Source organism: Pristiophorus japonicus, unplaced genomic scaffold, assembly GCF_044704955.1.
Source record: "Pristiophorus japonicus isolate sPriJap1 unplaced genomic scaffold, sPriJap1.hap1 HAP1_SCAFFOLD_336, whole genome shotgun sequence".
NCBI classification, from domain to species: Eukaryota; Metazoa; Chordata; class Chondrichthyes; family Pristiophoridae; genus Pristiophorus; species Pristiophorus japonicus.
In genome coordinates this window covers 312138-456316 of record NW_027253172.1, presented here as the reverse complement: position 1 = coordinate 456316, position 144179 = coordinate 312138, and the positions used below count along the sequence as shown (strand labels likewise).

General features: G+C 42.8%; 18 non-coding genes across 18 annotated transcripts; 1 reads left to right on the top strand and 17 right to left on the bottom strand.

The window, feature by feature from the left end:
* Positions 1-30623: 30623 nt before the first annotated feature.
* Positions 30624-30711, bottom strand: trnal-uag (transfer RNA leucine (anticodon UAG)). Its single transcript is given in 2 exon segments — positions 30624-30659; positions 30676-30711. It is a non-coding gene; the product is annotated as a tRNA-Leu (tRNA).
* A 3042-nt stretch (positions 30712-33753) lies between these two features.
* Positions 33754-33841, bottom strand: trnap-ugg (transfer RNA proline (anticodon UGG)). The gene is given in 2 exon segments: positions 33754-33789; positions 33806-33841. It is a non-coding gene; the product is annotated as a tRNA-Pro (tRNA).
* A 3040-nt stretch (positions 33842-36881) lies between these two features.
* trnap-ugg (transfer RNA proline (anticodon UGG)) lies at positions 36882-36969 on the bottom strand. Its single transcript is given in 2 exon segments — positions 36882-36917; positions 36934-36969. It is a non-coding gene; the product is annotated as a tRNA-Pro (tRNA).
* A 25538-nt stretch (positions 36970-62507) lies between these two features.
* On the bottom strand, positions 62508-62595 carry trnap-ugg (transfer RNA proline (anticodon UGG)). Its single transcript is given in 2 exon segments — positions 62508-62543; positions 62560-62595. It is a non-coding gene; the product is annotated as a tRNA-Pro (tRNA).
* Positions 62596-65637: 3042 nt separating this feature from the next.
* trnap-ugg (transfer RNA proline (anticodon UGG)) lies at positions 65638-65725 on the bottom strand. The gene is given in 2 exon segments: positions 65638-65673; positions 65690-65725. It is a non-coding gene; the product is annotated as a tRNA-Pro (tRNA).
* A 3040-nt stretch (positions 65726-68765) lies between these two features.
* On the bottom strand, positions 68766-68853 carry trnap-ugg (transfer RNA proline (anticodon UGG)). The gene is given in 2 exon segments: positions 68766-68801; positions 68818-68853. It is a non-coding gene; the product is annotated as a tRNA-Pro (tRNA).
* Positions 68854-71895: 3042 nt separating this feature from the next.
* trnap-ugg (transfer RNA proline (anticodon UGG)) lies at positions 71896-71983 on the bottom strand. Its single transcript is given in 2 exon segments — positions 71896-71931; positions 71948-71983. It is a non-coding gene; the product is annotated as a tRNA-Pro (tRNA).
* A 5844-nt stretch (positions 71984-77827) lies between these two features.
* Positions 77828-77910, top strand: trnas-uga (transfer RNA serine (anticodon UGA)). The gene has a single exon. It is a non-coding gene; the product is annotated as a tRNA-Ser (tRNA).
* A 17981-nt stretch (positions 77911-95891) lies between these two features.
* On the bottom strand, positions 95892-95979 carry trnap-ugg (transfer RNA proline (anticodon UGG)). The gene is given in 2 exon segments: positions 95892-95927; positions 95944-95979. It is a non-coding gene; the product is annotated as a tRNA-Pro (tRNA).
* Positions 95980-99021: 3042 nt separating this feature from the next.
* Positions 99022-99109, bottom strand: trnap-ugg (transfer RNA proline (anticodon UGG)). The gene is given in 2 exon segments: positions 99022-99057; positions 99074-99109. It is a non-coding gene; the product is annotated as a tRNA-Pro (tRNA).
* A 3043-nt stretch (positions 99110-102152) lies between these two features.
* On the bottom strand, positions 102153-102240 carry trnap-ugg (transfer RNA proline (anticodon UGG)). The gene is given in 2 exon segments: positions 102153-102188; positions 102205-102240. It is a non-coding gene; the product is annotated as a tRNA-Pro (tRNA).
* A 3042-nt stretch (positions 102241-105282) lies between these two features.
* On the bottom strand, positions 105283-105370 carry trnap-ugg (transfer RNA proline (anticodon UGG)). The gene is given in 2 exon segments: positions 105283-105318; positions 105335-105370. It is a non-coding gene; the product is annotated as a tRNA-Pro (tRNA).
* Positions 105371-108413: 3043 nt separating this feature from the next.
* Positions 108414-108501, bottom strand: trnap-ugg (transfer RNA proline (anticodon UGG)). Its single transcript is given in 2 exon segments — positions 108414-108449; positions 108466-108501. It is a non-coding gene; the product is annotated as a tRNA-Pro (tRNA).
* A 6172-nt stretch (positions 108502-114673) lies between these two features.
* On the bottom strand, positions 114674-114761 carry trnap-ugg (transfer RNA proline (anticodon UGG)). Its single transcript is given in 2 exon segments — positions 114674-114709; positions 114726-114761. It is a non-coding gene; the product is annotated as a tRNA-Pro (tRNA).
* Positions 114762-117798: 3037 nt separating this feature from the next.
* Positions 117799-117886, bottom strand: trnap-ugg (transfer RNA proline (anticodon UGG)). The gene is given in 2 exon segments: positions 117799-117834; positions 117851-117886. It is a non-coding gene; the product is annotated as a tRNA-Pro (tRNA).
* Positions 117887-120926: 3040 nt separating this feature from the next.
* On the bottom strand, positions 120927-121014 carry trnap-ugg (transfer RNA proline (anticodon UGG)). The gene is given in 2 exon segments: positions 120927-120962; positions 120979-121014. It is a non-coding gene; the product is annotated as a tRNA-Pro (tRNA).
* Positions 121015-127173: 6159 nt separating this feature from the next.
* trnap-ugg (transfer RNA proline (anticodon UGG)) lies at positions 127174-127261 on the bottom strand. The gene is given in 2 exon segments: positions 127174-127209; positions 127226-127261. It is a non-coding gene; the product is annotated as a tRNA-Pro (tRNA).
* Positions 127262-133433: 6172 nt separating this feature from the next.
* On the bottom strand, positions 133434-133521 carry trnap-ugg (transfer RNA proline (anticodon UGG)). Its single transcript is given in 2 exon segments — positions 133434-133469; positions 133486-133521. It is a non-coding gene; the product is annotated as a tRNA-Pro (tRNA).
* Between the last annotated feature and the right edge of the window lie 10658 nt (positions 133522-144179).

Here is a 144179-nt window from a genome sequence, read left to right as displayed (position 1 = left end):
GAGGGAAGGAATGGTGTGCCCCGTTCCTACGCAAAAGGATCGGGAGATTGATTAGCCTCCTCCTGTTCCTGTATAACAGGTTCGTGAGTCGCAAATGCCTCATCCTCAGCCTTTCGAATGGCTAACTGGACTTCTACTCTTCTTATAGATAAGTCTCAAGGACCTGAATGGCTTCCGCCAGTCCTCTGCCTCAGGCCCGAGGGGTTAATGGCCTTCCCCTATCCTTGTGCAACAGACTGGAGAGGCTCAATGGCATCCTACTATTTCTGCTCAACAGCTTCGTTGGTTTGGCATTGCCTTCTGGTCAACTATGCAAAAGGTTCGAGCGACCGAATGGAGTTCGACATTTCTTGTAAAACAGGCGCACACAGCTGAATGGCTTCCTCCTGCCCTTTGCAATTGGTTTGAGCGGTTAAGTGACTCATTTGCCTCCACCTGTCCCTGAGTAACAGGCGCGATTGCTTGCATCTGTTACTGTGCAAAATATTCAGATGATACTTGGGAAGGACTGGAGCCACTTGTGTAACAGAAAGTGCAGGGACCACAGTTAGCCTTCTCTGAAGTATTGCTTTGATGCAAAGTTCACTATACGGCCCAGGCTCAAATCTTGACTCTGGTGGGAGTCGAGCACAAAAACTTTGAATGTTTAATATGCAAAGAATTAAAAATCTAATGTGCTATCCATTGCGCCACAGAGTCGCCAAATTGTGCATCAATACAAAAGTAAAATAGTGTTGTTGCGTAATCTGAGCTAAAAAAATCTGGAAACACGCAGCAGATGAGGCAGAATCTGCGGAGAGAAAAACAGAGTGAACGTTTCAGGTCGATGAACTTTCATCGCCATTGGATCAACCTCCGCCATCTAAAACGGATGCCCTGTCAGACCCGAATCATTATGTTTGAAAGGGATGTTTTGTCATGGACTCGGAGAACCTTTCAGCACGGAAGGAGGCTACTTCGGCCCAGCGTGTCCGCACCGTCCGAAAATTGCTATCCCACCTAATCCCACTTTCCAACTCTTCTTTTAACCATGTAACAGTCTATGTTTTTATTTTGTTCATTCAAGCATGTTGACATCGCTAGCAAGCGGTTAATTGCCTTCTCCTGTTCTTGTGTAACAGACTGGAGAGGCTCAATTGCCTCCTACTATTTCTGAGCAACAGGTTCGTTGGTTTGGCATTGCCTTCTCCTCATCTATGCAACAGATTTGCGGGACCAAATTTGTTGCAGTCATCCTCAGTATTGAATATCCAACTAATTTGGCATCCTCCGCAAATTGAGAAATTGTGTTTTTGATTCCCAGGTAGAAGTCATTAATACAAATTGTAAACAACAGTGGTCCCAGCACTGATTCTTGTGGAACAGCACTACCCACCTTCTTCCACTCTAAAAAGCTAACTTTTACCCCTACTCTCTGCTTTCTGCCTTTAAGCCAGCTAGCTATGCATTTATCTAGTTGTCTCCAGACTCCATATTCTCTGACCTCTCTTGCAGTTCTTCTTTTTCCTGTGTAACAATCTAGAGATCCTATTGTTTATTTTATTCATTCTAGCATGTGGACAATGCAAGCAAGGGCAGCCTTTGTTGTACTTCCCTAATTGCCCTTGTGAAGGTGATGGTTTGCCAACTTATGCAAATTAGTTTCTCGCTAGGCCTTTTCAGAGGGCCGTAAAGAGCCAACCACGTTGCTCTGGATCTAGAGCCACATTTGGGCCCAGACCAGTAAGGACGGCAAATTTCCTTCACTAAAGGAGACTATTGAACGAGATGGGTGTGTTGCATCAATGGTCAAATTATTAATACTTTTAAAATTCTAGATGTATTTAATTGAATTTAAATTGTCCTACTCCCTTGGTGGACTGTGACTTTCTCTCACTGGATTACGAGTCCAGTGCCACAGGCCTCCTGCTGTGTAATGTGCTAGAGGGGCTGAATGACTCAGGCTGTTCCTGTGCAATAGTTTGAGGGATGGATTGTCATCCACCGCGTCCTATGTAACAGGTTCTCGGGGATGATTAGCCTCCACCTGTTCCTATATAACTGGTCGGTTGGTCTGAAATGCCTCGTCCTAATCCTATGCAACATGTTCTATTAAGGGGAGAGCTGAGTGGGGTTCGGGATGTGGGGCCGGGGGGGTGGGGGGTGGGGGGGCGTGGTGCAGATAAATCTAGAATGCTAAAGAGAAATGAAAATGTAGCAATGCCGGAAAGTGATTGTTGTAATGTAACCACATTATGTCAAGAAGGGACAGAGTATACAAACAAAAGAGTGCACTAAAAAATAGGATCCTGATAAGAAATAAAGCGATAAGATAAATCGGGCTATAGTGCAAAAAAATGTTATGATCTCTAATATTGTTAAAAAGACAAATCCAAAAGCATTGTATCTGAATGGACGAAGCTTCTGTAATAAAGATAGAAGATTAAAGCGCAAACAGATGTAAACAGATACAATATCGTTGCAATTACAGATATATGGTTGCACGGTGACCAGGGTTGGGAACTGAATATCAAATGATATTCGGTAGTTAGAAAGGACAGGCAAAAAGGAAGAGCGGGTTGTGTTGCGTTGTTGGTAAAGGATGATATCAGTGCAATAATGAGAAAGGTATTCGGCTCAGAAAGACAAGATGTACATTCAGTTGGATGGCGCTAAGGAGAATGAAGGACCAGAAAAGATTGGTGTGAGTTGAGTATTGGCCTCCAAACAGTTGTGGTAGTGTAGAGGATAACATTAACAGGAAATTAGAGCTGCATGTAACAAGGGTACTGCCATCATCGAAGGTGACTTTAAACTACTTATAAATTAAAGTGATAATAATGTGGCCGATGAATTCCTGGCGTTTGTACCAGTTGTTTTTTTAGCCCAGTATTTTGCGGAGTGTAATAGGGAACAGAATATCCTAGATTGGGTCTTGTTTAATGAGAAGGGGTTAATTAAAAGTCAAGTTGTCTGGGGTCCTTTAGCGAAGAGTGGCAATAACTCGATTAAACTCGTTATTAAGATGGAAAGTGAAGTAGCCAAATCCGAATCTATGGTCCTAAATCTAAGCAAAGGAAACTACGAATGCATGGGGAATGATTTGCATGGGGTATGATAGATTGGGAAGAGTCGATAAACGTCATGTTGGTGGATGGGCAAGGATTAACATTTCAGGAACGAATGTATCAATTGCGGCAGTTGTACTTTCCTTTCTGGTGTAAAAATAAAAGGATGCTGGCCCAACCATGGTTAACAAAATAAATTAAGGATAGTATTTGATTCAAAAAAGAGTTATACAAAGTTGCCAGAAAAAGTACAAGCCTGAGGATGGGGAACAATTTAGAATTCAGCAAAAATGTGCCATGAGATTGATTGTGAGGCGAGAAATAGAGTATAAGAGTGAACTTGCAACGAACATAAAAACCGCTGCCGTAGATTCTCCAAGTTCGTAAAAAGGAAAAGATTAGTGAAGACAAATGTAGGCCCTTTACAGACAGAAACGGGGGAATTTATAACCTGGAACAAGGAAATGGCAGGACAATTAAATAAATACTTTGGTTCTGTCTTCACGGAGGACATAAATAACATCCCAAAAATGCTTGTGAACCAAAGGTCTAGTGAGCAAGAGGAATTAACGGACATGATTATTTGTAAGAAAATAGTGCTGAGGAAACTAATGGGAATGAAGGCCGATAAATCCCCAGGGCCTGATGATCTGCATCCCAGAGTACTAAAATAGGTTGCAATGGAAATAGTGCATGCATTGGTTGACAACTTCCAAACATCTATAGATTATGGAACAGTTCCTGCAGTTTGCACGGTGGCAAATGTAACCCCACTGTTTAAAAATGAGGGAGAGAGAAAACGAGGAACTACAGACCGGTTAGCCGAACACCAGTTGTAGGGAAAATGCGAGAATCTATAGTAAAGGATATTATAAAGGAACACTTAGATAATACCAAAGGGAATAGACAAAGTCAACATGAATTCATGAAAAGAAAATCATGCAGGACAAACCTACTCGAGTTTTTGAGGATGTAACTGATAGAAATGTTAAGGGAGAACCAGTGGATATAGTGTATTTGGATTTTCAGGTGGCCTCTGATAAAGTCCCATGTAAGATGTAGTGTGCAAAATTAAAGCATATATGATTGGGGGTAATATACTAGCATGGATTGAAATTTGGTTAATGGACAGGAAACAGGATCGATGGGCAGAGGGACCTGGTGTCCTTGTAAAATAGTATATTGAAAGCATACATGCAGGTGCAGCAAGCAGTTAGGAAGGCAGATGGTATGTTGGCCTTCATTCCAAGAGGATGTGAGCAAATGAGTAAAGATGTGTTACTGCAGGTCTACACGGCCTTGGTGAGACCGCACCTGGAGTATTGTGTGCAGTGTTGCTTTCGTTACACAAGAAAGGATATACTTGCCATAGAGGGAGTGCAGCGAAGGTTCACCAGATGGATTATTGACATGGCAGAACTGTCGTATGAGCAGAGATTGGGTCGACTCGGCCTGTATTCTGTCGAGTTTAGAAGAATGAGAGAGGATCTCATTGAAATGTATACCATTCTGAAAGGGTTGAATAGACTGGATGCGGGGAAGATGATTCACCTGATTGGGAAGGTTATAACAAGGGGTCACAGTCTCCGGATACGGGGTAGGAAATTTAGGAAGGAGAAGAGGAGGTTTTTTCTTTCAGAGAGCAGTGCAGCTGTGGAATTCCCTTCCACAGAAGGCTGTGAATGCCGAGTCACTGAATATATTTAAGAGGGAGATAGATTTCTAGACACAAAAGACATCAAGTGATATGGGGGAAAAGCGTGAATATGGTGTTGAGATAGAGGATTAGGAATGATCATATTAAATGGCGGTGCAGACTCTAAGGGCCGAATGGACTAATACTGCTCCCGTTTTCTATGTTTCTATATTCTAGGATCTAAATGGACTTATACTCTTCTTGTAGAGCAAGCTCAAGGAACTGATCGGCTTCTGCCTCTCCGAAGGCTCAGATTTGAGGCGTTAATGGCTTCCTCCTTTCCCTGTGCAACAGTGCGGTGCGGCTGAATGGCCTCCAGCTAATTCTGTGTAACAGGAAAGTGTGCCTCCTCGTCATCTATGCAGCAGGTACGAGCGGCCGAAGGCGTTCTACTATTCTTGTATAAAAAGCCCAAGTATCTGAATTACTTCCTCTTGTCCTTTGCAACTGGCTCGAGGGTCTAATGGAATTCTGCTGTCCTTCTGTAACAGGTTCAATGGCTTGCTCTTGTTCCTGTTTAATAGACTCAGGTTCTAAGAGTACTCAATGGAAAAGTGGGTAGGATTGGAGCCACTTGTGTAGCAGGAATTGCAGGGAACGCAGTTTCCGTTCTCTGAAGTATTGATTTGCGGCAAAATGCACTGAGCTGCCGAAGAAACACCAGATCATGACCTAAATTCCGACAAAAATCCGACCTATCCAGACTAATGCCACTTTCCAGCTCTTGGTCCATAGCCGTTTAGGTTACTGGAATTGAAGTGCACATTCAAGGACTTTTAAAAGTGGTGAGGAATTCTGTCTCTAAATCACTTTCAGGAGTGAGTTCCAGACTCTCACCACCCCTGGGTGAAAACAGTGTACCTCAAATTCCGGAAAACTTCCTACCAATTACTTTAAATCTATGACGCCTGGTTGTTGACCACTCTGCGAAGGGAAATAGATCCTTTCTATGCACTCGATCTAGGCCACTCATAATTTTATTCACATCAATACGGACCCTCTTAGCTTCCTCTGTTCCAAAGAAAACAAACCCAGCCGATGCAATATTAACTCAGAGCTAAATTCACCATCCGCCTAAATCTAACCTGTATGCTCACGAGTGCTGCCTGATCATTCCTGTAATAAGGTGACCAGAGAAGCATGCAATAATCTAGGGGTGACCCAACTAGAGTTTTACAAATTTGAAGCATAACTATCCCGATCTTATATTCTATGGCTCATCTAATGAAGGCAAGTATTCCGTGTTGCTCCTCAACATAGAAACATCGAAAATAGATTCAGCAGTGCTCCATTCGACACTTCGAGCCTGCACCACCACTCAATAAGATCATGGCTGATTATTCCCTCAGTACCGCTTTCATGTTTCCTCCCTACTCTTGATCCTTTTAGCCATAAGGGCCACAATAACTCCCTGTTGAATATATCCAATGAACTGGCATCAACAACTCTTTGCTGCAAGGAATTGCACAGGTTAACAACTCTCTGAGTGAAGAAGTTTCTCCTCATCTATCTTCTAAATGGCCAACCCCTTATCCTAAGACTGTGTCCCCTGGTTCTGGACTTTCCCAACATTTTGAACATTCTTCCCACATCTAACCTGTCCAGTCCCATCGGAAACTTATATGTTTCTACGAGATCCCCTCTCATCCTTCTAAACTCCAGTGTATAAAGGCCCAGTTGTTGCAGTCTCTTTTCATATGTCAGTCTAGCCATCCCTGGAATCAGTCTGGTGAAACTTCGCTGCACTCCCTCAATAGCAAGCACTTCCTTTCTCAGATTAGGAGACCAAAACTGAACACAATATTCCAGGTGAGGTCTCACCAATGCCCTTTACAATTGCAGTAAGACGGCCCTGCTCCTATACTCAAATCCCCGAGCTATGAAGGCCAACATACCATTTGTCTGCTTCACAGCCTGCTTTACCTGCATGCCAACTTTCAATGACTGATGAACCATGACACACAGGTCTCGTTACACATCACCTTTTCCTAATCTGCCGCCATGCGGATAATATTCTGCCTTCGTTGTTTTGCCATAAAAGTGGATAACTGCACATTTATCAACGTTATACTGCATCTGCCATGTATTTTCCCACTCGCCAAACCTGCCAAGTCAACCTGCAGCCTCTTAGCGTCCTCCTCGCGGCTCACACCGCCAGCTAATTTAGTTTCATCTGCAAACCTGGAGATATTGCACTCAATTCTTTCATCTGAATCATTAATGTATTCTGTGAAGAGCTGGGGTCCAAGCACTGAGCCCTGAGGCTCTCCACTAGTCATTGCCGGCCATTCTGAAAAGGACCCGTTTATCCGAACTCTCTGCTTCCTGTTTGCCAACCAGTTTTCGAGACTTCGGTTCTGTCTTCACAAAGGAAGATACAGATCACCTTCCGAATGTACTAGGGGACAGTGGGTCTAGTGAGAATGAGGAACTGAAAGTTATCCTTATTAGGTGGGAAATTGTGTTAGGGAAGTTGATGGGATTAAAGGCCGATAAATCCCCGAGTCCTGATAGTCTGCATGTCAGAGTACTTAAAGAAGTGGCCCGATAAATAGTGGATGCAATGGTGATCATTTTCCAACAATCTATCGATCTGGATCAGTTCCTATGGACTGGAGGGTAGCTAATGTAACGCCACTTTTTAAAAATGGAGGGAGAGAGAAAGCCGATAATTATAAACTGGTTCGCCTGACATCCGTAATGGGGAAAATGTTGGAATCAATCATGAAGGAGCCCATTTAAAAAGCAGTGACAGGATCGGATCGAGTCAGCATAGATTTGTGAAAGGGAAATCATGCTTGACGAAATTTCTGGAATTTTTTGAGGATGTAACTAGTAGTGTGCACAAGGAGAACCAATGGATGTAGTGTATTTGGACTTTAAAAAAGCTTTTGACGAGGTCCCGCACAAGAGATTGGTGTACAAAATCAAAGCACATGGTATTGGTGGTAATGTACTGACGTGGATAGAGATCTGTTTGGCAGACAGGAAGCAGAGCGTCGGGATAAACGGGTCCTTTCCAGAATGGCAGGCAGTGACTAGTGGGGTGCCGCAGGGCTCAGTGCTGGGACCCCAGCTCTTTACAAAATACATTAACGATTCGGATAAAGGGATAGAATTTGTGGATAACGATAAACTAGGTGGCGGTGTGAGCTGTAAGGAGGACGCTAAGAGGCTGCAGGGAAGAATGTTCTCTATAATTGGGAAGTCCAGAACCAGGGGAGACAGTCTTAGGATAAGGGACAGGCCATTTACGACTGAGATGAGGAGAAACTTCTTCACTCAGAGAGTTGTTGACCTGTGGAATTCCCTGCCGCAGAGAGTTGTTGATGCCAGTTTATTGGATATATTCAAGAGGGAGTTAAATATGGCCCTTACGGTTAAGGGGATCAAGGGGTATGGAAAGACAGCAGGACAGCGGTACTGAAGGAATGGTCAGCCATGATCTGATTGAATGCCGGTGCAGGCTCGAATGGCCGAATGGCCTACTCCTGCACCTATTTTCTTTGTTTCTCTGTTTCTATCCACGTAAGTACATCACCCCCAATATCATGTGCTTTGATTTTGCACACAAATCTCTTGTGTGGGACCTTATCTAAAGCCTTTTGAAAGTCCAAATACACCACATCCATTGGTTCTCCCTTGTCCACTCTGCAAGTTACATATTCAGAAAATTCTGGTTGATTCGTCAAGCTTGATTTTCCCTTCATAAATCCATGCTGACTTGGACCGACCCTGTCACTGCTTTCCAAATGCGCTGCGATTTCATATTTAATAATTGATTCCAACATTTTCCACACGACTGATGTCAGGCTAACCGATCTATAATTACCCCTTTTCTCTCTCCCTCCTTTTTAAAAAAGTGGTGTTACATTACCTACCCTCCAGTCCATGGGAACTGATCCAGAGTCGATAGACTGTTGGAAAATGATCACCAATGCATCCACCATTTCTCGGGACACTTCCTTAAGTACTCTGGGATGCAGACTATCAGGCCCCGCGGATTTATCGGCCTTCAATCCCATCAATTTCCGCAACACAATTTCCCATCTAATCAGCATATCCTTCAGTTCCTCCTTCGCACTAGACCCTCGGTCCCCTAGTACATCCAAAAGGTTATTTGTGTCTTCCTCGTGAAGACAGGACCAAAGTATTTGTTCAATTAGTCTGCCTTTTCTTTGTTCCCCATTATAAATTCACCTGAATCCGACTGCAAGGGACCTACCTTTGCCTTCACTAATCTTTTCCTCTTCACATATGTATAGAAGCTTTGGCAGTAATTTTTTACGCTTCTGGCACGCTTCGTCTCGTACTCTTTTTTCCCCCTCTTAACAAAACCCTTAGTCCCCCTTGGCTGAATTCTAAATTTCTCGCAGTCCTCAGGTTTCCTGATTTTTCTGGCCAATTTATATAACTCTTCCTTGGATTTAACACTATCCTTAATTTACCTTGTTAGCCACGGTTGCGCCATCTTCCCCGTTGTATTTTTACTCCAGACAGGGATGTACAATTGTTGAAGTTCATCCATGTGGTCTTTAAATGTTTGCCATTGCCTATCCACCGTCAACCCTTTAAGTATCATTTGCCAGTCTATTCTAGCTAATTCACGCCTCATACCATCGAAATTACCTTTCCTAAAGTTCAGGTCCCTAGTTTCTGAATTAACTGTGTCACTCTCCATCTTATAAAGAATTCTACCATGTTATGGTCACTCTTCCCCAAGGGGCCTCGCACAACAAGATTGCCAATTAGTCCCTTCTCATTGCACATCACCTAGTCCACGATGGCCAGCTCTCGCGGTGGTTCCTCGACATATTGGTCTGGAAAACCATCCATAATATACTCCAGGAAATCGCCCTCCACCGCATTGCTACCAGTTTGGTCAGCCCAATCAATATATAGATTACAGTCGCCCATGGTAACTGCTGTACCTTTATTGCACACATCCCTTATTTCTTGTTTGATGCTGTCCCCAACCTCACTACTACTGTTTGGAGGCCTGTACACAATTCCCAGTAGCGTTTTCTGCCATTTTGTATTCTGCAGCTCCCCCCATACCACTTCCAAATCATCCAAGCTAATGTCCCTCCTTATCATTTCATTAATTTCCTCTTTAACCAGCAACGCCACCCTGCCTCCTTTTCCTTTCTGTCTATCCTTCACAAGCATCTTATCTACCTGCCCTGCTACCGTCAAGGATTCTGTGGACATGCACTCCAAGGTCAATTGCACCTCTACACTCATCAGTCGCCTCACATTTAATGTTTATTCGCTTTCCCTATAAGCACTCCCCAAATGCATTATCTAACACTTCTCCGGGTTGAATTCCATTAAACCCCTGACCAGTTCTTTGATATCTACCTGCAAAGTACAGCTTTCTTCCTCATTATCAAGCATACCTGGTTGACCAATCTTTTAGTCACCTGCGCTATTTTTTATTTAGTAGCTCGGTGTCAAATTTGTATCGCATAATACACTTGTGAAGCGCCTTGGACGTTTCGCTAATTTCAAGGTGCTAATTATATATAAGTTGTTGTTGTTTAAAATGTGTGTTACATAACGTTATATAGAGATTGCATCACAGAAAGAGACAATTGTACCTAACTGGTGTTGCTCGAGTTAATGCTGCACACTACCCTACTTCACTTGATCCTATCAGCATATTGTTCTATTGCTTTCTCAGTCATGTGCTTTGGTAATTTCCCTTTAAAATGAATCGGTGCTATTCGCCTCAACTGCTGCTTATGTAGCATCTTCCACATTCTAACCACTCTATGGTAAATAAGTTGCTCTTGAATTGTCCACTGAATTTACCGTTGATCTCCCGTTCTGAACTCCTGCACAATAGCAAACATTTTCTCCACATCAACTCGATCAAATACCTTCATAATCTTAAAAATATATCTCACTTGTTTTTCGAGAAAGAAGCTCCCCAGACTGTTCAGTTTTTCCCGAAATGTAAATTCTTTCAGTTCTAACCGAAATTTTTCCTTCTTTGCTGCGAGATTCTGCGATTCGATGATTTCATTTTCACATCGTCTGGTTGATCCAATTGGGCAAGCATGCAGGCGGTCTCTCTGATAAATTGCACCGACGATTCGACTTTTAAAGCAGCTCTAGTGTGTAGCTGCTATGGCCGAGTGGTTAAGGCGTTGGAGTTGAAATCCAGTGGGGATTTCCCTGCCCAGGTTCGAACACTGCCCGCAGCAATTCTACAAGTGCTCTTTTTTATCGACACACGGGGATCTCATTGGAATCTGATTACAATTCCCTCCACTGCCCTTTGTTACACTGATTGACGCGAAGCTGTTGTTCGAACTGGAAACATTAATAGTTTATCGGTATTAATTGTTGGTTTGTTGGACACTATCTGCAAAAATCAGTGAGCAATATAGACAGTATAAAAAAATGCCTTTTAATAAAGTCAAGTGCATTGTTTGGGAGGAACTCACATTTAGTTAATGAGTGCGAACGAGGTTTGGTTTTCTAAAGATGAACAAGTTTTGCCAAAATGACCAAGGCAGCGTTTGACGTTGCAATTTTCTGATAACATCAGTGTTTGCATCAACGTAGATGGCTTATCCATTAAACGACGTGGCCCCTGTAGTTTGCAGCAGAATAATGTACAGCAAAATTCTAATGGGTCAAAGTGTAATAGAAAGGCAAGCATGAAATCTCGGTGCCGCAATGCAAGGAGTATTCGGAACCCAGGACAGGGCTCTGAGCTAGTTAGAGTGGTTGACAGCTCAGATCACAGGACCCCAAAAATGCAAAAGGCAGGAGGCAACAGAGCAGAGTAGCACTGGGGAAAGTGTAAACGACAAGGTGATAGGAAGAGTAAATATGTATGAATATAAAGAGGCTGCAGGAGGGGTCAAAACTAAAAATCCTGGTTTAAAAACTAGTACTAAAACACTCTACCTAACCGCACGCAGCTTTTGAAATAAAGTAAATGATTTGACGGCACAACTCATCATAAATGGGTATGATTTGTTGGCCATTACAGAAACATTGCAGGTTGGCCAGAACAGGGAATTAAACATACAGCGGTATCTGACAATTCGGAAGGATAGACAAGAAGGGAAAGGAGGTGGGGTAGCTCTGTTAATAAAGGATGTTATCAGGGCAGGTGTGAGAGACGATATTGGCTCTAATTAACAAAATATTGAATCATTGTGGGTAGATATTAGAGATAGTAAGGGGAAAAAGGCACTGGTGGGCGTAGTTTATAGGCCCCCAAATAATACCTTCACGATGGGGCGGGCAATAACCAAGGGAATAATGGAGGCATGTGAAAAAGGAACGGCAGTAATCATGGGGGATTTTAACCTACATTTCGATTGGTCAAATCAAATCGCACTGCGTAGCCTTGAGGAGGAATTCATAGAATGCATACGGGATTGTTTCTTCGAACATTATGTTACAGAACGTAAAGCGAAGCAAGCTATCTTAGATCTGGTCCTGTGTAATGAGGCAGGAATAATAAACGATCTCCCAGTACAAGATCCTCTCGGAATGAGTGATCACAGTATGGTTGAATTTGTAATACAGTTTGAGGGTGAGGAAGTAGTGTCTCAAACGAGCGTACTATGCTTAACCAAAAGTAACTACAGTGGGATGAGGGCAGAGTTGGCTGAAGTAGACTGGAACACAGACTAAACGGTGGCACAATTGAGGAACAGTGGAGGAATTTTATGGAGCTCTTTCATAGTGCTCAACAAAAATATATTCCAGTGAAAAAGAAGGGCGGTAAGAGAAGGGATAACCAGCCGTGGATAACCAAGGATATAAAGGAGAGTGTCAAAATAAAAACCAATGCGTAAAAGGTGGCTAAGGTCAGATGGAAATTAGCAGGTTGGGAAAATTTTAAACGACAGCAAAGAATGACGAAGAAAGCAATAAAGAAAGGAAAGCTAGATTACGAAGGTAAACTTGCACAAAACATAAAAATAGTTAGTAAAAGCTTTTACCGATATATAAAACGGATACGAGTGACTATAGTAAATGCTGGTGCCTGAGAAGGTGCGAAGGGGGATTTAATAATGGGAAATGTGGAAATGTCTGAGACCTCAAACAATTATTTTGCTTCGGTCTTCACAGTGGAACACACAAAAACCATGCCAAAAATTGCTGGTCACGGGAATGTGGGAAGGAAGGACCTTGAGATAATCACTATCACTAGGGGGCTAGTGCTGGACAGGTTAATAGGACTCAAGGTAGACAAGTCCCCTGATTCTGATGAAATTCAACCCAGGGTATTAAAAGAGATGGCGGACGTTCTAGCAGATGCATTCGTTATAATCTACCAAAATTCTCTGGACTCTAGGGAGGTACCAGTGAATTAAAAAGCAGCAAATGTAACGCCTCTGTTTAAAAAAGGGGGCTGACAAAAGGCAGGTAACAATAGGCCGGTTAGTTTACATCTGTAGTGGGGAAAATGCTTGAAGCTATCATGAAGGAAGAAATAGCGGGAACCGAGATAGGAACAGTGCAATCAAGCAGACGCAACATGGATTCAGGAAGGCAAAAGCATGTTTAAATAATTTACTGGAATTCTTTGAGGATATAACGGGCATGGTGGATAGAGGTGTACCGACGGATGTGGTGTATTTAGATTACCAAAAGGCTTTCGATAAGGTGCCACACAAAAGGTTACTGCAGAAGATAAAGATACCTGGAGTCATAGGAAATCTATTAGCATGGATAGAGAATTGGCTAACGAACAGAAAGCAGAAAGTCTGGATAAATGGGTCCTTTTCGGGTTGGAAATCGGTGGTTAGTGGTGTGCCACAAGGATCGGAGCTGGGACCACAACTGTTTACAATATACATAGATGACCTGGAAGAGGGGACAGAGTGTCGTGCAACAAAATTTGCAGATGACACAAAGATTACTGGGAAAGAGGATTGTGTAGAGGACACAGAGAGGCTGCAAAGAGATTTAGATCGGTTAAGCGAATGGGCTAAGTTTTGGCAGATGGAATACAATGTCAGAAAATGTGAGGTCATCCACCTTGGGGAAAAACAACAGTTAAAAGGAATATTATTTGAATGGGGAGAAATTACAACATGCTGAGGTGCAGAGGGACCTGGGGGTCCTTGTGCATGAATCCCAAAATGTTAGTTTGCAGGTGCAGCAATAATCAGGAAGGCGAATGGAATGTTGGCCTTCATTGTGAGAGGGATGGAATAGAAAAGCAGGGAGGTCCTGCTGTAACTGTATAGGGCAATGTTGAGGACGCACCTGGAGTACTCCGTGCAATTTTGATCACCTTTCCTTAGGAAGGATATACTTGCTTTGAAGGGTGTACAGAGACGATTTAATAGGCTGATTCCGGAGATGAGGGGGTTACCTTATTAAGATAGATTGCGTCGACTGGGTCTTTACTCGTTGGAGTTCAGAAGGATGAGGGGTGATCTGAAAGAAACATTTAAACGAATGAAAGGGAGAGACAAGATAGAGGCAGAAAGGTTGTTTCCACTGGTCGGGGAGACTAGAACTAGGGGCACAGCCTCAAAATAAGGGGGAGCCAATTTAAAACCGAGTTGAGAAGGAATTTCTTCTCCCAGAGGGTTGTGAATCTGTGCACTTCTCTGCCCAAGGAAGCAGTTGAGGTTAGCTAATTGAATGTATTCAAATCACAGATAGATACATTTTTAACGAATAAGGGAATTAGCGGTTACGGGGAGCGGGCGAGTCCGTGGAGCTGAGTCCTCGGCCAGATCAGCCATGATCTTGTTGAATGGTGGATCAGGCTCAAGGGGCTAGATGGCCTACTCCTGTTCCTAATTCTTATGTTCTTATAATGAGGGATTATGCAGTAGAATTGTATTTAGATCAGTTCCATACTTTGCACTACAAACCAATCAGCGGCAGTGAGCCTTTCACTGATTGAAATACGAGAAGTCACAAATCCCCGGAGGATATGGAATTATTCATTTAATGCTGGAAACACTCCTCAGGGCCACCAGCTCTCGGCAGAACTAATGTTTTGCAGCATTGCTTCAATGTATTACAGGTTTGGTGTGAGTTTCGTCCCTGAATGTTTAAGCTGCTCTAAAATACTTGCAGGCCAACCGCACCACCAAAAATAAAATAAATGGCCCGCAATGGGTTCGAACTCGCCAATTTGGCGTTAGTAAGACCAAGCGCTAACCAAGTGAGGCAATCGGCCTTAATGCCATGTACTTTCTTATGGCACTTTTACATTAAAATGATAGCATTCCGATAGCGACTTTTACCTCAGCACTTCACAAAGCAGTTCAGATCAAATTAATTACTTTTAAGATGTGATCACTTTGTAGTGTAGGAAATGCAAAAATGTACAGCATGGAAGGAGGCCATTTCAGCCAATAGTGCCCGAGGAGGCCGATCAAGAGCTTTCCAGCCTAATTCCCACCTCCCAGCTCTAAGTCCGTCCTACGGGTTACAGCAATTTAAGTGGAATTCAAGTATTTTTAAAATGTGTGAGGGTTTCTGCCGCATTGAGACATTGAGTTTCCGACTACCATGACGCCTTGGGTAAAGACATTTATCCTCACAGCTCGTCTAACCCTCCCCCTAATTCATCATCATAGACAGTCCCTCGGAATCGAGGAAGACTTGCTTCCACTCTTAGCATGTGTTCTTAGATGGCTGTACAGTTCAATACGGGAACCACACTCTCTGACACAGGTCAGACAGACCGTCGTTGAGGCAAAGGATGGGCAGGGAGCCTGGTTTGCCGCAGCTCCTTCCGCTGCCTGCACCTGATTTCTCCATGCTCTCGGCGACGATACTCGATGAGTTCAGCACGCACCCCCATGCACTTCCTCCACTTAGGGCGATCTATGGCCAAGGACTCCCAGGTCACAGTGGGGATGTCACACTTTATCAGGGAGGCTTTAAGGGTGTCTTTTTAACGTTTCCTCTGTCTGCCTTTGGCTCATTTGCCGTGGACGAGTTCCAAGAAGAGCGCTTGCTCTGGCAGTCTCGTGTGTGGCATATGGCCTGCCCAGCGGAGCTGATCAAGTGTGGTAAGTGGTGCAATGCTGGGGATGATGTCTTGGACGAGGACGCGAATGTTTGCGCGTCTGTCCTGCCAGGGGATTTGCAGGATCTTGAGGAGACATCGCTGGTGGCATTTTTCCAGCGACTTGAGGTGTTTACTGTACATAGTCCATGTCCCTGAGCCACACAGGAGGGCGGGTATTACTACAGCCTTGGAGACCATGAGCTTGGTGACAGTTTTGAGGGAATCATCTTCAAACACTCTTTTCCTCAGGCGGCCGAAGGCTGCACTGGCACACTGCAGGCGGTGTTGGATCTCGTCATCAATGCCTGCTCTTGTTGATAGCAGGCGCCCGAGATAGGGAAATTGGTCCATCCCGAAATTAGTTTAAATCTATTCCCCCTGGTTGTTGACCACTCTGCAAACGGAAACAGGACCTTCCTTCCAACTCTATCTAGGGCCGTCATAAAGTTATGCACCTCAATATAGTCTCCCCTCAGCCTCCTCTGGTCCAAAGAAAACAGACTCAGCATTTCCAATCTTTCCTCGTCACCAAAATTCTCCATTCCAGGCAACTTTTTTTGTAAATCTCCTCAGTACCCTTTCCAGCGTAATCACATCTTTTTTTTGAAATGTGGTGACCAGAACTGCACACAGTACTCCAGCAGCGGCCTAACCAATGTTTTATACAGTCAAGTGCAATGTCTTTGCTGTAACTAGCAGAGTTACGGACCGAGAGCTGGTAAGTGGGATTAGGCTGGATTACCTTTTGTTGGCTGGCGCAGATACGATGGTAAGTACTGCAGGGATTCCAATACGGCCAAGTTGATCTCGTGGACTAATTTGATCGCGTCGATGGAGAGGAATTTTAACAGATTTTTTTCCCATAATTAGCCTGGGGGATTTTTTTGCTTTTTTGCTTCTCCCATGCGTTCGCATGGCTCGGGTTGGGGTGGTGTGTATAATTTTTCGGTGCAAGGGTTGTAGAAGTTGTGTGGGGCGGACTTATTGGGCTGGGCGTTCTTTATCTTTCCGCCATTGTCATACTTCACAGGTTCATATATAGCCTTCAGGGTTGTTGATCAAAGGGCCCTGTGGCTTTTTGTCGGCTGGCATGTATACTATGGGCCGAATTGGCCTCCTTCAGCGCTGTGGATTTCTAGATTTCTATGTACTTTCACAGCCCCAGACTATTCCTTCACAGAGCCAGACAGCTGCAACACATATTCAGACGGCTCTTTCACAGTCCCAGACTCGACCTTCACAGATTCACAATCTTCCGACACAGTACCACAATCTACCTTCACAGATCCAAACTTTTCCTGCACCGACCCAGACAGCGGCTAAACAGACCCAGGCAGCTCCCGTACAGAGGGGTAGTGATCCTACACTGAGTCAGACATTACGGCACAGATCCATACACACTTGTGCAGATTGGCAAAGCGCATACACAGCATCAAAATGCTTGTGTACAGACTGAGACAGTTCTTTTCAGAGACCCAGCATCACCTACACAGGAGCAAACATGTCCTCATCAGCTGCAGACTATACCAACACATTTCCAGAGAGCTTCGACAGAGACACTGACATTTCCTTCGTGAAAGTAGGCAGCTCCTGTACAGAACCAGGCAGGTGCTACACTGAAGCAGGGATTAACAGCACAGGGATAAACCTTCCTACACAAACCCATACAGCTCCGTTCAAAGACATTTGGACCTCCGAGACAGATTAAATCCCTCCTACATAGACATAGACAGCTCTACCCTGGCCAAGGCATCACCAACACAGATCCAAGAACTCCTAAAGGAGGGAGAGAGAAAACAGGGAATTATAGACCGGTCAGCCTGACATCGGTAGTGGGTAAAATGATGGAATCAATTATTAAGGATGTCATAGCAGTGCATTTGGAAAGAGGTGACATGATAGGTCCAAGTCAGCATGGATTTGTGAAAGGGAAATCATGCTTGACAAATCTTCTGGAATTTTTTGAGGATGTTTCCAGTAGAGTGGATAAGGGAGAACCAGTTGATGTGGTATATTTGGACTTTCAGAAGGCGTTCGACAAGGTCCCACACAAGAGATTGATGTGCAAAGTTAGAGCACATGGGATTGGGGGTAGTGTACTGACATGGATTGAGAACTGGTTGTCAGACAGGAAGCAAAGAGTAGGAGTAAATGGGTACTTTTCAGAATGGCAGGCAGTGACTAGTGGGGTACCGCAGGGTTCTGTGCTGGGGCCCCAGCTGTTTACACTGTACATTAATGATTTAGATGAGGGGATTGAGTGTAGTATCTCCAAGTTTGCGGATGACACTAAGTTGGGTGGCAGTGTGAGCTGCGAGGAGGATGCTGTGAGGCTGCAGAGCGACTTGGATAGGTTAGGTGAGTGGGCAAATGCATGGCAGATGAAGTATAATGTGGATAAATGTGAGGTTATCCACTTTGGTGGTAAAAACAGAGAGACAGACTATTATCTGAATGGTGACAGATTAGGAAAAGGGGAGGTGCAAAGAGACCTGGGTGTCATGGTACATCAGTCATTGAAGGTTGGCATGCAGGTGCAGCAGGCGGTTAAGAAAGCAAATGGCATGTTGGCCTTCATAGCAAGGGGATTTGAGTACAGGGGCAGGGAGGTGTTGCTACAGTTGTACAGGGCATTGGTGAGGCCACACCTGGAGTATTGTGTACAGTTTTGGTCTCCTAACCTGAGGAAGGACATTCTTGCTATTGAGGGAGTGCAGCGAAGGTTCACCAGACTGATTCCCGGGATGGCGGGACTGACCTATCAAGAAAGACTGGATCAACTGGGCTTGTATTCACTGGAGTTCAGAAGAATGAGAGGGGACCTCATAGAAACATATAAAATTCTGACGGGGTTAGACAGGTTAGATGCAGGAAGAATGTTCCCAATGTTGGGGAAGTCCAGAACCAGGGGTCACAGTCTAAGGATAAGGGGTAAGCCATTTAGGACCGAGATGCGGAGGAACTTCTTCACCCAGAGAGTGGTGAACCTGTGGAATTCTCTACCACAGAAAGTTGTTGAGGCCAATTCACTAAATATATTCAAAAAGGAGTTAGATGAGGTCCTTACTGCTAGGGGGATCAAGGGGTATGGCGAGAAAGCAGGAATGGGGTACTGAAGTTGAATGTTCAGCCATGAACTCATTGAATGGCGGTGCAGGCTAGAAGGGCCGAATGGCCTACTCCTGCACCTATTTTCTATGTTTCTATGTTTCTATATAAGCAGTTCTTGCACGGGCGCAGACTGTTCCAACAAAGGACCAGACTGCTCGTTCACCGAGCCAGACACCTCGCTTCGGAGATGCAGACATTTCATTTAAAGATAAAGACAGCACCGGTACTGAATCAAAAAGCTCAATGCAGAACCACACTGACCCAGGGAGATCAACCAGAGTCAGACACACTCCATAACAGATGCAGACTCTCCGGCACAAAAAGAGACAACTCTTGCAGAGACCCAGTCAGCTCCAAACCTGACACATGGAGCTGCAACACAAAGCCCAACGCTCCTACACAAACCCGGACAACACTTAAACAGACACAGTCAGCTCAAATTCTGACACAGGCAGCTGCAACACAGACCCAGACAGCACCTAAAGAGACCCAGAAACTATTACACAGAAACAGAAGGCTCTGACAGTGACACAGACAGTCCTACCTATACTCAGAGAGCTTGTCATTGAATCCAATGCATAATGCTGCAGATAACTGAATTAAATAGGCTTACAAAGGACAGCATAGCGTATACAGCCTTTCTCGAATATTCTGGAGTCTTTCTTGATTTAAATCTATCAGCATAGCCATCTATTCCTTTCTACTTCATATGCTTGTATAGCTTCTCCGTAAATGTATCTATAGTATTCGCTTGAACCACTCCTACGCTTTTGAGTTCCACATTCTCATCACTCTTTCCAGAAAGAAGTTGCTTCTGAATTCTCGATTTGATTTCTGGATTTCTTGATGACTATCTTATATTGGTGGCCTCCAGTTATGCTCTTCCCCACATGTGAAAACATTCTCTCTGTAAACACTCTATCAAAAACTTTCATAATTTTAAATAAATCTATTAGGTCACCCCTACAGATCAATCTTCCAGAGAAAAGAGACCCAGCTTGTTCAGTATTTCCACTTATGAATAACCTCCCATTTCTGGTAGCATCCGTGTAAATCTTCTCTGCACCCTCCCAAATGCCTCTATATCATCTTTATCATAGGATGACCAGAACTGCATGCAGAACTCTAAGTGTGGTCTAACCGAGGTTCAATACAGGTTTAGCATAACCTTCCTATTTTGCAATTTTATACCACTAGAAATAACCTCCACTGCTTAGTTACCTTTATTTTGTCTTGCTAAACTCTGTGACAATTTTTGTGATTTGTGTAGTTGTACTCAGATATCCTATTGTTCCTCTAACCCACCGAGAGTCGTTTGTGCCAAGTAATTAGTGACCTCCATATTCTTCCTACCAGAATGTAATACCTCACATGTGTGTGTGTGGAACTTAATTGAAAATTATATGCCCATTCTGCGTGTTATTAATGTTGTCCTTAATTTGTTGCAGCCCTCCTCAGTATAAATTTCCTCAAATTTGGTATCATTGGAAAATTTGGAAATTCTGTTTTTAGTTCCAAATTCTAAATCGTTAATATAAATTGTGAACAATAGTGGTTCCAGCATTGATCCTTTTGGAACACCACTACCCATCTTCTGCCAATGTGAATATCTGCCTTTTACCTCCAATCTCTGATTTCAGTCTTGAAGCTAGCTCGCTATGCATTCTGCTGCTTATACCCTGACGTTGCTCAGCAGGTTATTATTGGGTATTATAGCGAGGGTCTTTTGAAAATCTAGATACCTTATACTTATTGCATGATCAATGTCTACACTCTCTATAACCTCTTCAAACATTATGAGTTTGGTCCAGCAGTACTTTCCGTATTGAAATCCATGCTGATTATTCATTTTTATACTTTTGGTTTCTAGATGTTCTTCTATTTTCTCCATTAGTAAGGGTTCCATTATTTTCCTATATAAGTGACAATCATACCCCTTGACCAACGAGCTGATTAGCTGAGACAAGCAGGGAGTACAGCATTTAATTCCCGCCGAAAGCAATTCAGCCATTCCCGCTTTCTATTGTGTAATACAGCGACATCAAGTTGTTGTACTGTCAGTCTCGGATCAGTCTTCATCTGTTTAAAAGGCTTGCGATCTCAGTGCTGCTTCATTCAGTGTGTGTTTAAAAAAATGCGACGTGCTAGCTGCCGTGGCTGGGTGGTTAAATTGTTGGATTAGGAATGTAATCGAATTGCTTCTGAATAAGTTCGAGCCCTGTTCACAATGAATCAGTAGCTGTAGGCATTCGCACGTAATCCGCTCTGTTTGGAGGTCGTTTGAGGTGTAATTATTTTGCAGCAACTTTTCGGCCACCTGTTCCGTCACGCTCACCCAATCATCCACTCGCGCGAGTCCAGAGGATTGGGACATTTCTATAATCCAGCAAAGAACGACTAACAATTTGGTTAAAAGAGGGTAGATTATGAATGTTAACTTGAACGAAATATAAAAACAGATAGTAAGAGTTTCTATCGGTATGTAAAAAGGAAAAGAGTGGGTAAAGTAAATGTTAGTCTCGTGGAGGATGAGACTGGGGCATTAATAATCGAGAACAGGGAAATGGCAGAGACTTTGAACAAATATTTTGTTTCAGTTCTCACGGTAGAAGTCAGTAAAAACATTCAAATAGTGGATAATCCAAGGGCTATATGGAGGGAGGAACTTAATACTATCATTATCACTAATGAAGCAGTATGAGGTAAAATAATGGGACTAAAGGCGGACAAGTCCCTGGACCTGATGGCTTATATACTATGGATGCATTGGTTGTATCCACAGGATATAAGCCATCAGGTCCAGGGGTCCTATGGAGGAGTTGCTTCCACTCCCAAAGTGAATTCTTTGATGGCTGAGCAGTCCGATACGAGAGCCACAGACCCTTTCACAGGTGGGACAAACATTCGTCAGGGGAGGGGGTCGGTAGGGCTGGTTTGCCGCACGCTCCTTCTGCTGCGTGCGCCTGGGCTCTTCATGCTCCTTGCATCGAGCCTCAAAGAGCTCAACGCCCTCCCGGATGGATTTTCTCCACCTCGGGCTATCTGCGGCCGGGGTCTCACAGGTGTCAGTGGTGATGTCGCACTTTCCCAGCGAGGCTTTCAGGGTGTCCTTATAACGTTTACGCTGTCCTCCTTTGGCTCGTTTACCATGAAGGAGTTCCGCATAAAGCATTGCTTATGGAGTCTCACATCTGGCATGCGTGCTATGTTGCCTGCCCAGCGAAGCTGATCGAGTGTGGTTAGTGCTTCAGTACTGGGGATGTTACCCTGGTCGAGGACACTGATGTTGATGCGTCTGTCCTGCCAGGAGATTTGCAGGATCTTGCGGAGACATCGTTGGTGATATATCTCCAGCGACCTGAGGTGCCTTCTGCACATCGTCCATGCCTCAGACCCATACAGGAGGGCGGGTACTATTACAGCCCTGTAGACCATGAGTTAGGTGGTAGATTTCAGGGCCTGGTCTTCAAACAGTCTTTTCCGCAGGCGGCCGAAGGCTGCACTGGAGCACTGGAGGAGATGCTGAATCTCCACATCAATGTCTGCCTTTGTTGATAAGAGGCACCCCCTCATTTCCAATGAAATTCTTCCAGTCACACAGCCTTCGTTCAATCAAAAAATATCTAGATTATGAATCAATTATTTATTTATTTAAAACAAATCAAATTCATTTTTTTTTAAATAAAAATTAAATGTATTTATTTTCTTAAGTTGTTTAATATATATATATATTTGTAAATTGGCTTTCAGTGGGCTGGTTTTACGTACCTCCCTCTTTCCTGCCTGTCTATCACCTGTGGCTCCAATATCCGTCTCTGCCCCGCGTGGTCCTGAGCCCCACTGCACAATTGCCTTCAGTGATGATAGAAATCTCACTTTATTCATTTAAAAGGGAACTGCGGTCAGTCAAGGGTGATTCTGCATCTGGGTAAAAGGGATGTTATTGCAGTCCCCGATCATTCTGTATCTCTTTAAAAGGGCTGGTTGTCAGTTCCGGTTCATAATCTTTCCCTTTAAAACGGATTGTCTCATAAACCCGGGTCATCCTGTATAGTTTGAGAAGGAGTATGATTTCAGCTGCAATGACCGAATTGTTAAACTGTTGTGTTCCAATTTACATTGGGGTTTCCTCTGCCGGGTGCGCACCCAGATCGCAGTGCATCTGTTCATTTACTCGAAATATGCTCATCTTTTCCTCAATCCACTCCTTGATTTTGCTCGCAATATACACAACAACACATTGGGTGATGGGGGCAGCGGCCGTGTGGTCTAATGGATACAGCGTCTGACTTCGATTATAACCGCGAACTTATCAAAACATTGCAGAGTCGTATCTTGCCGCGGTCAATTAACCCGCTGCCTGAAATTTTATATTCGTTGTTGTGATTCTGCCGAGAAACCAACCATCACTTCCAGTCACTCAGCTGAAGTAAAGGAAGGCTGTTTGCTTTTGGAATCGAATAGCACGTTTTCATCATTGTCGATCTGCATGCACGGGCGCAGCAAGCTGTGAAGTGGACTTTCTTGCACATTATTTCTGTTGGGTTACAAAAAGCAGGAGATTGAAAGGCTGACGCTTGGCTGAATAAAAGGCGAGGTGGCCGAGAAGTTAAGGCGATGAACTACTAATCAATTTTGTTCTGCACGCATGGGTTCGAATCCCATCCTCGTCGTATTTGTGTTCAGCTTTGACTCCCCTGGTCACTTTGTCAATCACATTAACCTCATCGCCGAGTTTCCCTTTCACTGACAAGGATGCTGCACTTTGCTCATGTTATGTCTCAAATTAATAATATATTCGTCAAAAGGATAACAGTTGCAGGACTGCGGAGAGGGGGACCAATTAGATAGCTCTCTGAGGGACAGCACAAGCACGATGGGCCTAATATCTTTTCTCACTACCGTCAGAATCTGAGAGCTGCGCTTTTCACTGTCGGCGGCTCTTGTTCTCGGGTTATGAATCTCGCTTAGGAATGATCACATTTGAAATGAGTGAGGTCTCGGGCCAAATCCTGAACGAGCCCCGTCATTTTTTATTCAAAGTTCCGCTTCTCACAGCCGCTTGACATGTGAGAAAACAGACATATTTCACATTAAAACGTGTAATTTTGCGCCGATTGTTCCCACAGCGTCCAAATCCCAGAGCAAAGTGAAACTCACACAACTGAGTAAGGTTAAAGTATCTCAGAGGTACTCGGCTCTGTGATTCGTTGGATAACCTAAACCCGTGTTTAGTTCCGGCCAATAATTGATCAGTATATCCTCCTGTCTGTCCGCATCAGCTCTGCTCAGTGGGGATACGCATACATTCAGCGTCAATCTCCACCTCTGCCCTGAATATGAAGGCGTCTTGTTTCTCTAGATGTGAGAAGCTAGCTTTTGAATTAGCCTCTTGGTTGACGGATTCAGAGCGGACAGGAAATCAATCCGGGGTGGCCAAGCTACCTGGTCTGATGAAAAGGCGTTGACACCTAATATTGCAGGCATGTTATAGTCTTCTGGCCTCAACATTAGGTTCAACGTATCGGGTGATAAGCACCGCTCCCATTGTCTAGTAATGGTTCTGCTATTCCCACGAACACCTCCTTTGGACCATCCTTTGTAACCTTATTACCCGATTACCACCCACTTTGCCTTCTCCATTGTGCCATTTATTATTAATCACTCCTGCGTTCCACTGTATCACAGACATTCCCATTTGACCTTTCTCGCTGCGTATTATTTCCAGGCGCTATTTTTGTTGAACAAAATCTGTAATCTTGAAATGTTTCCTAAAATATCGGAATGATTATCCGACAGAACGTGAAACCGGGTTCTTCATCCACAGAATCTGCACGACCTGCTGAGTTTTACATATTTATCTGTTTTTATTCATTCTATTTCCGTGTCCCTTTTAAGGGGATGTGCTGTCTGTCCGAGATAATTCTCTATCTGTTTAAAATGGTGTGCTATCAGACCCGCATCATTCTGTGTCTGTGTAAAAGCGATGTGCTGTCTGTCCCGGAGTTCACATTTCAAATTTCAAAAACTGCCTTAGAGGGTGCAGGAATTTAGTTTGTTTGTGTGTTTGTGTAAGCCAGTGTGTGTGCAAACGTGCTGTGCGATCTTACTATCATGTGAGAAAAATGCATTACATGCAGCTTGAAACCGTACTGATTTGATTGAACACTCCTTCGTGGACTCTCTGACGGTAGAAGATTCTGCTGTGGGATTTTGCTATTCCACATCTAAAAGAAGGGAAAATACACAAGTTAGAAATATAGCGATTTTATCGAGGGCTTGCGTGTGGGCTGTGTGACATGATGACATCCTCCACCCTTATTTTCAAATTCAAATCAAATCAAATAAATTCAAGAAAAGACGAGACAAGACAAGCCAAGACATGACTGACTGAGTGACTTTGTATATTTAAATATATGTATATTTATATCCAATCCCAACTTTTTAACTTCCAAAATAAATGTACTTTTTCTGTTCTGCCTGCACGGGGCTCGATTACATTTGACCTCTTTCACAGCACAAGCAGCTGCTGTCAGATCCAGCAGAAAGACACACGCGACACATACTGGATCAGTATTACGAGCAATTGCAGTGGCTAAATTTTACTCATATTTAGCACAGTGGTACTGAGGACAACTATAACCCGTGAATTGCTGCCTTGGCTGAGATCAACTAACAGCCCAGATCAAGGACCGAACTTGGCACCTTCCCAGTCAGTATTGCCGAGTATTCTAAAATTTGGGAGCTGAGGGAGGGTTAGAAAGAATATTTTGAAACTAATTTTACTCTACCTTTAAACAAAACCTTTGTCAAACTGAACAATTCTGAAATTTTGACAAATAAGACAAGCAAGTCAAATGGATTATAAAAACAATGTGACATTTTAGAAAGGCTCAAGTCACTGAAATAGACAGCTTTACAATCACAGCACATTACAGAAGGGAGCGAATGGTAATGGTATCTCGGTTCGTGAAGTCCGCCAACACTCTGAGATGAACTGGACTGTTCCTTTAAGTTTAAATAGGCAGAGAAAAGAGAGTCCCTGTCCGTTTAAATAGCTACCCGATTCCCCCGGGCAGTGGGAGGAGCAACTGCGCGCTATCTCTTGAGATACTGAAACAGCAAACACCGCCTGATGGCTTCCCGCGGTTCCTAAACTCCGAAGAAATAAAATTGCATCAGGTTAAGTCGAACAACTGAAAAGAATGCACACAGAGTCATTGCTGTGTGTGTGTGTAAATAAAACACATCATTCTTAATGTTTGATAGAGATAAGCTATTATCTGCACCAGTTATTTTCCAGCATTTTATTTCCTATTATTTACAATGTAATTGAAGAGTGTTTAATTCATTTACCATTTATTGATGACGCATTGTCTTGTGTGCTATTGGATAGAAAGTGATGTCACAATGACCATTCCGTTACCAAGGTGACCGTCTGACCAGAGTATTCAGTGGGAAAGGGGATTAACTATCACCGAGGGTAATGAGCAGCCATCCATCAGTCTCTGCACTTTATTGTCCAGTGATCACCTCACCATCACACAGAAGATCCTTGATTTACCTCCAGTTTAGATGACTTGTGTAAGTGATGTTGAAAATGAAACTGTAGGGATGAAAGAGGAGTTGGAGGAGGTGGGTTTGGAGAGTAGGGTGAAAGAGGAGTTGGGGTGAAGGTTTGAAAGAAATGGGGTGATAGAGGAGTTGGGGTGAGGGGTTTGGTAAGTAGGGGTGAAAGAATAGTTGGCGAGGGGGAGTTGGAGAGTAGGGGTGAAGGAGGTGTATGAATCAGTGGGATTTACTGCCCATTAATTGCATTTGTTGAACTATGATGGGTTTATTTTTCTTTTAAAATGTTTTGCACTGTGTTCCACTGAAGCGAAATGCGGGGCAGCAGTTCCTTGCAGGCACTGGACTGTTACTGGTGAATTACTATGGGTTAGTGTTAATTGGGAATAGATTTTAATGATATTTTTCTGTGCTGAATGCGCTTCTGGGCTGCAGGTTTGTCATCAGTCCCAATGACGAGGTGCTGTTGACAACAAATCCAAGATTCCCTTACATTGTGACACCAAATCCAGGGACCACAGGAAATGAGGCATCAAATCCAGGGACCCCTTACACTGAGGCACCAAATCCAGGGAGCCCTTACACTGAGGGATCAAATCCAGGGACCCCTTACACTGAGGCACCAAATCCAGGGACCGCTTACACTGAGACACCAAATCCAGGGACCCCTTACACTGAGGCATCAAATCCAGGGAACCTTGACACTGAGGCACCAAATCCAGGGACCCCTTACGCTGAGGCATCAAATCCAAGGAACCTTTACACTGAGGCATCAAATCCAGGGATCCCTTACACTGAGAGACCAAATCCAGGGTACCCTTAATCTGAGGCACCAAATCCAGGGAACTTTTACACTGAGGCACCAAATCCAGGGACCCCTTACAATGAGACACCAAATCCAGGGACCGCTTGCTCTGAGGCACCAAATCCATGAACCCCTTACACTGATGCACCAAATATAGGGACCCCTTACACTGAGGCATCAAATCCAGGGACCCCTTACACTGAGGCACCAATACAGGAAACCCTTACACTGAGGCACCAAATCCAGGGACCCCTTACACTGAGGCATCAAATCCAGGGAGCCCTCACAATGAGACATCAAATCCACGGACCCTTTACACTGAGACATCAAATCCAGGGACCCCTTACAATGAGACATCAAATCCAGGGACACCTTACACAGAGACATCAAATCCAGGGACCCCTTACACTGAGACATCAAATCCAGGGACCCCTTACACAGAGACATCAAATCCAGGGACCACTTACACTGAGACATCAAATCCAGGGACCCCTTACACTGAGACATCAAATCCAGGGACCCCTTACACTGAGGCACCAAATACAGGAAACCCTTACACTGAGGCACCAAATCCAAACACTGAGGCATCAAATCCAGGGACCCCTTACACTGAGGCACCAAATACAGGAAGCACTTACACTGAGGCACCAAATCCAGGGACCACTTACACTGCGGCATCAAATCCAGGGACCCCTTACACTGAGGCATCAAATCGAGGGATCCCTTACACTGAGACACCAAATCCATGAACCCCTTACACTGAGACACCAAATCCAGGGACCCTTTTCACTGAGGCACCAAATCCAGGGACCCCTTACACTGAGGCATCAAATCCAGGGACCCCTTACACTGAGGCATCAAATCCAGGGACCCCTTACACTGAGGCACCAAATACAGGAAACCCTTACACTGAGGCACCAAATCCAAACACTGAGGCATCAAATCCAGGGACCCCTTACACTGAGGCACCAAATACAGGAAACACTTACACTGAGGCACCAAATCCAGGGACCCCTTCCACTGAGGCATCAAATCCAGGGAGCCCTTACACTGAGACATCAAAAACATCGGAAAACATGAGCATATTTTGAGTAATGAACAGATGCGCTGCGATATGGATGTACACGGACACAGGCAAAGTAAATGTAGCTTGAAACACAACAGTTTAATAATTCGGTTATCACAGCTGATAATCACACTCCTTTTTAAATGTACAGGATGATCCGGATAATGAGAAAAAATACGTTTTAAAGGGGCAATTGATGAACCGGAACTGACAACCATCCCGTTGAAACAGACACCGAATGATCCTGGACAGGAAGCACATCTCTCTTACACAGCTGTAGAATGGCCCTTCACGGACAGCAGTTCCCTTTCAGAAGAATAAAGTGGGATTTCTATCATTCCTGAATGCAATTGTGTTGTGCGTGAATGAGCGCGGTTCTCATGAGCACGCGGGACTGCGACGGTTGTTGAAGCCACAGGTGATAGACAAGCAGGAAAGAGGGAGGGAAATAAAACCAACCCAGACAAAAAGACAATTTAAAACATATATATATTTATCCTAATAAGAAAATAAATAAATTTACAATTTTATTGCAAAAAATTGAATTTGATTTGATTGAAATAAATAAATAATTGTTTCTTAATCTATATATTTTTGATTGAACGAAGTCTGTGCGACTGCATGAAATGCAGTGGAAATCAGGGTGTGCAGTCAGTAAATTCCCAAACACAGTAAGCCCATGGTGTAAGACAAGCCACGAGGGAAGATGTGGGCAACAAAGGCCATCTTTTAAAGTCGCGAGTGCTTTTCTGCAGGATCAGACAGAAGCTGCGTGTGCTGTGAAAGAGGTCAAATGTAATAGAGCCAATGCAGGCAGAACAGAAAAGCACATTTATTGTGAAAGTTAAAAAGTAGTGAATGTATGTAAATATATGCATATATAAATATTGATACAGAAATTTACATAAACAAAGTCAGTCAGTCAGTCATGTCTTGTCTTGTCTTGATTTGATTTGTATTTGAAAATAAGGGGGAAGGAGCTCATCATGTCACACAGCCCATCCGCAAGCTCTCGCTAAAATCGCTATGTTTCTAACTTATATAATTTGCCTTCTTTCACATGTGGAATAGCAAAATCCCACAGCAGATTCTTGTCCTGTCAGTCAGTCCCTGAATGCGTGTTGAATCAAATCAGTGTGGCTTCAAGTTGCATGTAATGCATTTTTCCTCACATGACATGAAATGCACAGTAAGATCGCGCAGAACGTTTCCACGCACTCTCTCACTTACACAAACACACCAACAAACTAACAATTCTGCACTCTCCAAAGGCAGTTTTTGAAATTTGAAATTTGAAATCCGGGACAGACAGCACATTCCTTTTAAACAGATAGATAATGATCCGATACTGATAGCACACCATTTTGGAGAGACAGAGAATGACCCCGGGCAGACCAGCACATCACCTTAAAAGGGATACAGAAACACAATGAACAAAAACAAAGCATTCTGTAAAACTCAGCAGGCCGTGAACATTCTGTGGATGAATTTCCCGGGCTCACGTTCAGTCAGATGATCATTCCGATATGTTAAGAAAAATGTAAAGTTTACAGATTTTTCCTGGAAAATAGCGCCTGGAAAAATAGGCAGCGAGGAAGGACAAAAGGGAATGCCTGTGATACAGTGGAGCGTAGGAGTGATTGAATAATAAATGGCACAATGCAAAAAGGCAAAGTGAGTGGTAAGCGGGCAATAAAGTAACAAAGGATGGACCAGAGGAGGTGTTAGTGTGAACAGCAGAACCATTAGCAGACAATGGGACCGGTGCTTATGATCCGATACGTTGAACCGAAAGTTGAGGCCAGAACACTATAACCTGCCTGGAATGTAGGGTTTGAACGCCTTTTAATTAGACCAGGCAGCTTGGCCACCCCGAATTGATTTCCTGCACGGTTTAAATTCGGCAGCCAAGGGACTAAATCCAAAGCCAGCTTCTCACATCTTTTCAGCGCGAGAGAAACAGGACGCACTCATATTCAGGGCAGAGTCTGTTTCACGTTGAATTTGAGATTGACGTTGAATGTATGCTTATCCCTATGGAGGTGAGCTCATGCGTGCAGAAAGGAAGATACACTGATCAAGTATTTGCCGGAATCAAAACGGGGTTTATGTTGTCCAATGAAACGCAGAGCCGAGCACATCTGAGATACATGAACTTTACTCAGTTCGGTGAGTTTCACTTTGCTCCTGGGAATCTCCAGGATTTTTGTACGCTGTGTGAACAACGGAGTGCAATCACACGTTTTAATTTGAAACATGTCAGTTTTCTCACATGTCGACCGACTGAGAAGTCGTTTTTTGACAAAAGGTTAGCAGGGCTCGTCCGGGATTTGAACCCGGGACCTCTCGCATTTCAATTATTATAATCCTAAAGCGAGAATCATACCCCTAGACCAACGAGCCGCCGACAGTGAGGAGCGTAGCTCTCAGTTTCTGACGTTAGTTTGCTATTCGGCCCATCGTGCCTGTGCTGACTCTCAGAGACCGATTTCATTAGTCCCCCTCTCCATCGTTCTGCTAATGTTTTCCCTTTGATGAAGTGATTATTTTTTGTGACATTACTTCATCAACGAGCTGCATCCTTTTCAGTAAAAGGTGAATTTGGCAATGAGGATAAATGTGATTGAATAAAAAAACTAGGGGAAAATGTTTAACACAATAACGACGAAGCTGGGGGCATACTGGATCAGCAGTCCATTGCTTCAACCTGTCAGTCACCTTGTCTCCTATTGACTGCAAAGTCAGACATCCATCCCCTACTTTTTGCATTCAAACAGAAATAATATGCACGAAAATCTACTTCACGACTTGTTTTGCCCGTGCAACCAGATCGACAGTGATGAAAATGTGCCATTAGCTTCTTAAAGCACACAGCCTTCCTTTACTTCAGGTGAGTGACTGTCCGAGATGGTTGGTTTTGAGGCAGAATCAAAACAAAGAATATAAAATTTCGCAAAGCGCGAAAGCTGACCACTGCCGGACTCGAACCTGCAATCATCTGATAAGATCACAGTTACAATCGAAATCAGACACCTTATCCTTTAGGCCACGCGGTCGCTACCGTCGGTGCATAATTTGTTGTTTTTTATATTGAGAGCAAATTTGGGACAAGGGTTACATCAAGGAGTGGCTATCGGAAAACATGAGCATATTTTGAGTAATGAACAGATGCGCTGCGATATGGATGTACACGGACACAGGCAAAGTCAATGTATCTTGAAACACAACAGTTTAACAATTCGGTTATCACAGCTGATAATCACACTCCTTTTTAAATGTACAGGATGATCCGGATAATGAGAAAATACGTTTTAAAGGGGCAATTGATGAACCGGAACTGACAACCATCCCGTTGAAACAGACACCGAATGATCCTGGACAGGAAGCACATCCCTCTTACACAGCTGTAGAATTGCCCTTCACGGACAGCAGTTCCCTTTCAGAAGAATAAATTGGAATTTCTATCATTCCTGAATGCAATTGTGTTGTGCGTGAATGAGCGCGGTTCTCATGAGCACGCGGGACTGGGACGGTTGTTGAAGCCACATTTAATAGACAAGCAGGAAAGAGGGAGGGAAATAAAACCAACCCAGACAAAAAGACAATTTAAAACATATATATATTTATTATAATAAGAAAATAAATAAATTTACAATTTTATTGCAAAAAATTGAATTTGATTTGATTGAAATAAATAAATAATTGTTTCTTAATCTATATATTTTTGATTGAACGAAGTCTGTGCGACTGCATGAAATGCAGTGGAAATCAGGGTGTGCAGTCAGTAAATACCCAAACACAGTAAGCCCATGGTGTAAGACAAGCCACGAGGGAAGATGTGGGCAACAAAGGCCATCTTTTAAAGTCGCGAGTGCTTTTCTGCAGGATCAGACAGAAGCTGCGTGTGCTGTGAAAGAGGTCAAATGTAATAGAGCCAATGCAGGCAGAACAGAAAAGCACATTTATTGTGAAAGTTAAAAAGTAGTGAATGTATGTAAATATATGCATATATAAATATTGATACAGAAATTTACATAAACAAAGTCAGTCAGTCAGTCATGTCTTGTCTTGTCTTGATTTGATTTGTATTTGAAAATAAGGGGGAAGGAGCTCATCATGTCACACAGCCCATCCGCAAGCTCTCGCTAAAATCGCTATGTTTCTAACTTATATAATTTGCCTTCTTTCACATGTGGAATAGCAAAATCCCACAGCAGATTCTTGTCCTGTCAGTCAGTCCCTGAATGCGTGTTGAATCAAATCAGTGTGGCTTCAAGTTGCATGTAATGCATTTTTCCTCACATGACATGAAATGCACAGTAAGATCGCGCAGAACGTTTCCACGCACTGTCTCACTTACACAAACACACCAACAAACTAACAATTCTGCACTCTCCAAAGGCAGTTTTTGAAATTTGAAATTTGAAATCCGGGACAGACAGCACATTCCTTTTAAACAGATAGATAATGATCCGATACTGATAGCACACCATTTTGGAGAGACAGAGAATGACCCCGGGCAGACCAGCACATCACCTTAAAAGGGATACAGAAACACAATGAACAAAAACAAAGCATTCTGTAAAACTCAGCAGGCCGTGAACATTCTGTGGATGAATTTCCCGGGCTCACGTTCAGTCAGATGATCATTCCGATATGTTAAGAAAAATGTAAAGTTTACAGATTTTTCCTGGAAAATAGCGCCTGGAAAAATAGGCAGCGAGGAAGGACAAAAGGGAATGCCTGTGATACAGTGGAGCGTAGGAGTGATTGAATAATAAATGGCACAATGCAAAAAGGCAAAGTGAGTGGTAAGCGGGCAATAAAGTAACAAAGGATGGACCAGAGGAGGTGTTAGTGTGAACAGCAGAACCATTAGCAGACAATGGGACCGGTGCTTATGATCCGATACGTTGAACCGAAAGTTGAGGCCAGAACACTATAACCTGCCTGGAATGTAGGGTTTGAACGCCTTTTAATTAGACCAGGCAGCTTGGCCACCCCGAATTGATTTCCTGCACGGTTTAAATTCGGCAGCCAAGGGACTAAATCCAAAGCCAGCTTCTCACATCTTTTCAGCGCGAGAGAAACAGGACGCACTCATATTCAGGGCAGAGTCTGTTTCACGTTGAATTTGAGATTGACGTTGAATGTATGCTTATCCCTATGGAGGTGAGCTCATGCGTGCAGAAAGGAAGATACACTGATCAAGTATTTGCCGGAATCAAAACGGGGTTTATGTTGTCCAATGAAACGCAGAGCCGAGCACATCTGAGATACATGAACTTTACTCAGTTCGGTGAGTTTCACTTTGCTCCTGGGAATCTCCAGGATTTTTGTACGCTGTGTGAACAACGGAGTGCAATCACACGTTTTAATTTGAAACATGTCAGTTTTCTCACATGTCGACCGGCTGAGAAGTCGTTTTTTGACGAAAGGTTAGCAGGGCTCGTCCGGGATTTGAACCCGGGACCTCTCGCATTTCAATTATTATAATCCCAAAGCGAGAATCATACCCCTAGACCAACGAGCCGCCGACAGTGAGGAGCGTAGCTCTCAGTTTCTGACGTTAGTTTGCTATTCGGCCCATCGTGCCTGTGCTGACTCTCAGAGACCGATTTCATGAGTCCCCCTCTCCATCGTTCTGCTAATGTTTTCCCTTTGATGAAGTGATTATTTTTTGTGACATTACTTCATCAACGAGCTGCATCCTTTTCAGTAAAAGGTGAATTTGGCAATGAGGATAAATGTGATTGAATAAAAAAACTAGGGGAAAATGTTTAACACAATAACGACGAAGCTGGGGGCATACTGGATCAGCAGTCCATTGCTTCAACCTGTCAGTCACCTTGTCTCCTATTGACTGCAAAGTCAGACATCCATCCCCTACTTTTTGCATTCAAACAGAAATAATATGCACGAAAATCTACTTCACGACTTGTTTTGCCCGTGCAACCAGATCGACAGTGATGAAAATGTGCCATTAGCTTCTTAAAGCACACAGCCTTCCTTTACTTCAGGTGAGTGACTGTCCGAGATGGTTGGTTTTGAGGCAGAATCAAAACAAAGAATATAAAATTTCGCAAAGCGCGAAAGCTGACCACTGCCGGACTCGAACCTGCAATCATCTGATAAGATCACAGTTACAATCGAAATCAGACACCTTATCCTTTAGGCCACGCGGTCGCTACCGTCGGTGCATAATTTGTTGTTTTTTATATTGAGAGCAAATTTGGGACAAGGGTTACATCAAGGAGTGGCTATCGGAAAACATGAGCATATTTTGAGTAATGAACAGATGCGCTGCGATATGGATGTACACGGACACAGGCAAAGTCAATGTATCTTGAAACACAACAGTTTAACAATTCGGTTATCACAGCTGATAATCACACTCCTTTTTAAATGTACAGGATGATCCGGATAATGAGAAAATACGTTTTAAAGGGGCAATTGATGAACCGGAACTGACAACCATCCCGTTGAAACAGACACCGAATGATCCTGGACAGGAAGCACATCCCTCTTACACAGCTGTAGAATTGCCCTTCACGGACAGCAGTTCCCTTTCAGAAGAATAAATTGGAATTTCTATCATTCCTGAATGCAATTGTGTTGTGCGTGAATGAGCGCGGTTCTCATGAGCACGCGGGACTGGGACGGTTGTTGAAGCCACATTTAATAGACAAGCAGGAAAGAGGGAGGGAAATAAAACCAACCCAGACAAAAAGACAATTTAAAACATATATATATTTATTATAATAAGAAAATAAATAAATTTACAATTTTATTGCAAAAAATTGAATTTGATTTGATTGAAATAAATAAATAATTGTTTCTTAATCTATATATTTTTGATTGAACGAAGTCTGTGCGACTGCATGAAATGCACTGGAAATCAGGGTGTGCAGTCAGTAAATTCCAAAACACAGTAAGCCCATGGTGTAAGACAAGCCACGAGGGAAGATGTGGGCAACAAAGGCCATCTTTTAAAGTCGCGAGTGCTTTTCTGCAGGATCAGACAGAAGCTGCGTGTGCTGTGAAAGAGGTCAAATGTAATAGAGTCAATGCAGGCAGAACAGAAAAGCACATTTATTGTGAAAGGTAAAAAGTAGGGAATGTATGTAAATATATGCATATATAAATATTGATAAAGAAATTTATATAAACAAAGTCAGTCAGTCAGTCATGTCTTGTCTTGTCTTGATTTGATTTGTATTTGAAAATAAGGGGGAAGGAGCTCATCATGTCACACAGCCCATCCGCAAGCTCTCGCTAAAATCGCTATGTTTCTAACTTATATAATTTGCCTTCTTTCACATGTGGAATAGCAAAATCCCACAGCAGACTCTTCTCCTGTCAGTCAGTCCCTGAATGCGTGTTGAATCAAATCAGTGTGGCTTCAAGTTGCATGTAATGCATTTTTCCTCACATGACATGAAATGCACAGTAAGATCGCGCAGAACGTTTCCACGCACTCTCTCACTTACACAAACACACCAACATACTAAAATTCTGCACTCTCCAAAGGCAGTTTTGAAATTTGAAATTTGAAATCCGGGACAGACAGCACATTCCTTTTAAACAGATAGATAATGATCCGATACTGATAGCACACCATTTTGGAGAGACAGAGAATGACCCCGGGCAGACCAGCACATCACCTTAAAAGGGATACAGAAACACAATGAACAAAAACAAAGCATTCTGTAAAACTCAGCAGGCCGTGAACATTCTGTGGATGAATTTCCCGGGCTCACGTTCAGTCAGATGATCATTCCGATATTTTAAGAAAAATGTAAAGTTTACAGATTTTTCCTGGAAAATAGCGCCTGGAAAAATAGGCAGCGAGGAAGGACAAAAGGGAATGCCTGTGATACAGTGGAGCGTAGGAGTGATTGAATAATAAATGGCACAATGCAAAAAGGCAAAGTGAGTGGTAAGCGGGCAATAAAGTAACAAAGGATGGACCAGAGGAGGTGTTCGTGTGAACAGCAGAACCATTAGCAGACAATGGGAGCGGTGCTTATGATCCGATACGTTGAACCGAATGTTGAGGCCAGAACACTATAACCTGCCTGGAATCTAGGGTTTGAACGCCTTTTAATTAGACCAGGCAGCTTGGCCACCCCGGATCGATTTCCTGCACGGTTTAAATTCGGCAGCCAAGGGACTAAATCCAAAGCCAGCTTCTCACATCTTTTCAGCGCGAGAGAAACAGGACGCACTCATATTCAGGGCAGAGTCTGTTTCACGTTGAATTTGAGATTGACGTTGAATGTATGCTTATCCCTATGGAGGTGAGCTCATGCGTGCAGAAAGTAAGATACACTGATCAAGTATTTGCCGGAATCAAAACAGGGTTTATGTTGTCCAATGAGACGCAGAGCCGAGCACATCTGAGAAACATGAACTTTACTCAGTTCGGTGAGTTTCACTTTGCTCCTGGGAATCTCCAGGATTTTTGGACGCTGTGTGAACAACGGAGTGCAATCACACGTTTTAATTGGAAACATGTCAGTTTTCTCACATGTCGACCGGCTGAGAAGTCGTTTTTTGACAAAAGGTTGGCAGGGCTCGTCCGGGATTTGAACCCGGGACCTCTCGCATTTCAATTATTATAATCCCAAAGCGAGAATCATACCCCTAGACCAACGAGCCGCCGACAGTGAGGAGCGTAGCTCTCAGTTTCTGACGTTAGTTTGCTATTCGGCCCATCGTGCCTGTGCTGACTCTCAGAGACCGATTTCATGAGTCCCCCTCTCCATCGTTCTGCTGATGTTTTCCCTTTGATGAAGTGATTATTTTTTGTGACATTACTTCATCAACGAGCTGCATCCTTTTCAGTAAAAGGTGAATTTGGCAATGAGGATAAATGTGATTGAATAAAAGAACTAGGGGAAAATGTTTAACACAATAACGACGAAGCTGGGGGCATACTGGATCAGCAGTCCATTGCTTCAACCTGTCAGTCACCTTGTCTCCTATTGACTGCAAAGTCAGACATCCATCCCCTACTTTTTGCATTCAAACAGAAATAATATGCACGAAAATCTACTTCACCACTTGTTTTGCCCGTGCAACCAGATCGACAGTGATGAAAATGTGCCATTAGCTTCTTAAAGCACACAGCCTTCCTTTACTTCAGGTGAGTGACTGTCCGAGATGGTTGGTTTTGAGGCAGAATCAAAACAAAGAATATAAAATTTCACAAAGCGCGATAGCTGACCACTGCCGGACTCGAACCTGCAATCATCTGATAAGATCACAGTTACAATCGAAATCAGACACCTTATCCTTTAGGCCACGCGGCCGCTACCGTCGGTGCATAATTTGTTGTTTTTTATATTGAGAGCAAATTTGGGACAAGGGTTACATCAAGGAGTGGATATCGGAAAACATGAGCATATTTTGAGTAATGAACAGATGCGCTGCGATATGGATGTACACGGACACAGGCAAAGTCAATGTATCTTGAAACACAACAGTTTAACAATTCGGTTATCACAGCTGATAATCACACTCCTTTTTAAATGTACAGGATGATCCGGATAATGAGAAAATACGTTTTAAAGGGGCAATTGATGAACCTGAACTGACAACCATCCCGTTGAAACAGACACCGAATGATCCTGGACAGGAAGCACATCCCTCTTACACAGCTGTAGAATTGCCCTTCACGGACAGCAGTTCCCTTTCAGAAGAATAAATTGGAATTTCTATCATTCCTGAATGCAATTGTGTTGTGCGTGAATGAGCGCGGTTCTCATGAGCACGCGGGACTGGGACGGTTGTTGAAGCCACAGGTGATGGACAAGCAGGAAAGAGGGAGGGAAATAAAACCAACCCAGACAAAAAGACAATTTAAAACATATATATATTTATCATAATAAGAAAATAAATAAATTTACAATTTTATTGCAAAAAATTGAATTTGATTTGATTGAAATAAATAAATAATTGTTTCTTAATCTATATATTTTTGATTGAACGAAGTCTGTGCGACTGCATGAAATACACTGGAAATCAGCGTGTGCAGTCAGTAAATTCCCAAACACAGTAAGCCCATGGTGTAAGACAAGCCACGAAGGAAGATGTGGGAAACAAAGGCCATCTTTTAAAGTCGCGAGTGCTTTTCTGCAGGATCAGACAGAAGCTGCATGTGCTGTGAAAGAGGTCAAATGTAATAGAGCCAATGCAGGCAGAACAGAAAAGCACATTTATTGTGAAAGTTAAAAAGTAGGGAATGTATGTAAATATATGCATATATAAATATTGATACAGAAATTTATATAAACAAAGTCAGTCAGTCAGTCATGTCTTGTCTTGTCTTGATTTGATTTGTATTTGAAAATAAGGGGGAAGGAGCCCATCATGTCACACAGCCCAACCGCAAGCTCTCGCTAAAATCGCTATGTTTCTAACTTATATAATTTGCCTTCTTTCACATGTGGAATAGCAAAATCCCACAGCAGACTCTTCTCCTGTCAGTCAGTCCCTGAATGCGTGTTGAATCAAATCAGTGTGGCTTCAAGTTGCATGTAATGCATTTTTCCTCACATGACATGAAATGCACAGTAAGATCGCGCAGAACGTTTCCACGCACTCTCTCACTTACACAAACACACCAACAAACTAAAAATTCTGCACTCTCCAAAGGCAGTTTTTGAAATTTGAAATTTGAAATCCGGGACAGACAGCACATTCCTTTTAAACAGATAGATAATGATCCGATACTGATAGCACACCATTTTGGAGAGACAGAGAATGACCCCGGGCAGACCAGCACATCACCTTCAAAGGGATACAGAAACACAATGAACAAAAACAAAGCATTCTGTAAAACTCAGCAGGCCGTGAACATTCTGTGGATGAATTTCCCGGGCTCACGTTCAGTCAGATGATCATTCCGATATTTTAAGAAAAATGTAAAGTTTACAGATTTTTCCTGGAAAATAGCGCCAGGAAAAATAGGCAGCGAGGAAGGACAAAAGGGAATGCCTGTGATACAGTGGAGCGTAGGAGTGATTGAATAATAAATGGCACAATGCAAAAAGGCAAAGTGAGTGGTAAGCGGGCAATAAAGTAACAAAGGATGGACCAGAGGAGGTGTTCGTGTGAACAGCAGAACCATTAGCAGACAATGGGAGCGGTGCTTATGATCCGATATGTTGAACCGAATGTTGAGGCCAGAACACTATAACCTGCCTGGAATGTAGAGTTTGAACGCCTTTTAATTAGACCAGGCAGCTTGGCCACCCCGGATCGATTTCCTGCACGGTTTAAATTCGGCAGCCAAGGGACGAAATCCAAAGCCAGCTTCTCACATCTTTTCAGAATAAATGTTGTGTTCAGTTTTGGTCTCCTAATCTGAGAAAGGAAGTGCTTGCTATTGAGGGAGTGCAGCGAAGTTTCACCAGACTGATTCCAGGGATGGCTGGGCTGTCATATGAGGAGAGACTGAATCAACTAGGCCTTTATTCACTGGAGTTTAGAAGGATCAGAGGGGATCTCATAGAAACATATAAGATTCTGACGGGACTGGACAGTTTCGATACGGGAAGAATGTTCTCTATAATTGGGAAGTCCAGAACCAGGGGAGACAGTCTTCGGATAAGGGACAGGCCATTTACGACTGAGATGAGGAGAAACTTCTTCACTCAGAGAGTTGTTGACCTGTGGAATTCCCTGCCGCAGAGAGTTGTTGATGCCACTTCATTGGATATATTCAAGAGGGAGTTAAATATGGCCCTTACGGTTAAGGTGATCAAGGGGTATGGAAGGACAGCAGGACAGCGGTACTGAAGGAATGGTCAGCCATGATCTGATTGAATGCCGGTGCAGGCTCGAATGGCCGAATGGCCTACTCCTGCACCTATTTTCTTTGTTTCTCTGTTTCTATCCACGTAAGTACATCACCCCCAATATCATGTGCTTTGATTTTGCACACAAATCTCTTGTGTGGGACCTTATCTAAAGCCTTTTGAAAGTCCAAATACACCACATCCATTGGTTCTCCCTTGTCCACTCTGCAAGTTACATATTCAGAAAATTCTGGTTGATTCGTCAAGCTTGATTTTCCCTTCATAAATCCATGCTGACTTGGACCGACCCTGTCACTGCTTTCCAAATGCGCTGCGATTTCATATTTAATAATTGATTCCAACATTTTCCACACGACTGATGTCAGGCTAACCGATCTATAATTACACCTTTTCTCTCTCCCTCCTTTTTAAAAAAGTGGTGTTACATTACCTACCCTCCAGTCCATGGGAACTGACCCAGAGTCGATAGACTGTTGGAAAATGATCACGAATGCATCCACCATTTCTCGGGACACTTCCTTAAGTACTCTGGGATGCAGACTATCAGGCCCCGCGGATTTATCGGCCTTCAATCCCATCAATTTCCGCAACACAATTTCCCATCTAATCAGCATATCCTTCAGTTCCTCCTTCGCACTAGACCCTCGGTCCCCTAGTACATCCAAAAGGTTATTTGTGTCTTCCTCGTGAAGACAGGACCAAAGTATTTGTTCAATTAGTCTGCCTTTTCTTTGTTCCCCATTATAAATTCACCTGAATCCGACTGCAAGGGACCTACCTTTGCCTTCACTAATCTTTTCCTCTTCACATATGTATAGAAGCTTTGGCAGTAATTTTTTACGCTTCTGGCACGCTTCGTCTCGTACTCTTTTTTCCCCCTCTTAACAAAACCCTTAGTCCCCCTTGGCTGAATTCTAAATTTCTCGCAGTCCTCAGGTTTCCTGATTTTTCTGGCCAATTTATATAACTCTTCCTTGGATTTAACACTATCCTTAATTTACCTTGTTAGCCACGGTTGCGCCATCTTCCCCGTTGTATTTTTACTCCAGACAGGGATGTACAATTGTTGAAGTTCATCCATGTGGTCTTTAAATGTTTGCCATTGCCTATCCACCGTCAACCCTTTAAGTATCATTTGCCAGTCTATTCTAGCTAATTCACGCCTCATACCATCGAAATTACCTTTCCTAAAGTTCAGGTCCCTAGTTTCTGAATTAACTGTGTCACTCTCCATCTTATAAAGAATTCTACCATGTTATGGTCACTCTTCCCCAAGGGGCCTCGCACAACAAGATTGCCAATTAGTCCCTTCTCATTGCACATCACCTAGTCCACGATGGCCAGCTCTCGCGGTGGTTCCTCGACATATTGGTCTGGAAAACCATCCATAATATACTCCAGGAAATCGCCCTCCACCGCATTGCTACCAGTTTGGTCAGCCCAATCAATATATAGATTACAGTCGCCCATGGTAACTGCTGTACCTTTATTGCACACATCCCTTATTTCTTGTTTGATGCTGTCCCCAACCTCACTACTACTGTTTGGAGGCCTGTACACAATTCCCAGTAGCGTTTTCTGCCATTTTGTATTCTGCAGCTCCCCCCATACCACTTCCAAATCATCCAAGCTAATGTCCCTCCTTATCATTTCATTAATTTCCTCTTTAACCAGCAACGCCACCCTGCCTCCTTTTCCTTTCTGTCTATCCTTCACAAGCATCTTATCTACCTGCCCTGCTACCGTCAAGGATTCTGTGGACATGCACTCCAAGGTCAATTGCACCTCTACACTCATCAGTCGCCTCACATTTAATGTTTATTCGCTTTCCCTATAAGCACTCCCCAAATGCATTATCTAACACTTCTCCGGGTTGAATTCCATTAAACCCCTGACCAGTTCTTTGATATCTACCTGCAAAGTACAGCTTTCTTCCTCATTATCAAGCATACCTGGTTGACCAATCTTTTAGTCACCTGCGCTATTTTTTATTTAGTAGCTCGGTGTCAAATTTGTATCGCATAATACACTTGTGAAGCGCCTTGGACGTTTCGCTAATTTCAAGGTGCTAATTATATATAAGTTGTTGTTGTTTAAAATGTGTGTTACATAACGTTATATAGAGATTGCATCACAGAAAGAGACAATTGTACCTAACTGGTGTTGCTCGAGTTAATGCTGCACACTACCCTACTTCACTTGATCCTATCAGCATATTGTTCTATTGCTTTCTCAGTCATGTGCTTTGGTAATTTCCCTTTAAAATGAATCGGTGCTATTCGCCTCAACTGCTGCTTATGTAGCATCTTCCACATTCTAACCACTCTATGGTAAATAAGTTGCTCTTGAATTGTCCACTGAATTTACCGTTGATCTCCCGTTCTGAACTCCTGCACAATAGCAAACATTTTCTCCACATCAACTCGATCAAATACCTTCATAATCTTAAAAATATATCTCACTTGTTTTTCGAGAAAGAAGCTCCCCAGACTGTTCAGTTTTTCCCGAAATGTAAATTCTTTCAGTTCTAACCGAAATTTTTCCTTCTTTGCTGCGAGATTCTGCGATTCGATGATTTCATTTTCACATCGTCTGGTTGATCCAATTGGGCAAGCATGCAGGCGGTCTCTCTGATAAATTGCACCGACGATTCGACTTTTAAAGCAGCTCTAGTGTGTAGCTGCTATGGCCGAGTGGTTAAGGCGTTGGAGTTGAAATCCAGTGGGGATTTCCCTGCCCAGGTTCGAACACTGCCCGCAGCAATTCTGCAAGTGCTCTTTTTTATCGACACACGGGGATCTCATTGGAATCTGATTACAATTCCCTCCACTGCCCTTTGTTACACTGATTGACGCGAAGCTGTTGTTCGAACTGGAAACATTAATAGTTTATCGGTATTAATTGTTGGTTTGTTGGACACTATCTGCAAAAATCAGTGAGCAATATAGACAGTATAAAAAAATGCCTTTTAATAAAGTCAAGTGCATTGTTTGGGAGGAACTCACATTTAGTTAATGAGTGCGAACGAGGTTTGGTTTTCTAAAGATGAACAAGTTTTGCCAAAATGACCAAGGCAGCGTTTGACGTTGCAATTTTCTGATAACATCAGTGTTTGCATCAACGTAGATGGCTTATCCATTAAACGACGTGGCCCCTGTAGTTTGCAGCAGAATAATGTACAGCAAAATTCTAATGGGTCAAAGTGTAATAGAAAGGCAAGCATGAAATCTCGGTGCCGCAATGCAAGGAGTATTCGGAACCCAGGACAGGGCTCTGAGCTAGTTAGAGTGGTTGACAGCTCAGATCACAGGACCCCAAAAATGCAAAAGGCAGGAGGCAACAGAGCAGAGTAGCACTGGGGAAAGTGTAAACGACAAGGTGATAGGAAGAGTAAATATGTATGAATATAAAGAGGCTGCAGGAGGGGTCAAAACTAAAAATCCTGGTTTAAAAACTAGTACTAAAACACTCTACCTAACCGCACGCAGCTTTTGAAATAAAGTAAATGATTTGACGGCACAACTCATCATAAATGGGTATGATTTGTTGGCCATTACAGAAACATTGCAGGTTGGCCAGAACAGGGAATTAAACATACAGCGGTATCTGACAATTCGGAAGGATAGACAAGAAGGGAAAGGAGGTGGGGTAGCTCTGTTAATAAAGGATGTTATCAGGGCAGGTGTGAGAGACGATATTGGCTCTAATTAACAAAATATTGAATCATTGTGGGTAGATATTAGAGATAGTAAGGGGAAAAAGGCACTGGTGGGCGTAGTTTATAGGCCCCCAAATAATACCTTCACGATGGGGCGGGCAATAACCAAGGGAATAATGGAGGCATGTGAAAAAGGAACGGCAGTAATCATGGGGGATTTTAACCTACATTTCGATTGGTCAAATCAAATCGCACTGCGTAGCCTTGAGGAGGAATTCATAGAATGCATACGGGATTGTTTCTTCGAACATTATGTTACAGAACGTAAAGCGAAGCAAGCTATCTTAGATCTGGTCCTGTGTAATGAGGCAGGAATAATAAACGATCTCCCAGTACAAGATCCTCTCGGAATGAGTGATCACAGTATGGTTGAATTTGTAATACAGTTTGAGGGTGAGGAAGTAGTGTCTCAAACGAGCGTACTATGCTTAACCAAAAGTAACTACAGTGGGATGAGGGCAGAGTTGGCTGAAGTAGACTGGAACACAGACTAAACGGTGGCACAATTGAGGAACAGTGGAGGAATTTTATGGAGCTCTTTCATAGTGCTCAACAAAAATATATTCCAGTGAAAAAGAAGGGCGGTAAGAGAAGGGATAACCAGCCGTGGATAACCAAGGATATAAAGGAGAGTGTCAAAATAAAAACCAATGCGTAAAAGGTGGCTAAGGTCAGATGGAAATTAGCAGGTTGGGAAAATTTTAAACGACAGCAAAGAATGACGAAGAAAGCAATAAAGAAAGGAAAGCTAGATTACGAAGGTAAACTTGCACAAAACATAAAAATAGTTAGTAAAAGCTTTTACCGATATATAAAACGGATACGAGTGACTATAGTAAATGCTGGTGCCTGAGAAGGTGCGAAGGGGGATTTAATAATGGGAAATGTGGAAATGTCTGAGACCTCAAACAATTATTTTGCTTCGGTCTTCACAGTGGAACACACAAAAACCATGCCAAAAATTGCTGGTCACGGGAATGTGGGAAGGAAGGACCTTGAGATAATCACTATCACTAGGGGGCTAGTGCTGGACAGGTTAATAGGACTCAAGGTAGACAAGTCCCCTGATTCTGATGAAATTCAACCCAGGGTATTAAAAGAGATGGCGGACGTTCTAGCAGATGCATTCGTTATAATCTACCAAAATTCTCTGGACTCTAGGGAGGTACCAGTGAATTAAAAAGCAGCAAATGTAACGCCTCTGTTTAAAAAAGGGGGCTGACAAAAGGCAGGTAACAATAGGCCGGTTAGTTTACATCTGTAGTGGGGAAAATGCTTGAAGCTATCATGAAGGAAGAAATAGCGGGAACCGAGATAGGAACAGTGCAATCAAGCAGACGCAACATGGATTCAGGAAGGCAAAAGCATGTTTAAATAATTTACTGGAATTCTTTGAGGATATAACGGGCATGGTGGATAGAGGTGTACCGACGGATGTGGTGTATTTAGATTACCAAAAGGCTTTCGATAAGGTGCCACACAAAAGGTTACTGCAGAAGATAAAGATACCTGGAGTCATAGGAAATCTATTAGCATGGATAGAGAATTGGCTAACGAACAGAAAGCAGAAAGTCTGGATAAATGGGTCCTTTTCGGGTTGGAAATCGGTGGTTAGTGGTGTGCCACAAGGATCGGAGCTGGGACCACAACTGTTTACAATATACATAGATGACCTGGAAGAGGGGACAGAGTGTCGTGCAACAAAATTTGCAGATGACACAAAGATTACTGGGAAAGAGGATTGTGTAGAGGACACAGAGAGGCTGCAAAGAGATTTAGATCGGTTAAGCGAATGGGCTAAGTTTTGGCAGATGGAATACAATGTCAGAAAATGTGAGGTCATCCACCTTGGGGAAAAACAACAGTTAAAAGGAATATTATTTGAATGGGGAGAAATTACAACATGCTGAGGTGCAGAGGGACCTGGGGGTCCTTGTGCATGAATCCCAAAATGTTAGTTTGCAGGTGCAGCAATAATCAGGAAGGCGAATGGAATGTTGGCCTTCATTGTGAGAGGGATGGAATAGAAAAGCAGGGAGGTCCTGCTGTAACTGTATAGGGCAATGTTGAGGACGCACCTGGAGTACTCCGTGCAATTTTGATCACCTTTCCTTAGGAAGGATATACTTGCTTTGAAGGGTGTACAGAGACGATTTAATAGGCTGATTCCGGAGATGAGGGGGTTACCTTATTAAGATAGATTGCGTCGACTGGGTCTTTACTCGTTGGAGTTCAGAAGGATGAGGGGTGATCTGAAAGAAACATTTAAACGAATGAAAGGGAGAGACAAGATAGAGGCAGAAAGGTTGTTTCCACTGGTCGGGGAGACTAGAACTAGGGGCACAGCCTCAAAATAAGGGGGAGCCAATTTAAAACCGAGTTGAGAAGGAATTTCTTCTCCCAGAGGGTTGTGAATCTGTGCACTTCTCTGCCCAAGGAAGCAGTTGAGGTTAGCTAATTGAATGTATTCAAATCACAGATAGATACATTTTTAACGAATAAGGGAATTAGCGGTTACGGGGAGCGGGCGAGTCCGTGGAGCTGAGTCCTCGGCCAGATCAGCCATGATCTTGTTGAATGGTGGATCAGGCTCAAGGGGCTAGATGGCCTACTCCTGTTCCTAATTCTTATGTTCTTATAATGAGGGATTATGCAGTAGAATTGTATTTAGATCAGTTCCATACTTTGCACTACAAACCAATCAGCGGCAGTGAGCCTTTCACTGATTGAAATACGAGAAGTCACAAATCCCCGGAGGATATGGAATTATTCATTTAATGCTGGAAACACTCCTCAGGGCCACCAGCTCTCGGCAGAACTAATGTTTTGCAGCATTGCTTCAATGTATTACAGGTTTGGTGTGAGTTTCGTCCCTGAATGTTTAAGCTGCTCTAAAATACTTGCAGGCCAACCGCACCACCAAAAATAAAATAAATGGCCCGCAATGGGTTCGAACTCGCCAATTTGGCGTTAGTAAGACCAAGCGCTAACCAAGTGAGGCAATCGGCCTTAATGCCATGTACTTTCTTATGGCACTTTTACATTAAAATGATAGCATTCCGATAGCGACTTTTACCTCAGCACTTCACAAAGCAGTTCAGATCAAATTAATTACTTTTAAGATGTGATCACTTTGTAGTGTAGGAAATGCAAAAATGTACAGCATGGAAGGAGGCCATTTCAGCCAATAGTGCCCGAGGAGGCCGATCAAGAGCTTTCCAGCCTAATTCCCACCTCCCAGCTCTAAGTCCGTCCTACGGGTTACAGCAATTTAAGTGGAATTCAAGTATTTTTAAAATGTGTGAGGGTTTCTGCCGCATTGAGACATTGAGTTTCCGACTACCATGACGCCTTGGGTAAAGACATTTATCCTCACACTCTTTAACCCTCCCCCTAATTCATCATCATAGACAGTCCCTCCGGAACGAGGGAAGACTTGCTTCCACTCTTAGCATGTGTTCTTAGATGCGTCGTACGCTCAACACCTCCTGGGGTTGCCGCAGCCTCCTTCCGCTGCCTGCACCTGATTTCTCCATGCTCTCGGCGACGATACTCGATGAAGTTCAGCACGCACCCCCATGCACTTCCTCCACTTAGGGCGATCTATGGCCAAGGACTCCCAGGTCACAGTGGGGATGTCACACTTTATCAGGGAGGCTTTAAGGGTGTCTTTTTAACGTTTCCTCTGTCTGCCTTTGGCTCATTTGCCGTGGACGAGTTCCAAGAAGAGCGCTTGCTCTGGCAGTCTCGTGTGTGGCATATGGCCTGCCCAGCGGAGCTGATCAAGTGTGGTAAGTGGTGCAATGCTGGGGATGATGTCTTGGACGAGGACGCGAATGTTTGCGCGTCTGTCCTGCCAGGGGATTTGCAGGATCTTGAGGAGACATCGCTGGTGGCATTTTTCCAGCGACTTGAGGTGTTTACTGTACATAGTCCATGTCCCTGAGCCACACAGGAGGGCGGGTATTACTACAGCCTTGGAGACCATGAGCTTGGTGACAGTTTTGAGGGAATCATCTTCAAACACTCTTTTCCTCAGGCGGCCGAAGGCTGCACTGGCACACTGCAGGCGGTGTTGGATCTCGTCATCAATGCCTGCTCTTGTTGATAGCAGGCGCCCGAGATAGGGAAATTGGTCCATCCCGAAATTAGTTTAAATCTATTCCCCCTGGTTGTTGACCACTCTGCAAACGGAAACAGGACCTTCCTTCCAACTCTATCTAGGGCCGTCATAAAGTTATGCACCTCAATATAGTCTCCCCTCAGCCTCCTCTGGTCCAAAGAAAACAGACTCAGCATTTCCAATCTTTCCTCGTCACCAAAATTCTCCATTCCAGGCAACTTTTTTTGTAAATCTCCTCAGTACCCTTTCCAGCGTAATCACATCTTTTTTTTGAAATGTGGTGACCAGAACTGCACACAGTACTCCAGCAGCGGCCTAACCAATGTTTTATACAGTCAAGTGCAATGTCTTTGCTGTAACTAGCAGAGTTACGGACCGAGAGCTGGTAAGTGGGATTAGGCTGGATTACCTTTTGTTGGCTGGCGCAGATACGATGGTAAGTACTGCAGGGATTCCAATACGGCCAAGTTGATCTCGTGGACTAATTTGATCGCGTCGATGGAGAGGAATTTTAACAGATTTTTTTCCCATAATTAGCCTGGGGGATTTTTTTGCTTTTTTGCTTCTCCCATGCGTTCGCATGGCTCGGGTTGGGGTGGTGTGTATAATTTTTCGGTGCAAGGGTTGTAGAAGTTGTGTGGGGCGGACTTATTGGGCTGGGCGTTCTTTATCTTTCCGCCATTGTCATACTTCACAGGTTCATATATAGCCTTCAGGGTTGTTGATCAAAGGGCCCTGTGGCTTTTTGTCGGCTGGCATGTATACTATGGGCCGAATTGGCCTCCTTCAGCGCTGTGGATTTCTAGATTTCTATGTACTTTCACAGCCCCAGACTATTCCTTCACAGAGCCAGACAGCTGCAACACATATTCAGACGGCTCTTTCACAGTCCCAGACTCGACCTTCACAGATTCACAATCTTCCGACACAGTACCACAATCTACCTTCACAGATCCAAACCTTTCCTGCACCGACCCAGACAGCGGCTAAACAGACCCAGGCAGCTCCCGTACAGAGGGGTAGTGATCCTACACTGAGTCAGACATTACGGCACAGATCCATACACACTTGTGCAGATTGGCAAAGCGCATACACAGCATCAAAATGCTTGTGTACAGACTGAGACAGTTCTTTTCAGAGACCCAGCATCACCTACACAGGAGCAAACATGTCCTCATCAGCTGCAGACTATACCAACACATTTCCAGAGAGCTTCGACAGAGACACTGACATTTCCTTCGTGAAAGTAGGCAGCTCCTGTACAGAACCAGGCAGGTGCTACACTGAAGCAGGGATTAACAGCACAGGGATAAACCTTCCTACACAAACCCATACAGCTCCGTTCAAAGACATTTGGACCTCCGAGACAGATTAAATCCCTCCTACATAGACATAGACAGCTCTACCCTGGCCAAGGCATCACCAACACAGATCCAAGAACTCCTAAAGGAGGGAGAGAGAAAACAGGGAATTATAGACCGGTCAGCCTGACATCGGTAGTGGGTAAAATGATGGAATCAATTATTAAGGATGTCATAGCAGTGCATTTGGAAAGAGGTGACATGATAGGTCCAAGTCAGCATGGATTTGTGAAAGGGAAATCATGCTTGACAAATCTTCTGGAATTTTTTGAGGATGTTTCCAGTAGAGTGGATAAGGGAGAACCAGTTGATGTGGTATATTTGGACTTTCAGAAGGCGTTCGACAAGGTCCCACACAAGAGATTGATGTGCAAAGTTAGAGCACATGGGATTGGGGGTAGTGTACTGACATGGATTGAGAACTGGTTGTCAGACAGGAAGCAAAGAGTAGGAGTAAATGGGTACTTTTCAGAATGGCAGGCAGTGACTAGTGGGGTACCGCAGGGTTCTGTGCTGGGGCCCCAGCTGTTTACACTGTACATTAATGATTTAGATGAGGGGATTGAGTGTAGTATCTCCAAGTTTGCGGATGACACTAAGTTGGGTGGCAGTGTGAGCTGCGAGGAGGATGCTGTGAGGCTGCAGAGCGACTTGGATAGGTTAGGTGAGTGGGCAAATGCATGGCAGATGAAGTATAATGTGGATAAATGTGAGGTTATCCACTTTGGTGGTAAAAACAGAGAGACAGACTATTATCTGAATGGTGACAGATTAGGAAAAGGGGAGGTGCAAAGAGACCTGGGTGTCATGGTACATCAGTCATTGAAGGTTGGCATGCAGGTGCAGCAGGCGGTTAAGAAAGCAAATGGCATGTTGGCCTTCATAGCAAGGGGATTTGAGTACAGGGGCAGGGAGGTGTTGCTACAGTTGTACAGGGCATTGGTGAGGCCACACCTGGAGTATTGTGTACAGTTTTGGTCTCCTAACCTGAGGAAGGACATTCTTGCTATTGAGGGAGTGCAGCGAAGGTTCACCAGACTGATTCCCGGGATGGCGGGACTGACCTATCAAGAAAGACTGGATCAACTGGGCTTGTATTCACTGGAGTTCAGAAGAATGAGAGGGGACCTCATAGAAACATATAAAATTCTGACGGGGTTAGACAGGTTAGATGCAGGAAGAATGTTCCCAATGTTGGGGAAGTCCAGAACCAGGGGTCACAGTCTAAGGATAAGGGGTAAGCCATTTAGGACCGAGATGCGGAGGAACTTCTTCACCCAGAGAGTGGTGAACCTGTGGAATTCTCTACCACAGAAAGTTGTTGAGGCCAATTCACTAAATATATTCAAAAAGGAGTTAGATGAGGTCCTTACTGCTAGGGGGATCAAGGGGTATGGCGAGAAAGCAGGAATGGGGTACTGAAGTTGAATGTTCAGCCATGAACTCATTGAATGGCGGTGCAGGCTAGAAGGGCCGAATGGCCTACTCCTGCACCTATTTTCTATGTTTCTATGTTTCTATATAAGCAGTTCTTGCACGGGCGCAGACTGTTCCAACAAAGGACCAGACTGCTCGTTCACCGAGCCAGACACCTCGCTTCGGAGATGCAGACATTTCATTTAAAGATAAAGACAGCACCGGTACTGAATCAAAAAGCTCAATGCAGAACCACACTGACCCAGGGAGATCAACCAGAGTCAGACACACTCCATAACAGATGCAGACTCTCCGGCACAAAAAGAGACAACTCTTGCAGAGACCCAGTCAGCTCCAAACCTGACACATGGAGCTGCAACACAAAGCCCAACGCTCCTACACAAACCCGGACAACACTTAAACAGACACAGTCAGCTCAAATTCTGACACAGGCAGCTGCAACACAGACCCAGACAGCACCTAAAGAGACCCAGAAACTATTACACAGAAACAGAAGGCTCTGACAGTGACACAGACAGTCCTACCTATACTCAGAGAGCTTGTCATTGAATCCAATGCATAATGCTGCAGATAACTGAATTAAATAGGCTTACAAAGGACAGCATAGCGTATACAGCCTTTCTCGAATATTCTGGAGTCTTTCTTGATTTAAATCTATCAGCATAGCCATCTATTCCTTTCTACTTCATATGCTTGTATAGCTTCTCCGTAAATGTATCTATAGTATTCGCTTGAACCACTCCTACGCTTTTGAGTTCCACATTCTCATCACTCTTTCCAGAAAGAAGTTGCTTCTGAATTCTCGATTTGATTTCTGGATTTCTTGATGACTATCTTATATTGGTGGCCTCCAGTTATGCTCTTCCCCACATGTGAAAACATTCTCTCTGTAAACACTCTATCAAAAACTTTCATAATTTTAAATAAATCTATTAGGTCACCCCTACAGATCAATCTTCCAGAGAAAAGAGACCCAGCTTGTTCAGTATTTCCACTTATGAATAACCTCCCATTTCTGGTAGCATCCGTGTAAATCTTCTCTGCACCCTCCCAAATGCCTCTATATCATCTTTATCATAGGATGACCAGAACTGCATGCAGAACTCTAAGTGTGGTCTAACCGAGGTTCAATACAGGTTTAGCATAACCTTCCTATTTTGCAATTTTATACCACTAGAAATAACCTCCACTGCTTAGTTACCTTTATTTTGTCTTGCTAAACTCTGTGACAATTTTTGTGATTTGTGTAGTTGTACTCAGATATCCTATTGTTCCTCTAACCCACCGAGAGTCGTTTGTGCCAAGTAATTAGTGACCTCCATATTCTTCCTACCAGAATGTAATACCTCACATGTGTGTGTGTGGAACTTAATTGAAAATTATATGCCCATTCTGCGTGTTATTAATGTTGTCCTTAATTTGTTGCAGCCCTCCTCAGTATAAATTTCCTCAAATTTGGTATCATTGGAAAATTTGGAAATTCTGTTTTTAGTTCCAAATTCTAAATCGTTAATATAAATTGTGAACAATAGTGGTTCCAGCATTGATCCTTTTGGAACACCACTACCCATCTTCTGCCAATGTGAATATCTGCCTTTTACCTCCAATCTCTGATTTCAGTCTTGAAGCTAGCTCGCTATGCATTCTGCTGCTTATACCCTGACGTTGCTCAGCAGGTTATTATTGGGTATTATAGCGAGGGTCTTTTGAAAATCTAGATACCTTATACTTATTGCATGATCAATGTCTACACTCTCTATAACCTCTTCAAACATTATGAGTTTGGTCCAGCAGTACTTTCCGTATTGAAATCCATGCTGATTATTCATTTTTATACTTTTGGTTTCTAGATGTTCTTCTATTTTCTCCATTAGTAAGGGTTCCATTATTTTCCTATATAAGTGACAATCATACCCCTTGACCAACGAGCTGATTAGCTGAGACAAGCAGGGAGTACAGCATTTAATTCCCGCCGAAAGCAATTCAGCCATTCCCGCTTTCTATTGTGTAATACAGCGACATCAAGTTGTTGTACTGTCAGTCTCGGATCAGTCTTCATCTGTTTAAAAGGCTTGCGATCTCAGTGCTGCTTCATTCAGTGTGTGTTTAAAAAAATGCGACGTGCTAGCTGCCGTGGCTGGGTGGTTAAATTGTTGGATTAGGAATGTAATCGAATTGCTTCTGAATAAGTTCGAGCCCTGTTCACAATGAATCAGTAGCTGTAGGCATTCGCACGTAATCCGCTCTGTTTGGAGGTCGTTTGAGGTGTAATTATTTTGCAGCAACTTTTCGGCCACCTGTTCCGTCACGCTCACCCAATCATCCACTCGCGCGAGTCCAGAGGATTGGGACATTTCTATAATCCAGCAAAGAACGACTAACAATTTGGTTAAAAGAGGGTAGATTATGAATGTTAACTTGAACGAAATATAAAAACAGATAGTAAGAGTTTCTATCGGTATGTAAAAAGGAAAAGAGTGGGTAAAGTAAATGTTAGTCTCGTGGAGGATGAGACTGGGGCATTAATAATCGAGAACAGGGAAATGGCAGAGACTTTGAACAAATATTTTGTTTCAGTTCTCACGGTAGAAGTCAGTAAAAACATTCAAATAGTGGATAATCCAAGGGCTATATGGAGGGAGGAACTTAATACTATCATTATCACTAATGAAGCAGTATGAGGTAAAATAATGGGACTAAAGGCGGACAAGTCCCTGGACCTGATGGCTTATATACTATGGATGCATTGGTTGTATCCACAGGATATAAGCCATCAGGTCCAGGGGTCCTATGGAGGAGTTGCTTCCACTCCCAAAGTGAATTCTTTGATGGCTGAGCAGTCCGATACGAGAGCCACAGACCCTTTCACAGGTGGGACAAACATTCGTCAGGGGAGGGGGTCGGTAGGGCTGGTTTGCCGCACGCTCCTTCTGCTGCGTGCGCCTGGGCTCTTCATGCTCCTTGCATCGAGCCTCAAAGAGCTCAACGCCCTCCCGGATGGATTTTCTCCACCTCGGGCTATCTGCGGCCGGGGTCTCACAGGTGTCAGTGGTGATGTCGCACTTTCCCAGCGAGGCTTTCAGGGTGTCCTTATAACGTTTACGCTGTCCTCCTTTGGCTCGTTTACCATGAAGGAGTTCCGCATAAAGCATTGCTTATGGAGTCTCACATCTGGCATGCGTGCTATGTTGCCTGCCCAGCGAAGCTGATCGAGTGTGGTTAGTGCTTCAGTACTGGGGATGTTACCCTGGTCGAGGACACTGATGTTGATGCGTCTGTCCTGCCAGGAGATTTGCAGGATCTTGCGGAGACATCGTTGGTGATATATCTCCAGCGACCTGAGGTGCCTTCTGCACATCGTCCATGCCTCAGACCCATACAGGAGGGCGGGTACTATTACAGCCCTGTAGACCATGAGTTAGGTGGTAGATTTAAGGGCCTGGTCTTCAAACAGTCTTTTCCGCAGGCGGCCGAAGGCTGCACTGGAGCACTGGAGGAGATGCTGAAACTCCACATCAATGTCTGCCTTTGTTGATAAGAGGCACCCCCTCATTTCCAATGAAATTCTTCCAGTCACACAGCCTTCGTTCAATCAAAAAATATCTAGATTATGAATCAATTATTTATTTATTTAAAACAAATCAAATTCATTTTTTTTTAAATAAAAATTAAATGTATTTATTTTCTTAAGTTGTTTAATATATATATATATTTGTAAATTGGCTTTCAGTGGGCTGGTTTTACGTACCTCCCTCTTTCCTGCCTGTCTATCACCTGTGGCTCCAATATCCGTCTCTGCCCCGCGTGGTCCTGAGCCCCACTGCACAATTGCCTTCAGTGATGATAGAAATCTCACTTTATTCATTTAAAAGGGAACTGCGGTCAGTCAAGGGTGATTCTGCATCTGGGTAAAAGGGATGTTATTGCAGTCCCCGATCATTCTGTATCTCTTTAAAAGGGCTGGTTGTCAGTTCCGGTTCATAATCTTTCCCTTTAAAACGGATTGTCTCATAAACCCGGGTCATCCTGTATAGTTTGAGAAGGAGTATGATTTCAGCTGCAATGACCGAATTGTTAAACTGTTGTGTTCCAATTTACATTGGGGTTTCCTCTGCCGGGTGCGCACCCAGATCGCAGTGCATCTGTTCATTTACTCGAAATATGCTCATCTTTTCCTCAATCCACTCCTTGATTTTGCTCGCAATATACACAACAACACATTGGGTGATGGGGGCAGCGGCCGTGTGGTCTAATGGATACAGCGTCTGACTTCGATTATAACCGCGAACTTATCAAAACATTGCAGAGTCGTATCTTGCCGCGGTCAATTAACCCGCTGCCTGAAATTTTATATTCGTTGTTGTGATTCTGCCGAGAAACCAACCATCACTTCCAGTCACTCAGCTGAAGTAAAGGAAGGCTGTTTGCTTTTGGAATCGAATAGCACGTTTTCATCATTGTCGATCTGCATGCACGGGCGCAGCAAGCTGTGAAGTGGACTTTCTTGCACATTATTTCTGTTGGGTTACAAAAAGCAGGAGATTGAAAGGCTGACGCTTGGCTGAATAAAAGGCGAGGTGGCCGAGAAGTTAAGGCGATGAACTACTAATCAATTTTGTTCTGCACGCATGGGTTCGAATCCCATCCTCGTCGTATTTGTGTTCAGCTTTGACTCCCCTGGTCACTTTGTCAATCACATTAACCTCATCGCCGAGTTTCCCTTTCACTGACAAGGATGCTGCACTTTGCTCATGTTATGTCTCAAATTAATAATATATTCGTCAAAAGGATAACAGTTGCAGGACTGCGGAGAGGGGGACCAATTAGATAGCTCTCTGAGGGACAGCACAAGCACGATGGGCCTAATATCTTTTCTCACTACCGTCAGAATCTGAGAGCTGCGCTTTTCACTGTCGGCGGCTCTTGTTCTCGGGTTATGAATCTCGCTTAGGAATGATCACATTTGAAATGAGTGAGGTCTCGGGCCAAATCCTGAACGAGCCCCGTCATTTTTTATTCAAAGTTCCGCTTCTCACAGCCGCTTGACATGTGAGAAAACAGACATATTTCACATTAAAACGTGTAATTTTGCGCCGATTGTTCCCACAGCGTCCAAATCCCAGAGCAAAGTGAAACTCACACAACTGAGTAAGGTTAAAGTATCTCAGAGGTACTCGGCTCTGTGATTCGTTGGATAACCTAAACCCGTGTTTAGTTCCGGCCAATAATTGATCAGTATATCCTCCTGTCTGTCCGCATCAGCTCTGCTCAGTGGGGATACGCATACATTCAGCGTCAATCTCCACCTCTGCCCTGAATATGAAGGCGTCTTGTTTCTCTAGATGTGAGAAGCTAGCTTTTGAATTAGCCTCTTGGTTGACGGATTCAGAGCGGACAGGAAATCAATCCGGGGTGGCCAAGCTACCTGGTCTGATGAAAAGGCGTTGACACCTAATATTGCAGGCATGTTATAGTCTTCTGGCCTCAACATTAGGTTCAACGTATCGGGTGATAAGCACCGCTCCCATTGTCTAGTAATGGTTCTGCTATTCCCACGAACACCTCCTTTGGACCATCCTTTGTAACCTTATTACCCGATTACCACCCACTTTGCCTTCTCCATTGTGCCATTTATTATTAATCACTCCTGCGTTCCACTGTATCACAGACATTCCCATTTGACCTTTCTCGCTGCGTATTATTTCCAGGCGCTATTTTTGTTGAACAAAATCTGTAATCTTGAAATGTTTCCTAAAATATCGGAATGATTATCCGACAGAACGTGAAACCGGGTTCTTCATCCACAGAATCTGCACGACCTGCTGAGTTTTACATATTTATCTGTTTTTATTCATTCTATTTCCGTGTCCCTTTTAAGGGGATGTGCTGTCTGTCCGAGATAATTCTCTATCTGTTTAAAATGGTGTGCTATCAGACCCGCATCATTCTGTGTCTGTGTAAAAGCGATGTGCTGTCTGTCCCGGAGTTCACATTTCAAATTTCAAAAACTGCCTTAGAGGGTGCAGGAATTTAGTTTGTTTGTGTGTTTGTGTAAGCCAGTGTGTGTGCAAACGTGCTGTGCGATCTTACTATCATGTGAGAAAAATGCATTACATGCAGCTTGAAACCGTACTGATTTGATTGAACACTCCTTCGTGGACTCTCTGACGGTAGAAGATTCTGCTGTGGGATTTTGCTATTCCACATCTAAAAGAAGGGAAAATACACAAGTTAGAAATATAGCGATTTTATCGAGGGCTTGCGTGTGGGCTGTGTGACATGATGACATCCTCCACCCTTATTTTCAAATTCAAATCAAATCAAATAAATTCAAGAAAAGACGAGACAAGACAAGCCAAGACATGACTGACTGAGTGACTTTGTATATTTAAATATATGTATATTTATATCCAATCCCAACTTTTTAACTTCCAAAATAAATGTACTTTTTCTGTTCTGCCTGCACGGGGCTCGATTACATTTGACCTCTTTCACAGCACAAGCAGCTGCTGTCAGATCCAGCAGAAAGACACACGCGACACATACTGGATCAGTATTACGAGCAATTGCAGTGGCTAAATTTTACTCATATTTAGCACAGTGGTACTGAGGACAACTATAACCCGTGAATTGCTGCCTTGGCTGAGATCAACTAACAGCCCAGATCAAGGACCGAACTTGGCACCTTCCCAGTCAGTATTGCCGAGTATTCTAAAATTTGGGAGCTGAGGGAGGGTTAGAAAGAATATTTTGAAACTAATTTTACTCTACCTTTAAACAAAACCTTTGTCAAACTGAACAATTCTGAAATTTTGACAAATAAGACAAGCAAGTCAAATGGATTATAAAAACAATGTGACATTTTAGAAAGGCTCAAGTCACTGAAATAGACAGCTTTACAATCACAGCACATTACAGAAGGGAGCGAATGGTAATGGTATCTCGGTTCGTGAAGTCCGCCAACACTCTGAGATGAACTGGACTGTTCCTTTAAGTTTAAATAGGCAGAGAAAAGAGAGTCCCTGTCCGTTTAAATAGCTACCCGATTCCCCCGGGCAGTGGGAGGAGCAACTGCGCGCTATCTCTTGAGATACTGAAACAGCAAACACCGCCTGATGGCTTCCCGCGGTTCCTAAACTCCGAAGAAATAAAATTGCATCAGGTTAAGTCGAACAACTGAAAAGAATGCACACAGAGTCATTGCTGTGTGTGTGTGTAAATAAAACACATCATTCTTAATGTTTGATAGAGATAAGCTATTATCTGCACCAGTTATTTTCCAGCATTTTATTTCCTATTATTTACAATGTAATTGAAGAGTGTTTAATTCATTTACCATTTATTGATGACGCATTGTCTTGTGTGCTATTGGATAGAAAGTGATGTCACAATGACCATTCCGTTACCAAGGTGACCGTCTGACCAGAGTATTCAGTGGGAAAGGGGATTAACTATCACCGAGGGTAATGAGCAGCCATCCATCAGTCTCTGCACTTTATTGTCCAGTGATCACCTCACCATCACACAGAAGATCCTTGATTTACCTCCAGTTTAGATGACTTGTGTAAGTGATGTTGAAAATGAAACTGTAGGGATGAAAGAGGAGTTGGAGGAGGTGGGTTTAGAGAGTAGGGTGAAAGAGGAGTTGGGGTGAAGGTTTGAAAGAAATGGGGTGATAGAGGAGTTGGGGTGAGGGGTTTGGTAAGTAGGGGTGAAAGAATAGTTGGCGAGGGGGAGTTGGAGAGTAGGGGTGAAGGAGGTGTATGAATCAGTGGGATTTACTGCCCATTAATTGCATTTGTTGAACTATGATGGGTTTATTTTTCTTTTAAAATGTTTTGCACTGTGTTCCACTGAAGCGAAATGCGGGGCAGCAGTTCCTTGCAGGCACTGGACTGTTACTGGTGAATTACTATGGGTTAGTGTTAATTGGGAATAGATTTTAATGATATTTTTCTGTGCTGAATGCGCTTCTGGGCTGCAGGTTTGTCATCAGTCCCAATGACGAGGTGCTGTTGACAACAAATCCAAGATTCCCTTACATTGTGACACCAAATCCAGGGACCACAGGAAATGAGGCATCAAATCCAGGGACCCCTTACACTGAGGCACCAAATCCAGGGAGCCCTTACACTGAGGGATCAAATCCAGGGACCCCTTACACTGAGGCACCAAATCCAGGGACCGCTTACACTGAGACACCAAATCCAGGGACCCCTTACACTGAGGCATCAAATCCAGGGAACCTTGACACTGAGGCACCAAATCCAGGGACCCCTTACGCTGAGGCATCAAATCCAAGGAACCTTTACACTGAGGCATCAAATCCAGGGATCCCTTACACTGAGAGACCAAATCCAGGGTACCCTTAATCTGAGGCACCAAATCCAGGGAACTTTTACACTGAGGCACCAAATCCAGGGACCCCTTACAATGAGACACCAAATCCAGGGACCGCTTGCTCTGAGGCACCAAATCCATGAACCCCTTACACTGATGCACCAAATATAGGGACCCCTTACACTGAGGCATCAAATCCAGGGACCCCTTACACTGAGGCACCAATACAGGAAACCCTTACACTGAGGCACCAAATCCAGGGACCCCTTACACTGAGGCATCAAATCCAGGGAGCCCTCACAATGAGACATCAAATCCACGGACCCTTTACACTGAGACATCAAATCCAGGGACCCCTTACAATGAGACATCAAATCCAGGGACACCTTACACAGAGACATCAAATCCAGGGACCCCTTACACTGAGACATCAAATCCAGGGACCCCTTACACAGAGACATCAAATCCAGGGACCACTTACACTGAGACATCAAATCCAGGGACCCCTTACACTGAGACATCAAATCCAGGGACCCCTTACACTGAGGCACCAAATACAGGAAACCCTTACACTGAGGCACCAAATCCAAACACTGAGGCATCAAATCCAGGGACCCCTTACACTGAGGCACCAAATACAGGAAGCACTTACACTGAGGCACCAAATCCAGGGACCACTTACACTGCGGCATCAAATCCAGGGACCCCTTACACTGAGGCATCAAATCGAGGGATCCCTTACACTGAGACACCAAATCCATGAACCCCTTACACTGAGACACCAAATCCAGGGACCCTTTTCACTGAGGCACCAAATCCAGGGACCCCTTACACTGAGGCATCAAATCCAGGGACCCCTTACACTGAGGCATCAAATCCAGGGACCCCTTACACTGAGGCACCAAATACAGGAAACCCTTACACTGAGGCACCAAATCCAAACACTGAGGCATCAAATCCAGGGACCCCTTACACTGAGGCACCAAATACAGGAAACACTTACACTGAGGCACCAAATCCAGGGACCCCTTCCACTGAGGCATCAAATCCAGGGAGCCCTTACACTGAGACATCAAAAACATCGGAAAACATGAGCATATTTTGAGTAATGAACAGATGCGCTGCGATATGGATGTACACGGACACAGGCAAAGTAAATGTAGCTTGAAACACAACAGTTTAATAATTCGGTTATCACAGCTGATAATCACACTCCTTTTTAAATGTACAGGATGATCCGGATAATGAGAAAAAATACGTTTTAAAGGGGCAATTGATGAACCGGAACTGACAACCATCCCGTTGAAACAGACACCGAATGATCCTGGACAGGAAGCACATCTCTCTTACACAGCTGTAGAATGGCCCTTCACGGACAGCAGTTCCCTTTCAGAAGAATAAAGTGGGATTTCTATCATTCCTGAATGCAATTGTGTTGTGCGTGAATGAGCGCGGTTCTCATGAGCACGCGGGACTGCGACGGTTGTTGAAGCCACAGGTGATAGACAAGCAGGAAAGAGGGAGGGAAATAAAACCAACCCAGACAAAAAGACAATTTAAAACATATATATATTTATCCTAATAAGAAAATAAATAAATTTACAATTTTATTGCAAAAAATTGAATTTGATTTGATTGAAATAAATAAATAATTGTTTCTTAATCTATATATTTTTGATTGAACGAAGTCTGTGCGACTGCATGAAATGCAGTGGAAATCAGGGTGTGCAGTCAGTAAATTCCCAAACACAGTAAGCCCATGGTGTAAGACAAGCCACGAGGGAAGATGTGGGCAACAAAGGCCATCTTTTAAAGTCGCGAGTGCTTTTCTGCAGGATCAGACAGAAGCTGCGTGTGCTGTGAAAGAGGTCAAATGTAATAGAGCCAATGCAGGCAGAACAGAAAAGCACATTTATTGTGAAAGTTAAAAAGTAGTGAATGTATGTAAATATATGCATATATAAATATTGATACAGAAATTTACATAAACAAAGTCAGTCAGTCAGTCATGTCTTGTCTTGTCTTGATTTGATTTGTATTTGAAAATAAGGGGGAAGGAGCTCATCATGTCACACAGCCCATCCGCAAGCTCTCGCTAAAATCGCTATGTTTCTAACTTATATAATTTGCCTTCTTTCACATGTGGAATAGCAAAATCCCACAGCAGATTCTTGTCCTGTCAGTCAGTCCCTGAATGCGTGTTGAATCAAATCAGTGTGGCTTCAAGTTGCATGTAATGCATTTTTCCTCACATGACATGAAATGCACAGTAAGATCGCGCAGAACGTTTCCACGCACTCTCTCACTTACACAAACACACCAACAAACTAACAATTCTGCACTCTCCAAAGGCAGTTTTTGAAATTTGAAATTTGAAATCCGGGACAGACAGCACATTCCTTTTAAACAGATAGATAATGATCCGATACTGATAGCACACCATTTTGGAGAGACAGAGAATGACCCCGGGCAGACCAGCACATCACCTTAAAAGGGATACAGAAACACAATGAACAAAAACAAAGCATTCTGTAAAACTCAGCAGGCCGTGAACATTCTGTGGATGAATTTCCCGGGCTCACGTTCAGTCAGATGATCATTCCGATATGTTAAGAAAAATGTAAAGTTTACAGATTTTTCCTGGAAAATAGCGCCTGGAAAAATAGGCAGCGAGGAAGGACAAAAGGGAATGCCTGTGATACAGTGGAGCGTAGGAGTGATTGAATAATAAATGGCACAATGCAAAAAGGCAAAGTGAGTGGTAAGCGGGCAATAAAGTAACAAAGGATGGACCAGAGGAGGTGTTAGTGTGAACAGCAGAACCATTAGCAGACAATGGGACCGGTGCTTATGATCCGATACGTTGAACCGAAAGTTGAGGCCAGAACACTATAACCTGCCTGGAATGTAGGGTTTGAACGCCTTTTAATTAGACCAGGCAGCTTGGCCACCCCGAATTGATTTCCTGCACGGTTTAAATTCGGCAGCCAAGGGACTAAATCCAAAGCCAGCTTCTCACATCTTTTCAGCGCGAGAGAAACAGGACGCACTCATATTCAGGGCAGAGTCTGTTTCACGTTGAATTTGAGATTGACGTTGAATGTATGCTTATCCCTATGGAGGTGAGCTCATGCGTGCAGAAAGGAAGATACACTGATCAAGTATTTGCCGGAATCAAAACGGGGTTTATGTTGTCCAATGAAACGCAGAGCCGAGCACATCTGAGATACATGAACTTTACTCAGTTCGGTGAGTTTCACTTTGCTCCTGGGAATCTCCAGGATTTTTGTACGCTGTGTGAACAACGGAGTGCAATCACACGTTTTAATTTGAAACATGTCAGTTTTCTCACATGTCGACCGACTGAGAAGTCGTTTTTTGACAAAAGGTTAGCAGGGCTCGTCCGGGATTTGAACCCGGGACCTCTCGCATTTCAATTATTATAATCCCAAAGCGAGAATCATACCCCTAGACCAACGAGCCGCCGACAGTGAGGAGCGTAGCTCTCAGTTTCTGACGTTAGTTTGCTATTCGGCCCATCGTGCCTGTGCTGACTCTCAGAGACCGATTTCATTAGTCCCCCTCTCCATCGTTCTGCTAATGTTTTCCCTTTGATGAAGTGATTATTTTTTGTGACATTACTTCATCAACGAGCTGCATCCTTTTCAGTAAAAGGTGAATTTGGCAATGAGGATAAATGTGATTGAATAAAAAAACTAGGGGAAAATGTTTAACACAATAACGACGAAGCTGGGGGCATACTGGATCAGCAGTCCATTGCTTCAACCTGTCAGTCACCTTGTCTCCTATTGACTGCAAAGTCAGACATCCATCCCCTACTTTTTGCATTCAAACAGAAATAATATGCACGAAAATCTACTTCACGACTTGTTTTGCCCGTGCAACCAGATCGACAGTGATGAAAATGTGCCATTAGCTTCTTAAAGCACACAGCCTTCCTTTACTTCAGGTGAGTGACTGTCCGAGATGGTTGGTTTTGAGGCAGAATCAAAACAAAGAATATAAAATTTCGCAAAGCGCGAAAGCTGACCACTGCCGGACTCGAACCTGCAATCATCTGATAAGATCACAGTTACAATCGAAATCAGACACCTTATCCTTTAGGCCACGCGGTCGCTACCGTCGGTGCATAATTTGTTGTTTTTTATATTGAGAGCAAATTTGGGACAAGGGTTACATCAAGGAGTGGCTATCGGAAAACATGAGCATATTTTGAGTAATGAACAGATGCGCTGCGATATGGATGTACACGGACACAGGCAAAGTCAATGTATCTTGAAACACAACAGTTTAACAATTCGGTTATCACAGCTGATAATCACACTCCTTTTTAAATGTACAGGATGATCCGGATAATGAGAAAATACGTTTTAAAGGGGCAATTGATGAACCGGAACTGACAACCATCCCGTTGAAACAGACACCGAATGATCCTGGACAGGAAGCACATCCCTCTTACACAGCTGTAGAATTGCCCTTCACGGACAGCAGTTCCCTTTCAGAAGAATAAATTGGAATTTCTATCATTCCTGAATGCAATTGTGTTGTGCGTGAATGAGCGCGGTTCTCATGAGCACGCGGGACTGGGACGGTTGTTGAAGCCACATTTAATAGACAAGCAGGAAAGAGGGAGGGAAATAAAACCAACCCAGACAAAAAGACAATTTAAAACATATATATATTTATTATAATAAGAAAATAAATAAATTTACAATTTTATTGCAAAAAATTGAATTTGATTTGATTGAAATAAATAAATAATTGTTTCTTAATCTATATATTTTTGATTGAACGAAGTCTGTGCGACTGCATGAAATGCAGTGGAAATCAGGGTGTGCAGTCAGTAAATACCCAAACACAGTAAGCCCATGGTGTAAGACAAGCCACGAGGGAAGATGTGGGCAACAAAGGCCATCTTTTAAAGTCGCGAGTGCTTTTCTGCAGGATCAGACAGAAGCTGCGTGTGCTGTGAAAGAGGTCAAATGTAATAGAGCCAATGCAGGCAGAACAGAAAAGCACATTTATTGTGAAAGTTAAAAAGTAGTGAATGTATGTAAATATATGCATATATAAATATTGATACAGAAATTTACATAAACAAAGTCAGTCAGTCAGTCATGTCTTGTCTTGTCTTGATTTGATTTGTATTTGAAAATAAGGGGGAAGGAGCTCATCATGTCACACAGCCCATCCGCAAGCTCTCGCTAAAATCGCTATGTTTCTAACTTATATAATTTGCCTTCTTTCACATGTGGAATAGCAAAATCCCACAGCAGATTCTTGTCCTGTCAGTCAGTCCCTGAATGCGTGTTGAATCAAATCAGTGTGGCTTCAAGTTGCATGTAATGCATTTTTCCTCACATGACATGAAATGCACAGTAAGATCGCGCAGAACGTTTCCACGCACTCTCTCACTTACACAAACACACCAACAAACTAACAATTCTGCACTCTCCAAAGGCAGTTTTTGAAATTTGAAATTTGAAATCCGGGACAGACAGCACATTCCTTTTAAACAGATAGATAATGATCCGATACTGATAGCACACCATTTTGGAGAGACAGAGAATGACCCCGGGCAGACCAGCACATCACCTTAAAAGGGATACAGAAACACAATGAACAAAAACAAAGCATTCTGTAAAACTCAGCAGGCCGTGAACATTCTGTGGATGAATTTCCCGGGCTCACGTTCAGTCAGATGATCATTCCGATATGTTAAGAAAAATGTAAAGTTTACAGATTTTTCCTGGAAAATAGCGCCTGGAAAAATAGGCAGCGAGGAAGGACAAAAGGGAATGCCTGTGATACAGTGGAGCGTAGGAGTGATTGAATAATAAATGGCACAATGCAAAAAGGCAAAGTGAGTGGTAAGCGGGCAATAAAGTAACAAAGGATGGACCAGAGGAGGTGTTAGTGTGAACAGCAGAACCATTAGCAGACAATGGGACCGGTGCTTATGATCCGATACGTTGAACCGAAAGTTGAGGCCAGAACACTATAACCTGCCTGGAATGTAGGGTTTGAACGCCTTTTAATTAGACCAGGCAGCTTGGCCACCCCGAATTGATTTCCTGCACGGTTTAAATTCGGCAGCCAAGGGACTAAATCCAAAGCCAGCTTCTCACATCTTTTCAGCGCGAGAGAAACAGGACGCACTCATATTCAGGGCAGAGTCTGTTTCACGTTGAATTTGAGATTGACGTTGAATGTATGCTTATCCCTATGGAGGTGAGCTCATGCGTGCAGAAAGGAAGATACACTGATCAAGTATTTGCCGGAATCAAAACGGGGTTTATGTTGTCCAATGAAACGCAGAGCCGAGCACATCTGAGATACATGAACTTTACTCAGTTCGGTGAGTTTCACTTTGCTCCTGGGAATCTCCAGGATTTTTGTACGCTGTGTGAACAACGGAGTGCAATCACACGTTTTAATTTGAAACATGTCAGTTTTCTCACATGTCGACCGGCTGAGAAGTCGTTTTTTGACGAAAGGTTAGCAGGGCTCGTCCGGGATTTGAACCCGGGACCTCTCGCATTTCAATTATTATAATCCCAAAGCGAGAATCATACCCCTAGACCAACGAGCCGCCGACAGTGAGGAGCGTAGCTCTCAGTTTCTGACGTTAGTTTGCTATTCGGCCCATCGTGCCTGTGCTGACTCTCAGAGACCGATTTCATGAGTCCCCCTCTCCATCGTTCTGCTAATGTTTTCCCTTTGATGAAGTGATTATTTTTTGTGACATTACTTCATCAACGAGCTGCATCCTTTTCAGTAAAAGGTGAATTTGGCAATGAGGATAAATGTGATTGAATAAAAAAACTAGGGGAAAATGTTTAACACAATAACGACGAAGCTGGGGGCATACTGGATCAGCAGTCCATTGCTTCAACCTGTCAGTCACCTTGTCTCCTATTGACTGCAAAGTCAGACATCCATCCCCTACTTTTTGCATTCAAACAGAAATAATATGCACGAAAATCTACTTCACGACTTGTTTTGCCCGTGCAACCAGATCGACAGTGATGAAAATGTGCCATTAGCTTCTTAAAGCACACAGCCTTCCTTTACTTCAGGTGAGTGACTGTCCGAGATGGTTGGTTTTGAGGCAGAATCAAAACAAAGAATATAAAATTTCGCAAAGCGCGAAAGCTGACCACTGCCGGACTCGAACCTGCAATCATCTGATAAGATCACAGTTACAATCGAAATCAGACACCTTATCCTTTAGGCCACGCGGTCGCTACCGTCGGTGCATAATTTGTTGTTTTTTATATTGAGAGCAAATTTGGGACAAGGGTTACATCAAGGAGTGGCTATCGGAAAACATGAGCATATTTTGAGTAATGAACAGATGCGCTGCGATATGGATGTACACGGACACAGGCAAAGTCAATGTATCTTGAAACACAACAGTTTAACAATTCGGTTATCACAGCTGATAATCACACTCCTTTTTAAATGTACAGGATGATCCGGATAATGAGAAAATACGTTTTAAAGGGGCAATTGATGAACCGGAACTGACAACCATCCCGTTGAAACAGACACCGAATGATCCTGGACAGGAAGCACATCCCTCTTACACAGCTGTAGAATTGCCCTTCACGGACAGCAGTTCCCTTTCAGAAGAATAAATTGGAATTTCTATCATTCCTGAATGCAATTGTGTTGTGCGTGAATGAGCGCGGTTCTCATGAGCACGCGGGACTGGGACGGTTGTTGAAGCCACATTTAATAGACAAGCAGGAAAGAGGGAGGGAAATAAAACCAACCCAGACAAAAAGACAATTTAAAACATATATATATTTATTATAATAAGAAAATAAATAAATTTACAATTTTATTGCAAAAAATTGAATTTGATTTGATTGAAATAAATAAATAATTGTTTCTTAATCTATATATTTTTGATTGAACGAAGTCTGTGCGACTGCATGAAATGCACTGGAAATCAGGGTGTGCAGTCAGTAAATTCCAAAACACAGTAAGCCCATGGTGTAAGACAAGCCACGAGGGAAGATGTGGGCAACAAAGGCCATCTTTTAAAGTCGCGAGTGCTTTTCTGCAGGATCAGACAGAAGCTGCGTGTGCTGTGAAAGAGGTCAAATGTAATAGAGTCAATGCAGGCAGAACAGAAAAGCACATTTATTGTGAAAGGTAAAAAGTAGGGAATGTATGTAAATATATGCATATATAAATATTGATAAAGAAATTTATATAAACAAAGTCAGTCAGTCAGTCATGTCTTGTCTTGTCTTGATTTGATTTGTATTTGAAAATAAGGGGGAAGGAGCTCATCATGTCACACAGCCCATCCGCAAGCTCTCGCTAAAATCGCTATGTTTCTAACTTATATAATTTGCCTTCTTTCACATGTGGAATAGCAAAATCCCACAGCAGACTCTTGTCCTGTCAGTCAGTCCCTGAATGCGTGTTGAATCAAATCAGTGTGGCTTCAAGTTGCATGTAATGCATTTTTCCTCACATGACATGAAATGCACAGTAAGATCGCGCAGAACGTTTCCACGCACTCTCTCACTTACACAAACACACCAACATACTAAAATTCTGCACTCTCCAAAGGCAGTTTTGAAATTTGAAATTTGAAATCCGGGACAGACAGCACATTCCTTTTAAACAGATAGATAATGATCCGATACTGATAGCACACCATTTTGGAGAGACAGAGAATGACCCCGGGCAGACCAGCACATCACCTTAAAAGGGATACAGAAACACAATGAACAAAAACAAAGCATTCTGTAAAACTCAGCAGGCCGTGAACATTCTGTGGATGAATTTCCCGGGCTCACGTTCAGTCAGATGATCATTCCGATATTTTAAGAAAAATGTAAAGTTTACAGATTTTTCCTGGAAAATAGCGCCTGGAAAAATAGGCAGCGAGGAAGGACAAAAGGGAATGCCTGTGATACAGTGGAGCGTAGGAGTGATTGAATAATAAATGGCACAATGCAAAAAGGCAAAGTGAGTGGTAAGCGGGCAATAAAGTAACAAAGGATGGACCAGAGGAGGTGTTCGTGTGAACAGCAGAACCATTAGCAGACAATGGGAGCGGTGCTTATGATCCGATACGTTGAACCGAATGTTGAGGCCAGAACACTATAACCTGCCTGGAATCTAGGGTTTGAACGCCTTTTAATTAGACCAGGCAGCTTGGCCACCCCGGATCGATTTCCTGCACGGTTTAAATTCGGCAGCCAAGGGACTAAATCCAAAGCCAGCTTCTCACATCTTTTCAGCGCGAGAGAAACAGGACGCACTCATATTCAGGGCAGAGTCTGTTTCACGTTGAATTTGAGATTGACGTTGAATGTATGCTTATCCCTATGGAGGTGAGCTCATGCGTGCAGAAAGTAAGATACACTGATCAAGTATTTGCCGGAATCAAAACAGGGTTTATGTTGTCCAATGAGACGCAGAGCCGAGCACATCTGAGAAACATGAACTTTACTCAGTTCGGTGAGTTTCACTTTGCTCCTGGGAATCTCCAGGATTTTTGGACGCTGTGTGAACAACGGAGTGCAATCACACGTTTTAATTGGAAACATGTCAGTTTTCTCACATGTCGACCGGCTGAGAAGTCGTTTTTTGACAAAAGGTTGGCAGGGCTCGTCCGGGATTTGAACCCGGGACCTCTCGCATTTCAATTATTATAATCCCAAAGCGAGAATCATACCCCTAGACCAACGAGCCGCCGACAGTGAGGAGCGTAGCTCTCAGTTTCTGACGTTAGTTTGCTATTCGGCCCATCGTGCCTGTGCTGACTCTCAGAGACCGATTTCATGAGTCCCCCTCTCCATCGTTCTGCTGATGTTTTCCCTTTGATGAAGTGATTATTTTTTGTGACATTACTTCATCAACGAGCTGCATCCTTTTCAGTAAAAGGTGAATTTGGCAATGAGGATAAATGTGATTGAATAAAAGAACTAGGGGAAAATGTTTAACACAATAACGACGAAGCTGGGGGCATACTGGATCAGCAGTCCATTGCTTCAACCTGTCAGTCACCTTGTCTCCTATTGACTGCAAAGTCAGACATCCATCCCCTACTTTTTGCATTCAAACAGAAATAATATGCACGAAAATCTACTTCACCACTTGTTTTGCCCGTGCAACCAGATCGACAGTGATGAAAATGTGCCATTAGCTTCTTAAAGCACACAGCCTTCCTTTACTTCAGGTGAGTGACTGTCCGAGATGGTTGGTTTTGAGGCAGAATCAAAACAAAGAATATAAAATTTCACAAAGCGCGATAGCTGACCACTGCCGGACTCGAACCTGCAATCATCTGATAAGATCACAGTTACAATCGAAATCAGACACCTTATCCTTTAGGCCACGCGGCCGCTACCGTCGGTGCATAATTTGTTGTTTTTTATATTGAGAGCAAATTTGGGACAAGGGTTACATCAAGGAGTGGATATCGGAAAACATGAGCATATTTTGAGTAATGAACAGATGCGCTGCGATATGGATGTACACGGACACAGGCAAAGTCAATGTATCTTGAAACACAACAGTTTAACAATTCGGTTATCACAGCTGATAATCACACTCCTTTTTAAATGTACAGGATGATCCGGATAATGAGAAAATACGTTTTAAAGGGGGAATTGATGAACCTGAACTGACAACCATCCCGTTGAAACAGACACCGAATGATCCTGGACAGGAAGCACATCCCTCTTACACAGCTGTAGAATTGCCCTTCACGGACAGCAGTTCCCTTTCAGAAGAATAAATTGGAATTTCTATCATTCCTGAATGCAATTGTGTTGTGCGTGAATGAGCGCGGTTCTCATGAGCACGCGGGACTGGGACGGTTGTTGAAGCCACAGGTGATGGACAAGCAGGAAAGAGGGAGGGAAATAAAACCAACCCAGACAAAAAGACAATTTAAAACATATATATATTTATCATAATAAGAAAATAAATAAATTTACAATTTTATTGCAAAAAATTGAATTTGATTTGATTGAAATAAATAAATAATTGTTTCTTAATCTATATATTTTTGATTGAACGAAGTCTGTGCGACTGCATGAAATACACTGGAAATCAGCGTGTGCAGTCAGTAAATTCCCAAACACAGTAAGCCCATGGTGTAAGACAAGCCACGAAGGAAGATGTGGGAAACAAAGGCCATCTTTTAAAGTCGCGAGTGCTTTTCTGCACGATCAGACAGAAGCTGCGTGTGCTGTGAAAGAGGTCAAATGTAATAGAGCCAATGCAGGCAGAACAGAAAAGCACATTTATTGTGAAAGTTAAAAAGTAGGGAATGTATGTAAATATATGCATATATAAATATTGATACAGAAATTTATATAAACAAAGTCAGTCAGTCAGTCATGTCTTGTCTTGTCTTGATTTGATTTGTATTTGAAAATAAGGGGGGAGGAGCTCATCATGTCACACAGCCCAACCGCAAGCTCTCGCTAAAATCGCTATGTTTCTAACTTATATAATTTGCCTTCTTTCACATGTGGAATAGCAAAATCCCACAGCAGACTCTTCTCCTGTCAGTCAGTCCCTGAATGCGTGTTGAATCAAATCAGTGTGGCTTCAAGTTGCATGTAATGCATTTTTCCTCACATGACATGAAATGCACAGTAAGATCGCGCAGAACGTTTCCACGCACTCTCTCACTTACACAAACACACCAACAAACTAAAAATTCTGCACTCTCCAAAGGCAGTTTTTGAAATTTGAAATTTGAAATCCGGGACAGACAGCACATTCCTTTTAAACAGATAGATAATGATCCGATACTGATAGCACACCATTTTGGAGAGACAGAGAATGACCCCGGGCAGACCAGCACATCACCTTAAAAGGGATACAGAAACACAATGAACAAAAACAAAGCATTCTGTAAAACTCAGCAGGCCGTGAACATTCTGTGGATGAATTTCCCGGGCTCACGTTCAGTCAGATGATCATTCCGATATTTTAAGAAAAATGTAAAGTTTACAGATTTTTCCTGGAAAATAGCGCCAGGAAAAATAGGCAGCGAGGAAGGACAAAAGGGAATGCCTGTGATACAGTGGAGCGTAGGAGTGATTGAATAATAAATGGCACAATGCAAAAAGGCAAAGTGAGTGGTAAGCGGGCAATAAAGTAACAAAGGATGGACCAGAGGAGGTGTTCGTGTGAACAGCAGAACCATTAGCAGACAATGGGAGCGGTGCTTATGATCCGATACGTTGAACCGAATGTTGAGGCCAGAACACTATAACCTGCCTGGAATGTAGGGTTTGAACGCCTTTTAATTAGACCAGGCAGCTTGGCCACCCCGGATCGATTTCCTGCACGGTTTAAATTCGGCAGCCAAGGGACTAAATCCAAAGCCAGCTTCTCACATCTTTTCAGCGCGAGAGAAACAGGACGCACTCATATTCAGGGCAGAGTCTGTTTCACGTTGAATTTGAGATTGACGTTGAATGTATGCTTATCCCTATGGAGGTGAGCTCATGCGTGCAGAAAGTAAGATACACTGATCAAGTATTTGCCGGAATCAAAACAGGGTTTATGTTGTACAATGAGACGCAGAGCCGAGCACATCTGAGAAACATGAACTTTACTCAGTTCGGTGAGTTTCACTTTGCTCCTGGGAATCTCCAGGATTTTTGGACGCTGTGTGAACAACGGAGTGCAATCACACGTTTTAATTGGAAACATGTCAGTTTTCTCACATGTCGACCGGCTGAGAAGTCGTTTTTTGACAAAAGGTTGGCAGGGCTCGTCCGGGATTTGAACCCGGGACCTCTCGCATTTCAATTATTATAATCCCAAAGCGAGAATCATACCCCTAGACCAACGAGCCGCCGACAGTGAGGAGCGTAGCTCTCAGTTTCTGACGTTAGTTTGCTATTCGGCCCATCGTGCCTGTGCTGACTCTCAGAGACCGATTTCATGAGTCCCCCTCTCCATCGTTCTGCTGATGTTTTCCCTTTGATGAAGTGATTATTTTTTGTGACATTACTTCATCAACGAGCTGCATCCTTTTCAGTAAAAGGTGAATTTGGCAATGAGGATAAATGTGATTGAATAAAAGAACTAGGGGAAAATGTTTAACACAATAACGACGAAGCTGGGGGCATACTGGATCAGCAGTCCATTGCTTCAACCTGTCAGTCACCTTGTCTCCTATTGACTGCAAAGTCAGACATCCATCCCCTACTTTTTGCATTCAAACAGAAATAATATGCACGAAAATCTACTTCACCACTTGTTTTGCCCGTGCAACCAGATCGACAGTGATGAAAATGTGCCATTAGCTTCTTAAAGCACACAGCCTTCCTTTACTTCAGGTGAGTGACTGTCCGAGATGGTTGGTTTTGAGGCAGAATCAAAACAAAGAATATAAAATTTCACAAAGCGCGATAGCTGACCACTGCCGGACTCGAACCTGCAATCATCTGATAAGATCACAGTTACAATCGAAATCAGACACCTTATCCTTTAGGCCACGCGGCCGCTACCGTCGGTGCATAATTTGTTGTTTTTTATATTGAGAGCAAATTTGGGACAAGGGTTACATCAAGGAGTGGATATCGGAAAACATGAGCATATTTTGAGTAATGAACAGATGCGCTGCGATATGGATGTACACGGACACAGGCAAAGTCAATGTATCTTGAAACACAACAGTTTAACAATTCGGTTATCACAGCTGATAATCACACTCCTTTTTAAATGTACAGGATGATCCGGATAATGAGAAAATACGTTTTAAAGGGGCAATTGATGAACCGGAACTGACAACCATCCCGTTGAAACAGACACCGAATGATCCTGGACAGGAAGCACATCCCTCTTACACAGCTGTAGAATTGCCCTTCACGGACAGCAGTTCCCTTTCAGAAGAATAAATTGGAATTTCTATCATTCCTGAATGCAATTGTGTTGTGCGTGAATGAGCGCGGTTCGCATGAGCACGCGGGACTGGGACGGTTGTTGAAGCCACAGGTGATGGACAAGCAGGAAAGAGGGAGGGAAATAAAACCAACCCAGACAAAAAGACAATTTAAAACATATATATATTTATCATAATAAGAAAATAAATAAATTTACAATTTTATTGCAAAAAATTGAATTTGATTTGATTGAAATAAATAAATAATTGTTTCTTAATCTATATATTTTTGATTGAACGAAGTCTGTGCGACTGCATGAAATACACTGGAAATCAGCGTGTGCAGTCAGTAAATTCCCAAACACAGTAAGCCCATGGTGTAAGACAAGCCACGAAGGAAGATGTGGGAAACAAAGGCCATCTTTTAAAGTCGCGAGTGCTTTTCTGCAGGATCAGACAGAAGCTGCATGTGCTGTGAAAGAGGTCAAATGTAATAGAGCCAATGCAGGCAGAACAGAAAAGCACATTTATTGTGAAAGTTAAAAAGTAGGGAATGTATGTAAATATATGCATATATAAATATTGATACAGAAATTTATATAAACAAAGTCAGTCAGTCAGTCATGTCTTGTCTTGTCTTGATTTGATTTGTATTTGAAAATAAGGGGGAAGGAGCCCATCATGTCACACAGCCCAACCGCAAGCTCTCGCTAAAATCGCTATGTTTCTAACTTATATAATTTGCCTTCTTTCACATGTGGAATAGCAAAATCCCACAGCAGACTCTTCTCCTGTCAGTCAGTCCCTGAATGCGTGTTGAATCAAATCAGTGTGGCTTCAAGTTGCATGTAATGCATTTTTCCTCACATGACATGAAATGCACAGTAAGATCGCGCAGAACGTTTCCACGCACTCTCTCACTTACACAAACACACCAACAAACTAAAAATTCTGCACTCTCCAAAGGCAGTTTTTGAAATTTGAAATTTGAAATCCGGGACAGACAGCACATTCCTTTTAAACAGATAGATAATGATCCGATACTGATAGCACACCATTTTGGAGAGACAGAGAATGACCCCGGGCAGACCAGCACATCACCTTCAAAGGGATACAGAAACACAATGAACAAAAACAAAGCATTCTGTAAAACTCAGCAGGCCGTGAACATTCTGTGGATGAATTTCCCGGGCTCACGTTCAGTCAGATGATCATTCCGATATTTTAAGAAAAATGTAAAGTTTACAGATTTTTCCTGGAAAATAGCGCCAGGAAAAATAGGCAGCGAGGAAGGACAAAAGGGAATGCCTGTGATACAGTGGAGCGTAGGAGTGATTGAATAATAAATGGCACAATGCAAAAAGGCAAAGTGAGTGGTAAGCGGGCAATAAAGTAACAAAGGATGGACCAGAGGAGGTGTTCGTGTGAACAGCAGAACCATTAGCAGACAATGGGAGCGGTGCTTATGATCCGATATGTTGAACCGAATGTTGAGGCCAGAACACTATAACCTGCCTGGAATGTAGAGTTTGAACGCCTTTTAATTAGACCAGGCAGCTTGGCCACCCCGGATCGATTTCCTGCACGGTTTAAATTCGGCAGCCAAGGGACGAAATCCAAAGCCAGCTTCTCACATCTTTTCAGAATAAATGTTGTGTTCAGTTTTGGTCTCCTAATCTGAGAAAGGAAGTGCTTGCTATTGAGGGAGTGCAGCGAAGTTTCACCAGACTGATTCCAGGGATGGCTGGGCTGTCATATGAGGAGAGACTGAATCAACTAGGCCTTTATTCACTGGAGTTTAGAAGGATCAGAGGGGATCTCATAGAAACATATAAGATTCTGACGGGACTGGACAGTTTCGATACGGGAAGAATGTTCTCTATAATTGGGAAGTCCAGAACCAGGGGAGACAGTCTTCGGATAAGGGACAGGCCATTTACGACTGAGATGAGGAGAAACTTCTTCACTCAGAGAGTTGTTGACCTGTGGAATTCCCTGCCGCAGAGAGTTGTTGATGCCACTTCATTGGATATATTCAAGAGGGAGTTAAATATGGCCCTTACGGTTAAGGTGATCAAGGGGTATGGAAGGACAGCAGGACAGCGGTACTGAAGGAATGGTCAGCCATGATCTGATTGAATGCCGGTGCAGGCTCGAATGGCCGAATGGCCTACTCCTGCACCTATTTTCTTTGTTTCTCTGTTTCTATCCACGTAAGTACATCACCCCCAATATCATGTGCTTTGATTTTGCACACAAATCTCTTGTGTGGGACCTTATCTAAAGCCTTTTGAAAGTCCAAATACACCACATCCATTGGTTCTCCCTTGTCCACTCTGCAAGTTACATATTCAGAAAATTCTGGTTGATTCGTCAAGCTTGATTTTCCCTTCATAAATCCATGCTGACTTGGACCGACCCTGTCACTGCTTTCCAAATGCGCTGCGATTTCATATTTAATAATTGATTCCAACATTTTCCACACGACTGATGTCAGGCTAACCGATCTATAATTACCCCTTTTCTCTCTCCCTCCTTTTTAAAAAAGTGGTGTTACATTACCTACCCTCCAGTCCATGGGAACTGATCCAGAGTCGATAGACTGTTGGAAAATGATCACGAATGCATCCACCATTTCTCGGGACACTTCCTTAAGTACTCTGGGATGCAGACTATCAGGCCCCGCGGATTTATCGGCCTTCAATCCCATCAATTTCCGCAACACAATTTCCCATCTAATCAGCATATCCTTCAGTTCCTCCTTCGCACTAGACCCTCGGTCCCCTAGTACATCCAAAAGGTTATTTGTGTCTTCCTCGTGAAGACAGGACCAAAGTATTTGTTCAATTAGTCTGCCTTTTCTTTGTTCCCCATTATAAATTCACCTGAATCCGACTGCAAGGGACCTACCTTTGCCTTCACTAATCTTTTCCTCTTCACATATGTATAGAAGCTTTGGCAGTAATTTTTTATGCTTCTGGCACGCTTCATCTCGTACTCTTTTTTCCCCCTCTTAACAAAACCCTTAGTTCCCCCTTGGCTGAATTCTAAATTTCTCGCAGTCCTCAGGTTTCCTGATTTTTCTGGCCAATTTATATAACTCTTCCTTGGATTTAACACTATCCTTAATTTACCTTGTTAGCCACGGTTGCGCCATCTTCCCCGTTGTATTTTTACTCCAGACAGGGATGTACAATTGTTGAAGTTCATCCATGTGGTCTTTAAATGTTTGCCATTGCCTATCCACCGTCAACCCTTTAAGTATCATTTGCCAGTCTATTCTAGCTAATTCACGCCTCATACCATCGAAATTACCTTTCCTAACGTTCAGGTCCCTAGTTTCTGAATTAACTGTGTCACTCTCCATCTTATAAAGATTTCTACCATGTTATGGTCACTCTTCCCCAAGGGGCCTCGCACAACAAGATTGCCAATTAGTCCCTTCTCATTGCACATCACCTAGTCCACGATGGCCAGCTCTCGCGGTGGTTCCTCGACATATTGTTCTGGAAAACCATCCCTAATATACTCCAGGAAATCGCCCTCCACCGCATTGCTACCAGTTTGGTCAGCCCAATCAATATATAGATTACAGTCGCCCATGGTAACTGCTGTACCTTTATTGCACACATCCCTTATTTCTTGTTTGATGCTGTCCCCAACCTCACTACTACTGTTTGGTGGCCTGTACACAATTCCCACTAGCGTTTTCTGCCATTTTGTATTCTGCAGCTCCCCCCATACCACTTCCAAATCATCCAAGCTAATGTCCCTCCTTATCATTTCATTAATTTCCTCTTTAACCAGCAACGCCACCCTGCCTCCTTTTCCTTTCTGTCTATCCTTCACAAGCATCTTATCTACCTGCCCTGCTACCGTCAAGGATTCTGTGGACATGCACTCCAAGGTCATTTGCACCTCTACACTCATCAGTCGCCTCACATTTAATGTTTATTCGCTTTCCCTATAAGCACTCCCCAAATGAATTATCGAACACTTCTCCGGGTTGAATTCCATTAAACCCCTGACCAGTTCTTTGATATATACCTGCAAAGTACAGCTTTCTTCCTCATTATCAAGCATACCTGGTTGACCAATCTTTTAGTCACCTGCGCTATTTTTTATTTAGTAGCTCGGTGTCAAATTTGTATCGCATAATACTCTTGTGAAGCGCCTTGGACGTTTCGCTAATTTCAAGGTGCTAATTATATATAAGTTGTTGTTGTTTAAAATGTGTGTTACATAACGTTATATAGAGATTGCATCACAGAAAGAGACAATTGTACCTAACTGGTGTTGCTAGAGTTAATGCTGCACACTACCCTACTTCACTTGATCCTATCAGCATATTGTTCTATTGCTTTCTCAGTCATGTGCTTTGGTAATTTCCCTTTAAAATGAATCTGTGCTATTCGCCTCAACTGCTGCTTATGTAGCATCTTCCACATTCTAACCACTCTATGGTAAATAAGTTGCTCTTGAATTGTCCACTGAATTTACCGTTGATCTCCCATTCTGAACTCCTGCACAATAGCAAACATTTTCTCCACATCAACTCGATCAAATACCTTCATAATCTTAAAAATATATCTCACTTGTTTTTCGAGAAAGAAGCTCCCCAGACTGTTCAGTTTTTCCCGAAATGTAAATTCTTTCAGTTCTAACCGAAATTTTTCCTTCTTTGCTGCGAGATTCTGCGATTCTGTGATTTCATTTTCACATCGTCTGGTTGATCCAATTGGGCAAGCATGCAGGCGGTCTCTCTGATAAATTGCACCGACGATTCGACTATTAAAGCAGCTCTAGTGTGTAGCTGCTATGGCCGAGTGGTTAAGGCGTTGGACTTGAAATCCAGTGGGGATTTCCCTGCCCAGGTTCGAACCCTGCCCGCAGCGATTCTGCAAGTGCTCTTTTTTATCGACACACGGGGATCTCATTGGAATCTGATTACAATTCCCTCCACTGCCCTTTGTTACACTGATTGACGCGAAGCTGTTGTTCGAACTGGAAACATTAATAGTTTATCGGTATTAATTGTTGGTTTGTTGGACACTATCTGCAAAAATCAGTGAGCAATATAGACAGTATAAAAAAATGCCTTTTAATAAAGTCAAGTGCATTGTTTGGGAGGAACTCACCTTTAGTTAATGAGTGCAACGAGGTTTGGTTTTCTAAAGATGAACAAGTTTTGCCAAAAGGACCAAGGCAGCGTTTGACGTTGCAATTTTCTGATAACATCAGTGTTTGCATCAACGTAGATGGCTTATCCATTAAGCGACGTGGCCCCTGCAGTTTGCAGCAGAATAGTGTACAGCAAAATTCTAATGGGTCAAAGTGTAATTTAAAGGCAAGCATGAAATCTCGGTGCCGCAATGCAAGGAGTATTCGGAACCCAGGACAGGGCTCTGAGCTAGTTAGAGTGGTTGACAGCTCAGATCACAGGACCCCAAAAATGCAAAAGGCAGGAGGCAACAGAGCAGAGTAGCACTGGGGAAAGTGTAAACGACAAGGTGATAGGAAGAGACAATATGTATGAATATAAAGAGGCTGCAGGAGGGGTCAAAACTAAAAATCCTGGTTTAAAAACTAGTACTAAAACACTCTACCTAACCGCACGCAGCTTTTGAAATAAAGTAAATGATTTGACGGCACAACTCATCATAAATGGGTATGATTTGTTGGCCATTACAGAAACATTGCAGGTTGGCCAGAACAGGGAATTAAACATACAGCGGTATCTGACAATTCGGAAGGATAGACAAGAAGGGAAAGGAGGTGGGGTAGCTCTGTTAATAAAGGATGTTATCAGGGCAGGTGTGAGAGACGATATTGGCTCAAATTAACAAAATATTGAATCATTATGGGTAGATATTAGAGATAGTAAGGGGAAAAAGGCACTGGTGGGCGTAGTTTATAGGCCCCCAAATAATACCTTCACGATGGGGCGGGCAATAACCAAGGGAATAATGGAGGCATGTGAAAAAGGAACGGCAGTAATCATGGGGGATTTTAACCTACATTTCGATTGGTCAAATCAAATCGCACTGCGTAGGCTTGAGGAGGAATTCATAGAATGCATACGGGATTGTTTCTTAGAACATTATGTTACAGAACGTAAAGCGAAGCAAGCTATCTTAGATCTGGTCCTGTGTAATGAGGCAGGAATAATAAACGATCTCCCAGTACAAGATCCTCTCGGAATGAGTGATCACAGTATGGTTGAATTTGTAATACAGTTTGAGGGTGAGGAAGTAGTGTCTCAAACGAGCGTACTATGCTTAACCAAAAGTGACTACAGTGGGATGAGGGCAGAGTTGGCTGAAGTAGACTGGAACACAGACTAAACGGTGGCACAATTGAGGAACAGTGGAGGAATTTTATGGAGCTCTTTCATAGTGCTCAACAAAAATATATTCCAGTGAAAAAGAAGGGCGGTAAGAGAAGGGATAACCAGCCGTGGATAACCAAGGAAATAAAGGAGAGTGTCAAAATAAAAACCAATGCGTAAAAGGTGGCTAAGGTTAGATGGAAATTAGCAGGTTGGGAAAATTTTAAACGACAGCAAAGAATGACGAAGAAAGCAATAAAGAAAGGAAAGCTAGATTACGAAGGTAAACTTGCACAAAACATAAAAATAGTTAGTAAAAGCTTTTACCGATATATAAAACGGATAAGAGTGACTATAGTAAATGCTGGTGCCTGAGAAGGTGCGAAGGGGGATTTAATAATGGGAAATGTGGAAATGGCTGAGACCTCAAACAATTATTTTGCTTCGGTCTTCACAGTGGAACACACAAAAACCATGCCAAAAATTGCTGGTCACGGGAATGTGGGAAGGAAGGACCTTGAGATAATCACTATCACTAGGGGGCTAGTGCTGGACAGGTTAATAGGACTCAAGGTAGACAAGTCCCCTGATTCTGATGAAATTCAACCCAGGGTATTAAAAGAGATGGCGGACGTTCTAGCAGATGCATTCGTTATAATCTACCAAAATTCTCTGGACTCTAGGGAGGTACCAGTGAATTAAAAAGCAGCAAATGTAACGCCTCTGTTTAAAAAAGGGGGCAGACAAAAGGCAGGTAACAATAGGCCGGTTAGTTTACATCTGTAGTGGGGAAAATGCTTGAAGCTATCATGAAGGAAGAAATAGCGGGAACCGAGATAGGAACAGTGCAATTAAGCAGACGCAACATGGATTCAGGAAGGCAAAAGCATGTTTAAATAATTTACTGGAATTCTTTGAGGATATAACGGGCATGGTGGATAGAGGTGTACCGACGGATGTGGTGTATTTAGATTACCAAAAGGCTTTCGATAAGGTGCCACACAAAAGGTTACTGCAGAAGATAAAGATACCTGGAGTCATAGGAAATCTATTAGCATGGATAGAGAATTGGCTAACGAACAGAAAGCAGAAAGTCTGGATAAATGGGTCCTTTTCGGGTTGGAAATCGGTGGTTAGTGGTGTGCCACAAGGATCGGAGCTGGGACCACAACTGTTTACAATATACATAGATGACCTGGAAGAGGGGACAGAGTGTCGTGCAACAAAATTTGCAGATGACACAAAGATTACTGGGAAAGAGGATTGTGTAGAGGACACAGAGAGGCTGCAAAGAGATTTAGATCGGTTAAGCGAATGGGCTAAGTTTTGGCAGATGGAATACAATGTCAGAAAATGTGAGGTCATCCACCTTGGGGAAAAACAACAGTAAAAAGGAATATTATTTGAATGGGGAGAAATTACAACATGCTGTTGTGCAGAGGGACCTGGGGGTCCTTGTGCATGAATCCCAAAATGTTAGTTTGCAGGTGCAGCAATAATCAGGAAGGCGAATGGAATGTTGGCCTTCATTGTGAGAGGGATGGAATAGAAAAGCAGGGAGGTCCTGCTGTAACTGTATAGGGCATTGTTGAGGACGCACCTGGAGTACTCCGTGCAATTTTGATCACCTTTCCTTAGGAAGGATATACTTGCTTTGAAGGGTGTACAGAGACGATTTAATAGGCTGATTCCGGAGATGAGGGGGTTACCTTATTAAGATAGATTGCGTCGACTGGGTCTTTACTCGTTGGAGTTCAGAAGGATGAGGGGTGATCTGAAAGAAACATTTAAACGAATGAAAGGGAGAGACAAGATAGAGGCAGAAAGGTTGTTTCCACTGGTCGGGGAGACTAGAACTAGGGGCACAGCCTCAAAATAAGGGGGAGCCAATTTAAAACCGAGTTGAGAAGGAATTTCTTCTCCCAGAGGGTTGTGAATCTGTGCACTTCTCTGCCCAAGGAAGCAGTTGAGGTTAGCTAATTGAATGTATTCAAATCACAGATAGATACATTTTTAACGAATAAGGGAATTAGCGGTTACGGGGAGCGGGCGAGTCCGTGGAGCTGAGTCCTCGGCCAGATCAGCCATGATCTTGTTGAATGGTGGATCAGGCTCAAGGGGCTAGATGGCCTACTCCTGTTCCTAATTCTTATGTTCTTATAATGAGGGATTATGCAGTAGAATTGTATTTAGATCAGTTCCATACTTTGCACTACAAACCAATCAGCGGCAGTGAGCCTTTCACTGATTGAAATACGAGAAGTCACAAATCCCCGGAGGATATGGAATTATTCATTTAATGCTGGAAACACTCCTCAGGGCCACCAGCTCTCGGCAGAACTAATGTTTTGCAGCATTGCTTCAATGTATTACAGGTTTGGTGTGAGTTTCGTCCCTGAATGTTTAAGCTGCTCTAAAATACTTGCAGGCCAACCGCACCACCAAAAATAAAATAAATGGCCCGCAATGGGTTCGAACTCGCCAATTTGGCGTTAGTAAGACCAAGCGCTAACCAAGTGAGGCAATCGGCCTTAATGCCATGTACTTTCTTGTGGCACTTTTACATTAAAATGATAGCATTCCGATAGCGACTTTTACCTCAGCACTTCACAAAGCAGTTCAGATCAAATTAATTACTTTTAAGATGTGATCACTTTGTAGTGTAGGAAATGCAAAAATGTACAGCATGGAAGGAGGCCATTTCAGCCAATAGTGCCCGAGGAGGCCGATCAAGAGCTTTCCAGCCTAATTCCCACCTCCCAGCTCTAAGTCCGTCCTACGGGTTACAGCAATTTAAGTGGAATTCAAGTATTTTTAAAATGTGTGAGGGTTTCTGCCGCATTGAGACATTGAGTTTCCGACTACCATGACGCCTTGGGTAAAGACATTTATCCTCACAGCTCGTCTAACCCTCCCCCTAATTCATCATCATAGACAGTCCCTCGGAATCGAGGAAGACTTGCTTCCACTCTTAGCATGTGTTCTTCGATGGCTGTACAGTTCAATACGGGAACCACACTCTCTGACACAGGTCAGACAGACCGTCGTTGAGGCAAAGGATGGGCAGGGAGCCTGGTTTGCCGCAGCTCCTTCCGCTGCCTGCACCTGATTTCTCCATGCTCTCGGCGACGATACTCGATGAGTTCAGCACGCACCCCCATGCACTTCCTCCACTTAGGGCGATCTATGGCCAAGGACTCCCAGGTCACAGTGGGGATGTCACACTTTATCAGGGAGGCTTTAAGGGTGTCTTTTTAACGTTTCCTCTGTCTGCCTTTGGCTCATTTGCCGTGGACGAGTTCCAAGAAGAGCGCTTGCTCTGGCAGTCTCGTGTGTGGCATATGGCCTGCCCAGCGGAGCTGATCAAGTGTGGTAAGTGGTGCAATGCTGGGGATGATGTCTTGGACGAGGACGCGAATGTTTGCGCGTCTGTCCTGCCAGGGGATTTGCAGGATCTTGTGGAGACATCGCTGGTGGCATTTTTCCAGCGACTTGAGGTGTTTACTGTACATAGTCCACGTCCCTGAGCCACACAGGAGGGCGGGTATTACTACAGCCTTGGAGACCATGAGCTTGGTGACAGTTTTGAGGGAATCATCTTCAAACACTCTTTTCCTCAGGCGGCCGAAGGCTGCACTGGCACACTGCAGGCGGTGTTGGATCTCGTCATCAATGCCTGCTCTTGTTGATAGGAGGCGCCCGAGATAGGGAAATTGGTCCATCCCGAAATTAGTTTAAATCTATTCCCCCTGGTTGTTGACCACTCTGCAAACGGAAACAGGACCTTCCTTCCAACTCTATCTAGGGCCGTCATAAAGTTATGCACCTCAATATAGTCTCCCCTCAGCCTCCTCTGGTCCAAAGAAAACAGACTCAGCATTTCCAATCTTTCCTCGTCACCAAAATTCTCCATTCCAGGCAACTTTTTTTGTAAATCTCCTCAGTACCCTTTCCAGCGTAATCACATCTTTTTTTTGAAATGTGGTGACCAGAACTGCACACAGTACTCCAGCAGCGGCCTAACCAATGTTTTATACAGTCAAGTGCAATGTCTTTGCTGTAACTAGCAGAGTTACGGACCGAGAGCTGGTAAGTGGGATTAGGCTGGATTACCTTTTGTTGGCTGGCGCAGATACGATGGTAAGTACTGCAGGGATTCCAATACGGCCAAGTTGATCTCGTGGACTAATTTGATCGCGTCGATGGAGAGGAATTTTAACAGATTTTTTTCCCATAATTAGCCTGGGGGATTTTTTTGCTTTTTTGCTTCTCCCATGCGTTCGCATGGCTCGGGTTGGGGTGGTGTGTATAATTTTTCGGTGCAAGGGTTGTAGAAGTTGTGTGGGGCGGACTTATTGGGCTGGGCGTTCTTTATCTTTCCGCCATTGTCATACTTCACAGGTTCATATATAGCCTTCAGGGTTGTTGATCAAAGGGCCCTGTGGCTTTTTGTCGGCTGGCATGTATACTATGGGCCGAATTGGCCTCCTTCAGCGCTGTGGATTTCTAGATTTCTATGTACTTTCACAGCCCCAGACTATTCCTTCACAGAGCCAGACAGCTGCAACACATATTCAGACGGCTCTTTCACAGTCCCAGACTCGACCTTCACAGATTCACAATCTTCCGACACAGTACCACAATCTACCTTCACAGATCCAAACTTTTCCTGCACCGACCCAGACAGCGGCTAAACAGACCCAGGCAGCTCCCGTACAGAGGGGTAGTGATCCTACACTGAGTCAGACATTACGGCACAGATCCATACACACTTGTGCAGATAGGCAAAGCGCATACACAGCATCAAAATGCTTGTGTACAGACTGAGACAGTTCTTTTCAGAGACCCAGCATCACCTACACAGGAGCAAACATGTCCTCATCAGCTGCAGACTATACCAACACATTTCCAGAGAGCTTCGACAGAGACACTGACATTTCCTTCGTGAAAGTAGGCAGCTCCTGTACAGAACCAGGCAGGTGCTACACTGAAGCAGGGATTAACAGCACAGGGATAAACCTTCCTACACAAACCCATACAGCTCCGTTCAAAGACATTTGGACCTCCGAGACAGATTAAGTCCCTCCTACATAGACATAGACAGCTCTACCCTGGCCAAGGCATCACCAACACAGATCCAAGAACTCCTACACAGATATAAGCAGTTCTTGCGCGGGCGCAGACTGTTCCGACAAAGGACCAGACTGCTCGTTCACCGAGCCAGACACCTCGCTTCGGAGATGCAGACATTTCATTTAAAGATAAAGACAGCACCGGTACTGAATCAAAAAGCTCAATGCAGAACCACACTGACCCAGGGAGATCAACCAGAGTCAGACACACTCCATCACAGATGCAGACTCTCCGGCACAAAAAGAGACAACTCTTGCAGAGACCCAGTCAGCTCCAAACCTGACACATGGAGCTGCAACACAAAGCCCAACGCTCCTACACAAACCCGGACAACACTTAAACAGACACAGTCAGCTCAAATTCTGACACAGGCAGCTGCAACACAGACCCAGACAGCACCTAAAGAGTCCCAGAAACTATTACACAGAAACAGAAGGCTCTGACAGTGACACAGACAGTCCTACCTATACTCAGAGAGCTTGTCATTGAATCCAATGCATAATGCTGCAGATAACTGAATTAAATAGGCTTACAAAGGACAGCATAGCGTATACAGCCTTTCTCGAATATTCTGGAGTCTTTCTTGATTTAAATCTATCAGCATAGCCATCTATTCCTTTCTACTTCATATGCTTGTATAGCTTCTCCGTAAATGTATCTATAGTATTCGCTTGAACCACTCCTACGCTTTTGAGTTCCACATTCTCATCACTCTTTCCAGAAAGAAGTTGCTTCTGAATTCTCGATTTGATTTCTGGATTTCTTGATGACTATCTTATATTGGTGGCCTCCAGTTATGCTCTTCCCCACATGTGAAAACATTCTCTCTGTAAACACTCTATCAAAATCTTTCATAATTTTAAATAAATCTATTAGGTCACCCCTATAGATCAATCTTCAAGAGAAAAGAGACCCAGCTTGTTCAGTATTTCCACTTATGAATAACCTCCCATTTCTGGTAGCATCCGTGTAAATCTTCTCTGCACCCTCCCAAATGCCTCTATATCATCTTTATCATAGGATGACCAGAACTGAATGCAGAACTCTAAGTGTGGTCTAACCGAGGTTCAATACAGGTTTAGCATAACCTTCCTATTTTGCAATTTTATACCACTAGAAATAACCTCCACTGCTTAGTTACCTTTATTTTGTCTTGCTAAACTCTGTGACAATTTTTGTGATTTGTGTAGTTGTACTCAGATATCCTATTGTTCCTCTAACCCACCGAGAGTCGTTTGTGCCAAGTAATTAGTGACCTCCATATTCTTCCTACCAGAATGTAATACCTCACATGTGTGTGTGTGGAACTTAATTGAAAATTATATGCCCATTCTGCGTGTTATTAATGTTGTCCTTAATTTGTTGCAGCCCTCCTCAGTATAAATTTCCTCAAATTTGGTATCATTGGCAAATTTGGAAATTCTGTTTTTAGTTCCAAATTCTAAATCGTTAATATAAATTGTGAACAATAGTGGTTCCAGCATTGATCCTTTTGGAACACCACTACCCATCTTCTGCCAATGTGAATATCTGCCTTTTACCTCCAATCTCTGATTTCAGTCTTGAAGCTAGCTCGCTATGCATTCTGCTGCTTATACCCTGACGTTGCTCAGCAGGTTATTATTGGGTATTATAGCGAGGGTCTTTTGAAATTCTAGATACCTTATACTTATTGCATGATCAATGTCTACCCTCTCTATAACCTCTTCAAACATTATGAGTTTGGTCCAGCAGTACTTTCCGTATTGAAATCCATGCTGATTATTCATTTTTATACGTTTGGTTTCTCGATGTTCTTCTATTTTCTCCATTAGTAAGGGTTCCATTATTTTCCGATATAAGTGACAATCATACCCCTTGACCAACGAGCTGATTAGCTGAGACAAGCAGGGAGTACAGCATTTAATTCCCGCCGAAAGCAATTCAGCCATTCCCGCTTTCTATTGTGTAATACAGCGACATCAAGTTGTTGTACTGTCAGTCTCGGATCAGTCTTTATCTGTTTAAAAGGCTTGCGATCTCAGTGCTGCTTCATTCAGTGTGTGTTTAAACAAATGCGACGTGCTAGCTGCCGTGGCTGGGTGGTTAAATTGTTGGATTAGGAATGTAATCGAATTGCTTCTGAATAAGTTCGAGCCCTGTTCACAATGAATCAGTAGATATAGGCATTCGCAAGTAATCCGCTCTGTTTGGAGGTCGTTTGAGGTGTAATTATTTTGCAGCAACTTTTTGGCCACCTGTTCCGTCACGCTCACCCAATCATCCACTCGCGCGTGTCCAGAGGATTGGGACATTGCTATAATCCAGCAAATAATTACTAAAAATGTGGTTAAAAGAGGGTAGATTATGAATGTTAACTTGAACGAAATATAAAAACAGATAGTAAGAGTTTCTATCGGTATGTAAAAAGGAAAAGAGTGGGTAAAGTAAATGTTAGTCTCGTGGAGGATGAGACTGGAGCATTAATAATCGAGAACAGGGAAATGGCAGAGACTTTGAACAAATATTTTGTTTCAGTTCTCACGGTAGAAGTCAGTAAAAACATTCAAATAGTGGATAATCCAAGGGCTATATGGAGGGAGGAACTTAATACTATCATTATCACTAATGAAGCAGTATGAGGTAAAATAATGGGACTAAAGGCGGACAAGTCCCCTGGACCTGATGGCTTATATCCTATGGATGCATTGGTTGTATCCACAGGATATAAGCCATCAGGTCCAGGGGTCCTATGGAGGACTTGCTTCCACTCCCAAAGTGAATTCTTTGATGGCTGAGCAGTCCGATACGAGAGCCACAGACGCTTTCACAGGTGGGACAGACATTCGTCAGGGGAAGGGGTCGGTAGGGCTGGTTTGCCGCACGCTCCTTCTGCTGCGTGCGCCTGGGCTCTTCATGCTCCTTGCATCGAGCCTCAAAGAGCTCAACGCCCTCCCGGATGGATTTTCTCCACCTCGGGCTATCTGCGGCCAGGGTCTCACAGGTGTCAGTGGTGATGTCGCACTTTCCCAGCGAGGCTTTCAGGGTGTCCTTATAACGTTTACGCTGTCCTCCTTTGGCTCGTTTACCATGAAGGAGTTCCGCATAAAGCATTGCTTATGGAGTCTCACATCTGGCATGCGTGCTATGTTGCCTGCCCAGCGAAGCTGATCGAGTGTGGTCAGTGCTTCAGTACTGGGGATGTTACCCTGGTCGAGGACACTGATGTTGATGCGTCTGTCCTGCCAGGAGATTTGCAGGATCTTGCGGAGACATCGTTGGTGATATATCTCCAGCGACCTGAGGTGCCTTCTGCACATCGTCCATGCCTCAGACCCATACAGGTGGGCGGGTACTATTACAGCCCTGTAGACCATGAGTTAGGTGGTAGATTTCAGGGCCTGGTCTTCAAACAGTCTTTTCCGCAGGCGCCCGAAGGCTGCACTGGAGCACTGGAGGAGATGCTGAATCTCCACATCAATGTCTGCCTTTGTTGATAAGAGGCACCCCCTCATTTCCAATGGAATTCTTCCAGTCACACAGCCTTCGTTCAATCAAAAAATATCTAGATTATGAATCAATTATTTATTTATTTAAAACAAATCAAATTCATTTTTTTTTAAATAAAAATTAAATGTATTTATTTTCTTAAGTTGTTTAATATATATATATATTTGTAAATTGGCTTTCAGTGGGCTGGTTTTACGTACCTCCCTCTTTCCTGCCTGTCTATCACCTGTGGCTTCAATATCCGTCTCTGCCCCGCGTGGTCCTGAGCCCCACTGCACAATTGCCTTCAGTGATGATAGAAATCTCACTTTATTCATTTAAAAGGGAACTGCGGTCAGTCAAGGGTGATTCTGCATCTGGGTAAAAGGGATGTTATTGCAGTCCCCGATCATTCTGTATCTCTTTGAAAGGGCTGGTTGTCAGTTCCGGTTCATAATCTTTCCCTTTAAAACGGATTGTCTCATAAACCCGGGTCATCCTGTATAGTTTGAGAAGGAGTATGATTTCAGCTGCAATGACCGAATTGTTAAACTGTTGTGTTCCAATTTACATTGGGGTTTCCTCTGCCGGGTGCGCACCCAGATCGCAGTGCATCTGTTCATTTACTCGAAATATGCTCATCTTTTCCTCAATCCACTCCTTGATTTTGCTCGCAATATACACAACAACACATTGGGTGATGGGGGCAGCGGCCGTGTGGTCTAATGGATACAGCGTCTGACTTCGATTATAACCGCGAACTTATCAAAACATTGCAGAGTCGTATCTTGCCGCGGTCAATTAACCCGCTGCCTGAAATTTTATATTCGTTGTTGTGATTCTGCCGAGAAACCAACCATCACTTCCAGTCACTCAGCTGAAGTAAAGGAAGGCTGTTTGCTTTTGGAATCGAATAGCACGTTTTCATCATTGTCGATCTGCATGCACGGGCGCAGCAAGCTGTGAAGTGGACTTTCTTGCACATTATTTCTGTTGGGTTACAAAAAGCAGGAGATTGAAAGGCTGACGCTTGGCTGAATAAAAGGCGAGGTGGCCGAGAAGTTAAGGCGATGAACTACTAATCAATTTTGTTCTGCACGCATGGGTTCGAATCCCATCCTCGTCGTATTTGTGTTCAGCTTTGACTCCCCTGGTCACTTTGTCAATCACATTAACCTCATCGCCGAGTTTCCCTTTCACTGACAAGGATGCTGCACTTTGCTCATGTTATGTCTCAAATTAATAATATATTCGTCAAAAGGATAACAGTTGCAGGACTGCGGAGAGGGGGACCAATTAGATAGCTCTCTGAGGGACAGCACAAGCACGATGGGCCTAATATCTTTTCTCACTACCGTCAGAATCTGAGAGCTGCGCTTTTCACTGTCGGCGGCTCTTGTTCTCGGGTTATGAATCTCGCTTAGGAATGATCACATTTGAAATGAGTGAGGTCTCGGGCCAAATCCTGAACGAGCCCCGTCATTTTTTATTCAAAGTTCCGCTTCTCACAGCCGCTTGACATGTGAGAAAACAGACATATTTCACATTAAAACGTGTAATTTTGCGCCGATTGTTCCCACAGCGTCCAAATCCCAGAGCAAAGTGAAACTCACACAACTGAGTAAGGTTAAAGTATCTCAGAGGTACTCGGCTCTGTGATTCGTTGGATAACCTAAACCCGTGTTTAGTTCCGGCCAATAATTGATCAGTATATCCTCCTGCCTGTCCGCATCAGCTCTGCTCAGTGGGGATACGCATACATTCAGCGTCAATCTCCACCTCTGCCCTGAATATGAAGGCGTCTTGTTTCTCTAGATGTGAGAAGCTAGCTTTTGAATTAGCCTCTTGGTTGACGGATTCAGAGCGGACAGGAAATCAATCCGGGGTGGCCAAGCTACCTGGTCTGATGAAAAGGCGTTGACACCTAATATTGCAGGCATGTTATAGTCTTCTGGCCTCAACATTAGGTTCAACGTATCGGGTGATAAGCACCGCTCCCATTGTCTAGTAATGGTTCTGCTATTCCCACGAACACCTCCTTTGGACCATCCTTTGTAACCTTATTACCCGATTACCACCCACTTTGCCTTCTCCATTGTGCCATTTATTATTAATCACTCCTGCGTTCCACTGTATCACAGACATTCCCATTTGACCTTTCTCGCTGCGTATTATTTCCAGGCGCTATTTTTGTTGAACAAAATCTGTAATCTTGAAATGTTTCCTAAAATATCGGAATGATTATCCGACAGAACGTGAAACCGGGTTCTTCATCCACAGAATCTGCACGACCTGCTGAGTTTTACATATTTATCTGTTTTTATTCATTCTATTTCCGTGTCCCTTTTAAGGGGATGTGCTGTCTGTCCGAGATAATTCTCTATCTGTTTAAAATGGTGTGCTATCAGACCCGCATCATTCTGTGTCTGTGTAAAAGCGATGTGCTGTCTGTCCCGGAGTTCACATTTCAAATTTCAAAAACTGCCTTAGAGGGTGCAGGAATTTAGTTTGTTTGTGTGTTTGTGTAAGCCAGTGTGTGTGCAAACGTGCTGTGCGATCTTACTATCATGTGAGAAAAATGCATTACATGCAGCTTGAAACCGTACTGATTTGATTGAACACTCCTTCGTGGACTCTCTGACGGTAGAAGATTCTGCTGTGGGATTTTGCTATTCCACATCTAAAAGAAGGGAAAATACACAAGTTAGAAATATAGCGATTTTATCGAGGGCTTGCGTGTGGGCTGTGTGACATGATGACATCCTCCACCCTTATTTTCAAATTCAAATCAAATCAAATAAATTCAAGAAAAGACGAGACAAGACAAGCCAAGACATGACTGACTGAGTGACTTTGTATATTTAAATATATGTATATTTATATCCAATCCCAACTTTTTAACTTCCAAAATAAATGTACTTTTTCTGTTCTGCCTGCACGGGGCTCGATTACATTTGACCTCTTTCACAGCACAAGCAGCTGCTGTCAGATCCAGCAGAAAGACACACGCGACACATACTGGATCAGTATTACGAGCAATTGCAGTGGCTAAATTTTACTCATATTTAGCACAGTGGTACTGAGGACAACTATAACCCGTGAATTGCTGCCTTGGCTGAGATCAACTAACAGCCCAGATCAAGGACCGAACTTGGCACCTTCCCAGTCAGTATTGCCGAGTATTCTAAAATTTGGGAGCTGAGGGAGGGTTAGAAAGAATATTTTGAAACTAATTTTACTCTACCTTTAAACAAAACCTTTGTCAAACTGAACAATTCTGAAATTTTGACAAATAAGACAAGCAAGTCAAATGGATTATAAAAACAATGTGACATTTTAGAAAGGCTCAAGTCACTGAAATAGACAGCTTTACAATCACAGCACATTACAGAAGGGAGCGAATGGTAATGGTATCTCGGTTCGTGAAGTCCGCCAACACTCTGAGATGAACTGGACTGTTCCTTTAAGTTTAAATAGGCAGAGAAAAGAGAGTCCCTGTCCGTTTAAATAGCTACCCGATTCCCCCGGGCAGTGGGAGGAGCAACTGCGCGCTATCTCTTGAGATACTGAAACAGCAAACACCGCCTGATGGCTTCCCGCGGTTCCTAAACTCCGAAGAAATAAAATTGCATCAGGTTAAGTCGAACAACTGAAAAGAATGCACACAGAGTCAATGCTGTGTGTGTGTGTAAATAAAACACATCATTCTTAATGTTTGATAGAGATAAGCTATTATCTGCACCAGTTATTTTCCAGCATTTTATTTCCTATTATTTACAATGTAATTGAAGAGTGTTTAATTCATTTGCCATTTATTGATGACGCATTGTCTTGTGTGCTATTGGATAGAAAGTGATGTCACAATGACCATTCCGTTACCAAGGTGACCGTCTGTCCAGAGTATTCAGTGGGAAAGGGGATTAACTATCACCGAGGGTAATGAGCAGCCATCCATCAGTCTCTGCACTTTATTGTCCAGTGATCACCTCACCATCACACAGAAGATCCTAGATTTACCTCCAGTGTAGATGACTTGTGTAAGTGATGTTGAAAATCAAACTGTAGGGATGAAAGAGGAGTTGGAGGAGGTGGGTTTGGAGAGTAGGGTGAAAGAGGAGTTGGGGTGAAGGTTTGAAAGAAATGGGGTGATAGAGGAGTTGGGGTGAGGGGTTTGGTAAGTAGGGGTGAAAGAATAGTTGGCGAGGGGGAGTTGAAGAGTAGGGGTGAAGGAGGTGTATGAATCAGTGGGATTTACTGCCCATTAATTGCATTTGTTGAACTATGATGGGTTTATTTTTCTTTTAAAATGTTTTGCACTGTGTTCCACTGAAGCGAAATGCGGGGCAGCAGTTCCTTGCAGGCACTGGACTGTTACTGGTGAATTACTATGGGTTAGTGTTAATTGGGAATAGATTTTAATGATATTTTTCTGCGCTGAATGCGCTGCTCGGCTGCAGGTTTGTCATCAGTCCCAATGACGAGGTGCTGTTGACAACAAATCCAAGATTCCCTTACATTGTGACACCAAATCCAGGGACCACAGGAAATGAGGCATCAAATCCAGGGACCCCTTACACTGAGGCACCAAATCCAGGGAGCCCTTACACTGAGGGATCAAATCCAGGGACCCCTTACACTGAGGCACCAAATCCAGGGACCGCTCACACTGAGACACCAAATCCAGGGACCCCTTACACTGAGGCATCAAATCCAGGGAACCTTGACACTGAGGCACCAAATCCAGGGACCCCTTACGCTGAGGCATCAAATCCAAGGAACCTTTACACTGAGGCATCAAATCCAGGGATCCCTTACACTGAGAGACCAAATCCAGGGTACCCTTAATCTGAGGCACCAAATCCAGGGAACTTTTACACTGAGGCACCAAATCCAGGGACCCCTTACAATGAGACACCAAATCCAGGGACCGCTTGCTCTGAGGCACCAAATCCATGAACCCCTTACACTGATGCACCAAATATAGGGACCCCTTACACTGAGGCATCAAATCCAGGGACCCCTTACACTGAGGCACCAATACAGGAAACCCTTACACTGAGGCACCAAATCCAGGGACCCCTTACACTGAGGCATCAAATCCAGGGAGCCCTCACAATGAGACATCAAATCCACGGACCCTTTACACTGAGACATCAAATCCAGGGACCCCTTACAATGAGACATCAAATCCAGGGACACCTTACACAGAGACATCAAATCCAGGGACCCCTTACACTGAGACATCAATTCCAGGGACCCCTTACACAGAGACATCAAATCCAGGGACCACTTACACTGAGACATCAAATCCAGGGACCCCTTACACTGAGACATCAAATCCAGGGACCCCTTACACTGAGGCACCAAATACAGGAAACCCTTACACTGAGGCACCAAATCCAAACACTGAGGCATCAAATCCAGGGACCCCTTACACTGAGGCACCAAATACAGGAAGCACTTACACTGAGGCACCAAATCCAGGGACCACTTACACTGCGGCATCAAATCCAGGGACCCCTTACACTGAGGCATCAAATCGAGGGATCCCTTACACTGAGACACCAAATCCATGAACCCCTTACACTGAGGCATCAAATCCAGGGAGCCCTTACACTGAGACATCAAAAACATCGGAAAACATGAGCATATATTGAGTAATGAACAGATGCGCTGCGATATGGATGTACACGGACACAGGCAAAGTAAATGTAGCTTGAAACACAACAGTTTAATAATTCGGTTATCACAGCTGATAATCACACTCCTTTTTAAATGTACAGGATGATCCGGATAATGAGAAAAAATACGTTTTAAAGGGGCAATTGATGAACCGGAACTGACAACCATCCCGTTGAAACAGACACCGAATGATCCTGGACAGGAAGCACATCTCTCTTACACAGCTGTAGAATTGCCCTTCACGGACAGCAGTTCCCTTTCAGAAGAATAAAGTGGGATTTCTATCATTCCTGAATGCAATTGTGTTGTGCGTGAATGAGCGCGGTTCTCATGAGCACGCGGGACTGCGACGGTTGTTGAAGCCACAGGTGATAGACAAGCAGGAAAGAGGGATGGAAATAAAACCAACCCAGACAAAAAGACAATTTAAAACATATATATATTTATCCTAATAAGAAAATAAATAAATTTACAATTTTATTGCAAAAAATTGAATTTGATTTGATTGAAATAAATAAATAATTGTTTCTTAATCTATATATTTTTGATTGAACGAAGTCTGTGCGACTGCATGAAATGCACTGGAAATCAGGGTGTGCAGTCAGTAAATTCCCAAACACAGTAAGCCCATGGTGTAAGACAAGCCACGAGGGAAGATGTGGGCAACAAAGGCCATCTTTTAAAGTCGCGAGTGCTTTTCTGCAGGATCAGACAGAAGCTGCGTGTGCTGTGAAAGAGGTCAAATGTAATAGAGCCAATGCAGGCAGAACAGAAAAGCACATTTATTGTGAAAGTTAAAAAGTAGTGAATGTATGTAAATATATGCATATATAAATATTGATACAGAAATTTACATAAACAAAGTCAGTCAGTCAGTCATGTCTTGTCTTGTCTTGATTTGATTTGTATTTGAAAATAAGGGGGAAGGAGCTCATCATGTCACACAGCCCATCCGCAAGCTCTCGCTAAAATCGCTATGTTTCTAACTTATATAATTTGCCTTCTTTCACATGTGGAATAGCAAAATCCCACAGCAGATTCTTGTCCTGTCAGTCAGTCCCTGAATGCGTGTTGAATCAAATCAGTGTGGCTTCAAGTTGCATGTAATGCATTTTTCCTCACATGACATGAAATGCACAGTAAGATCGCGCAGAACGTTTCCACGCACTCTCTCACTTACACAAACACACCAACAAACTAACAATTCTGCACTCTCCAAAGGCAGTTTTTGAAATTTGAAATTTGAAATCCGGGACAGACAGCACATTCCTTTTAAACAGATAGATAATGATCCGATACTGATAGCACACCATTTTGGAGAGACAGAGAATGACCCCGGGCAGACCAGCACATCACCTTAAAAGGGATACAGAAACACAATGAACAAAAACAAAGCATTCTGTAAAACTCAGCAGGCCGTGAACATTCTGTGGATGAATTTCCCGGGCTCACGTTCAGTAAGATGATCATTCCGATATGTTAAGAAAAATGTAAAGTTTACAGATTTTTCCTGGAAAATAGCGCCTGGAAAAATAGGCAGCGAGGAAGGACAAAAGGGAATGCCTGTGATACAGTGGAGTGTAGGAGTGATTGAATAATAAATGGCACAATGCAAAAAGGCAAAGTGAGTGGTAAGCGGGCAATAAAGTAACAAAGGATGGACCAGAGGAGGTGTTAGTGTGAACAGCAGAACCATTAGCAGACAATGGGACCGGTGCTTATGATCCGATACGTTGAACCGAAAGTTGAGGCCAGAACACTATAACCTGCCTGGAATGTAGGGTTTGAACGCCTTTTAATTAGACCAGGCAGCTTGGCCACCCCGAATTGATTTCCTGCACGGTTTAAATTCGGCAGCCAAGGGACTAAATCCAAAGCCAGCTTCTCACATCTTTTCAGCGCGAGAGAAACAGGACGCACTCATATTCAGGGCAGAGTCTGTTTCACGTTGAATTTGAGATTGACGTTAAATGTATGCTTATCCCTATGGAGGTGAGCTCATGCGTGCAGAAAGGAAGATACACTGATCAAGTATTTGCCGGAATCAAAACGGGGTTTATGTTGTCCAATGAAACGCAGAGCCGAGCACATCTGAGAAACATGAACTTTACTCAGTTCGGTGAGTTTCACTTTGCTCCTGGGAATCTCCAGGATTTTTGTACGCTGTGTGAACAACGGAGTGCAATCACACGTTTTAATTTGAAACATGTCAGTTTTCTCACATGTCGACCGGCTGAGAAGTCGTTTTTTGACAAAAGGTTGGCAGGGCTCGTCCGGGATTTGAACCCGGGACCTCTCGCATTTCAATTATTATAATCCCAAAGCGAGAATCATACCCCTAGACCAACGAGCCGCCGACAGTGAGGAGCGTAGCTCTCAGTTTCTGACGTTAGTTTGCTATTCGGCCCATCGTGCCTGTGCTGACTCTCAGAGACCGATTTCATGAGTCCCCCTCTCCATCGTTCTGCTAATGTTTTCCCTTTGATGAAGTGATTATTTTTTGTGACATTACTTCATCAACGAGCTGCATCCTTTTCAGTAAAAGGTGAATTTGGCAATGAGGATAAATGTGATTGAATAAAAAAACTAGGGGAAAATGTTTAACACAATAACGACGAAGCTGGGGGCATACTGGATCAGCAGTCCATTGCTTCAACCTGTCAGTCACCTTGTCTCCTATTGACTGCAAAGTCAGACATCCATCCCCTACTTTTTGCATTCAAACAGAAATAATATGCACGAAAATCTACTTCACGACTTGTTTTGCCCGTGCAACCAGATCGACAGTGATGAAAATGTGCCATTAGCTTCTTAAAGCACACAGCCTTCCTTCACTTCAGGTGAGTGACTGTCCGAGATGGTTGGTTTTGAGGCAGAATCAAAACAAAGAATATAAAATTTCGCAAAGCGTGATAGCTGACCACTGCCGGACTCGAACCTGCAATTATCTGATAAGATCACAGTTACAATCGAAATCAGACACCTTATCCTTTAGGCCACGCGGTCGCTACCGTCGGTGCATAATTTGTTGTTTTTTATATTGAGAGCAAATATGGGACAAGGGTTGCATCAAGGAGTGGCTATCGGAAAACATGAGCATATTTTGAGTAATGAACAGATGCGCTGCGATATGGATGTACACGGACACAGGCAAAGTCAATGTATCTTGAAACACAACAGTTTAACAATTCGGTTATCACAGCTGATAATCACACTCCTTTTTAAATGTACAGGATGATCCGGATAATGAGAAAATACGTTTTAAAGGGGCAATTGATGAACCGGAACTGACAACCATCCCGTTGAAACAGACACCGAATGATCCTGGACAGGAAGCACATCCCTCTTACACAGCTGTAGAATTGCCCTTCACGGACAGCAGTTCCCTTTCAGAAGAATAAATTGGAATTTCTATCATTCCTGAATGCAATTGTGTTGTGCGTGAATGAGCGCGGTTCTCATGAGCACGCGGGACTGGGACGTTTGTTGAAGCCACAGGTGATAGACAAGCAGGAAAGAGGGAGGGAAATAAAACCAACCCAGACAAAAAGACAATTTAAAACATATATATATTTATCATAATAAGAAAATAAATAAATTTACAATTTTATTGCAAAAAATTGAATTTGATTTGATTGAAATAAATAAATAATTGTTTCTTAATCTATATATTTTTGATTGAACGAAGTCTGTGCGACTGCATGAAATGCACTGGAAATCAGGGTGTGCAGTCAGTAAATTCCCAAACACAGTAAGCCCATGGTGTAAGACAAGCCACGAGGGAAGATGTGGGCAACAAAGGCCATCTTTTAAAGTCGCGAGTGCTTTTCTGCAGGATCAGACAGAAGCTGCGTGTGCTGTGAAAGAGGTCAAATGTAATAGAGCCAATGCAGGCAGAACAGAAAAGCACATTTATTGTGAAAGTTAAAAAGTAGGGAATGTATGTAAATATATGCATATATAAATATTGATACAGAAATTTATATAAACAAAGTCAGTCAGTCAGTCATGTCTTGTCTTGTCTTGATTTGATTTGTATTTGAAAATAAGGGGGAAGGAGCTCATCATGTCACACAGCCCATCCGCAAGCTCTCGCTAAAATCGCTATGTTTCTAACTTATATAATTTACCTTCTTTCACATGTGGAATAGCAAAATCCCACAGCAGACTCTTCTCCTGTCAGTCAGTCCCTGAATGCGTGTTGAATCAAATCAGTGTGGCTTCAAGTTGCATGTAATGCATTTTTCCTCACATGACATGAAATGCACAGTAAGATCGCGCAGAACGTTTCCACGCACTCTCTCACTTACACAAACACACCAACAAACTAAAAATTCTGCACTCTCCAAAGGCAGTTTTTGAAATTTGAAATTTGAAATCCGGGTCAGACAGCACATTCCTTTTAAACAGATAGATAATGATCCGATACTGATAGCACACCATTTTGGAGAGACAGAGAATGACCCCGGGCAGACCAGCACATCACCTTAAAAGGGATACAGAAACACAATGAACAAAAACAAAGCATTCTGTAAAACTCAGCAGGCCGTGAACATTCTGTGGATGAATTTCCCGGGCTCACGTTCAGTCAGATGATCATTCCGATATTTTAAGAAAAATGTAAAGTTGACAGATTTTTCCTGGAAAATAGCGCCTGGAAAAATAGGCAGCGAGGAAGGACCAAAGGGAATGCCTGTGATACAGTGGAGCGTAGGAGTGATTGAATAATAAATGGCACAATGCAAAAAGGCAAAGTGAGTGGTAAGCGGGCAATAAAGTAACAAAGGATGGACCAGAGGAGGTGTTAGTGTGAACAGCAGAACCATTAGCAGACAATGGGAGCGGTGCTTATGATCCGATACGTTGAACCGAATGTTGAGGCCAGAACACTATAACCTGCCTGGAATGTAGGGTTTGAACGCCTTTTAATTAGACCAGGCAGCTTGGCCACCCCGGATTGATTTCCTGCACGGTTCAAATTCGGCAGCCAAGGGACTAAATCCAAAGCCAGCTTCTCACATCTTTTCAGCGCGAGAGAAACAGGACGCACTCATATTCAGGGCAGAGTCTGTTTCACGTTGAATTTGAGATTGACGTTGAATGTATGCTTATCCCTATGGAGGTGAGCTCATGCGTGCAGAAAGGAAGATACACTGATCAAGTATTTGCCGGAATCAAACCAGGGTTTATGTTGTCCAATGAGACGCAGAGCCGAGCACATCTGAGAAACATGAACTTTACTCAGTTCGGTGAGTTTCACTGTGCTCCTGGGAATCTCCAGGATTTTTGTACGCTGTGTGAACAACGGAGTGCAATCACACGTTTTAATTTGAAACATGTCAGTTTTCTCACATGTCGTCCGGCTGAGAAGTCGTTTTTTGACAAAAGGTTGGCAGGGCTCGTCCGGGATTTGAACCCGGGACCTCTCGCATTTCAATTATTATAATCCCAAAGCGAGAATCATACCCCTAGACCAACGAGCCGCCGACAGTGAGGAGCGTAGCTCTCAGTTTCTGACGTTAGTTTGCTATTCGGCCCATCGTGCCTGTGCTGACTCTCAGAGACCGATTTCATGAGTCCCCCTCTCCATCGTTCTGCTGATGTTTTCCCTTTGATGAAGTGATTATTTTTTGTGACATTACTTCATCAACGAGCTGCATCCTTTTCAGTAAAAGGTGAATTTGGCAATGAGGATAAATGTGATTGAATAAAAAAACTAGGGGAAAATGTTTAACACAATAACGACGAAGCTGGGGGCATACTGGATCAGCAGTCCATTGCTTCAACCTGTCAGTCACCTTGTCTCCTATTGACTGCAAAGTCAGACATCCATCCCCTACTTTTTGCATTCAAACAGAAATAATATGCACGAAAATCTACTTCACCACTTGTTTTGCCCGTGCAACCAGATCGACAGTGATGAAAATGTGCCATTAGCTTCTTAAAGCACACAGCCTTCCTTTACTTCAGGTGAGTGACTGTCCGAGATGGTTGGTTTTGAGGCAGAATCAAAACAAAGAATATAAAATTTCACAAAGCGCGATAGCTGACCACTGCCGGACTCTAACCTGCAATCATCTGATAAGATCACAGTTACAATCGAAATCAGACACCTTATCTTTAAGGCCACGCGGCCGCTACCGTCGGTGCATAATTTGTTGTTTTTTATATTGAGAGCAAATTTGGGACAAGGGTTACATCAAGGAGTGGATATCGGAAAACATGAGCATATTTTGAGTAATGAACAGATGCGCTGCGATATGGATGTACACGGACACAGGCAAAGTCAATGTATCTTGAAACACAACAGTTTAACAATTCGGTTATCACAGCTGATAATCACACTCCTTTTTAAATGTACAGGATGATCCGGATAATGAGAAAATACGTTTTAAAGGGGCAATTGATGAACCGGAACTGACAACCATCCCGTTGAAACAGACACCGAATGATCCTGGACAGGAAGCACATCCCTCTTACACAGCTGTAGAATTGCCCTTCACGGACAGCAGTTCCCTTTCAGAAGAATAAATTGGAATTTCTATCATTCCTGAATGCAATTGTGTTGTGCGTGAAAGAGCGCGGTTCTCATGAGCACGCGGGACTGGGACGGTTGTTGAAGCCACATTTAATAGACAAGCAGGAAAGAGGAAGGGAAATAAAACCAACCCAGACAAAAAGACAATTTAAAACATATATATATTTATTATAATAAGAAAATAAATAAATTTACAATTTTATTGCAAAAAATTGAATTTGATTTGATTGAAATAAATAAATAATTGTTTCTTAGTATATATATTTTTGATTGAACGAAGTCTGTGCGACTGCATGAAATGCACTGGAAATCAGGGTGTGCAGTCAGTAAATTCCCAAACACAGTAAGCCCATGGTGTAAGACAAGCCACGAGGGAAGATGTGGGCAACAAAGGCCATCTTTTAAAGTCGCGAGTGCTTTTCTGCAGGATCAGACAGAAGCTGCGTGTGCTGTGAAAGAGGTCAAATGTAATAGAGTCAATGCAGGCAGAACAGAAAAGCACATTTATTGTGAAAGTTAAAAAGTAGGGAATGTATGTAAATATATATGCATATATAAATATTGATAAAGAAATTTATATAAACAAAGTCAGTCAGTCAGTCATGTCTTGTCTTGTCTTGATTTGATTTGTATTTGAAAATAAGGGGGAAGGAGCTCATCATGTCACACAGCCCATCCGCAAGCTCTCGCTAAAATCGCTATGTTTCTAACTTATATAATTTGCCTTCTTTCACATGTGGAATAGCAAAATCCCACAGCAGACTCTTCTCCTGTCAGTCAGTCCCTGAATGCGTGTTGAATCAAATCAGTGTGGCTTCAAGTTGCATGTAATGCATTTTTCCTCACATGACATGAAATGCACAGTAAGATCGCGCAGAACGTTTCCACGCACTCTCTCACTTACACAAACACACCAACAAACTAAAAATTCTGCACTCTCCAAAGGCAGTTTTGAAATTTGAAATTTGAAATCCGGGACAGACAGCACATTCCTTTTAAACAGATAGATAATGATCCGATACTGATAGCACACCATTTTGGAGAGACAAAGAATGACCCCGGGCAGACCAGCACATCACCTTAAAAGGGATACAGAAACACAATGAACGAAAACAAAGCATTCTGTAAAACTCAGCAGGCCGTGAACATTCTGTGGATGAATTTCCCGGGCTCACGTTCAGTCAGATGATCATTCCGATATTTTAAGAAAAATGTAAAGTTTACAGATTTTTCCTGGAAAATAGCGCCTGGAAAAATAGGCAGCGAGGAAGGACAAAAGGGAATGCCTGTGATACAGTGGAGTGTAGGAGTGATTGAATAATAAATGGCACAATGCAAAAAGGCAAAGTGAGTGGTAAGCGGGCAATAAAGTAACAAAGGATGGACCAGAGGAGGTGTTAGTGTGAACAGCAGAACCATTAGCAGACAATGGGACCGGTGCTTATGATCCGATACGTTGAACCGAAAGTTGAGGCCAGAACACTATAACCTGCCTGGAATGTAGGGTTTGAACGCCTTTTAATTAGACCAGGCAGCTTGGCCACCCCGAATTGATTTCCTGCACGGTTTAAATTCGGCAGCCAAGGGACTAAATCCAAAGCCAGCTTCTCACATCTTTTCAGCGCGAGAGAAACAGGACGCACTCATATTCAGGGCAGAGTCTGTTTCACGTTGAATTTGAGATTGACGTTAAATGTATGCTTATCCCTATGGAGGTGAGCTCATGCGTGCAGAAAGGAAGATACACTGATCAAGTATTTGCCGGAATCAAAACGGGGTTTATGTTGTCCAATGAAACGCAGAGCCGAGCACATCTGAGAAACATGAACTTTACTCAGTTCGGTGAGTTTCACTTTGCTCCTGGGAATCTCCAGGATTTTTGTACGCTGTGTGAACAACGGAGTGCAATCACACGTTTTAATTTGAAACATGTCAGTTTTCTCACATGTCGACCGGCTGAGAAGTCGTTTTTTGACAAAAGGTTGGCAGGGCTCGTCCGGGATTTGAACCCGGGACCTCTCGCATTTCAATTATTATAATCCCAAAGCGAGAATCATACCCCTAGACCAACGAGCCGCCGACAGTGAGGAGCGTAGCTCTCAGTTTCTGACGTTAGTTTGCTATTCGGCCCATCGTGCCTGTGCTGACTCTCAGAGACCGATTTCATGAGTCCCCCTCTCCATCGTTCTGCTAATGTTTTCCCTTTGATGAAGTGATTATTTTTTGTGACATTACTTCATCAACGAGCTGCATCCTTTTCAGTAAAAGGTGAATTTGGCAATGAGGATAAATGTGATTGAATAAAAAAACTAGGGGAAAATGTTTAACACAATAACGACGAAGCTGGGGGCATACTGGATCAGCAGTCCATTGCTTCAACCTGTCAGTCACCTTGTCTCCTATTGACTGCAAAGTCAGACATCCATCCCCTACTTTTTGCATTCAAACAGAAATAATATGCACGAAAATCTACTTCACGACTTGTTTTGCCCGTGCAACCAGATCGACAGTGATGAAAATGTGCCATTAGCTTCTTAAAGCACACAGCCTTCCTTCACTTCAGGTGAGTGACTGTCCGAGATGGTTGGTTTTGAGGCAGAATCAAAACAAAGAATATAAAATTTCGCAAAGCGTGATAGCTGACCACTGCCGGACTCGAACCTGCAATTATCTGATAAGATCACAGTTACAATCGAAATCAGACACCTTATCCTTTAGGCCACGCGGTCGCTACCGTCGGTGCATAATTTGTTGTTTTTTATATTGAGAGCAAATATGGGACAAGGGTTGCATCAAGGAGTGGCTATCGGAAAACATGAGCATATTTTGAGTAATGAACAGATGCGCTGCGATATGGATGTACACGGACACAGGCAAAGTCAATGTATCTTGAAACACAACAGTTTAACAATTCGGTTATCACAGCTGATAATCACACTCCTTTTTAAATGTACAGGATGATCCGGATAATGAGAAAATACGTTTTAAAGGGGCAATTGATGAACCGGAACTGACAACCATCCCGTTGAAACAGACACCGAATGATCCTGGACAGGAAGCACATCCCTCTTACACAGCTGTAGAATTGCCCTTCACGGACAGCAGTTCCCTTTCAGAAGAATAAATTGGAATTTCTATCATTCCTGAATGCAATTGTGTTGTGCGTGAATGAGCGCGGTTCTCATGAGCACGCGGGACTGGGACGTTTGTTGAAGCCACAGGTGATAGACAAGCAGGAAAGAGGGAGGGAAATAAAACCAACCCAGACAAAAAGACAATTTAAAACATATATATATTTATCATAATAAGAAAATAAATAAATTTACAATTTTATTGCAAAAAATTGAATTTGATTTGATTGAAATAAATAAATAATTGTTTCTTAATCTATATATTTTTGATTGAACGAAGTCTGTGCGACTGCATGAAATGCACTGGAAATCAGGGTGTGCAGTCAGTAAATTCCCAAACACAGTAAGCCCATGGTGTAAGACAAGCCACGAGGGAAGATGTGGGCAACAAAGGCCATCTTTTAAAGTCGCGAGTGCTTTTCTGCAGGATCAGACAGAAGCTGCGTGTGCTGTGAAAGAGGTCAAATGTAATAGAGCCAATGCAGGCAGAACAGAAAAGCACATTTATTGTGAAAGTTAAAAAGTAGGGAATGTATGTAAATATATGCATATATAAATATTGATACAGAAATTTATATAAACAAAGTCAGTCAGTCAGTCATGTCTTGTCTTGTCTTGATTTGATTTGTATTTGAAAATAAGGGGGAAGGAGCTCATCATGTCACACAGCCCATCCGCAAGCTCTCGCTAAAATCGCTATGTTTCTAACTTATATAATTTACCTTCTTTCACATGTGGAATAGCAAAATCCCACAGCAGACTCTTCTCCTGTCAGTCAGTCCCTGAATGCGTGTTGAATCAAATCAGTGTGGCTTCAAGTTGCATGTAATGCATTTTTCCTCACATGACATGAAATGCACAGTAAGATCGCGCAGAACGTTTCCACGCACTCTCTCACTTACACAAACACACCAACAAACTAAAAATTCTGCACTCTCCAAAGGCAGTTTTTGAAATTTGAAATTTGAAATCCGGGTCAGACAGCACATTCCTTTTAAACAGATAGATAATGATCCGATACTGATAGCACACCATTTTGGAGAGACAGAGAATGACCCCGGGCAGACCAGCACATCACCTTAAAAGGGATACAGAAACACAATGAACAAAAACAAAGCATTCTGTAAAACTCAGCAGGCCGTGAACATTCTGTGGATGAATTTCCCGGGCTCACGTTCAGTCAGATGATCATTCCGATATTTTAAGAAAAATGTAAAGTTGACAGATTTTTCCTGGAAAATAGCGCCTGGAAAAATAGGCAGCGAGGAAGGACCAAAGGGAATGCCTGTGATACAGTGGAGCGTAGGAGTGATTGAATAATAAATGGCACAATGCAAAAAGGCAAAGTGAGTGGTAAGCGGGCAATAAAGTAACAAAGGATGGACCAGAGGAGGTGTTAGTGTGAACAGCAGAACCATTAGCAGACAATGGGAGCGGTGCTTATGATCCGATACGTTGAACCGAATGTTGAGGCCAGAACACTATAACCTGCCTGGAATGTAGGGTTTGAACGCCTTTTAATTAGACCAGGCAGCTTGGCCACCCCGGATTGATTTCCTGCACGGTTCAAATTCGGCAGCCAAGGGACTAAATCCAAAGCCAGCTTCTCACATCTTTTCAGCGCGAGAGAAACAGGACGCACTCATATTCAGGGCAGAGTCTGTTTCACGTTGAATTTGAGATTGACGTTGAATGTATGCTTATCCCTATGGAGGTGAGCTCATGCGTGCAGAAAGGAAGATACACTGATCAAGTATTTGCCGGAATCAAACCAGGGTTTATGTTGTCCAATGAGACGCAGAGCCGAGCACATCTGAGAAACATGAACTTTACTCAGTTCGGTGAGTTTCACTGTGCTCCTGGGAATCTCCAGGATTTTTGTACGCTGTGTGAACAACGGAGTGCAATCACACGTTTTAATTTGAAACATGTCAGTTTTCTCACATGTCGTCCGGCTGAGAAGTCGTTTTTTGACAAAAGGTTGGCAGGGCTCGTCCGGGATTTGAACCCGGGACCTCTCGCATTTCAATTATTATAATCCCAAAGCGAGAATCATACCCCTAGACCAACGAGCCGCCGACAGTGAGGAGCGTAGCTCTCAGTTTCTGACGTTAGTTTGCTATTCGGCCCATCGTGCCTGTGCTGACTCTCAGAGACCGATTTCATGAGTCCCCCTCTCCATCGTTCTGCTGATGTTTTCCCTTTGATGAAGTGATTATTTTTTGTGACATTACTTCATCAACGAGCTGCATCCTTTTCAGTAAAAGGTGAATTTGGCAATGAGGATAAATGTGATTGAATAAAAAAACTAGGGGAAAATGTTTAACACAATAACGACGAAGCTGGGGGCATACTGGATCAGCAGTCCATTGCTTCAACCTGTCAGTCACCTTGTCTCCTATTGACTGCAAAGTCAGACATCCATCCCCTACTTTTTGCATTCAAACAGAAATAATATGCACGAAAATCTACTTCACCACTTGTTTTGCCCGTGCAACCAGATCGACAGTGATGAAAATGTGCCATTAGCTTCTTAAAGCACACAGCCTTCCTTTACTTCAGGTGAGTGACTGTCCGAGATGGTTGGTTTTGAGGCAGAATCAAAACAAAGAATATAAAATTTCACAAAGCGCGATAGCTGACCACTGCCGGACTCTAACCTGCAATCATCTGATAAGATCACAGTTACAATCGAAATCAGACACCTTATCTTTAAGGCCACGCGGCCGCTACCGTCGGTGCATAATTTGTTGTTTTTTATATTGAGAGCAAATTTGGGACAAGGGTTACATCAAGGAGTGGATATCGGAAAACATGAGCATATTTTGAGTAATGAACAGATGCGCTGCGATATGGATGTACACGGACACAGGCAAAGTCAATGTATCTTGAAACACAACAGTTTAACAATTCGGTTATCACAGCTGATAATCACACTCCTTTTTAAATGTACAGGATGATCCGGATAATGAGAAAATACGTTTTAAAGGGGCAATTGATGAACCGGAACTGACAACCATCCCGTTGAAACAGACACCGAATGATCCTGGACAGGAAGCACATCCCTCTTACACAGCTGTAGAATTGCCCTTCACGGACAGCAGTTCCCTTTCAGAAGAATAAATTGGAATTTCTATCATTCCTGAATGCAATTGTGTTGTGCGTGAAAGAGCGCGGTTCTCATGAGCACGCGGGACTGGGACGGTTGTTGAAGCCACATTTAATAGACAAGCAGGAAAGAGGAAGGGAAATAAAACCAACCCAGACAAAAAGACAATTTAAAACATATATATATTTATTATAATAAGAAAATAAATAAATTTACAATTTTATTGCAAAAAATTGAATTTGATTTGATTGAAATAAATAAATAATTGTTTCTTAGTATATATATTTTTGATTGAACGAAGTCTGTGCGACTGCATGAAATGCACTGGAAATCAGGGTGTGCAGTCAGTAAATTCCCAAACACAGTAAGCCCATGGTGTAAGACAAGCCACGAGGGAAGATGTGGGCAACAAAGGCCATCTTTTAAAGTCGCGAGTGCTTTTCTGCAGGATCAGACAGAAGCTGCGTGTGCTGTGAAAGAGGTCAAATGTAATAGAGTCAATGCAGGCAGAACAGAAAAGCACATTTATTGTGAAAGTTAAAAAGTAGGGAATGTATGTAAATATATATGCATATATAAATATTGATAAAGAAATTTATATAAACAAAGTCAGTCAGTCAGTCATGTCTTGTCTTGTCTTGATTTGATTTGTATTTGAAAATAAGGGGGAAGGAGCTCATCATGTCACACAGCCCATCCGCAAGCTCTCGCTAAAATCGCTATGTTTCTAACTTATATAATTTGCCTTCTTTCACATGTGGAATAGCAAAATCCCACAGCAGACTCTTCTCCTGTCAGTCAGTCCCTGAATGCGTGTTGAATCAAATCAGTGTGGCTTCAAGTTGCATGTAATGCATTTTTCCTCACATGACATGAAATGCACAGTAAGATCGCGCAGAACGTTTCCACGCACTCTCTCACTTACACAAACACACCAACAAACTAAAAATTCTGCACTCTCCAAAGGCAGTTTTGAAATTTGAAATTTGAAATCCGGGACAGACAGCACATTCCTTTTAAACAGATAGATAATGATCCGATACTGATAGCACACCATTTTGGAGAGACAGAGAATGACCCCGGGCAGACCAGCACATCACCTTAAAAGGGATACAGAAACACAATGAACGAAAACAAAGCATTCTGTAAAACTCAGCAGGCCGTGAACATTCTGTGGATGAATTTCCCGGGCTCACGTTCAGTCAGATGATCATTCCGATATTTTAAGAAAAATGTAAAGTTTACAGATTTTTCCTGGAAAATAGCGCCTGGAAAAATAGGCAGCGAGGAAGGACAAAAGGGAATGCCTGTGATACAGTGGAGCGTAGGAGTGATTGAATAATAAATGGCACAATGCAAAAAGGCAAAGTGAGTGGTAAGCGGGCAATAAAGTAACAAAGGATGGACCAGAGGAGGTGTTCGTGTGAACAGCAGAACCATTAGCAGACAATGGGAGCGGTGCTTATGATCCGATACGTTGAACCGAATGTTGAGGCCAGAACACTATAACCTGCCTGGAATCTAGGGTTTGAACGCCTTTTAATTAGACCAGGCAGCTTGGCCACCCCGGATCGATTTCCTGCACGGTTTAAATTCGGCAGCCAAGGGACTAAATCCAAAGCCAGCTTCTCACATCTTTTCAGCGCGAGAGAAACAGGACGCACTCATATTCAGGGCAGAGTCTGTTTCACGTTGAATTTGAGATTGACGTTGAATGTATGCTTATCCCTATGGAGGTGAGCTCATGCGTGCAGAAAGTAAGATACACTGATCAAGTATTTGCCGGAATCAAAACAGGGTTTATGTTGTCCAATGAGACGCAGAGCCGAGCACATCTGAGAAACATGAACTTTACTCAGTTCGGTGAGTTTCACTTCGCTCCTGGGAATCTCCAGGATTTTTGGACGCTGTGTGAACAACGGAGTGCAATCACACGTTTTAATTGGAAACATGTCAGTTTTCTCACATGTCGACCGGCTGAGAAGTCGTTTTTTGACAAAAGGTTGGCAGGGCTCGTCCGGGATTTGAACCCGGGACCTCTCGCATTTCAATTATTATAATCCCAAAGCGAGAATCATACCCCTAGACCAACGAGCCGCCGACAGTGAGGAGCGTAGCTCTCAGTTTCTGACGTTAGTTTGCTATTCGGCCCATCGTGCCTGTGCTGACTCTCAGAGACCGATTTCATGAGTCCCCCTCTCCATCGTTCTGCTGATGTTTTCCCTTTGATGAAGTGATTATTTTTTGTGACATTACTTCATCAACGAGCTGCATCCTTTTCAGTAAAAGGTGAATTTGGCAATGAGGATAAATGTGATTGAATAAAAGAACTAGGGGAAAATGTTTAACACAATAACGACGAAGCTGGGGGCATACTGGATCAGCAGTCCATTGCTTCAACCTGTCAGTCACCTTGTCTCCTATTGACTGCAAAGTCAGACATCCATCCCCTACTTTTTGCATTCAAACAGAAATAATATGCACGAAAATCTACTTCACCACTTGTTTTGCCCGTGCAACCAGATCGACAGTGATGAAAATGTGCCATTAGCTTCTTAAAGCACACAGCCTTCCTTTACTTCAGGTGAGTGACTGTCCGAGATGGTTGGTTTTGAGGCAGAATCAAAACAAAGAATATAAAATTTCACAAAGCGCGATAGCTGACCACTGCCGGACTCGAACCTGCAATCATCTGATAAGATCACAGTTACAATCGAAATCAGACACCTTATCCTTTAGGCCACGCGGCCGCTACCGTCGGTGCATAATTTGTTGTTTTTTATATTGAGAGCAAATTTGGGACAAGGATTACATCAAGGAGTGGATATCGGAAAACATGAGCAAATTTTGAGTAATGAACAGATGCGCTGCGATATGGATGTACACGGACACAGGCAAAGTCAATGTATCTTGAAACACAACAGTTTAACAATTCGGTTATCACAGCTGATAATCACACTCCTTTTTAAATGTACAGGATGATCCGGATAATGAGAAAATACGTTTTAAAGGGGCAATTGATGAACCGGAACTGACAACCATCCCGTTGAAACAGACACCGAATGATCCTGGACAGGAAGCACATCCCTCTTACACAGCTGTAGAATTGCCCTTCACGGACAGCAGTTCCCTTTCAGAAGAATAAATTGGAATTTCTATCATTCCTGAATGCAATTGTGTTGTGCGTGAATGAGCGCGGTTCTCATGAGCACGCGGGACTGGGACGGTTGTTGAAGCCACATTTAATAGACAAGCAGGAAAGAGGGAGGGAAATAAAACCAACCCAGACAAAAAGACAATTTAAAACATATATATATTTATTATAATGAGAAAATAAATAAATTTACAATTTTATTGCAAAAAATTGAATTTGATTTGATTGAAATAAATAAATAATTGTTTCTTAATCTATATATTTTTGATTGAACGAAGTCTGTGCGACTGCATGAAATGCACTGGAAATCAGGGTGTGCAGTCAGTAAATTCCAAAACACAGTAAGCCCATGGTGTAAGACAAGCCACGAGGGAAGATGTGGGCAACAAAGGCCATCTTTTAAAGTCGCGAGTGCTTTTCTGCAGGATCAGACAGAAGCTGCGTGTGCTGTGAAAGAGGTCAAATGTAATAGAGTCAATGCAGGCAGAACAGAAAAGCACATTTATTGTGAAAGTTAAAAAGTAGGGAATGTATGTAAATATATGCATATATAAATATTGATACAGAAATTTATATAAACAAAGTCAGTCAGTCAGTCATGTCTTGTCTTGTCTTGATTTGATTTGTATTTGAAAATAAGGGGGAATGAGCTCATCATGTCACACAGCCCATCCGCAAGCTCTCGCTAAAATCGCTATGTTTCTAACTTATATAATTTGCCTTCTTTCACATGTGGAATAGCAAAATCCCACAGCAGACTCTTCTCCTGTCAGTCAGTCCCTGAATGCGTGTTGAATCAAATCAGTGTGGCTTCAAGTTGCATGTAATGCATTTTTCCTCACATGACATGAAATGCACAGTAAGATCGCGCAGAACGTTTCCACGCACTCTCTCACTTACACAAACACACCAACAAACTAAAAATTCTGCACTCTCCAAAGGCAGTTTTTGAAATTTGAAATTTGAAATCCGGGACAGACAGCACATTCCTTTTAAACAGATAGATAATGATCCGATACTGATAGCACACCATTTTGGAGAGACAGAGAATGACCCCGGGCAGACCAGCACATCACCTTAAAAGGGATACAGAAACACAATGAACAAAAACAAAGCATTCTGTAAAACTCAGCAGGCCGTGAACATTCTGTGGATGAATTTCCCGGGCTCACGTTCAGTCAGATGATCATTCCGATATTTTAAGAAAAATGTAAAGTTTACAGATTTTTCCTGGAAAATAACGCCTGGAAAAATAGGCAGCGAGGAAGGACAAAAGGGAATGCCTGAGATACAGTGGAGCGTAGGAGTGATTGAATAATAAATGGCACAATGCCAAAAGGCAAAGTGAGTGGTAAGCGGGCAATACAGTAACAAAGGATGGACCAGAGGAGGTGTTAGTGTGAACAGCAGAACCATTAGCAGACAATGGGAGCGGTGCTTATGATCCGATATGTTGAACCGAATGTTGAGGCCAGAACACTATAACCTGCCTGGAATGTAGGGTTTGAACGCCTTTTAATTAGACCAGGCAGCTTGGCCACCCCGGATCGATTTCCTGCACGGTTTAAATTCGGCAGCCAAGGGACGAAATCCAAAGCCAGCTTCTCACATCTTTTCAGCGCGAGAGAAACAGGACGCACTCATATTCAGGGCAGAGTCTGTTTCACGTTGAATTTGAGATTGACGTTGAATGTATGCTTTTCCCTATGGAGGTGAGCTCATGCGTGCAGAAAGGAAGATACACTGATCAAGTATTTGCCGGAATCAAAACGGGGTTTATGTTGTCCAATGAGACGCAGAGCCGAGCACATCTGAGAAACATGAACTTTACTCAGTTCGGTGAGTTTCACTTTGCTCCTGGGAATCTCCAGGATTTTTGGACGCTGTGTGAACAACGGAGTGCAATCACACGTTTTAATTTGAAACAAGTCAGTTTTCTCACATGTCGACCGGCTGAGAAGTCGTTTTTTGACAAAAAGTTGGCAGGGCTCATCCGGGATTTGAACCCGTGACCTCTCGCATTTCAATTATTATAATCCCAAAGCGAGAATCATACCCCTAGAACAACGAGCCGCCGACAGTGAGGAACGTAGCTCTCAGTTTCTGACGTTAGTTTGCTATTCGGCCCATCGTGCCTGTGCTGACTCTCAGAGACCGATTTCATGAGTCCCCCTCTCCATCGTCCTGCTAATGTTTTCCCTTTGATGAAGTGATTATTTTTTGTGACATTACTTCACCAACGAGCTGCATCCTTTTCAGTAAAAGGTGAATTTGGCAATGAGGATAAATGTGATTGAATAAAAAAACTAGGGGAAAATGTTTAACACAATAACGACGAAGCTGGGGGCATACTGGATCAGCAGTCCATTGCTTCAACCTGTCAGTCACCTTGTCTCCTATTGACTGCAAAGTCAGACATCCATCCCCTACTTTTTGCATTCAAACAGAAATAATATGCACGAAAATCTACTTCACCACTTGTTTTGCCCGTGCAACCAGATCGACAGTGATGAAAATGTGCCATTTGCTTCTTAAAGCACACAGCCTTCCTTTACTTCAGGTGAGTGACTGTCCGAGATGGTTGGTTTTGAGGCAGAATCAAAACAAAGAATATAAAATTTCACAAAGCGCGATAGCTGACCACTGCCGGACTCGAACCTGCAATCATCTGATAAGATCACAGTTACAATCGAAATCAGACACCTTATCCTTTAGGCCACGCGGCCGCTACCGTCGGTGCATAATTTGTTGTTTTTTATATTGAGAGCAAATTTGGGACAAGGGTTACATCAAGGAGTGGATATCGGAAAACATGAGCATATTTTGAGTAATGAACAGATGCGCTGCGATATGGATGTACACGGACACAGGCAAAGTCAATGTATCTTGAAACACAACAGTTTAACAATTCGGTTATCACAGCTGATAATCACACTCCTTTTTAAATGTACAGGATGATCCGGATAATGAGAAAATACGTTTTAAAGGGGCAATTGATGAACCGGAACTGAAAACCATCCCGTTGAAACAGACACCGAATGATCCTGGACAGGAAGCACATCCCTCTTACACAGCTGTAGAATTGCCCTTCACGGACAGCAGTTCCCTTTCAGAAGAATAAATTGGAATTTCTATCATTCCTGAATGCAATTGTGTTGTGCGTGAATGAGCGCGGTTCTCATGAGCACGCGGGACTGGGACGGTTGTTGAAGCCACATTTGATAGACAAGCAGGAAAGAGGGAGGGAAATAAAACCAACCCAGACAAAAAGACAATTTAAAACATATATATATTTATTATAATAAGAAAATAAATACATTTACAAGTTTATTGCAAAAAATTGAATTTGATTTGATTGAAATAAATAAATAATTGTTTCTTAATCTATATATTTTTGATTGAACGAAGTCTGTGCGACTGCATGAAATGCACTGGAAATCAGGGTGTGCAGTCAGTAAATTCCCAAACACAGTAAGCCCATGGTGTAAGACAAGCCACGAGGGAAGATGTGGGCAACAAAGGCCATCTTTTAAAGTCGCGAGTGCTTTTCTGCAGGATCAGACAGAAGCTGCGTGTGCTGTGAAAGAGGTCAAATGTAATAGAGCCAATGCAGGCAGAACAGAAAAGCACATTTATTGTGAAAGTTAAAAAGTAGGGAATGTATGTAAATATATGCATATATAAATATTGATACACAAATTTATATAAACAAAGTCAGTCAGTCAGTCATGTCTTGTCTTGTCTTGATTTGATTTGTATTTGAAAATAAGGGGGAATGAGCTCATCATGTCACACAGCCCATCCGCAAGCTCTCGCTAAAATCGCTATGTTTCTATCTTATATAATTTGCCTTCTTTCACATGTGGAATAGCAAAATCCCACAGCAGACTCTTCTCCTGTCAGTCAGTACCTGAATGAGTGTTGAATCAAATCAGTGTGGCTTCAAGTTGCATGTAATGCATTTTTCCTCACATGACATGAAATGCACAGTAAGATCGCGCAGAACGTTTCCACGCACTCTCTCACTTACACAAACACACCAACAAACTAAAAATTCTGCACTCTCCAAAGGCAGTTTTTGAAATTTGAAATTTGAAATCCGAGACAGACAGCACATTCCTTTCAAACAGATAGATAATGATCCGATACTGATAGCACACCATTTTGGAGAGACAGAGAATGACCCCGGGCAGACCAGCACATTACCTTAAAAGGGATACAGAAACACAATGAACAAAAACAAAGCATTCTGTAAAACTCAGCAGGCCGTGAACATTCTGTGGATGAATTTCCCGGGCTCACGTTCAGTCAGATGATCATTCCGATATTTTAAGAAAAATGTAAAGTTTACAGATTTTTCCTGGAAAATAGCGCCAGGAAAAATAGGCAGCGAGGAAGGACAAAAGGGAATGCCTGTGATACAGTGGAGCGTAGGAGTGATTGAATAATAAATGGCACAATGCAAAAAGGCAAAGTGAGTGGTAAGCGGGCAATAAAGTAATAAAGGATGGACCAGAGGAGGTGTTCGTGTGAACAGCAGAACCATTAGCAGACAATGGGAGCGGTGCTTATGATCCGATACGTTGAACCGAATGTTGAGGCCAGAACACTATAACCTGCCTGGAATCTAGGGTTTGAACGCCTTTTAATTAGACCAGGCAGCTTGGCCACCCCGGATCGATTTCCTGCACGGTTTAAATTCGGCAGCCAAGGGACTAAATCCAAAGCCAGCTTCTCACATCTTTTCAGCGCGAGAGAAACAGGACGCACTCATATTCAGGGCAGAGTCTGTTTCACGTTGAATTTGAGATTGACGTTGAATGTATGCTTATCCCTATGGAGGTGAGCTCATGCGTGCAGAAAGGAAGATACACTGATCAAGTATTTGCCGGAATCAAAACGGGGTTTATGTTGTCCAATGAGACGCAGAGCCGAGCACATCTGAGAAACATGAACTTTACTCAGTTCGGTGAGTTTCACTTTGCTCCTGGGAATCTCCAGGATTTTTGTACACTGTTTGAACAACGGAGTGCAATCACACGTTTTAATTTGAAACATGTCAGTTTTCTCACATGTCGACCGGCTGAGAAGTCGTTTTTTGACAAAAGGTTGGCAGGGCTCGTCCGGGATTTGAACCCGGGACCTCTCGCATTTCAATTATTATAATCCCAAAGCGAGAATCATACCCCTAGACCAACGAGCCGCCGGCAGTGAGGAGCGTAGCTCTCAGTTTCTGATGTTAGTTTGCTATTCGGCCCATCGTGCCTGTGCTGACTCTCAGAGACCGATTTCATGAGTCCCCCTCTCCATCGTTCTGCTAATGTTTTCCCTTTGATGAAGTGATTATTTTTTGTGACATTACTTCATCAACGAGCTGCATCCTTTTCAGTAAAAGGTGAATTTGGCAATGAGGATAAATGTGATTGAATAAAAGAACTAGGGGAAAATGTTTAACACAATAACGACGAAGCTGGGGGCATACTGGATCAGCAGTCCATTGCTTCAACCTGTCAGTCACCTTGTCTCCTATTGACTGCAAAGTCAGACATCCATCCCCTACTTTTTGCATTCAAACAGAAATAATATGCACGAAAATCTACTTCACCACTTGTTTTGCCCGTGCAACCAGATCGACAGTGATGAAAATGTGCCATTAGCTTCTTAAAGCACACAGCCTTCCTTTACTTCAGGTGAGTGACTGTCCGAGATGGTTGGTTTTGAGGCAGAATCAAAACAAAGAATATAAAATTTCACAAAGCGCGATAGCTGACCACTGCCGGACTCGAACCTGCAATCATCTGATAAGATCACAGTTACAATCGAAATCAGACACCTTATCCTTTAGGCCACGCGGCCGCTACCGTCGGTGCATAATTTGTTGTTTTTTATATTGAGAGCAAATTTGGGACAAGGATTACATCAAGGAGTGGATATCGGAAAACATGAGCAAATTTTGAGTAATGAACAGATGCGCTGCGATATGGATGTACACGGACACAGGCAAAGTCAATGTATCTTGAAACACAACAGTTTAACAATTCGGTTATCACAGCTGATAATCACACTCCTTTTTAAATGTACAGGATGATCCGGATAATGAGAAAATACGTTTTAAAGGGGCAATTGATGAACCGGAACTGACAACCATCCCGTTGAAACAGACACCGAATGATCCTGGACAGGAAGCACATCCCTCTTATACAGCTGTAGAATTGCCCTTCACGGACAGCAGTTCCCTTTCAGAAGAATAAATTGGAATTTCTATCATTCCTGAATGCAATTGTGTTGTGCGTGAATGAGCGCGGTTCTCATGAGCACGCGGGACTGGGACGGTTGTTGAAGCCACAGGTGATAGACAAGCAGGAAAGAGGGAGGGAAATAAAACCAACCCAGACAAAAAGACAATTTAAAACATATATATATTTATTATAATAAGAAAATAAATAAATTTACAATTTTATTGCAAAAAATTGAATTTGATTTGATTGAAATAAATAAATAATTGTTTCTTAATCTATATATTTTTGATTGAACGAAGTCTGTGCGACTGCATGAAATGCACTGGAAATCAGGGTGTGCAGTCAGTAAATTCCCAAACACAGTAAGCCCATGGTGTAAGACAAGCCACGAGGGAAGATGTGGGCAACAAAGGCCATCTTTTAAAGTCGCGAGTGCTTTTCTGCACGATCAGACAGAAGCTGCGTGTGCTGTGAAAGCGGTCAAATGTAATAGAGCCAATGCAGGCAGAACAGAAAAGCACATTTATTGTGAAAGTTAAAAAGTAGGGAATGTATGTAAATATATGCATATATAAATATTGTTACAGAAATTTATATAAACAAAGTCAGTCAGTCAGTCATGTCTTGTCTTGATTTGATTTGTATTTGAAAATAAGGGGGAAGAAGCTCATCATGTCACACAGCCCATCCGCAAGCTCTCGCTAAAATCGCTATGTTTCTAACTTATATAATGTGCCTTCTTTCACATGTGGAATAGCAAAATCCCACAGCAGACTCTTCTCCTGTCAGTCAGTCCCTGAATGCGTGTTGAATCAAATCAGTGTGGCTTCAAGTTGCATGTAATGCATTTTTCCTCCCATGACATGAAATGCACAGTAAGATCGCGCAGAACGTTTCCACGCACTCTCTCACTTACACAAACACACCAACAAACTACAAATTCTGCACTCTCCAAAGGCAGATTTTGAAATTTGAAATTTGAAATCCGAGACAGACAGCACATTCCTTTTAAACAGATAGATAATGATCCGATACTGATAGCACACCATTTTGGAGAGACAGAGAATGACTCCGGGCAGACCAGCACATCACCTTAAAAGGGATACAGAAACACAATGAACAAAAACAAAGCATTCTGTAAAACTCAGCAGGCCGTGAACATTCTGTGGATGAATTTCCCGGGCTCACGTTCAGTCAGATGATCATTCCGATATTTTAAGAAAAATGTAAATTTTACAGATTTTTCCTGGAAAATAGCGCCTGGAAAAATAGGCAGCGAGGAAGGACAAAAGGGAATGCCTGTGATACAGTGGAGCGTAGGAGTGATTGAATAATAAATGGCACAATGCAAAAAGGCAAAGTGAGTGGTAAGCGGGCAATAAAGTAACAAAGGATGGACCAGAGGAGGTGTTAGTGTGAACAGCAGAACCATTAGCAGACAATAGGAGCGCTGCTTATGATCCGATACGTTGAACCAAATGTTGAGGCCAGAACACTATAACCTGCCTGGAATGTAGGGTTTGAACGCCTTTTAATTAGACCAGGCAGCTTGGCCACCCCGGATCGATTTCCTGCACGGTTTAAATTCGGCAGCCAAGGGACTAAATCCAAAGCCAGCTTCTCACATCTTTTCAGCGCGAGAGAAACAGGACGCACTCATATTCAGGGCAGAGTCTGTTTCACGTTGAATTTGAGATTGACGTTGAATGTATGCTTATCCCTATGGAGGTGAGCTCATGCGTGCAGAAAGGAAGATACACTGATCAAGTATTTGCCGGAATCAAAACGGGGTTTATGTTGTCCAATGAGACGCAGAGCCGAGCACATCTGAGAAACATGAACTTTACTCAGTTCGGTGAGTTTCACTTTGCTCCTGGGAATCTCCAGGATTTTTGGACGCTGTGTGAACAACGGAGTGCAATCACACGTTTTAATTTGAAACAAGTCAGTTTTCTCACATGTCGACCGGCTGAGAAGTCGTTTTTTGACAAAAGGTTGGCAGGGCTCGTCCGGGATTTGAACCCGTGACCTCTCGCATTTCAATTATTATAATCCCAAAGCGAGAATCATACCCCTAGACCAACGAGCCGCCGACAGTGAGGAACGTAGCTCTCAGTTTCTGACTTTAGTTTGCTATTCGGCCCATCGTGCCTGTGCTGACTCTCAGAGACCGATTTCATGAGTCCCCCTCTCCATCGTCCTGCTAATGTTTTCCCTTTGATTAAGTGATTATTTTTTGTGACATTACTTCACCAACGAGCTGCATCCTTTTCAGTAAAAGGTGAATTTGGCAATGAGGATAAATGTGATTGAATAAAAAAACTAGGGGAAAATGTTTAACACAATAAAGACGAAGCTGGGGGCATACTGGATCAGCAGTCCATTGCTTCAACCTGTCAGTCACCTTGTCTCCTATTGACTGCAAAGTCAGACATCCATCCCCTACTTTTTGCATTCAAACAGAAATAATATGCACGAAAATCTACTTCACCACTTGTTTTGCCCGTGCAACCAGATCGACAGTGATGAAAATGTGCCATTAGCTTCTTAAAGCACACAGCCTTCCTTTACTTCAGGTGAGTGACTGTCCGAGATGGTTGGTTTTGAGGCAGAATCAAAACAAAGAATATAAAATTTCACAAAGCGCGATAGCTGACCACTGCCGGACTCGAACCTGCAATCATCTGATAAGATCACAGTTACAATCGAAATCAGACACCTTATCCTTTAGGCCACGCGGCCGCTACCGTCGGTGCATAATTTGTTGTTTTTTATATTGAGAGCAAATTTGGGACAAGGATTACATCAAGGAGTGGATATCGGAAAACATGAGCAAATTTTGAGTAATTAACAGATGCGCTGCGTTATGGATGTACGCGGACACAGGCAAAGTCAATGTTTCTTGAAACACATCAGTTTAACAATTCGGTTATCACAGCTGATAATCACACTCCTTTTTAAATGTACAGGATGATCCGGATAATGAGAAAATACGTTTTAAAGGGGCAATTGATGAACCGGAACTGACAACCATCCCGTTGAAACAGACACCGAATGATCCTGGACAGGAAGCACATCCCTCTTACACAGCTGTAGAATTGCCCTTCACGGACAGCAGTTCCCTTTCAGAAGAATAAATTGGAATTTCTATCATTCCTGAATTTAATTGTGTTGTGCGTGAATGAGCGCGGTTCTCATGAGCACGCGGGACTGGGACGGTTGTTGAAGCCACATTTAATAGACAAGCAGGAAAGAGGGAGGGAAATAAAACCAACCCAGACAAAAAGACAATTTAAAACATATATATATTTATTATAATAAGAAAATAACTAAATTTACAATTTTATTGCAAAAAATTGAATTTGATTTGATTGAAATAAATAAATAATTGTTTCTTAATCTATATATTTTTGATTGAACGAAGTCTGTGCGACTGCATGAAATGCACTGGAAATCAGGGTGTGCAGTCAGTAAATTCCAAAACACAGTAAGCCCATGGTGTAAGACAAGCCACGAGGGAAGATGTGGGAAACAAAGGCCATCTTTTAAAGTCGCGAGTGCTTTTCTGCAGGATCAGACAGAAGCTGCCTGTGCTGTGAAAGAGGTCAAATGTAATAGAGTCAATGCAGGCAGAACAGAAAAGCACATTTATTGTGAAAGTTAAAAAGTAGGGAATGTATGTAAATATATGCATATATAAATATTGATACAGAAATTTATATAAACAAAGTCAGTCAGTCAGTCATGTCTTGTCTTGTCTTGATTTGATTTGTATTTGAAAATAAGGGGGAATGAGCTCATCATGTCACACAGCCCATCCGCAAGCTCTCGCTAAAATCGCTATGTTTCTAACTTATATAATTTGCCTTCTTTCACATGTGGAATAGCAAAATCCCACAGCAGACTCTTCTCCTGTCAGTCAGTACCTGAATGAGTGTTGAATCAAATCAGTGTGGCTTCAAGTTGCATGTAATGCATTTTCCTCACATATCATGAAATGCACAGTAAGATCGCGCAGAACGTTTCCACGCACTCTCTCACTTACACAAACACACCAACAAACTAAAAATTCTGCACTCTCCAAAGGCAGTTTTTGAAATTTGAAATTTGAAATCCGAGACAGACAGCACATTCCTTTTAAACAGATAGATAATGATCCGATACTGATAGCACACCATTTTGGAGAGACAGAGAATGACCCCGGGCAGACCAGCACATCACCTTAAAAGGGATACAGAAACACAATGAACAAAAACAAAGCATTCTGTAAAACTCAGCAGGCCGTTAACATTCTGTGGATGAATTTCCCGGGCTCACGTTCAGTCAGATGATCATTCCGATATTTTAAGAAAAATGTAAAGTTTACAGATTTTTCCTGGAAAATAGCGCCAGGAAAAATAGGCAGCGAGGAAGGACAAAAGGGAATGCCTGTGATACAGTGGAGCGTAGGAGTGATTGAATAATAAATGGCACAATGCAAAAAGGCAAAGTGAGTGGTAAGCGGGCAATAAAGTAACAAAGGATGGAGCAGAGGAGGTGTTCGTGTGAACAGCAGAACCATTAGCAGACAATGGGAGCGGTGCTTATGATCCGATACGTTGAACCGAATGTTGAGGCCAGAACACTATAACCTGCCTGGAATGTAGGGTTTGAACGCCTTTTAATTAGACCAGGCAGCTTGGCCACCCCGGATCGATTTCCTGCACGGTTTAAATTCGGCAGCCAAGGGACTAAATCCAAAGCCAGCTTCTCACATCTTTTCAGCGCGAGAGAAACAGGACGCACTCATATTCAGGGCAGAGTCTGTTTCACGTTGAATTTGAGATTGACGTTGAATGTATGCTTATCCCTATGGAGGTGAGCTCATGCGTGCAGAAAGGAAGATACACTGATCAAGTATTTGCCGGAATCAAAACGGGGTTTATGTTGACAATGAGACGCAGAGCCGAGCACATCTGAGAAACATGAACTTTACTCAGTTCGGTGAGTTTCACTTTGCTCCTGGGAATCTCCAGGATTTTTGTACACTGTGTGAACAACGGAGTGCAATCACACGTTTTAATTTGAAACATATCAGTTTTCTCACATGTCGACCGGCTGAGAAGTCGTTTTTTGACAAAAGGTTGGCAGGGCTCGTCCGGGATTTGAACCCGGGACCTCTCGCATTTCAATTATTATAATCCCAAAGCGAGAATCATACCCCTAGACCAACGAGCCGCCGACAGTGAGGAGCGTAGCTCTCAGTTTCTGATGTTAGTTTGCTATTCGGCCCATCGTGCCTGTGCTGACTCTCAGAGACCGATTTCATGAGTCCCCCTCTCCATCGTTCTGCTAATGTTTTCCCTTTGATGAAGTGATTATTTTTTGTGACATTACTTCATCAACGAGCTGCATCCTTTTCAGTAAAAGGTGAATTTGGCAATGAGGATAAATGTGATTGAATAAAAAAACTAGGGGACAATGTTTAACACAATAACGACGAAGCTGGGGGCATGCTGGATCAGCAGTCCATTGCTTCAACCTGTCAGTCACCTTGTCTCCTATTGACTGCAAAGTCAGACATCCATCCCCTACTTTTTGCATTCAAACAGAAATAATATGCACGAAAATCTACTTCACCACTTGTTTTGCCCGTGCAACCAGATCGACAGTGATGAAAATGTGCCATTAGCTTCTTAAAGCACACAGCCTTCCTTTACTTCAGGTGAGTGACTGTCCGAGATGGTTGGTTTTGAGGCAGAATCAAAACAAAGAATATAAAATTTCACAAAGCGCGATAGCTGACCACTGCCGGACTCGAACCTGCAATCATCTGATAAGATCACAGTTACAATCGAAATCAGACACCTTATCCTTTAGGCCACGCGGCCGCTACCGTCGGTGCATAATTTGTTGTTTTTTATATTGAGAGAAAATTTGGGACAAGGATTACATCAAGGAGTGGATATCGGAAAACATGAGCAAATTTTGAGTAATGAACAGATGCGCTGCGATATGGATGTACACGGACACAGGCAAAGTCAATGTATCTTGAAACACAACAGTTTAACAATTCGGTTATCACAGCTGATAATCACACTCCTTTTTAAATGTACAGGATGATCCGGATAATGAGAAAATACGTTTTAAAGGGGCAATTGATGAACCGGAACTGACAACCATCCCGTTGAAACAGACACCGAATGATCCTGGACAGGAAGCACATCCCTCTTACACAGCTGTAGAATTGCCCTTCACGGACAGCAGTTCCCTTTCAGAAGAATAAATTGGAATTTCTATCATTCCTGAATTTAATTGTGTTGTGCGTGAATGAGCGCGGTTCTCATGAGCACGCGGGACTGGGACGGTTGTTGAAGCCACATTTAATAGACAAGCAGGAAAGAGGGAGGGAAATAAAACCAACCCAGACAAAAAGACAATTTAAAACATATATATATTTATTATAATAAGAAAATAAATAAATTTACAATTTTATTGCAAAAAATTGAATTTGATTTGATTGAAATAAATAAATAATTGTTTCTTAATCTATATATTTTTGATTGAACGAAGTCTGTGCGACTGCATGAAATGCACTGGAAATCAGGGTGTGCAGTCAGTAAATTCCAAAACACAGTAAGCCCATGGTGTAAGACAAGCCACGAAGGAAGATGTGGGAAACAAAGGCCATCTTTTAAAGTCGCGAGTGCTTTTCTGCAGGATCAGACAGAAGCTGCCTGTGCTGTGAAAGAGGTCAAATGTAATAGAGTCAATGCAGGCAGAACAGAAAAGCACATTTATTGTGAAAGTTAAAAAGTAGGGAATGTATGTAAATATATGCATATATAAATATTGATACAGAAATTTATATAAACAAAGTCAGTCAGTCAGTCATGTCTTGTCTTGTCTTGATTTGATTTGTATTTGAAAATAAGGGGGAATGAGCTCATCATGTCACACAGCCCATCCGCAAGCTCTCGCTAAAATCGCTATGTTTCTAACTTATATAATTTGCCTTCTTTCACATGTGGAATAGCAAAATCCCACAGCAGACTCTTCTCCTGTCAGTCAGTCCCTGAATGCGTTTTGAATCAAATCAGTGTGGCTTCAAGTTGCATGTAATGCATTTTTCCTCACATGTCATGAAATGCACAGTAAGATCGCGCAGAACGTTTCCACGCACTCTCTCACTTACACAAACACACCAACAAACTAAAAATTCTGCACTCTCCAAAGGCAGTTTTTGAAATTTGAAATTTGAAATCCGAGACAGACAGCACATTCCTTTCAAACAGATAGATAATGATCCGATACTGATAGCACACCATTTTGGAGAGACAGAGAATGACCCCGGGCAGACCAGCACATCACCTTAAAAGGGATACAGAAACACAATGAACAAAAACAAAGCATTCTGTAAAACTCAGCAGGCCGTGAACATTCTGTGGATGAATTTCCCGGGCTCACGTTCAGTCAGATGATCATTCCGATATTTTAAGAAAAATGTAAAGTTTACAGATTTTTCCTGGAAAATAGCGCCAGGAAAAATAGGCAGCGAGGAAGGACAAAAGGGAATGCCTGTGATACAGTGGAGCGTAGGAGTGATTGAATAATAAATGGCACAATGCAAAAAGGCAAAGTGAGTGGTAAGCGGGCAATAAAGTAACAAAGGATGGAGCAGAGGAGGTGTTCGTGTGAACAGCAGAACCATTAGCAGACAATGGGAGCGGTGCTTATGATCCGATACGTTGAACCGAATGTTGAGGCCAGAACACTATAACCTGCCTGGAATGTAGGGTTTGAACGCCTTTTAATTAGACCAGGCAGCTTGGCCACCCCGGATCGATTTCCTGCACGGTTTAAATTCGGCAGCCAAGGGACTAAATCCAAAGCCAGCTTCTCACATCTTTTCAGCGCGAGAGAAACAGGACGCACTCATATTCAGGGCAGAGTCTGTTTCACGTTGAATTTGAGATTGACGTTGAATGTATGCTTATCCCTATGGAGGTGAGCTCATGCGTGCAGAAAGGAAGATACACTGATCAAGTATTTGCCGGAATCAAAACGGGGTTTATGTTGTCCAATGAGACGCAGAGCCGAGCACATCTGAGAAACATGAACTTTACTCAGTTCGGTGAGTTTCACTTTGCTCCTGGGAATCTCCAGGATTTTTGTACACTGTGTGAACAACGGAGTGCAATCACACGTTTTAATTTGAAACATGTCAGTTTTCTCACATGTCGACCGGCTGAGAAGTCGTTTTTTGACAAAAGGTTGGCAGGGCTCGTCCGGGATTTGAATCCGGGACCTCTCGCATTTCAATTATTATAATCCCAAAGCGAGAATCATACCCCTAGACCAACGAGCCGCCGACAGTGAGGAGCGTAGCTCTCAGTTTCTGACGTTAGTTTGCTATTCGGCCCATCATGCCTGTGCAGACTCTCAGAGACCGATTTCATGAGTCCCCCTCTCCATCGTTCTGCTAATGTTTTCCCTTTGATGAAGTGATTATTTTTTGTGACATTACTTCATCAACGAGCTGCATCCTTTTCAGTAAAAGGTGAATTTGGCAATGAGGATAAATGTGATTGAATAAAAAAACTAGGGGAAAATGTTTAACACAATAACGACGAAGCTGGGGGCATACTGGATCAGCAGTCCATTGCTTCAACCTGTCAGTCACCTTGTCTCCTATTGACTGCAAAGTCAGACATCCATCCCCTACTTTTTGCATTCAAACAGAAATAATATGCACGAAAATCTACTTCACCAGTTGTTTTGCCCGTGCAACCAGATCGACAGTGATGAAAATGTGCCATTAGCTTCTTAAAGCACACAGCCTTCCTTCACTTCAGGTGAGTGACTGTCCGAGATGGTTGGTTTTGAGGCAGAATCAAAACAAAGAATATAAAATTTCACAAAGCGCGATAGCTGACCACTGCCGGACTCGAACCTGCAATCATCTGATAAGATCACAGTTACAATCGAAATCAGACACCTTATCCTTTAGGCCACGCGGTCGCTACCGTCGGTGCATAATTTGTTGTTTTTTATATTGAGAGCAAATTTGGGACAAGGGTTTCATCAAGGAGTGGATATCGGAAAACATGAGCATATTTTGAGTAATGAACAGATGCGCTGCGATATGGATGTACACGGACACAGGCAAAGTCAATGTATCTTGAAACACAACAGTTTAACAATTCGGTTATCACAGCTGATAATCACACTCCTTTTTAAATGTACAGGATGATCCGGATAATGAGAAAATACGTTTTAAAGGGGCAATTGATGAACCGGAACTGACAACCATCCCGTTGAAACAGACACCGAATGATCCTGGACAGGAAGCACATCCCTCTTACACAGCTGTAGAATTGCCCTTCACGGACAGCAGTTCCCTTTCAGAAGAATAAATTGGAATTTCTATCATTCCTGAATGCAATTGTGTTGTGCGTGAATGAGCGCGGTTCTCATGAGCACGCGGGACTGGGACGGTTGTTGAAGCCACAGGTGATAGACAAGCAGGAAAGAGGGAGGGAAATAAAACCAACCCAGACAAAAAGACAATTTAAAACATATATATATTTATCATAATAAGAAAATAAATAAATTTACAATTTTATTGCAAAAAAATTGAATTTGATTTGATTGAAATAAATAAATAATTGTTTCTTAATCTATATATTTTTGATTGAACGAAGTCTGTGCGACTGCATGAAATGCACTGGAAATCAGCGTGTGCAGTCAGTAAATTCCCAAACACAGTAAGCCCATGGTGTAAGACAAGCCACGAGGGAAGATGTGGGAAACAAAGGCCATCTTTTAAAGTCGCGAGTGCTTTTCTGCACGATCAGACAGAAGCTGCGTGTGCTGTGAAAGAGGTCAAATGTAATAGAGCCAATGCAGGCAGAACAGAAAAGCACATTTATTGTGAAAGTTAAAAAGTAGGGAATGTATGTAAATATATGCATATATAAATATTGATACAGAAATTTATAGAAACAAAGTCAGTCAGTCAGTCATGTCTTGTCTTGTCTTGATTTGATTTGTATTTGAAAATAAGGGGGAATGAGCTCATCATGTCACACAGCCCATCCGCAAGCTCTCGCTAAAATCGCTATGTTTCTAACTTATATAATTTGCCTTCTTTCACATGTGGAATAGCAAAATCCCACAGCAGACTCTTCTCCTGTCAGTCAGTCCCTGAATGCGTGTTGAATCAAATCAGTGTGGCTTCAAGTTGCATGTAATGCATTTTTCCTCACATGACATGAAATGCACAGTAAGATCGCGCAGAACGTTTCCACGCACTCTCTCACTTACACAAACACACCAACAAACTAAAAATTCTGCACTCTCCAAAGGCAGTTTTTGAAATTTGAAATTTGAAATCCGGGACAGACAGCACATTCCTTTTAAACAGATAGATAATGATCCGATACTGATAGCACACCATTTTGGAGAGACAGAGAATGACCCCGGGCAGACCAGCACATCACCTTAAAAGGGATACAGAAACACAATGAACAAAAACAAAGCATTCTGTAAAACTCAGCAGGCCGTGAACATTCTGTGGATGAATTTCCCGGGCTCACGTTCAGTCAGATGATCATTCCGATATTTGAAGAAAAATGTAAAGTTTACAGATTTTTCCTGGAAAATAGCGCCTGGAAAAATAGGCAGCGAGGAAGGACAAAAGGGAATGCCTGTGATACAGTGGAGCGTAGGAGTGATTGAATAATAAATGGCACAATGCAAAAAGGCAAAGTGAGTGGTAAGCGGGCAATAAAGTAACAAAGGATGGACCAGAGGAGGTGTTCGTGTGAACAGCAGAACCATTAGCAGACAATGGGAGCGGTGCTTATGATCCGATACGTTGAACCGAAAACATAAACCTGCCTGGAATCTAGGGTTTGAACGCCTTTTAATTAGACCAGGCAGCTTGGCCACCCCGGATCGATTTCCTGCACGGTTTAAATTCGGCAGCCAAGGGAGTAAATCCAAAGCCAGCTTCTCACATCTTTTCAGCGCGAGAGAAACAGGACGCACTCATATTCAGGGCAGAGTCTGTTTCACGTTGAATTTGAGATTGACGTTGAATGTATGCTTATCCCTATGGAAGTGAGCTCATGCGTGCAGAAAGGAAGATACACTGATCAAGTATTTGCCGGAATCAAAACGGGGTTGATGTTGTCCAATGAGACGCAGAGCCGAGCACATCTGAGAAACATGAACTTTACTCAGTTCGGTGAGTTTCACTTTGCTCCTGGGAATCTCCAGGATTTTTGTACGCTGTGTGAACAACGGAGTGCAATCACACGTTTTAATTTGAAACATGTCAGTTTTCTCACATGTCGACCGGCTGAGAAGTCGTTTTTTGACAAAAGGTTGGCAGGGCTCGTCCGGGATTTGAACCCGGGACCTCTCGCATTTCAATTATTATAATCCCAAAGCGAGAATCATACCCCTAGACTAACGAGCCGCCGACAGTGAGGACCGTAGCTCTCAGTTTCTGACGTTAGTTTGCTATTCGGCCCATCGTGCCTGTGCTGACTCTCAGAGACCGATTTCATGAGTCCCCCTCTCCATCGTTCTGCTAATGTTTTCCCTTTGATGAAGTGATTATTTTTCGTGACATTACTTCATCAACGAGCTGCATCCTTTTCAGTAAAAGGTGAATTTGGCAATGAGGATAAATGTGATTGAATAAAAAAACTAGGGGAAAATGTTTAACACAATAACGACGAAGCTGGGGGCATACTGGATCAGCAGTCCATTGCTTCAACCTGTCAGTCACCTTGTCTCCTATTGACTGCAAAGTCAGACATCCATCCCCTACTTTTTGCATTCAAACAGAAATAATATGCACGAAAATCTACTTCACCACTTGTTTTGCCCGTGCAACCAGATCGACAGTGATGAAAATGTGCCATTAGCTTCTTAAAGCACACAGCCTTCCTTTACTTCAGGTGAGTGACTGTCCGAGATGGTTGGTTTTGAGGCAGAATCAAAACAAAGAATATAAAATTTCACAAAGCGCGATAGCTGACCATTGCCGGACTCGAACCTGCAATCATCTGATAAGATCACAGTTACAATCGAAATCAGACACCTTATACTTTAAGCCACGCGGTCGCTACCGTCGGTGCATAATTTGTTGTTTTTAATATTGAGAGCAAATTTGGGACAAGGGTTACATCAAGGAGTGGATATCGGAAAACATGAGCATATTTTGAGTAATGAACAGATGCGCTGCGATATGGATGTACACGGACACAGGCAAAGTCAATGTATCTTGAAACACAACAGTTTAACAATTCGGTTATCACAGCTGATAATCACACTCCTTTTTAAATGTACAGGATGATCCGGATAATGAGAAAATACGTTTTAAAGGGGCAATTGATGAACCGGAACTGACAACCATCCCGTTGAAACAGACACCGAATGATCCTGGACAGGAAGCACATCCCTCTTACACAGCTGTAGAATTGCCCTTCACGGACAGCAGTTCCCTTTCAGAAGAATAAATTGGAATTTCTATCATTCCTGAATGCAATTGTGTTGTGCGTGAATGAGCGCGGTTCGCATGAGCACGCGGGACTGGGACGGTTGTTGAAGCCACAGGTGATAGACAAGCAGGAAAGAGGGAGGGAAATAAAACCAACCCAGACAAAAAGACAATTTAAAACATATATATATTTATTATAATAAGAAAATAAATAAATTTACAATTTTATTGCAAAAAATTGAATTTGATTTGATTGAAATAAAGAAATAATTGTTTCTTAATCTATATATTTTTGATTGAACGAAGTCTGTGCGACTGCATGAAATGCACTGGAAATCAGGGTGTGCAGTCAGTAAATTCCCAAACACAGTAAGCCCATGGTGTAAGACAAGCCACGAGGGAAGATGTGGGCAACAAAGGCCATCTTTTAAAGTCGCGAGTGCTTTTCTGCAGGATCAGACAGAAGCTGCGTGTGCTGTGAAAGAGGTCAAATGTAATAGAGCCAATGCAGGCAGAACAGAAAAGCACATTTATTGTGAAAGTTAAAAAGTAGGGAATGTATGTAAATATATGCATATATAAATATTGATACAGAAATTTATATAAACAAAGTCAGTCAGTCAGTCATGTCTTGTCTTGTCTTGATTTGATTTGTATTTGAAAATAAGGGGGAAGGAGCTCATCATGTCACACAGCCCATCCGCAAGCTCTCGCTAAAATCGCTATGTTTCTAACTTATATAATTTGCCTTCTTTCACAGGTGGAATAGCAAAATCCCACAGCAGACTCTTCTCCTGTCAGTCAGTCCCTGAATGCGTGTTGAATCAAATCAGTGTGGCTTCAAGTTGCATGTAATGCATTTTTCCACCCATGACATGAAATGCACAGTAAGATCGCGCAGAACGTTTCCACGCACTCTCTCACTTACACAAACACACCAACAAACTAAAAATTCTGCACTCTCCAAAGGCAGTTTTTGAAATTTGAAATTTGAAATCCGAGACAGACAGCACATTCCTTTTAAACAGATAGATAATGATCCGATACTGATAGCACACCATTTTGGAGAGACAGAGAATGACCCCGGGCAGACCAGCACATCACCTTAAAAGGGATACAGAAACACAATGAACAAAAACAAAGCATTCTGTAAAACTCAGCAGGCCGTGAACATTCTGTGGATGAATTTCCCGGGCTCACGTTCAGTCAGATGATCATTCCGATATTTTAAGAAAAATGTAAAGTTTACAGATTTTTCCTGGAAAATAGCGCCTGGAAAAATAGGCAGCGAGGAAGGACAAAAGGGAATGCCTGTGATACAGTGGAGCGTAGGAGTGATTGAATAATAAATGGCACAATGCAAAAAGGCAAAGTGAGTGGTAAGCGGGCAATAAAGTAACAAAGGATGGACCAGAGGAGGTGTTAGTGTGAACAGCAGAACCATTAGCAGACAATAGGAGCGGTGCTTATGATCCGATACGTTGAACCAAATGTTGAGGCCAGAACACTATAACCTACCTGGAAAGTAGGGTTTGAACGCCTTTTAATTAGACCAGGCAGCTTGGCCACCCCGGATCGATTTCCTGCACGGTTTAAATTCGGAAGCCAAGGGACTAAATCCAAAGCCAGCTTCTCACATCTTTTCAGCGCGAGAGAAACAGGACGCACTCATATTCAGGGCAGAGTCTGTTTCACGTTGAATTTGAGATTGACGTTGAATGTATGCTTATCCCTATGGAGGTGAGCTCATGCGTGCAGAAAGGAAGATACACTGATCAAGTATTTGCCGGAATCAAAACGGGGTTTATGTTGTCCAATGAGACGCAGAGCCGAGCACATCTGAGAAACATGAACTTTACTCAGTTCGGTGAGTTTCACTTTGCTCCTGGGAATCTCCAGGATTTTTGGACGCTGTGTGAACAACTGAGTGCAATCACACGTTTTAATTTGAAACAAGTCAGTTTTCTCACATGTCGACCGGCTGAGAAGTCGTTTTTTGACAAAAGGTTGGCAGGGCTCATCCGGGATTTAAACCCGTGACCTCTCGCATTTCAATTATTATAATCCCAAAGCGAGAATCATACCCCTAGACCAACGAGCCGCCGACAGTGAGGGACGTAGCTCTCAGTTTCTGACGTTAGTTTGCTATTCGGCCCATCGTGCCTGTGCTGACTCTCAGAGACCGATTTCATGAGTCCCCCTCTCCATCGTCCTGCTAATGTTTTCCCTTTGATGAAGTGATTATTTTTTGTGACATTACTTCACCAACGAGCTGCATCCTTTTCAGTAAAAGGTGAATTTGGCAATGAGGATAAATGTGATTGAATAAAAAAACTAGGGGAAAATGTTTAACACAATAACGACGAAGCTGGGGGCATACTGGATCAGCAGTCCATTGCTTCAACCTGTCAGTCACCTTATCTCCTATTGACTGCAAAGTCAGACATCCATCCCCTACTTTTTGCATTCAAACAGAAATAATATGCACGAAAATCTACTTCACCACTTGTTTTGCCCGTGCAACCAGATCGACAGTGATGAAAATGTGCCATTAGCTTCTTAAAGCACACAGCCTTCCTTTACTTCAGGTGAGTGACTGTCCGAGATGGTTGGTTTTGAGGCAGAATCAAAACAAAGAATATAAAATTTCACAAAGCGCGATAGCTGACCACTGCCGGACTCGAACCTGCAATCATCTGATAAGATCACAATTACAATCGAAATCAGACACCTTATCCTTTAGGCCACGCGGCCGCTACCGTCGGTGCATAATTTGTTGTTTTTTATATTGAGAGCAAATTTGGGACAAGGGTTACATCAAGGAGTGGATATCGGAAAACATGAGCATATTTTGAGTAATGAATAGATGCGCTGCGATATGGATGTACACGGACACAGGCAAAGTCAATGTATCTTGAAACACAACAGTTTAACAATTCGGTTATCACAGCTGATAATCACACTCCTTTTTAAATGTACAGGATGATCCGGATAATGAGAAAATACGTTTTAAAGGGGCAATTGATGAACCGGAACTGACAACCATCCCGTTGAAACAGACACCGAATGATCCTGGACAGGAAGCACATCCCTCTTACACAGCTGTAGAATTGCCCTTCACGGACAGCAGTTCCCTTTCAGAAGAATAAAGTGGAATTTCTATCATTCCTGAATGCAATTGTGTTGTGCGTGAATGAGCGCGGTTCGCATGAGCACGCGGGACTGGGACGGTTGTTGAAGCCACAGGTGATAGACAAGCAGGAAAGAGGGAGGGAAATAAAACCAACCCAGACAAAAAGACAATTTAAAACATATATATATTTATTATAATAAGAAAATAAATAAATTTACAATTTTATTGCAAAAAATTGAATTTGATTTGATTGAAATAAATAAATAATTGTTTCTTAATCTATATATTTTTGATTGAACGAAGTCTGTGCGACTGCATGAAATGCACTGGAAATCAGGGTGTGCAGTCAGTAAATTCCCAAACACAGTAAGCCCATGGTGTAAGACAAGCCACGAGGGAAGATGTGGGCAACAAAGGCCATCTTTTAAAGTCGCGAGTGCTTTTCTGCAGAATCAGACAGAAGCTGCGTGTGCTGTGAAAGAGGTCAAATGTAATAGAGCCAATGCAGGCAGAACAGAAAAGCACATTTATTGTGAAAGTTAAAGAGTAGGGAATGTATGTAAATATATGCATATATAAATATTGATACAGAAATTTATATAAACAAAGTCAGTCAGTCAGTCATGTCTTGTCTTGTCTTGATTTGATTTGTATTTGAAAATAAGGGGGAAGGAGCTCATCATGTCACACAGCCCATCCGCAAGCTCTCGCTAAAATCGCTATGTTTCTAACTTATATAATTTGCCTTCTTTCACAGGTGGAATAGCAAAATCCCACAGCAGACTCTTCTCCTGTCAGTCAGTCCCTGAATGCGTGTTGAATCAAATCAGTGTGGCTTCAAGTTGCATGTAATGCATTTTTCCTCCCATGACATGAAATGCACAGTAAGATCGCGCAGAACGTTTCCACGCACTCTCTCACTTACACAAACACACCAACAAACTAAAAATTCTGCACTCTCCAAAGGCAGTTTTTGAAATTTGAAATTTGAAATCCGAGACAGACAGCACATTCCTTTTAAACAGATAGATAATGATCCGATACTGATAGCACACCATTTTGGAGAGACAGAGAATGACCCCGGGCAGACCAGCACATCACCTTAAAAGGGATACAGAAACACAATGAACAAAAACAAAGCATTCTGTAAAACTCAGCAGGCCGTGAACATTCTGTGGATGAATTTCCCGGGCTCACGTTCAGTCAGATGATCATTCCGATATTTTAAGAAAAATGTAAAGTTTACAGATTTTTCCTGGAAAATAGCGCCTGGAAAAATAGGCAGCGAGGAAGGACAAAAGGGAATGCCTGTGATACAGTGGAGCGTAGGAGTGATTGAATAATAAATGGCACAATGCAAAAAGGCAAAGTGAGTGGTAAGCGGGCAATAAAGTAACAAAGGATGGACCAGAGGAGATGTTAGTGTGAACAGCAGAACCATTAGCAGACAATAGGAGCGGTGCTTATGATCCGATACGTTGAACCGAATGTTGAGGCCAGAACACTATAACCTGCCTGGAATGTACGGTTTGAACGCCTTTTAATTAGACCAGGCAGCTTGGCCACCCCGGATCGATTTCCTGCACGGTTTAAATTCGGCAGCCAAGGGACTAAATCCAAAGCCAGCTTCTCACATCTTTTCAGCGCGAGAGAAACAGGACGCACTCATATTCAGGGCAGAGTCTGTTTCACGTTGAATTTGAGATTGACGTTGAATGTATGCTTATCCCTATGGAGGTGAGCTCATGCGTGCAGAAAGGAAGATACACTGATCAAGTATTTGCCGGAATCAAAACGGGGTTTATGTTGTCCAATGAGACGCAGAGCCGAGCACATCTGAGAAACATGAACTTTACTCAGTTCGGTGAGTTTCACTTTGCTCCTGGGAATCTCCAGGATTTTTGGACGCTGTGTGAACAACGGAGTGCAATCACACGTTTTAATTTGAAACAAGTCAGTTTTCTCACATGTCGACCGGCTGAGAAGTCGTTTTTTGACAAAAGGTTGGCAGGGCTCGTCCGGGATTTGAACCCGGGACCTCTCGCATTTCAATTATTATAATCCCAAAGCGAGAATCATACCCCTAGACCAACGAGCCGCCGACAGTGAGGAACGTAGCTCTCAGTTTCTGACGTTAGTTTGCTATTCGTCCCATCGTGCCTGTTTTGACTCTCAGAGACCGATTTCATGAGTCCCCCTCTCCATCGTCCTGCTAATGTTTTCCCTTTGATGAAGTGATTATTTTTTGTGACATTACTTCACCAACGAGCTGCATCCTTTTCAGTAAAAGGTGAATTTGGCAATGAGGATAAATGTGATTGAATAAAAAAACTAGGGGAAAATGTTTAACACAATAACGACGAAGCTGGGGGCATACTGGATCAGCAGTCCATTGCTTCAATCTGTCAGTCACCTTGTCTCCTATTGACTGCAAAGTCAGACATCCATCCCCTACTTTTTGCATTCAAACAGAAATAATATGCACGAAAATCTACTTCACCACTTGTTTTGCCCGTGCAACCAGATCGACAGTGATGAAAATGTGCCATTAGCTTCTTAAAGCACACAGCCTTCCGAGATGGTTGGTTTTGAGGCAGAATCAAAACAAAGAATATAAAATTTCACAAAGCGCGATAGCTGACCACTGCCGGACTCGAACCTGCAATCATCTGATAAGATCACAGTTACAATCGAAATCAGACACCTTATCCTTTACGCCACGCGGCCGCTACCGTCGGTGCATAATTTGTTGTTTTTTATATTGAGAGCAAATTTGGGACAAGGGTTACATCAAGGAGTGGATATCGGAAAACATGAGCATATTTTGAGTAATGAACAGATGCGCTGCGATATGGATGTACACGAACACAGGCAAAGTCAATGTATCTTGAAACACAACAGTTTAACAATTCGGTTATCACAGCTGATAATCACACTCCTTTTTAAATGTACAGGATGATCCGGATAATGAGAAAATACGTTTTAAAGGGGCAATTGATGAACCGGAACTGACAACCATCCCGTTGAAACAGACACCGAATGATCCTGGACAGGATGCACATCCCTCTTACACAGCTGTAGAATTGCCCTTCATGGACAGCAGTTCCCTTTCAGAAGAATAAATTGGAATTTCTATCATTCCTGAATGCAATTGTGTTGTGCGTGAATGAGCGCGGTTCTCATGAGCACGCGGGACTGGGACGGTTGTTGAAGCCACAGGTGATAGACAAGCAGGAAAGAGGGAGGGAAATAAAACCAACCCAGACAAAAAGACAATTTAAAACATATATATATTTATCATAATAAGAAAATAAATAAATTTACAATTTTATTGCAAAAAATTGAATTTGATTTGATTGAAATAAATAAATAATTGTTTCTTAATCTATATATTTTTGATTGAACGAAGTCTGTGCGACTGCATGAAATGCACTGGAAATCAGGGTGTGCAGTCAGTAAATTCCCAAACACAGTAAGCCCATGGTGTAAGACAAGCCACGAGGGAAGATGTGGGCAACAAAGGCCATCTTTCAAAGTCGCGAGTGCTTTTCTGCAGGATCAGACAGAAGCTGCGTGTGCTGTGAAAGAGGTCAAATGTAATAGAGCCAATGCAGGCAGAACAGAAAAGCACATTTATTGTCAAATTTAAAAAGTAGGGAATGTATGTAAATATATGCATATATAAATATTGATACAGAAATTTATATAAACAAAGTCAGTCAGTCAGTCATGTCTTGTCTTGTCTTGATTTGATTTGTATTTGAAAATAAGGGGGAAGGAGCTCATCATGTCACACAGCCCATCCGCAAGCTCTCGCTAAAATCGCTATGTTTCTAACTTATATAATTTGCCTTCTTTCAAATGTGGAATACAAAAATCCCACAGCTGATTCTTCTCCTGTCAGGCAGTCCCCGAATGCGTGTTGAATCAAATCAGTGTGGCTTCAAGTTGCATGTAATGCATTTTTCCTCCCATGACATGAAATGCACAGTAAGATCGCGCAGAATGTTTGCACGCACTTCCTCGCTTACACAAACACACCAACAAACTAAAAATCCTGCATCCTCCAAAGGCAGTTTTTGAAATTTGAAATTTGAAATCCGGGACCGACAGCACATACCTTTTAAACAGATAGATAATGATCCGATACTGATAGCACACCATTTTGGAGAGACAGAGAATGACCCCGGGCAGACCAGCACATCACCTTAAAAGGGATACAGAAACACAATGAACAAAAACAAAGCATTCTGTAAAACTCAGCAGGCCGTGAACATTCTGTGGATGAATTTCCCGGGCTCACGTTCAGTCAGATGATCATTCCGATATTTTAAGAAAAATGTAAAGTTTACAGATTTTTCCACGGAAATAGCGCCTGGAAAAAAATAGGCAACGAGGAAGGACAAAAGGGAATGCCTGTCATACAGTGGAGCGTAGGAGTGATTGAATAATAAATGGCACAATGCGAAAAGGCAAAGTGGGTGGTAAGCGGGCAATAAATTAACAAAGGATGGACCAGAGGAGGTGTTAGTGGGAACAGCAGAACCATTAGCAGACAATGGGAGCGGTGCTTATGATCCGATACGTTGAACCGAATGTTGAGGCCAGAACACTATAACCTTCCTGGAATGTCGGGTTTGAAGGCCTTTTCATCAGACCAAGCAGGTTGGCCACCCCGGATTGATTTCCTGTACGGTTTAAATTCGGCAGCAAAGGGACTAAATCCAAAGCCAGATTCTCACATCTTTTCAGCGCGAGAGAAACAGGACGCACTCATATTCAGGGCAGAGTCTGTTTCACGTTGACGTTGAGATTGATGCTGAATGTATGCTCATCCCAATGGAGGTGAGCTCATGCGTGCAGGAAGGATGATATACTGATCAAGTATTGGCCGGAATCAAACCCGTGTTTAGGTTGTCCAATGAGACACAGAGCCGAGTACATCTGAGATACATGAACTTTACTCAGTTCGGTGAGTTTCACTTTGCTCCTGGGAATCTCCAGGATTTTTGGACGCTGTGTGAACAACGGAGTGCAATCACACGTTTTAATTTGAAACATGTCAGTTTTCTCACATGTCGACCGGCTGAGAAGTGTTTTTTTTGACTAAATGTTGGCAGGGCTCGTCTGGGATTTGAACCCGGGACCTCTCGCCTTTCAATTATTATAACTCCTAAGCGAGAATCATACCCCTAGACCAACGAGCCGCCGACAGGGAAGGACGTAGCTCTCAGATTCTGACGTTAGTTTGCTATTCGGCCCATCGTGCCTGTGCTGACTCTCAGAGACCAATCACATGAGTCAACCAATCCATCGTCCTGCTAATGTTTTCCCTTTGATGAAGTGATTATTTTTTGAGACATTACTTCCCCAACGACTGCATCCTTGTCAGTAAATGGTGAATTTGGCAATGAGGTTCAATGTATTGACGAAAAAAAACGAGGGGAAAATGTTTAACACAATAACGACGAAGCTGGGGGCATACTGGATCAGCAGTCCATTGCCTGAACCTCTCACTCACCTTGTCTCCTATTTACTACAAAGTCAGACATCCATCCCCTACGTTTTGCATTCAAACAGAAATAATGTGCACGAAAGTCTACTTCACCGTTTGTTTTGCCCGTGCAACCAGATCGACAGTGATGAAAATGTGCCATTAGCTTCTTAAAGCAAACAACCTTCATTTACTTCAGGTAAGTGACTGTCCGAGATGGTTGGTTTTGAGGCAGAATCAAAACAAAGAATATGGCGAGTTTGCTGACCGCTGCAGGACTCGAACTTGCAATCTTCTGATAAGATGACAGTTGCAATCGAAGTCAGACACCTTATCCATTAGACCACGCGGCCGCTACAGTCGGTGCCAAATTTGTTGTTTTTAATATTGAGAGCAAATTTGGGACAAGGGTTTTATCAAGGAGTGGATATCGGAAAACATGAGCATATTTTGAGTAATGAAGAGATGCGCTGCGATATGGATGTGCACGGACACAGGCAACGTCAATGTAGCTTGAAACACAACAGTTTAACAATTCGGTTATCACAGCTGATAATCACACTCCTTTTTAAATGTACAGGATGATCCGGATAATGAGAAAATACGTTTTAAAGGGGCAATTGATGAACCGGAACTGACAACCATCCCGTTGACACAGACACCGAATGATCCTGGACAGGAAGCACATCCCTCTTACACAGCTGTAGAATGGCCCTTCACGAACAGCAGTTCCATTTCAGAAGAATAAAGTGGGATTTCTATCATTCCTGAATGCAATTGTGCTGTGCGTGATTGAGCGCGGGTCTCAGGACCACGCAGGACTGGGACGGTTGTTGAAGCCACTGGTGATAGACAGGCAGGAAGGAGGGAGGATAGTAAACTGTTGCTCAACAGCTTCGTTGGTTTGGCATTGCCTTCTCGTCATCTATGCAAAAGTTCGAGCGACCGAATGGAGTTCGACATTTCGTGTAAAACAGGCACAAGAAGCTGAATGGCTTCCTCCTGCCCTTTGCAATTGGTTTGAGGGGTTAATGGACACAATAGCCTCCACCTGTCCGTGTATAACGATTGCTTGCATCTGCTAGTGTGCAAAATACTCAGATGATAATTGGGAAGGACTGCAGCCACTTGTGCAACAGAAAGCGCAGGTACCGCAGCTAGCCTTCTGTGAAGTATTGTTTTGCTGCACAATTCACTATGCAGCCCAAGCCCAAATACTGACTTTGGTGTGAGTGGAACCCACAAATGTTTAATATGCTATGGATTAGAAGTGCCAACGTGCTATCCAGTGCACCACCGAGCCGCCAAATGTTGCATCAATCCAAAATTAAAATAGATGCATAATCTGAGCTAAAAACAGAAAAATCTGCATATACTCAGCAGACGAGGCAAAAACCTGCGAAGAGAGAAACAGAGTGAACTTGTTGGGTCGCAACTGGATCAATCTCTGCCGTCCAAAACGGATGCTCTTTCAGACCCGAATCATCATGTTACTGTTTGAAAGTGATGTTTTGTCATTGACTGATGGAACTTTTCAGCTTGGAAGGAGGCCACTTCGCCCCACTGTGTCCGCAATGTCCGACAAATACCTATCCAACCTGAACCCACTTTGCAGCTCTTCTTGTTCCCATGTAACAAACTATGGTTTCATTTTATTCATTCAAGCATGTGGACATCGCTAGCAAGGATTTAATGGCCTTCTCCTGTTCTTGTGTAACAGACTGGACGGGCTCAATTGCCTTCTACTATTTCTGAGCAACAGGTTCGTTGGTTTGGCATTGCCTTCTCCTCATCTATGCAACAGGTTCGCGCGACCGAATTTGTTGCAGTCATCCTCAGTATTGAATATCCAACTAATTTGGCGTCTTCCGCAAATTGAGAAATTATGTTTTTGATTCCTCGGTCTAAATCTTAAATATAAATTGTAAACAACAGTGGTCCCAGCACAGATCCTTCTGGAACAGCACTAGCCACCATCTGCCACTATGAAAGCTAACTTTTACCCCTACACTCTGCTTTCTGTCTTGAAGCCAGCTAGCTATGCATTTATCTAGTTGTCTCCTGATTCGACATTCTCTGACCTGACTTGCGGTTCTTTTTTTTCCTGTTTAACAATCTAGCAATCCTAGTATTTCTTTTATATATTCTAGCATGTTGAAGCCACAGGTGATAGACAAGCAGGAAAGAGGGAGGGAAATAAAACCAACCCAGACAAAAAGACAATTTAAAACATATATATATTTATCATAATAAGAAAATAAATAAATTTACAATTTTATTGCAAAAAATTGAATTTGATTTGATTGAAATAAATAAATAATTGTTTCTTAATCTATATATTTTTGATTGAACGAAGTCTGTGCGACTGCATGAAATGCACTGGAAATCAGGGTGTGCAGTCAGTAAATTCCCAAACACAGTAAGCCCATGGTGTAAGACAAGCCACGAGGGAAGATGTGGGCAACAAAGGCCATCTTTCAAAGTCGCGAGTGCTTTTCTGCAGGATCAGACAGAAGCTGCGTGTGCTGTGAAAGAGGTCAAATGTAATAGAGCCAATGCAGGCAGAACAGAAAAGCACATTTATTGTCAAATTTAAAAAGTAGGGAATGTATGTAAATATATGCATATATAAATATTGATACAGAAATTTATATAAACAAAGTCAGTCAGTCAGTCATGTCTTGTCTTGTCTTGATTTGATTTGTATTTGAAAATAAGGGGGAAGGAGCTCATCATGTCACACAGCCCATCCGCAAGCTCTCGCTAAAATCGCTATGTTTCTAACTTATATAATTTGCCTTCTTTCAAATGTGGAATACAAAAATCCCACAGCTGATTCTTCTCCTGTCAGGCAGTCCCCGAATGCGTGTTGAATCAAATCAGTGTGGCTTCAAGTTGCATGTAATGCATTTTTCCTCCCATGACATGAAATGCACAGTAAGATCGCGCAGAATGTTTGCACGCACTTCCTCGCTTACACAAACACACCAACAAACTAAAAATCCTGCATCCTCCAAAGGCAGTTTTTGAAATTTGAAATTTGAAATCCGGGACCGACAGCACATACCTTTTAAATGATAGATAATGATCCGATACTGATAGCACACCATTTTGGAGAGACAGAGAATGACCCCGGGCAGACCAGCACATCACCTTAAAAGGGATACAGAAACACAATGAACAAAAACAAAGCATTCTGTAAAACTCAGCAGGCCGTGAACATTCTGTGGATGAATTTCCCGGGCTCACGTTCAGTCAGATGATCATTCCGATATTTTAAGAAAAATGTAAAGTTTACAGATTTTTCCACGGAAATAGCGCCTGGAAAAAAATAGGCAACGAGGAAGGACAAAAGGGAATGCCTGTCATACAGTGGAGCGTAGGAGTGATTGAATAATAAATGGCACAATGCGAAAAGGCAAAGTGGGTGGTAAGCGGGCAATAAATTAACAAAGGATGGACCAGAGGAGGTGTTAGTGGGAACAGCAGAACCATTAGCAGACAATGGGAGCGGTTAATGGACACAATAGCCTCCACCTGTCCGTGTATAACGATTGCTTGCATCTGCTAGTGTGCAAAATACTCAGATGATAATTGGGAAGGACTGCAGCCACTTGTGCAACAGAAAGCGCAGGTACCGCAGCTAGCCTTCTGTGAAGTATTGTTTTGCTGCACAATTCACTATGCAGCCCAAGCCCAAATACTGACTTTGGTGTGAGTGGAACCCACAAATGTTTAATATGCTATGGATTAGAAGTGCCAACGTGCTATCCAGTGCACCACCGAGCCGCCAAATGTTGCATCAATCCAAAATTAAAATAGATGCATAATCTGAGCTAAAAACAGAAAAATCTGCATATACTCAGCAGACGAGGCAAAAACCTGCGAAGAGAGAAACAGAGTGAACTTGTTGGGTCGCAACTGGATCAATCTCTGCCGTCCAAAACGGATGCTCTTTCAGACCCGAATCATCATGTTACTGTTTGAAAGTGATGTTTTGTCATTGACTGATGGAACTTTTCAGCTTGGAAGGAGGCCACTTCGCCCCACTGTGTCCGCAATGTCCGACAAATACCTATCCAACCTGAACCCACTTTCCAGCTCTTCTTGTTCCCATGTAACAAACTATGGTTTCATTTTATTCATTCAAGCATGTGGACATCGCTAGCAAGGATTTAATGGCCTTCTCCTGTTCTTGTGTAACAGACTGGACGGGCTCAATTGCCTTCTACTATTTCTGAGCAACAGGTTCGTTGGTTTGGCATTGCCTTCTCCTCATCTATGCAACAGGTTCGCGCGACCGAATTTGTTGCAGTCATCCTCAGTATTGAATATCCAACTAATTTGGCGTCTTCCGCAAATTGAGAAATTATGTTTTTGATTCCTCGGTCTAAATCTTAAATATAAATTGTAAACAACAGTGGTCCCAGCACAGATCCTTCTGGAACAGCACTAGCCACCATCTGCCACTATGAAAGCTAACTTTTACCCCTACACTCTGCTTTCTGTCTTGAAGCCAGCTAGCTATGCATTTATCTAGTTGTCTCCTGATTCGACATTCTCTGACCTGACTTGCGGTTCTTTTTTTTCCTGTTTAACAATCTAGCAATCCTAGTATTTCTTTTATATATTCTAGCATGTGGATAATGCTAGCAAGGGCAACCATTTTTGCCTTTCCCTAATTGCCCTTGTGAAGGTAATGGTTAGCCATCTTATGCAACTGAGTTTCTTGCTAGGCCATTTCAGAGGGCAGTTCAGAGTCAACCATGTTGCTCGGGATCTGGAGCCCCATTTAGGCCCAGACCAGTAAGGACTGCAGATTTCCTTCACTAAAGGAGACCATCGAACGAGATGGGTGTGTTGCATCAATGGTCAACATTACTAATACTTTTAAAATTCCTGATGTATTTAATTTAATTTAAATTGCTCTATTCTCGCGGTGGGCTATGATTTTCTCGCACTGGATTACTAGTCCAGTGCCATAACCATTATTCTATTATGATTGGCCTCCGCCTGTGTAATGTGCTAGAGGGGCTGAATGACTCCTCCTGTTCCTGTGCAACAGGTTGAGGGATGGAATGTCATCCTCCGAGTCCTATGTAACAGGTTCGAGGGGTTGTTTAGTCTCAACCTGTTCCTGTATAACAGGTCGGTTGGTCTGAAATGCCTCGTCCTAATCCTATGCAACGTGTTCTATTAAGGGGAGAGCAGAGTGGGGTTCGGGATGTGGGGCCGCGCGGAGAGGGGGCGGAGGTCGTGTTGCAGAGAAATCTAGAATGCTAAAGAGAAATGAAAAGGAAACAATGCCGGAAAGTGATTGTTGTATTGTAACCACATTATGTCAAGAAGGGACAGAGCATAGAAACAACAGGGGGCACTAACAAAAAGGATCCTGGTAAGAAAAAAAGCGATAAGATAAATAGGGCTATAGTACAAAATAATGTTACGATTTAAAGTGACAAATCTAAAAGCATTGTATCTGAATGAACGAAGCATCTGTAATAAGGTAGAAGAATTGACAGCTCAAATAGATGTAAACGGATACAATATCGTTGCAATTACAGAGATATGGTTGCACGGTGACCAGGGTTGGGAACTGAATATCAAACAATATCCGGTATTTCGGAAGGACAGGCAGAAAGGAAGAGCGGGTTGTGTGGCATTGTTAGTAAAGGATGAAATCAGCGCAAGAATGAGAAAGTTTAACAGCACGGAAAGTCAAGATGTAGATTCAGTCTGGGTGGCACGAAGGACAACGAAGGGGCAGAAAAGATTGGTGTGAGTTGTCTATAGGCCTCCAAACAGTTGTGGTAGTGTAGAGGATAACATTAACAGGAAATTGGAGATGCATGTAACAAGGGTACTACCATCATCGAAGGTGACTTTAAACTGCATATAAATTAAAGTAATAATAATATGGCCGATTGATTCCTGGCATGTGTATGAGATGTTTTTTTAGCCCAGTATTTTCGGAGCCTATTAGGGAACAGAATATCCTATATTGGGTATTATGTAATGAGAAGTGGTTATTTAGCAATCTTTTTGACCGGGGTCCTTTCGGGAAGAGTGGCAATAATATGATTGAATTCTTTATTAAGATGGAAAGTGAAGTATTCCAATCCGAATCTATGGTCCTAAATCCAAGCAAAGGAAACGATGAATGTATGGGGAATGAATTGGCCGTGCTAGATTGGGAAGAATCAATAAACGTCATGTTGGTGGATGGGCAACAGCTAACATTTCTGGAACGAATGCATGAAGTGCGACAGTTATACTTTCCTTTCTGGTGTAAAAACACAAAAATGATACTGACCCAACCATGGCTAACAAAATAAATTAAGGATAGTATTAAATTCAAAGAAGAGTTATACAAAGTTGCCAGAAAAAGTAGCAAGCCTGAGGATGGTGGACAATTTAGAATTCAGTAAAAATGTGCCAAGAGATTGATTAAGAGGCGAGACATAGAGTATGAGAGTGAACTTGCAAGGAACATAAACACCAACTGTAGTAGATTCTACAAGTTCATAAAAAGGAAAAGATTAGTGAAGGCAAACGTAGGTCCTTTACAGACAGACACGGGAGAATTTATAAAGTGGAGCAAGGAAATGGCAGCACAATTAAATAAATACTTCGTTTCTGTCTTCAAGGACGAGGACACAAGTAACATTCCAGAAATGCTTGCGAACCAAAGGTCTACTGCGCAAGAGGAATTAAAGGAAATGATTATTTGTAAGAAAATAGTGCTGAGGAAACAAATGGGACTGAAGGCCGATTAATCACCAGGGCCTGATGATCTGCATCCAAGAGTACTAAAAGAGATTGCAATGGAAAGAGTGCATGCATTGGTTGACAACTTCCAAAAATCTATAGTTTATGGAACAGTTCCTGCAGACTGGACGGTGGCAAATGTAACCTCACTGTTTAAAAAAGGATGGAGAGAGAAAACAAGGAACTACAGACCGGTTAGCCTAACATGAGCTGCAGGGAAAATGCGAGAGCCTATAATAAAGGATTTTATAACGGCACACTTACATAATATCAAAGGGATTAGAGAAAGTCAACATGAATTAATGAAAAGAAAATCATGTTTGACAAACTGGCGTTTTTTGAGTAAGTAATAATAGAAAACATAAGGTAGAACCAGTGTATATAGTGTATTTGGATTTTCAGAAGGCCTCGGATAAAGTCCCACGTAAGATGTAGTGTGCAAAATAAAAGTACATCGGATTGGGGGTAATTTACTAGCATGAATTGAAAATTGT